This window comes from Pongo abelii, chromosome 22 (assembly GCF_028885655.2).
Source record: "Pongo abelii isolate AG06213 chromosome 22, NHGRI_mPonAbe1-v2.0_pri, whole genome shotgun sequence".
In the NCBI taxonomy this organism is placed as follows: Eukaryota; Metazoa; Chordata; class Mammalia; order Primates; family Hominidae; genus Pongo; species Pongo abelii.
This window is the reverse complement of record NC_072007.2, coordinates 46,278,646-46,400,541: the sequence shown is the minus strand read 5'-3', so window position 1 is coordinate 46,400,541 and position 121,896 is coordinate 46,278,646. Positions and strand designations below refer to the sequence as shown.

General features: G+C 44.5%; 2 protein-coding genes, 1 long non-coding RNA gene, 1 other non-coding gene and 2 pseudogenes across 9 annotated transcripts; 2 read left to right on the top strand and 4 right to left on the bottom strand.

The window, feature by feature from the left end:
- Window positions 1-21,362: 21,362 nt before the first annotated feature.
- CBR1 (carbonyl reductase 1) lies at window positions 21,363-24,488 on the bottom strand. The gene is given in 3 exon segments (NM_001131734.1): window positions 21,363-22,081; window positions 23,463-23,570; window positions 24,108-24,488. Coding segments are annotated over 3 exon segments (834 nt in total). The 5' UTR covers window positions 24,397-24,488; the 3' UTR covers window positions 21,363-21,644.
- Window positions 24,489-27,851: 3,363 nt separating this feature from the next.
- LOC112130552 (U6 spliceosomal RNA) lies at window positions 27,852-27,958 on the bottom strand. Its single transcript, XR_002912800.3, has one exon. It is a non-coding gene; the product is annotated as a U6 spliceosomal RNA (small nuclear RNA).
- A 1,565-nt stretch (window positions 27,959-29,523) lies between these two features.
- On the bottom strand, window positions 29,524-35,229 carry LOC129052314 (uncharacterized). The gene is made up of 3 exons (XR_008517308.2): window positions 35,100-35,229; window positions 30,632-30,695; window positions 29,524-29,986 (listed from the first exon to the last, which is right to left on the bottom strand). It is a non-coding gene; the product is annotated as an uncharacterized LOC129052314 (long non-coding RNA).
- On the top strand, window positions 34,369-60,412 carry SETD4 (SET domain containing 4). 6 transcript variants are annotated; one of them, XM_063720881.1, is made up of 12 exons: window positions 34,369-34,846; window positions 36,277-36,372; window positions 38,030-38,125; window positions 41,384-41,421; window positions 46,621-46,709; window positions 48,930-49,359; window positions 50,984-51,158; window positions 53,062-53,143; window positions 54,293-54,373; window positions 56,683-56,806; window positions 58,700-58,866; window positions 58,996-60,412. In XM_063720881.1, exons 2-11 carry the CDS (start codon window positions 36,300-36,302, stop codon window positions 58,832-58,834), a joined length of 1,323 nt encoding a protein of 440 aa, XP_063576951.1. In that variant the 5' UTR covers window positions 34,369-34,846; window positions 36,277-36,299; the 3' UTR covers window positions 58,835-58,866; window positions 58,996-60,412. The 6 variants fall into 6 exon arrangements, 5 of the variants coding, with proteins under 5 accessions (XP_063576951.1, XP_009232201.3, XP_009232200.3 ...); XM_009233926.4 differs by having other exon boundaries at window positions 34,383-34,541; window positions 36,264-36,372; XM_009233925.4 differs by having other exon boundaries at window positions 34,583-35,398; window positions 36,264-36,372.
- LOC112130526 (beta-citrylglutamate synthase B-like) lies at window positions 41,461-44,873 on the bottom strand (annotated as a pseudogene).
- A 17,666-nt stretch (window positions 60,413-78,078) lies between the features above and the next one.
- On the top strand, window positions 78,079-78,561 carry LOC100441703 (large ribosomal subunit protein uL23-like; annotated as a pseudogene).
- The last annotated feature ends 43,335 nt before the right edge of the window (window positions 78,562-121,896 follow it).

Below are 121,896 nucleotides of genomic sequence, written 5' to 3'. Positions count from 1 at the left end.
ATGGAGAAACCCTGTCTCTAATAAACTACAAAATTAGCTGGGCATGGTGGCACATGCCTGTAATCCCAGCTACTCGGGAGGCTGAGGAGGGGTATCACTTGAACCTGGGAGGTGGTGGTTGTGGTGAGCCGAGGTCGCGCCATTGCACTCCAGCCTGAGCAACAAGAACAAAACTCCGTCTCAAAAAAAAAAGATAGCAAAAGATGACAAAAGCCCTGTAGGGATGGGACCTTTTCAGACAAAACTCCCATAAGAGCCTGATACGTTCAAAGTAAAAAGTGAGCTGCTTAAAATATTATGTGTCTTGGACCCTCAGAAAATCAGATGAGGACCCGAAAAATCACATTTTCTGGATGGCAGAGACTAAGAGTATTCCCCCTTAGTCACAAAGTGAAGCTCTCAAGGACACGAAACAGGAAGAGTGGGAAACTTCATCTGGTTTTTGTTTCAGGAACCCACAGCAAAGTTTGTCTTAACAGACACTGGTCCAGTCAGAATCACAAAAGACTGACCAGGCTGCAGTGCCATTTTCACAGCATGCTTACAGGGGCTTACAAGAGTTCTAGGCTCGTGTCCTACCCTATGGTAGCCCCCTTTATTGTTACTGAAACCCTAGAGGTTTAGGCTAGGTCCTGCTGCTCACCGCACAGAAAGCCACTCACTGAGACAACCAGTATTGCTAGGCTTTAATTGGGTGCTGCAGCAGAGGAGATGGGAGATCAGTCTCAAATCTGTCTCCTCACTGACTAAAGTTAGGAGTTTATACAGCGGAAATGTAACAACATGCAGGAAAACAGGAATTAGGAAGGGGTAGGAAAGGGACCTTGGTCAACAGGCAGCAGGTGGTGGGTCAGTCAATCATAAAGGGAGAAAGGTATAGCATCTCATTATTCAGGTGTGGTGATCTGATGAGTTTCAATTCTTTGATTCTATCTGGGAGAGCTGATGGCTGGTTTCTTGAGAAAGGAACTCAGATAAGATGAATGTAACTTTCTCAAGTTTCTCAAGTTTCAAGATTGGAAAGGTAAATTTCTATGTTTATTCAAAAGAAACTGTAAACATCTATGAGACGGTGAACTGTAAAGTTCTATGGAATAATTGGGTCGGTTTCATTCTGACAGAAGGACACAGAAACAAGAAGCAAAGTGGCAACAAAAAAGGATATTAGAGGAAAAGGGATCAAATGATGTGAATACTCGTAACACAAAATACCAGAGTTACAGCAGAGTCACCACAATGCAAGACTAGTTACACAAATCCTTTTATCCCATAATCAAAACTTTGCAGATGAGGTTGGGCACGGTGGTTCACACCTGCAATCCCAGCACTTTAGGAGGCTGAGGCAGGAGAATCACTTGAGCCCAGGAGTTTGAGATCAGGCTTGGCAACATGTCAAAACTCCGTCTCTAACGGAGTTAGAGGTAAAAATGTTACCTGGGCATGGTGGTGCATGCCTGCAGTCCCAGCTACTTGGGGGTGCTGAGGTGGAAGGATCACTTGAGTCCTGGAGGTTGGGGCTGCAGTGAGCTGTGTTTGTGCCAGTGCACTCCAGCCTGGGTGATGAAGTGAGATCCTATCTAAAACAAAAACAAAAACAAAAACAAAACAAAAAAAGAACCTTGGAGATGAGACAGTGATTTTTACCATCCACCCAGCTGGAGTCCACAGAGAGCCTGGCTGGTGAGAAATTCCTAGTTCTTGGCTGGCAGATCAGGTTCCTGGGTTCTCTTCACTGTGGGTTCCAGAAGAGAAGAATGGCTTTGTCCACCCTGCTTGCTGTGCCACACTGTGGGAGTCATAGGCCCTTGGCCCCTTGAAAGTTCACTGAAAAAAAATCACTGGTGTGAAACAGATGATTAGTAGGAAAGGCATGCACATTTATTTAACATGTGCACAAGGGAGCCTTCAGAATGAAGACCTTAGCTAACCTTTCCTAGATTCAGGCTAGAGAAAGTCTGGCAGGGCTACTTTAAAATATGTCAAAGATATATATTTTGGCCAGCCTGGGCAACATAGTGAAATCCCATTTCTACCACAAATACAAAAAATTAGCCTGACATGGTGGCATGCACCTGTAGTCCAAACTACTGGGGAGGCTGATGTGGGAGAACCACCTGAGCCTGGGAAGTCAAAGCTAAAGTGAGCTGAGATGTGCCACTGGACTCTAGCCTGGACAATTCTAGCCTCTTCTCTTTGAGAAGAATCTGTCTCAAAAAAAAATATATATATATATATATTATATATATATAAAATATATATATTTTAATATTTTTTGGGGGGTAAAATATTGATTTATCTTAACCAGCCAGTGTTCCTAGGGTTGAAACTTGATTTTCTGCAGCTGCACTGGTTTTAATCAACATGGAGAGGTGGTAAGAATTGGTCAAATCTAACAGAAGATGGACTGAAACAAAAAAAGCAGAAAAAGCAATAGCAAAATTTACATATTGCTGGGACCTCTGAGTATAAAGGAGAAGTTACAGCCAGTTGTCAATAAACCTTGACCTTCAGCTAACAAATCCCCAAATGAAATCCCAAACCACTTCCTTGCCTGGAGATGCAGCCCAAGCTGAAGACTGCTCTTTGTTGGCATGGAAGCAGCAAACTCACCTTCCTTATCCGAAATGAGCAAACTCCTTTTCTAGAGGGCAAAATAAACCTTGAATCTCAAACCAAAAATTTCGAGAGATCAGGGAACCTCAGGAGAGAGAGCAAGCTTCTGAACCTTTGCAATTTGCACAGTCAGAGGGAATCTCTTGTTGGAAGGAGAATTGCTGCAGGTCAAAGGAGCTAATCTCTTCTCCGTAATCCCTTCATGGTTACCAAAATTACAACCAAAATGAGTGACTGAAGCACTAAGTCTCAAACCACCAAGGTTTATTGAGCCAGCTTGAGGATGCACAGGGGAAAAACACGAGTCATAGAATCAGTGGCTGGTTTTTCCAAAGAGGTTCTTAAAAGATTTAGTATTTATTACATTTTCCTTAAAAAAAGGGGTTGGGGGCAACAGTGAGGCAAATGATTACATACTTGTAAGACTTTAGTTAGTGCCCAGGAAATCAACATTTTACATAAGATAAGGTGAAGATTTGGAGAAAAAGGAAATAGAAAAGGCTGAGTCTTGGGGAGGGATGAAGGAATGATTAGTTTCATCTTGTCCTTGTTCTGTGCCTGGGAAGTTGAGCTAGTAGTCTTTTGCAAAGACTGGTTTCTGTTTAGTGCTTATGGAAGAAAACCTAAGTACTGTTAGCAAGAGAGTGGGTATAATGAGGTGTGTTTGATCTCCTATCTTATCATGGCTGTGAACTCAGCTTCCGAGGTTTCTCTGGAGTCCCCTTGGCAAAGAAAGGATCCATTTAGTCAGTTGAGAGGCTTAGAATTATTTATTTTATTTTATTTTTGAGGGGGAGTCTCACTCTGTCACCCAGGCTGTAGTGCAGTGGCACTATCTCGGCTCACTGCAACCTCCGCCTCCTGGGTTTAAATGATTCTCCTGTTTCAGCCTCCCGAGTAGCTGGGATTACAGGCATGCGCCACCACGCATGGCTAATTTTTTTGTATTTTTATTAGAGACAGGGTTTCACCGTGTTGACCAGGCTGGTCTCGAACTCCTGACCTCAAGTGATCTGCCCACACTCAGCCTCCCAAAGTGCTGGGATTACAGGCATGAACCACCACGCCTGTCCAAAATTTTTTATTTCTCATTGGGAAACACTTTTACTGTGTCTTCTTTCTCAGGTCCATCCCCACTTTCGCCTCAAATACTCATGGTGAAATGTCTACTAGTCTTATTGGGAGGGGTGTGTGTGTTAATCTGTAAGGTATAACTCTTGTTAAAAGTGTAACTAAAATATCATTAGTTCATGTTTTTTTAAAAAATTAACTCTTAGGGCGTGGTGGCTCATGCTGTAATCCCAGCACTTTGGGAGGCCGAGGCGCGGAACACCTGAGGTCAGGAGTTTGAGACCAGCCTGGCCAACATGGAGAAACCCCATCTCCACTAAAAATACAAAAATTAGCCAGGTGTGGTGGCAGGTGCCTGTAATCCCACCTACTTGGGAGGCTGAGGCACGAGAATCGCTTGAACCCAGGAGGAGGAGGTTGCAGTGAGCCAAGATCATGCCATTGCACTCCAGCCTGGGTGACAAGAGCAAAACTCCATCTCAAAAAAAAAAATAAATAAATAAAATAAACTCTTAATCAAATATCCAGCCAGTATTTAAATTTCCACAATTGTCTCATTTTAAAAATACATTTTATTTGCATTAAGATCTAAATAAGTTGCATACACTCTATCTCTTAATCTACACGTTTCCTACCATTCTTTTTTCTTTTGTAGAGGTTTATTTCTTCAAAATTTCTTCTTTTGTCTTGAAAAGCAAGTTTAAAGATTTATGATGCATACAATTTTTGTAATTAGAAAATGTTTTAGTCTGGACATGGTGGCACAGGCCTATAATACCAAGCACTCTGAGAGGCCAATGCAGGCAGATTGCTTGAGGCCAGGAGTTGAAGACAAGCCTGGGCAACACAGCAACACCCATCTCTACAAAAAAAATACATAAATTAGCCAGACATGGTGGTGCATGCCTTGTTGTCCCAGCTACTTTGGAGGCTGAGGTGGGAAGATCACTTGAGCCTGGGATGTCGAGGCTACAGTGAGCTGAGATCATGCCACCACACTTGAGCCTGGGCAAGAGTGAGAGCCTGTCTCAAAAAAACAAAAACAAAAACAAAAACCAAAAAACAGAAAAAAGTTTCAGAGGAAAAATAACCTATAAAGGAAATGAAATTCACCTATAATTTTATAAGTTTCTTAAACATTTTTAATATTGGCAAAATACTTCATTGTGTGATGTGCCACAATTTAATGGCTGCTATATTTTTGGACTCTTAAGTTGTGTCCAGTTTTCTCCTCTGGTTAATTGTGTATCAGGGATTATTATGTCTGTAAAGCATTATGCACATCTGATTATTTCTGTGGGAGGATAAACTTCTGGAAGTAGAATTAACAGTCACAGTGTATATGTGTATATAAAAAAATCTAAGGCTGCTGAAGCCTGCTGAGAAAATTCTTCATGAAGACTTATATTTGGGCCAGGCATGGTGGCTTCCACTTGTAATCCCAGTGCTTAAAGAAGGCCAAGGCAGGAGGATTGCTTGAGGCCAGGAGTTTCAGACCAGTCTAGACAATACAGCAAGACCTCTATTGCTGCAAAAAGTAAAAAAAAAAAAAGGCGAGTGTGGTGGTGTGTGCCTGTAGTTCCATCTACTCTGGGTGCTGAGATAGGAGGATCCCTTGAGCCCAGGAGTTTGAGGCTGCAGTGAGCTGTGATTGTGTCCACTGTACTCTAGGCCTAGGTTATAGAGTGAGACTGTTTCAAAAAAAAAAAACAAAACACACACACATATTCATAGTCAGGTATCTTAATCCATTTTCCATTGCTTATAAGAGAGTATCTGAAATTGGGTAATTTATAAATAACCAATTTATTTCTTATAGTTCTGGAGGCTGGGAAGTACAAGGTCAAAGGGGTGCATCTGCCTACTTGCTGGTGGAGACTCTCTGTAGAGTCCTGAGGGGGGTGAACATGCTAGCTCAGGTCCCTTTTCCTCTTATAAAGCTTCCAGTCCTACTCCTGTGATAACCCATTAGTCCATGAATGGATTAATCCACTCATGGTGCAGGGCCATGAGCCGATCACCTCTTAAAGGCCCCACCTCTCAATACTGCCACACTGGGGGTTAAGTTTTTTTTTTTTTTCTGAGATGGAGTCTTGCTCTGTCACCCAGGCTAAAGTGCAGTGGCATGATCTCAACTCACTGCAACCTCTGCTATCTGGGTTCAAGTGATTCTCCTTCTTCAGCCTCCCGAGCAGCTGGGATAACAGGCACCTGCTACCATGCCCAGCTAGTTTTTGTACTTTTAGTAGAGACGGGATTTCACCATGGTGGCCAGGCTGTTCTCAAACTCCTGACCTCAAGTGATCCACCTGCCTTGGTTTAACGTGAGTTTTAGAAGGAACAAAAATTAAAACCATAGCATCAGGAGTACAAGAAAGTAACACTTCCACCACAGTCTTGCAAATACCAGGTATCAAAAACAAAAATACAAACTTCCCAAGTTGACACACAGTCTATTTGTTTCAGTTTATTCTTTATTATTAATAATGAATCTGAGACATAATTTCTCCATATTCTCAGTAGTCAATATTTCTTCTATTGTGAATTATCTGTTTAAGATATTTGCCCATTTCCTATTGAGGGTTATATTGGTCAGGGGTTCTAGCTGTCTGTTACTGTGTAACAAATTACCCCAAAATATACTGGCTTAAAATGACAATTATTCTTATGCTTCTGTGGGTCAGGGAATTTGGGCAGGACGTAGATGATCAGTTCTTTTGCTTCATGTGGTGTTCATTGGAATTTCTTGGTGATATTTATTGGTGGCTGGGGTGGGCTGGAGGGTCCAAGATAATCTCAGTCACATACCTGGTGCCCTGTGTGGGGGAAGGCCAGGCCCAGCCAGGTTGCCTCTCCATCACTGAGCAGTTTTAGGACCTTTCCTTATGGAGGAGAGCTGCTTCTTCTTCCTTCCAAAACCCAGCATCCCTTTATAGCTAACTCTGGCAGGCCCCAGATCCTCCTGAGGGCAGCTGGCAGAGGGCCACGAGCTCTCTGAGAAATGGGCAGTCACCCACTAACTATTTAGCATCCAGGAACAGAGGAGCCATTCTCTGAAGGTTGCAGAGATTGTGAATGAGGGACTGGAGGAGAGGGAAACTTCTAGTCTCTTCTTCTCTTAAGCTTCTCTCTCTCCCACTGCCTGATAAATCCCTTCTTTGGTGGAAAACATGAGCTCTCACTTACCCACCGTCCTCTGTGTGAAAGGGCAGGCAGCTGAGGTATGGTGGCAACTGCTGGGTGCCTGAGTGTCTGGAAGCCTGGTGCTGAATGCCAATGAGGCCTTTCCACGCTGGCTGGCAGTAGGATGGAGGCTTGGGTAGGCTGGTACTTGGCATTGTATAAAAACAGCGACAGATAACACTGTCTTTGTTTGCCGGCCATGATGTCATCTCAACACAGAAAATGACCCAGACCAAGGATACACCCTGGGAACAACTCCAGTGTCCCTGTGTGATGTGGGAGAAGAGTAGGGGACTCTTGGGGGCATGAGCTGTACCACTGAGGGGCTGGCTGAGGCCAAGCCTAACATGTGCCTTTGTAACTTAAGAAAGGATGGCCGTGGATCAAATCTGAGGCACAGAATCTCACTCAAAGAAAGACAAAAACCTTAAAGCTACTACATATAGAAATAAGCTAATGAGCACTACTGAATTATGAGAGAATTCACCACTGCTAGACCCGTGGCATTTAGAAATGCTAAAGAGAGTTCTTCAATCTGAAAGAAAAGACATTAATGTGAAAAGAGAAAACAATTGAAGGTATAAAACCCACGGGTACAATTAAGTACATGGACAAACACAGAATATTTTAATGCTGTAAGTATGGTGTGCGGTCCACTCATCATTCTCATATGAAACCCAAAAGACAAATCTATCAAAAAATAATAATAGCAAAAGTAACTAGTTAAGAGGTGAAATAAAACATATAAATTGAGACAATTAAAAGTCCAAATGTGTGGGAGGGGATGGAGTTAAAATGTAAACTTTTTTTTTGTTTTTTGTTTCTTTGTGATCTAAGTTGTCATCTCTTTAAAATAACTTGTTCTATCGCTATGAATTTTTTTTTTTTTTTTTTTTTTTTTTTTTTTTTTTTTTGAGATGGAGTCTTGCTCTGTCACCCAGGCTGGAGTGCAATGGCGTTATCTCGGCTCACTGCATCCTCTGCCTCCCAGGCTCAAGCGATTCTCCTGCCTCAGCCTCCCGAGCAGCTGGGATTACAGGCACTTGCCACCATGCCTGGCTAATTTTCATATTTTTAGTAGTGATGAGGTTTCACCATGTAGGCTAGGCTAGTCTTCGACTCCTGACCCCGTGATCCACCCACTTCAGCCTCCCAAAGTGCTGGGACTACAGGCATGAGCCATCGCACCTGGCCTCTAAGATGTTTTTTGTAAGTTTCATGGTAACCACAACACAAAAACCTATAAGAAATTCACCAAAAATAAACAGCAATGAATTAAAACATATTTCCAGAGGAAATACCTTAACCACAAAGGAAGACAGTGAGAAAAGAAGAGAGGAGTTACAAAACAACCAGAAAACAACCAACATAATGGCAGTAGTATGTTCTTACTTGTCAGTAATGAAACAACATAAATGGACTCAGTTCTCCAATTAAAAGGCATAGAGAGGCTGAATGGATAAAGAAACAAGACCCATATATGCTGCCAACAAGAAACCCACATTACCTATAAAGACACACATGGACTGAAAGTGTAGGCGTGGAAAAAGATATTCCATGCAATTGCAAACCAAAAAACAGCAGGAGTAGCTCTACTTATATCAGATAAAATAGACTACAAATAAAAGACTAAAATGAAACAAAGAAGGTCCCTATGTAATGATAAAAGGATCAATTTGGCAAGAAGATATGATATAACAATTATAAACATATATGCAACCAACACTGCCACCCTCAAGTATATAAAGCAAACATGAATAGATTTAAAGGGAAAGACAGACTGAAATACAATAATAGTAGAAGACTTTTAATGTACAGATTATTCAGATAGAAAATCAAAAAAGAAACATCAGAGTTAAACTACACACTACATCCAATAGGCCTAACTCACAATAGGAGAACATTTCACCCAACTGTTGCAGAATACACATTTTCATCAGCACATAGAACATTCTCCAGAATAGACCATATCTTAGGCCACAAAACAAGTCTGAACACATTCAAAAAAACAGAAATCATATCAGGCATCTTTTCTGACCACAATGGAAGAAAACTAGACATCAATAACAAGAGAAACTTTGGAAATTACACAAACACATGGAAATTAAACAATACAGGCCGGGCATGGTGGCTCGTGCCTGTAATCCCAGCACTTTGGGAGGCCGAGGGGGACAGATTGTCTGAAGTCAGGAGTTCGAGACCAGCCTAGCCAACATGGTGAAACCCCATCTCTATTAAAAATACAAAAATTAGCTGGGCATGGCAGTGGGGCAAAGGCCCTGGCTACTGCTTGTAGGATTAGGAATCCTGACGATGAAGAAGCAGGGAAGCCTGAAGAATCCTTGGCAGAGGCCAGCACAGCTGGGACCTGGATTTTATCTCTAGGTTTTATCCCTAGTCTCTTGTTGGCCCTAGAGAACCTAATTTCTAGGGTTTAAAACTTGAGCCTGGTTGGCATGGAGACCTGGGCTGAGGGAACCCTTGGTGTCTCTGGTATGTGGCGAAGTAGCCGTTAGAGATGGAACCCATGAATGTCAGAATGGTTATCCTTGGATTGTGGTTGGTCTGTGCATTTTTTTTAGGGGGGCTATGGGTACATGCCACCATGTCTGGCTAGCTTTTTTTTTGTTTTTGTCTTTGTTTTTAGAGACGAGGTCTTGCTGTGTTGCCCAGGCTGGTCTTGAACTCTTGGGTTCATACAATCCTTCTGCCTTGGCCTCCCAACAGGGCTAGGATTATAGGTGTGAGCCACACAACACCCAGCCTGGCCTGTGCATCTTGATGGAGCAGCAGCAAATCTGTGCACAGCAAGTTGGTAGTGAGATATCACCTGCTGGGACACTGAAGACTTCTTGCTCAAGCTGAAGCCAGCAGCTGATGAGCTCTGAGTGTGAGTGCTTGATGTTTTCCATCTGAACAGGGAGCAATCTGCCCTTGGCATGGAGTTTCTCGTGAGGGACAACTGCTTGGGAGACTGAGATCTCCCAAAAGCTGGTCTTGATGGCACTGATCTCAAGTGACCCTAAGTATTCAAATCACCTACACAAATTCTGCTATTGAATAAGTTTGAAGCCCTTGCATACAACTACTCCTGATTCTGAGGATACAATTACTCCGTCCCAACTGCAATGCTATAATCATGGTGTGTTTTGGATTAAAATGGCAACAGGCTGGATCAAGACTTTTTTGGGGGGCCTAGAACTTTGTTCTGAAGCTTCAGTTCATATTGGCCAAAGAGGATTAGGAGTTCTATAATTTTCTTTGTCAGATTTTCCATACCTTGTCATGAGTGGGAGTCCCCATTAGGTGGCCTTCATAAGCTGGGTTCAGAAAATTGTTCTCCAAAATCAGCAACCTGAATCTTGTAGGATATACATTTCTATAGGCTTGTGGACTGCCTCCTGGATTTGTGCCTTCTGTTTGAATCTTCAGATCTTCCCCCTATACATAATAGCATCCCCACACTTGGCTTCCTTCTCCATCTTGGAAACAGAGGTTAATGCATCCATTCCAAGAACTCAAGAATTCTCACTGCATTGTGAGAGTCCTAGAAGCTGTCTTTGTTTTTTTTTTTGAGACAGAGTCTTGCTCTGTCACCCAGGTAGTGCGTTGGTGTGCTCTCAGCTAACTGCAACCTCCCCTTCCCAGGTTCAAGTGATTCTCCTGCCTCAGCCTCCTGAGTAGCTGGGATTACAGGCATGCACCACCATGCCTGGCTGATTTTATTTTATTTTATTTATTTATTTTTTGAGGCACAGTCTTACTCTTTCGCCCAGGCTAGAGTGCAGTGGTGCCATCCTGGCTCACTGCAACTTCCACCTCCTGGGTTCAAGTGATTCTCCTACCTCAGCCTCCTAAGTAGCTGGAATTACAGGCGTGAGCCACTGCACCCGGCCTAATTTTTGTATTTTTAGTAGAGACAGGGTTTCACCATGTTGGCCAGGGTGGTCTCGAACTCCTGATCTCAAGTGACTCACCTGCCTCGGCCTCCCAAAGTACTGGGATTACAGGCGTGAGCCACCATGCCTGCCCCTAGAAGCTGTCTTCTTTTGTGTCTTTCACAATTGTCCAAAGACCAGCCCTGCCAGGGGCCTGTTTGTGTTTCCAATGGTTGCAGTCCTTTAAGGCCTCTAGCATGAAGTGGAGGCACAGGAGGGATGGCGGGACTCTAGTTCTCCTGAGCTCAGACATGGGGTTGGGGTGAGGACCAGCATCAGCAGCACTAATGATGTGAGCAGCGATGACGCTTCCAGGCCCCACACCTGTGACCTTGCTACCTCTGGTGCTTCTCCCTGATGTGTTCTTCCTTGTAACCACCCCCACCAAGCCCTCACCTAGTGAGAAAGCAGGTGATATCACATGGCACAGAGAGATGGGAGTAGTGACTTGAAGAGCTACTCTTTGAAGTTATGTTTTTTGCAAACGTGTGTGTGTTTTTGTTTTTTTGTTTGTTTGTGTTTTGCAACACAGTTTCACTCTGTTGCCCAGGCTAGAGTGCAGCGGTGTGATCTCAGCTCACTGCAATCTCCACCTCCCAGGTTCAAGCGATTCTCATGCCTCAGCCTCCCAAGTAGCTGGGATTACAGGCGTGCCATCAGGCTCTGCTAAGTTTTTGCATTTTTAGTAGAGACAAGATTTTGCCATGTTCGCCAGACTGGTCTTGAACTCCTGACCTCAGGTGATCTACCTGCCTTGGCCTCCCAAAGTGCTGGGATTACAGGCATGAACCACGGTGCCTGGCCCCAGCAAATGTTATACTACCTTACTGTCATATCTGCAACTTAACATGGTTTTGCATGGATGATTTCAACATGGCCAATTGTTTCAACACTTTCTCTAGCACTACTTGGAGGAGCAACTTACCTCCTTCACTGGCACTGGCTTACTGCAGTTGTGTTTCTGAGTTTTGGGTTGCATGGCAGGATCTTGTTGGAGATTGGGGAAAGTAAGGGAATATGTAATTTGAACAAACAACGTCCCTATTCTTATATTCTCTATCCCAGAATCATTGGCTATAAACGGTAGGAAAGAAAGCAAGTTCAAGGGTATAAAAAACCTTCTTTACTGTTTCCTGAATATTACACAATGGGCTTTCAAAGACTCATATAAGACCACCAGAAAAACCTGATTATTAAAAAAAAAAAGCTAACTTTATTAGAAACTTACTAAGCTAGGGAGCCACTGGCTGAATAATTCCACCCAATAGACTCCCCCAGGGTCTTGAGCTACGAGGTTTTATGTTTGGATGGTTAGTCATAGGGTGATCTTAGAGCAGAAGTTCATAATTGAGGTTTACATTATGGTTGGTCAGAATTTGTAAACTAGGAGAGGTGCTAACGTTGTTTGTATTTGAACCGTTTATGAGCTTATCTTTCTAAAACATGACTCCACCGAACAAACTGACACTCAAGGTGTTTGAATTTGAACCAGTCTATCTGGATTTTAAGTCTGTGGTCTCTATATAATTAATCTGCTTGACAAGTTATAATTTCTTCACTTTTCTATTACTGAGACATAATTTTTGAATCATATTTCAACCACATCTATGGAAGAGAAAACATCTTTGACCTACAGCACTGGATGGAATATTCATGGTTGGAAGTCACTTCAGTTTCAATAGATATTAGGTCTTCTTGTTTTTGTCAATAAGATCATTGATAAAATAGCAGCTGTGTGGCAACATTTATGATTCTGTAGAAGTACATGTTTGATCACTGCAACACTGAAGAACTGTTTGGAGTCTACTTCTCAGCCAGGAACCAAATTTGCACAATTTAAGCCAAGAAAGCAGATACTGTCTGCTCTGTTTGAAGAGCCCAAAGAACTGGATGTGGGAATATCGACCAGATTACTGAATTTTCTTTTCTTTCTTTTTTTTTTTTTGAGACAGAGTCTCAATCTGTTGCCCAGGCTGGAGTGCAGTGGTGCGATCTAGGCTCACCGCAAACTTCACCTCCCAGGTTCAAGCGATTCTCCTGCCTCAGCCTCCCAAGGAGCTGGGGCCACAGTCATGCACTACACCATCTCTACTTAAAAACAATACAAAATTAGCCAGGTGTTATCTCCTAACTTTTGTATTTTTTTTTAGTAGAGATGAGGTTCCACTATACTGGACAGGCTGGTCTTGAACTCCTGACCTCAGGTGATTGCCCACGAGGGCCTCCCAAAGTGCTGGAATTACAGGCATGAGCCACCACACCCAGCGCAGATTGCTGAATTTTCTAATGTCTTTATTTCCCAGATCTCTATAATATTAAAGATCATAGAAAAGAGTGTAGGATGGAAGTTTACCATTCTCTAAGATGGTGCCTGTTCTGCCTTGAGAAGGCAGTAGTATGTCTAGAATGACTCTTTTTAACCCACTGTCAATCCAGTCCTGTGAATTTCTTAGGCAAGGAGACCTCTGGCTTTAATTACACTCCTTAGTTCTCTGTCAGTCTCTGAACCAAGTAGGGTTTTTTGAGCCACTTTTTGGGCCTTCTTTAAAGTGTGAAATAGGTATGCCTGAAGACAGAATAAAGCAGCACGGAATTGTTCCTCAAAGGTTAAGATTTAGGGTTTTAAATTGAAGCTCACATTTTCTTTTCTTTTCTCTTTTTTTTTTTTTTGAGACAGTGTCTTGCTCTGTTGCCTAGGCTGGAGTGCAGGGGCATGATCATAGCTCACTGCAGCCTTAAACTCCCAGGCTCAAGGGATCCTCCTGCCTCAGCCTCCCCAGCAGTTGGGACTACATGTATGTGCCACTATGGCCAGCTAATTTTTAAATTTTTTGTAGAGATGGGATCTCACTATATTTCCCAGGCTGGTCTTGAACTCCTGGCCTCAAGCAATCCTCCTGTCTTGGCCTCCCAGAGTGCAGGAAATATAGGCATGAGTCACCATGCCTGGCTTCTTTATCTTGAATTAAGAGATTTGAAGACTGTTTTTTTTTTTTTTTTTAAATGAGGGGAAATCAATGGGCCAAAGGGACTCAGAGAAATATCAGGAAATTTCCTGTTAGTTGGCATCAGCTTATTGGGTTGGCAAGTCTCTGTCTGATTTATGGGCAGTAGCCAATAAGCTTTTATAGCATAAATCCACTATCAGTCACTGGAGGCCACCCAGTGTTCCATTGTTTGCCAAAATACCCCATGATGTTGTGTAATTGTCCTACAGCTTTGACACAAGTCAATACAAGTCTATCTCACAAGTCACCAGACAGTGAGATGCAGACATCAGCACATAGTTCCATAGTCAAGGAGACTAAGCGTAAGTAGAAACCTTCCTTAAAGCATCTGTGTAAAAGAAGAATCTTCCACTTGTACAGTTAGTCCCACATCAGTTGGTTACTTACTAAGCTGTATTAGTAAGTTCAGTTGAAGTGCTAATTTCTATGAAAGGATACCCAAGTTTCATTTTAACGGAGACAGAAAATTCCCATTTTTTTGCATGACATTATAAAGAGTACTCGGTTTTTGGCCATCTGGCTTGTTATAGCATTTGCCGTTTATACAACCAACTGATTCACTACAAGGGATCAGTACTAATGGAAACTGGGAAATGCTCAAAGGGATGTTGTATGAGTCCATTCTCTCCCTGCTATAAAGCAATTTCTGAGACTGGGTAACTTACAAATAAAAGAGGTTTAATTGGCTCACAGTTCCACAAGCTGTACAGGAAGCATGGCTGGGGAGGCCTCAGGAAATTTACAATCCTGGCGGAAGGCAAAGGGGAAGCAGGTACAACTTACATGGCTAGAGTAGAAGGAAGAAAGAAAGTGAGGAGGGGCCGCACACTTTTAAACAGCCAGATCTCACGAGAACTCTATCACGAGACAACACTGGGGGGATGGTGCTAACCCATTCATGAGAACCCGCCCCTATGATCCAGTCACTCCACGAGGACCCACCTCCAGCACTGGGAGGATTATTGACATGAGATTTGGGTGGGGATATAGATCCAAAACATATCAAATGTGGACATAATTCCAATGGTTGGTTAAATTATGTTTAAGCCATGGAGTCACGAGGGGTACAAAGGCAGTATTAGGAACAGGGGCCCACATGGGTGACATAGTTAGGAGATAACAAGTAGCTATTTGCAATCCAGAACCTTAAACCAGCAGAGAAAGGGGGAAAAAAAACCAAAGGTAAATAAGGAACAAAGGTAACTAAAAACAAAGGTATGTAAGGAACAAAAACGTGAAGACACGTACAGCAGTCAGTTGTTCTAGGCATTTGAAATCTCGTTATAATGTCTCGGGAAGTGAATCAGTTTTCTCAGAAATGTTGACTATTTTCAGTGAGCAGCAAAAATTGTGCAGCTGGAGGGCCTGGCGACAGAGGGCTTCAGGCACACGGCTGCTGCTACTACTGCTGCTCTGAGACGAGGTGGATGAGTCTTTGTTGCCGGATCAAGAAAAAGGTTGTCATAGCTTTTTGTTTCTAGGCTCCAGAAAACTGGGTAAAAGTCGGAAGCCTTTCTGTATGAGTGAGCAGAGAGGTTCATAGTTAGGTAAGGCCAGAGTGGGAAGTTGTTGGAGGGTTAATTTCAGTCACAGGATGTCGGCTTATGTTCGGGTTTCTGTTTCACTTTCCTAGGGCCACCATAACACGTGATCCGGGAGGGTGTGGTGGCTCATGCCTGTAGGCCCAGCAGTCTGAGAGGCCAAGGCAGGTGGATCACTTGAGGTCAGGAGTTTGAGACCAGCCTGGCCAACATGGTGAAACTCCATCTCTACAAAAATACAAAAATTAGCTGGGTGTGGTGGTATGTGCCCGTAATCCCAGCTGCTCCTGAGCTTGAACCCGGGAGGCAGAGGTTTCAGTGAGCTGAGATTGCATCACTGCACTCCAGCCTGGGCAACAGAGCGAGACTTCATCTCAAAAAACAAAACAAAACAAAACAAAACAAGATAACCCCAAACTTGGTAACTTACAACAGAGATTTACTCTCACAGTTCTGGAGGCCAAAAGTCTGAAATCAAGCTGTCAGTAGCCGTATTTCCTCCAAAGTCTCTAGAGAGAAATCTTTCCTTGACTCTTCCAGCTTTTGTGGGCTGCAGGCTTTCCTTGGCTTGGGACTTGTCTTCATATGCCTGCCTTGTCTCTCTCTGGTTTGTAAAAAGACACTTGTCATTGATTTAGGGCCCACCCAGATAATCCAGGATGAGCTCAGCTTGAAATCCTTAATTACATTTGCAAAAATCTTTCTTCCAAAGAAAATATTCATAGATTCTGATACATGGACATATCTTCTTGGCAGCCAGCCTTCAATCTATTACTGTTCCCAAAAATGGGAATTCTGGCGTAGATGACTTAAAGTTATAGAATTGTGGCGATTACAGAAAAGTTAGGGGCTGACTTTCTGCAATAGCTAGTGTGACCCTAAATCTCCTTTGTTGACTTTTAGTGTCAGGACTGGGCAGTTCTGAATGGCAAATCCTTGTGAGGGATGGACTTCCTGGGATAGTCCATATCCTAAGAAATGTACCTTGTTCTGCCAAAATTATACTTCACAGGATATAGACACCTTCTCACCTATATTGGGATTATGGAGATCCGAGTAAGTAGCCCAGCTAATGGAAGGCATGGATTCTGACCCCGTGTCGTGAACAGCTCCTCTTGAACCTCCTTGTGCCTCCGTGTGCCCCACCAGAAGCTACTTTGTTTGCAGCCAACATGCCCAGTCCTGTTTATTTGAGACTAACACCTCATACACATTAGAAGTGGTATTGAGACCTGTGAGTACAGAGACGTCAATTCTCTGAATTGTTCCAGCCTGAAGGTGCCTCATGGCTGCAGGCCAGCATGGCTGGGTTGGGGCTGTACAGCAGAACTAAGTTCTGCGTTCCAGTGCTGCAACTTCAGAGGGACTGAATGTTCCAGGAAGTTTTCTAATGCCCCCACTCCTGGGTCTACCCTCTCCATGAGCTGTGTATTGGGTCATGCCAAGACATATCCCTCTTTTGATCCTAACAGAGCCAAGCAATGGTTTGCAGGGCTAAGAGGTCGGGCTCTCTGAAAGCAAAACTGGATGGTGATGGGTCAGTAGGGGGCCTGAGACAGGTGACAGTTGAATTAAAACGATTTTGAGAGAATCCCAAAGGGAGGAAAACATGTGCCAAGTAATTTTCTTGGTTGTGCACCCATCACCCACTGCAAAATGCAGACGTTTGCTTTATCTTAAGATGAAATGAAATTATCTACACACTAACTGCTTCTCAGGACATAGATCCCCTTTCTTGCTTAAGAGAAACTGAAACTTAAGAATTAGAGAAAAAGGATGTCCTGTAATTAGACTTCCAGGCATGGGCAGGCAATCTCTGTGTGGTTCCTAGTATGCCCCCAAATGAAAGAGAATGTTTATGAAGCTCCTACTATGCCGTAAGCCATTTATTAAAATGTTTTATCTAATTGTTACATAACCCCTGTTTGCTAAAAGTGTCTGCATGTTTGTTTTATCCAAAGTCACAGTTAATATGTAAAATATATGGCATCTCCCCATGAAATGTGTACCCATAAAACAAAGGAATTGTCAAAAGTGTGTCAAGGTATGGACGGGCATTTGGATTCCTTCATTCGTCTTCTTCACTGTAACCCACGTGTTTGATCTGAGTGTGTTTGATTAGTGACTCTGAGATTAGCAGAGAGTTACCATCTCATCACGACTCCGCTTTACTCAAGCAGATATGGCCGAACTGCCTGTGCCCTGCCACCCTGAGTCCACTTTCTCTATCAAAGTCAAGTTAATAGCTGGACACCTGCTGGGTGTGGTTCCCTTTATGCCCCAACCAATATTTCTTTCTTTCCAAAGAGTATTTGAAACTTCACTTTACAGACATAGAGCTATTCAGGTTTTCCATTTCTTCTTCAGTGAGCTTAGTGTTTTTCTAAATATTAATAAATGTGTACATTTTATGTAAGTTGTTAATTCCAATGATATGAGGTTGTTAGTAAAATGCTCTTATCTTTTTTTTTTTTTTTTTTAGACAGAGTCTTACTCTGTTGCCCAGGCTGGAGTGCAGTGGCATGATCTCGGTTCACTGCAATCTCCACCTCCTGGGTTCAAGCGATTCTGCCTCAGCCTCCAGAGTAGCTGGGATTACAGGTGTCTGCCACCATGTCTGGCTAGTTTTTGTACTTCTAGTAGAGATGGGGTTTCACCCTGTTGGCCAGCTGGGCTTGAACTCCTGACCTCAGGTGATCCACCTGCCTCAGCTTCCCAAAGAGCTGGGATTTTAGGTGTTAGCCACTGTGCCCAACCCCTTATTATCTTCTTATTAATCATAATGATGCTACTTCTCATTCCTGACATTGGTAATCTGTGTATTTCATTTTTTTTTCTTTTTCTGATTGCTCTGGCTAGAGGTTTAGCACTTTTTTTTTTTTTTTTTTCCCTCAAGGAACTGGCTTTTGGCTTCATTGATTTTTTTTTTTTTTTTTACCTTTATTTCCTTTCATCTGCTCATTTGGGGTTTCATTTGCTCTTATTCTAGTTTCTTACCATGGAAGCTGAGGTCATTGTTTGAGACAGTTCTTTTCTAGTGTAGGCATTACGTAGTATAAATTTCCCTCTATGTACCGCTTTAGTGCCATCCCACAAACATTGATATGTTGTGTTTTCAGTTTCATTCAGTTCAAAATACTTCTGAATTTAACTTTTGATATCTTTAAAAAATTTTTTTATTTTTTGTTGTTTTTTCCTTAACTTTTGGTATCTTTTTGACTAAGGGTGTTCGAAATTACACTTTGTTGGTTTCCAACTATTTGAGGATTTTCTAGCTATCTTGCTATTGATTTCTAACTTAATTTCAGTGTGGTCAGAGAACATACTTTGTGTGACTCAACTCCTTAGTTTTAAAAGCTGGGAGAGATATTAAAGCATGTTTTTATGCAATGGTAATCTTAGAGAGGTGAATCTGGTGAAGGAAAGAAAGGGAATAATTACAAGAACAAAATGTTTGGGAGGGCGATAATGGATGAACCAGGACTCCGGTGGGGGTGCTGCCTGGGAAGCAGTGTGCCTCTTCTTGTAACAGAAAGCAGGGCAGGGTGTGCTGTCTGGTTGCAGGTATGTTGAACCACTCTCCTCAGGGGCATCTATTTCTTTTTTAGGGAACAGATTTGAGGATATCCTCTAGCACAATCAGTCTGGGAGATATGCGGAAAGAATAATCATCTTACAGAGTAGGAGAGTGAATTTACTAGGGGAAAAGACAACATTGGCTAGCAGAATTGCTTGTCTGTTTGGGATTGGGGTGGGAACATAAAAGAGCAAAGTCAGCCTCTTGTTTCCTTTCTCCCCAGCATCATCTGTTAAGAGCTGCTAGAGCAGGCTGGCATGGTTATTAAGCATGGGGATGGGTGTTTTGCCAGACTCACACAACAGAGTGAAGGGTGTTTGCAAAGTAAAACTCGTAGCATCGAACTATGGCCCTGTTCATTCTTTGAGATATTTTGCATCTCTTTCTAAATTGTATGTAACAGAGGTGCAAGTGTTGTCCTGTCTAGTGGTGACTGAATTGACCTCCTCCTCCCTGTGAAAACACGTTTTGTCATCATTTGCAATTCAGCTCAACATTTGTTGATTCCATATAATCTGTGCCCTTTCAGCTTTTCCTTTGAACCAGTTATAGCATTTCCCTGGTTCCCTTATGAGTAAAATACATTTTTTTGAATATTATTTTTACATCTGTATGACAGTCATGATTTTACCTTTTTCCGAAAATTTTATTTTAGCACCATGTACCTATCACCTGGTATAAGAAAGAAATCCTTAGCAATAAAGACAGAACCATGTGTGTCCTCCTCCCCTCACCCTCAGAGGTAAGCAGGTACTTGAATTTGGAACAATGCTTTCTCTAAATCTCTTAAAGAAGCTAGGTGTTATTTTTAAGGTATTAAGGAAAAATATCTTTGCAATACAGGTATAAATTTCTAAACTAGCACTTGAGAATACCAGTCTTGCTGCAGATGTGGTTGTTTTCTGGTGTCTGTTTACAAAAACTAGGAAGAAATGAACAGCCCTACTGAAAGGTGAAACTTGTTAAAGTAAACCTCACTTTTAACCTAAGGGACTAGGTTGGGCATGGTGGCTCATGTCTGTAATCCTAGTACCTTGGGAGGCCGAGGCGGGTGGATCACTTGAGGCCAGAAGTTCGAGATCAGCTTGGCCAACATGGTGAAACCCTGTCTCTACTAAAAATACAAAAGTTAGCCAGGCATGGTGGCGGGCGCCTGTAATCCCAGCTCCTCAGGAGGCTGAAGCAGGAGAATCACTTGAACCCAGGAGGCAGAGGTTGCACTGAGCAGAGATTGAGACTCTGTCTCAATAAACAAACAAACAAACAAACAAATAAATAAATAAAGGGACTCTTCCGAAGCAGTTTGGAGAATTAAAAAATAAATAAATACAAATAAAATAAGGGGCCTCTCCTTCTTTTCATGGGTGATCGCTTTTTGTTTCTGTAAGCCTTAATTCTCACCGGTGAAGTGTGAAAGATCACGACACTGTGATTCTGTGGAAGAAAGAGAATGGCGTGGGCACTTACTGGGTGTTAGTAAACACACACTTCTCATTACCAGCAGGGACAGCGTCAGGCCCATTTACAGGAACTAATGACAGCAGGGGCTGTTCTCAACACTATTTTTTTTTTTTTGAGATGAAGTCTTGCTCTGTCACCCAGGCTGGAGTGCAGTGGTGCAATCTTGGCTCACTGCAACCTCCACCTCCTGGGTTCAAGTGATTCTCCTGCCTCAGCCTCCTGAGTAGCTGGGATTACAGGTGCCCACCATCACACCCGGCTAATTTGTTCTCAACACTTTATCTCAAGACATATAATCCTATGACTGTCATCCCAATTTGACAGTTGAGGAAACACAGACAAAGCCAGATACAGTATTCTGCCTGAGGTCAAGAACTCGGTGGGCAGAGCTAGGAGTTTCCACTCCCAATCCCCAGGTTTTGAAAGCTTTCAACAAACAGAAAAGTTTTTTTTTTGCCTTACCTGTTCATCAGTCTGTGTATACTTTGCTGAAACACGTTGTACACCTGGGGCATACGTTGTACACCTCATGACACTTCATCCCTACATAAATAACACATTCCTATGGAGATCTGATAGGTCCCTCATCAGCTCGGTGTTTCACACAAGTGCACACTCACATTTCACACATTGCAACTGGTTGTTTTTCCCCAATGACTTTGGCTTTTTAAAGAGACCAGGTCAGCTGCCTTTGCCTTTGTGGTACTGTCCATGTTTTCCTAGAGGCGGGGAAGGGCCAGAGCCAGCTATGCTCACAGGCTTACATGCTGTCAGCTTTTGTTACATAATGTGGATCTGGGGAGTTCCAATGCATTGTCTGACCTACAACATTGAAAATATTGACTAACTGGCTTTCTTTACTTTCTGGGTTTGCTCACCCCCAAGTTGTACTGTCCCTTCCCTTGACCTTTTAGGTTGACTGTACTTGAGACAAAGCTTATTTAGCATCTAAACAATCTGTACAAATGGACACTTATAAAGAACCATTTATTCATCTGTTGATTTTCATTCATTATTTTCATCAATTACAATTTTTCCTCTCCCGCATCAGAGGAAATCACAAAAGACCGGACAGATTTAGGCAGTCAGCTGAGTGCGTAGGCTGCTCAATTAGTAGTACATTAGTGAGTGCTAATTGATAAGAGATCATTTTTTTTCTTATATAAGGATATTTATGACATTGTAAATGCCCTTTGGACCAACTCAGGACAGGGTACAAAATGGGGCCCATGGATGGAGCTGTGAGCCCAGCTCACCACTGTTCAACTCTCTTCTCCGAAACAAATTGTCCATGGGGACCCTCAGCATCTGGGGGCAAAAGGGCCAAGTACACAGGGGTCTCTGCTCCTTCTTCTGGGCTCTTGGTGGCCTTGGGTCCCGCCATGTCGGTTCTCACCCACCCTGGGCAGCAGGCATTCAGGAGGATCTTGTCCCCTTTCCTCTGCTCACTCAGTTTCCTGGCGTGGATCCTGGACAGAACGGTGACACCAATCTTCGTCACCCCGTATGCGCTGCTGGGCCAGCCCTCCTTCTGGTGCACTCCCTTCTTTGTATCCTCCACAAACTTGTTCATGAGCCCCACCAGCTCCTCCTCAGTGATGGTCTCACTGCGGAACTTCTGCTGCAGCTCTGGGCTGCAGCTTTTAAGGGCTCTGACGCTCATGATGCTAGATACGTTCACCACTCTCCCTAAGATACACCACAAAGCATTATGTAGAAAGGTGTGCAACAATCCCATAGAAAGGTGAATGCCAAATGTGCAGGGATTTTGGAGCAGAAAATTTTCATATGAGAGACAGTTACTGGTATGAGTTCTAAGAGGAATACACATAGAAAGTGTGGTGGTAGTTGCATAAGGAACTTCATTCCTGCCTTCAAATTTCGGCTGAGTAGAGTCAGGTGAGATTTGGAAGAGCTGCCCTTTGAGGTCCTGGTGAACCAGAGCCTTAGAAGTAGCACAACTTAATAGGACGACAGGACAGGGAAACAGGATAAAAGCTGAGAGTAAGATGTACATGCAAGTACCCAACTCGAAGCCACACATTTAAATTTTTCTAAAAGTGGCTACTTGATTGCTGTGTTATTTAATAGGTGGGTTCATCTCCTATCCCATTACTTAGGGTAACCATCACAGCAGTTTACAACCAAAGAAATGTGATAGTCACATCCAGCACCTTCAGCACGTTGAAGGGGAGTTAAAATGGGCCCGGAGTTAAGCAGCGGCAGATTATGGACATCTCTGTGAACCATGCTAAGGGCTTGGACTTTCCTCCTGAAGGATTTTGGGAGAGGCGTGACCATGCAGACAGTATGCAGGATGCTGGGAAAGAAAAGACTCAAGACCAGAGGTGCCTCGTGAGGGTTTGCAATTGTCCAGAGGGACAGGTGAGGGCCTGCTGTAGAGTCGGGATGAGACGGATTCAGGAGGAACTCAGTGGGCACAACTCCTAGGACCTAGTAAGTGATTTGAGGGGCGGGGCATGGTGACCTGCAGGATCCTGGTGGGTGGGTGGTAGGGTCTGTGTCCCAGACGACTTAGGGAAAAGGATAGGGATCCTCTGGAAATATCTTAGATTGTGGGGAAAGGCATCAGGAAGAGATGGAAAGGCAGCAAGCCAACTATGTGGTTGGGAGCTTAAGGAGTGTTCCAGACAGGTGACAGGTATTAGAAGGGCCTAATGAACTGGTGGTAGTAAAGGCTCCACCAGCCTGAATAAGATCTCTCTGAAAGAGCAGAGAGAGGATACAGGATGGACTCCCACGCGGAGGGGCATGGAGCAAATGAAAGAGCATCTCTCAGGAGACGTTTGAGCTAAGACCTGAAGGCTGAGAGAGTCAGCCAGGTGTGCAAAGACCAGTGGGACAGGGAGGACGAATGGCCAGGGGAGTGGAAGAAGTGAGGACAAAGTCCTGAGGCAAAATGGCACATATCAGCTGGCAGGAGACAAAGCACAGACGTCAGTGCACGTGCAGCATGGAGAGGAAGCAGGAGCCTGCAGGAGAGATCCCAGGCAAACAGGGGCCAGATCAAGCCCCAAAGAGAAGGTGCGCTGTTTCCCATCAGACTCACCTTGGGGTTTTATTAGAGGGAGTAATTCTGTGCACACATCTCGGGTACCAAAGAAGTTTGTTTTCATCGTCACTTCGGCTTGAATATGAAAGGGTGTGGGATCAGCAACTTTTAGGAGAGAAAGAGAACACAGTTAATACATTGTACCCATGAGGTAAAATTCTATAGAATGAGACTTAAAAAAACAAAACAAAAAACAACTTAGTGCCTTCTGCCTAAAGTCTGTGTCTGGTTACCATATTGTGCCAATGTCAATCTCCTGCTTTGATCACGTTCTAGGATTTTTGTAAGATGGTACCATTGGGGGAAGGAGGATGAAGGGCGCACACACTGGATCTTGGCATAACCATTTTTTCTTTTTGCAATTTGTCGTTTATTTTAAAATCAGTTCAAAATTCATCCAATTGCCTTAAAGCTCAATTCAGGAAAACTGCAGAAAACCAGAAAAAGATCCCCAAGAGTCCCAGCCAGGGAAACACAAAGTTCCCTTTGGCTGGAAAACTCTCACTTTCTCCAAGGTTTCTGCACTCCCTGCATCTCCCAGCTCCTCCCTGTCCTCCCTAGGGAGCCGTGATGGACCCCGCAGACGCCAGGAGCCCCAGTGCAGAGCTTCTTCTTCGGGGAGGCCACGTCCCCTCCCCATACCCTTGAAGGCGATGCCCGCGTTGTTGACCAGCACGTCCAGGCCCCCGTACTCCTTGCGCAGGAAGTCGCGCAGGGCGCGGATGCTCTGCAGATCGTCGATGTCCAGCTGGTGGAAGCGCGGGCTCAGGCCCTCCGCCTGCAGCTGCTGCACGGCTGCCTGGCCCCGCGCCACGTCCCGCGCCGTGAGCACCACGTCCCCCGAGAACAGCCGGCACAGGTCGCGCACGATGGCCAAGCCGATACCCTTGTTGCCTCCAGTCACCAGCGCTACATGCATGCCGGACGACATGGCTGAACGGGGCGCGCGGGACACCTGCGTGGAGAACAGACCTGGCTCAGGCCCCGGAACCGCGCGGCGTGTTCCAGAGACTGCTCGAGTCTGGCGGGCGTGGGCGCGCACCCGTAGGTTACACGCCCGGACGCTGAGCGCGCAGGCGCAGGCCCCGCTCCTAGCGGGGCGGGGCCGAACCACCCCTACCCCTCCCCACCGGAACTTCGCCGGGGTGCGGAGCAGGCGGAGAGCCAGCTAGCCTGACTTTGCAGAACCCGCTGGCCGAAGACCGAGGCTGGTCTCTAGCTACTGGCTGTTGGCTGCCCACGTGGCAGTGAAGAACCATTCCTAGTGGCCATGTGCCTAGATCTGAACTCACTGCTTGTCCTTGGTTCTCCGAGGGGTTTTCTTCCTATTCTCCCAACTGTTCAATCATTCCTAGTTGTGTTTGAAGAAATAGTACATTTGCATGTTTTTTTTTTTTCTTTTTTTCCTAGTGTTCTAAAAAAAAAAAAATACTGCAGGAACTGCAGTCTTTGGAGCTAGAGTTGCAGAAGACACTGGAAGGAAATGACAGGGCATCAAGTTTTTGTTGATTTCCCCCCTAAGTGTATGAAAACAAAGCTACTGACTTAGCCAGATTTTCCAATAATGGTGGGAAACATTCACTAAATCTTTACAAGGTTACTTCTCTGGGCACTTGCAGGGCCATCAGTTTACCTGTGCATAGGTGTAGGAGATTTCACAGCCCTATTTTACACTGACAATAACACTCCAGGATGTACCTTTTAATCCCCATCTTAAAATGAAGAAACAGGGATCCATCCTCAGAGTTTATAACTTAGTTCAGTGGTGGGAAATTGTTAGAGAAATGCCAGGAGTTCGGTCTAGGTCCGGTGGTTCACAGCACAGAAAGCCAGTCACTGAGACCCCATTATTGTCAGGGAAGAAGGCATTATTTGGGTGCTACAGCCTAGGGGGGGAGATCGGTTTCAAATCCATCTTCTCAATTGATTAAAATTAGGATATAGCAGGGAAGAAATGTAACCGCATGGGGGAAAATAGCAGGAGTTAGGGAGAGATGAGGAGGAGTGGGTCAACAGGCATCAGGCACTTGTTGCAGGTGAGGGGTCTGGCGTCTGATTTTCCAGATTTGGTGATCTGATAAGTTTCCGTTCCTTGGTGCTATCTGGGAGGCCTGATGGCTAGTTTCCTGAGAAAGGAACTCAGATAAGACAAATGTAAATTTCTCAAGTTTTTAGACAGGGAGGGTCAATTTATTTATTCAAAGGAGACCAGGCTGGGCGCGGTGGCTCATGCCTATAATCTCAGCACTTTGGGAGGCTGAGGCGGGTGGATCATGAGGTCAGGAGTTCAAGACCAGGCTGGCCAAGATGGTGAAACCCTGTCTCTACTAAAAAAAAAAAAATACAAAAATTAGCTGGGTGTGGCCTGTAATCCCAGCTACTTGGGAGGCTGAAGCAGAGAATTGCTTGCTTGAACCTCAGAGGCAGAGGTTGCAGTGAGTCGAGATCATGCCATTGCACTCCAGCCTGGGCAACACAGCGAGACTCCCTCTCAAAAAAAAAAAAAAGAAAGAAAGAAAAAAAAAGGAGACCATAAACATCCGTCCTATGGGACAATTGCGTGGTTTCAAAGTGAGTGTTCCTCCTTCCTACTTACAAGGGAATTGGGAATAAGGTCAAGTTTCATTTCTGTGCTGTCCCATAGGTTGCCACTATCACAGGTGGCCATTTAAACATAAATTCAAATTAAGCAAAATTTGTAATTCAGTTTTTTAGTTGCACTAGCCACATCTCCGGTGTTCAATATTTGCATGTGTTAGTGGTCACTGTATTGGGCAGTACAGATTTAGGGTATTTCTATCCTTGCAGAAAGGTCTGTTGAACAGTACTGCTTTAAATAGATTGCAATTACATTGCAATTTCAAGGTAGGTTTCCAATCAGTTGCTTTAAAACAAGTTAATAATCAAGGAAAGACCCTTGCTCTTTTTCAACTGAAATTTTTGTCAAAGTAATTATAGATTCACATGCAATTATAAGAAATAATACAGAGATTCCTTACCCTTTACTCAGTTTCACTCAATAGTAACATGTTGCAAAAGTATAGTACAACATCACAGTGAAGATATTGACAACAAAACAGTCCACCAATCATACTCAGATTTCCCCAGTTTGATGTGTACTTTGTGTATGTATTTAGTCCTATATAATTTTATCAAATGTTGGTTTGTGTATCCACCACTACAGTTAAATGAAAATGTTTCCATTAGCACAAAGAGCCCTCCTGTTGCACTTTTATCACCAAACATACCTCTCTATTACTCCCCAAACCAACTCTAATTCATGGCAACCACTAATCTGTTCACCATTTCTACAAGTTTGTTGTTTCAAAAATGTTATATAGATGGAGTCATACAGTTTGTAGTATTTTGTTTTGTTTTTTTTTCCACTCAGGATAATTCAGAGCTCTGTTTTGAATTTTCTTTCCTATCCCAGTATGTGCATGTTGGGTCTGTCATTGGCTGGGTTCTTTCCACTTAACTAGTTACTGTCTTCTGTAGCTGGTATGAGTCAGTGTTAGAGTGGGATGGATTAAATTTATTAAGAGGGCCAGTCAGCAATAGCACATGGTGTACAGGGAACTTTGGACAGGGTGAGGGTCCTGCTGTTTCAAAAGGCAAATCCTGTGAGGGCCATGTATCATGAGTTTGAGTCTCATTTATTTTTTTAGGACTGGTACCAACATAAGAATTGACAGGTACATTGGGCAGGTTGCTCCGGAAAATATATAAAATATGTATTAACAAGAATTTACTGTATGATAAAGGTGGTTTAACAACTACTGAGGGAAAGAATTATTCCAAAATTAGCACTGGGGAAAGGGCATAATGATTGGAAAGAAAAGAGATCCCTTACAACATACACTAAATAATTTCTGAAGAGAGAGAGAGAAACAGTGATTTATAAATGAATCCATAAAACAACGAAAAGAAAACAAAAGTAAAAGTTTTATTTTCAATAGGGGAAAATGCTTTATTTTGTAAGCATAAAAATAGGGGAAGAATCATAAATGTCTGATGGGTTTGACTATGGGAAACTTTTTGAAAATTTGTTTTTGAAAAGCATAACTTAAAGCCTGTGAATTAAGCTCTACTTGGATGATTTTGTATTGTTTTCTCTGCTACATCTGGGTCTTGATTCTGGTGGTATGTGTGAGGAGCCTCCAATATGTAGCACCTTGTCTGGATTCTGAACAATTTAAGAAATAAAACAGAAATTAAAAAATGGAGTTTCCAGATCTCTGCTATTACTGCTATTGGCTAAGTTGGAAGACATGCCTTAGTTGTGAGAATCGAAGGTCTGAGACTATATTGGCTGCTATATAAAGAATTTTATCACATCAGTTAACCTGTGGAATGAATTCATATCTTTACTACCCACTGTTTTTTTTTTTAATAGAATGCTTCATGAATTTGCGTGTCATCCTTGCACAGGCACCATGCTAAATCTTGTCCACATCATTCCAGTTTTAGTATATGTGCTGCCCAAAGAACACTACTACCCACTAGTTTAGAGCAACTAAAGAACACAGTTCCCACAAAAAAGAATGGAATCATTTCCTGTGCAGCAACATGGATGCAGCTGGAGGCTATCGGGCAAACGCAGAAACACAAAACCAAATAATGCATGTTCTCACTTATAAGTGGGAGCTAAACATTTGAGTACACAGGGACACAAAGATGGGAACAATAACACTGGGGATTCCAAAAGGGGGAGGGAGGGGTTAAGGGTTGAAAAACGAACGATTGGGCACTATGTTTTCTACTTGGGAGCATTAGATGCCCAAACCTCAGCATCAGGCAATATACTGATGTAAGAAACCTGCACATGTATTCCCGAATCTAAAAACAAAAACGAAAACAAAAAAGCCCAAAACACAGTTCCATGGTATATATTACTAGAAAAGATGTTGGAAAATAATATTGTTAAGTTATGAACTGTGAGGTTCTCCGGGTCGTTCCTTTGATTATTTACCCTCACGGATCTCTGCTTGACACTGGCTGTGTTCCTCTTGCATTTTATGCTTGTTTAGGATATTCAATAAGCCTTTCTAAAGGGGTAGACTATGGACTTTGAGACCTGGAATCAATCTGTGGCTTAGGTGCTTAGTAGTTATGTAACTCAAGCAATTTACTGAATTCTGTGAAAAATAAAGCCAGATACTAAGGTGGTAAGGACAGATTTTAGTCAATAATGAACTCCTGTAATAGGAAAGAGGGTCCAGTGTAAACGAACTTTCATTTGTACAGAGGTGACTGTGCCTTTTAAAGGGAGAATGAAGGATCAGGAAGTGGGAGGAGTTAGGGAAACGACAAATTACCAAGGGTTGCTCAGTGGAAATGTTGGTTTGGCCAGCTGTGTCTGTTAGCTGGCAATTAGCAAAGTTGGGATTCTAGTCTCCCACTATAAAGACTGAAAGACAGAGGCCCTATCATTTCTGATGATTACATTTCAGAGGAATGGCTTTCAGGTCCTTGAGAAAGACATTCTTTCTTTCTTTTTTTTTTTTTGAGACAGAGTTTCTCTCTTATCTCTCAGGCTGGAGTGCAGTTGTGCGATCTCGGCTCACTGCAACCTCTGCCTCCCAGTTTCAAGAGATTCTCCTGCCTCAGCCTCTCGAGTAGCTGGGACTACAAGCGTGTGCTACCACGCACAGCTAACTTTTTGTATTTTTAGTAGACAAAGGGTTTCGCCATGTTGGCCAGGCTGGTCTCGAACTCCTGACCTCAGGTGATCCGCCCGCCTTGGCCTCCCAAAGTGCTGGGATTACAGGTGTGAGACACCACGCCTGGCCAAGAAACGCTCCTGGGTGGGAGATACATCTCAAAGGGACAGAAAGAATTCACAGCTGTAAGCCGTTTTTAGTAAATGCTTTAAGAAAGGGCAGTCAGGGGCCTATTGTCAGAAGTTGGTTATTACAAACACCACATTTTTTTTGGCAGCTTAAACATTCTCAGGAAGGGGCTAGAGTCATCCTAGGGGTGATGGGGTCATCCTAGCCATGTAGCCTTGAGCTGTGTTTACAAAAAAAAACAAAACCAAAAACAACTCACAATGTGTAAATTTAGAAAAGGAGATGGGGACTTTATTTCTTCTAAAGGGGTACAACCTGCAAGGTAGCCATCCTGGAGTCTGGGGAGCTGACTCCAGCAGAAACAGAGACGGGCACTTTGAAGGGGGAGGCTTTGAGGCAGGAGCTTTAGACTGAACAGGTTGGCTAAACTTACACATTCAACAGTTTACAGGAGGAGCTGTGAATATTCATGAAGGTGGTCCTGATACATGCATATTGAAGAAACATGCATGTAACATACGACTCATGTATATTCACTTTGGGATGGTGACTTGACATTTAAGTGTATTACGATTAGGCCCTATCTGTCAAAAGGTCTTTCAGGACATCAAGGCACGCAAGTACACAGCCTCTGTAAACCAGAACCAGTCCATTCCATAGTCCACGATCTTCTTCTCAGGAGAAAGTTGTTGAAATCGGTCTCTTGTCTAATCAAAGCTGTAGTTATGGCTTGTGTGTAAGAGTTAGAGAAAGAGGAAAGAAGCAAAAATGCGTTGGCAGTTAGAGACAGGTTTACTTTAGATGAAACCTGAGAGGCGCTCCTGGCCCATTTTGGTCAGGAGCTCTTTCTCTTACAGACTAAGAGTATGTATTCGTTTTAGGGTGGGGGGCTTATCACAAGCTTGGAATGTTTATGTGTGTGGAGAAGTTCATGGCGGGGTTGGAATCTCTCTGGGAGGAGCAGAGGTTATCCTGGGGCAGACATCTTTCTGGCCTGGAGGGGGGTTATCTCGGGGCCAGCATCTTCCTGGCCTGGAGGGGGCTTTATCTAGGGGCTAGCATGTCTCTGGTCGGGGAGGAGTTTGGAATGTTTCTGGTTGGAGATGTTATTTGTGGTGTGTGTAGGGATGTGGGATTGTCTGGCATCCATGTGGACTGGCGAGAAGAAGCAGAGGGTGTCTGTTTTTGTTCTAGGCATTCCCAGACAAAAGACAGAGACCCAGAATCCTCTTACTAAAGAGGATGGTCAAGCTGAGAAGAAACTGGGCATCCCCAAGATTTCCTCTAGCTTAGTCCTGCTGGTCCTCTGAGGACCGGACGGCCGACCTGACTTTTCCCGGGTACGGCGAGAAAGCCGGGGAGGGCAGATCTTACCAGTTGGCTGGATTAGTGTCCGATGTTGGATGTTCCAGTTGGAATTGGCAAAGGGCCTCTTGGACTGCAGCCACATGAGGAAGAGAGAGAAAGAAAGAGAGAGAAGGAGAGACAGAGAGAGAAAAGAGAGGATGAGGGAAAAGTAAAGTGAGAGAAAAGATGGGGCGGGTGGCCAGAGACCCTCAGGATCCAGAAATTAGCTCAGGACCAGCTGCGCTTGCCCACTGCTTCCTGGGTTGCAAGAGAGCCTCTGCCCCCAGCACCCAGCCTGGGTTTCCGCACCAAACGTAAGAGTTCAAGAAAGAGGTAAGGAACACTAAACGCGGCTGGCAGTTAGAGACAGGTGTACCTTATATGAAACCTGAGAGGTGCTCCTGGCCCGTTTCGGTCAGGAGCGCTTTCTCTTAGAGACTAAGAGTATGTATTGGTTTTAGGGTGAGGGGGCTTACCACAAGCTTGGAATGTTTATGTGTGTGGAGAAGTTTATGGCGGGGTTGGAATCTCTCTGGGAAGAGGGGAGGTTATCTTGGGGCAGACATCTTTCCACCCTGAGGGGTGTTATCTCGAGGCTAGCATCTTCCCCACTTCCTAGCCGGAGCGGGGTTTATCTTGGGGCTACCATGTCTCTGGTCAGGGAGGAATTTGGAATGTTTCTGGTTAAAGATATTATTTGTGATTTATGGTCATGGTGACCTTAGCCATTAGGCTGATGCCCTTTGGATTTAGGCGGTTTTTTTTTTAGCCGGAGTCTTGCTCTGTCATCCAGGATGGAGTGCAGTGGCGCTACCTTAGCTCACTGCAAGCTCCGCCTTGCGGGTTCATGCCATTCTCCTGCCTCAGCCTTCCAAGTAGCTGGGACTACAGGCGCCCGCCACCATGCCCGGCTAATTTTTTGTATTTTTAGTAGAGACGGGGTTTCACCGTGTTAGCCAGGATGGTCTCGATCTCCTGACCTCGTGATCTGCCCGCCTCGGCCTCCCAAAGTGCTGGGATTACAGGCGTGAGCCACTGCGCCCGGCCTAGGCGGTTTTTTATTAAAGTGAACTTTAGAATGAGGGGCTCGTCCAAGATGGTGATGCTTCTGCTCTGTCATTGTGGAACAGGGGGTTAGTTAGCATCTGGTGGTGCATGAGTGGTAATTGTTTTAATATTGCTTAGGTGGAGGTGAGTGCTTATTTAGCTGCTAGAGAAAAAGAAAAACCTTGTAGCCATTAGAACAGAATTTATTCTTTAAGTGACTTAACCCTTTCCTGGCATGGCCTTAGGTCTTGTTTATAATTTTTGTATCTTATTGCCACAAACAGTCTGTTCCATCAGTCTCATGGTCTCCATTTTAACATCAATGCTGGCCAGTTGTGTCTAAACTGTAAAAGAGAGAGGGTATAATGAGGCATGTCTGACCTCCCATTCCATCAGGGCTGGGAACTAAGTTTTTAAGTTTTCTTCTGGGGCCCTTTTGGCCAAAAGGGGTTCCATTCAGTCAGTAGGGGCTTAGAATTTGTTTAGTTTACAGCTGTTAGAAACTATGTTAGTGTTTAAATCTTTTAGTGTTGTGGGGCAGGGGTGAATAAAATCATTTGTGTTTAGAATCTGTAGTTTAAATAGGATTTGTGCTCAGAGGAATGTGTCTGGAATTCACTGGTCAAGGAGGAAAAAAAACCCCGCCTAAATCCAAAGGGTATCAGCCTAATGGCTAAGGTCACCATGACCATAAATCACAAATAATATCTTTAACCAGAAACATTCCAAATAAAAATACACATAACAACTGTTTTGTGGGGAAAAGAAAGAGAGATCAGACTGTTACTGTGTCTATGTAGAAAGGAGTAGACATAAGAGACTCCGCTTTGTTATGTACTAAGAAAAATTCTTCTGCCTTGAGATGTTGTTAATCTGTAACCCTACCCCCAACCCTGTGCTAGCAGCAACATGTGCTGCGTTGACTCAAGGTTTAATGGATTTAGGGCTATGCAGGATATACTTCGTTAAACAAACGCTTGAAGGCAGCATGCTTGTTAAAAGTCATCACCACTCCCTAATCTCAAGTACCCAGGGACACAAAACACTGCGGAAGACCGCAGGGACCTCTGCCTAGGAAAGCCAGGTATTTTCCAAGGTTTCTCCCCATGTGATAGTCTGAAATATGGCCTCATGGGAAGGGAAAGACCTGACTGTCCCCCAGCCCAATACCCGTAAAGGGTCTGTGCTGAGGAGGATTAGTAAAAGAGGAAGGCCTCTTTGCAGTTCAGATAAGAGTAAGGCATCTGTCTCCTGCTTGTCCCTGGGCAATGGAATGTCTCTATGTAAAACCCGATTGTATATTCCATCTACTGAGATAGGAGAAAACCGCCTTAGGGCTGGAGGTGAGACATGCTGGTGGCAATACTGCTCTTTAATGCATGAGATGTTTACGTATGGGCACATCAAAGCACAGCACCTTTTTCTTAACCTTGTTTATGACACAGAGACATATGTTCACATGTTTTCCTGCTGACCCTCTCCCCACCATTATTCTATTGTCCTGCCACATCCCCCTCTCCGAGATGGTAGAGATAATCATCAATAAATACTGAGGGAACTCAAGAGACTGGTGCTGGCGTGGGTGCTCCGTATGCTGAGCACCGGTCCCCTGGGCCCACTTTTCTTTCTTTATACTTTGTCTCTGTGTCTCTTTCTTTTTTCAGTCTCTCATCCCACCGGATGAGAAACACCCACAGGTGTGAAGGGGTAGGCCACCCCTTCACTATTTACCTAGTATTTACATTGTATTAGATATTATAAGTAATCTAGAGATGATTTAAAGTATATGAGAGGATGTGCATAGGTTATATGCAAATATTACACCATTGTGAAAGTTGTAGAATCAAAATGGAGTCACTTGTGTCAAAACCCTGATAAATGCAGCTGGGGAAGGCCTTGAAGGAAGGGTTCTCATGCAGTATGCCTCATAACAAGAATTGTCACAAAAGACTCTGCATAAACCATAACCTTGCAGAAAGGCCCAATCTTACACAAAAATACTTCTGCAAGGACCTCTGTCCAGCAACTTTGGACTGATGCTACCTTTGTTATTGATTCTTTTAGCCAAAGATAATTGATTTAAAGCAATTCATATAATCTTCATTTTCCTTTTAAAAAACATCTGCTTGCCTCAACCTCCCCCAAAACACACATAGTTTACTATGGCATGCATATTCCCATTGCAATACTACTCCCAGATAAGTATCATTTTCTTTTAGGGAGCTCTTTTGTTACTTAGGTTTACACCATTGTATACAAGGGACTTGAGCATTCTAATTCTGGTATCCGCAGGGTCCTGGAACCATTCCCCCACTGACACCAAGGGACAACTGTACTTGTTTTTCATGACAGAAAACATGTTTAGGAGTACTCATTTTTTTTTCCCCATAGAAGATTTCCATAGAAGAAGGGTTTTGGAGAGAGATACCACAGGAACATGCTATCAGCATGATTTCTTCCTGATGATGTTATCCTTGACCACCCGGTAAGGTACTGTTTGCCAGGTTTCTCCACTGTAGCCCCCAACACCATTCCAGACTGTACTCTTTGGAATCAAGTTACTAGGCATAGCCCGTAATCAAAGTGGGGGTGGGTGGGGCACAAATCCAGCTCCCGCTATTGGAAGAAGGGGTATTTAGATATGTTATTTAGAATTTTCCTGTGAGGCGGGTCCTGGGACCAGACTGAAACGGTGGAATGGGGGCGGGGATTGGCGAGCAAAGTGACTTGACCCGGCAAATCCAGCCTGGCAGGAATGCCTGAGGTCGGGGCGAAGAGGGCCGCGCGCCCTAGGTGGTTTAACTTCGTAAGGAAACACTCCGCAGGCCGGCTCTTTAGTGCGCAGCTTGCCCGCCTGCGGGTTACTGGATTTTCTGACTGCTGACTCGAGGTAGGGGTTATGGGGGTGTGGGGGTGCCAACTTCGTCCCCAACTGTATTGGGCGTTGGCGGCGAGTCCGCGGACACTGCGCATGCGCTAGCCGGAAGCTGCCGCCCGCGGCGGAAGGGGCGGACCCGGGAGACTGAGGACTTGGATTGCTTAAGGACACCAGGCGGGCGCGACGGCCTTCAGCTCTCCCTCTGCAGTTTTGGCCCGTTCCTTTAACTAGCGTTCATCTGGGGCTGTTTCGTGTTTCCACGTGCCTTGGGCCTGCCCACTTCAGCCGCCATCTTGGAAGCGACCGCGGGCGCCTAGGTGAGCTAGTAGGACTTCCGGGTCGGGCCTCCAGTTGCCCGGGTAACGGGAGCAGAGTCGGCCTGTGCGTTCCTTAGTCTTTCATTCATCAGCGTAAAAAGAACTGAGTTCAGGTCGCAGGTCCCCTCCAGGGCGGGCATTATCGTGTGCGCTGCAGTAACCTCTCATCTTGTGGAGTCCTTCACTTAGCACATATTGCTACGGCCGCGCTGCGTAACGCTAAGGAGCCTGAGGCCCGTGGTGCGATACTCACCTGGCTGGCCTCTGGAGGCAGGAGCGGTGTGTGTCGGACAGTAGGACGGCCTCATGGCTAGAGTTTGAGGACTGTGGGGGCGGGAACGGTGCCTGTGTCTGTGGTGGTCACCGGGCTTCACGTGGTCCTCAGCAGGGTGCTGGTGGACAGCTCGCGCGAGCGCCCAGGAGTCTTGGGGACACTTCCTGGCGCGGTCTGTGGACTGAGCGCTGGGACCCGGACCGAACCAGCCGCGTTTGCCTCTGGAGCTGAACATGCCGACTTTCGTTAGGTCAAATAATGAACCTTATGCTGCGGAAGTGCGTATTAATGTTGCCTGGAGTTCTTGTCTCTTGCTCATTTCTGCCCTCGTATGTTTTAGGAGTAGATTTATTTTATTTTATTTTTTATTTTTTATTTTTATTTATTTTTTGTGACAGTCTCCCTCTGTCGCCCAGGCTGGAGTGCAGTGGCGTGATCTCGTCTAGCTGCAGCCTTCGCCTCCTGCGATCAAGCGATTCTCCTGCCTCAGCCTCCCAAGTAGCTGGTATTACAGGTGGCCGCCACCACGCCCGGGTGATTTTTGTATTTTTAGTAGAGACGGGGTTTCACCGTGTTGGCCAGGCTGGTCTCGAACTCCAGACCTGAGCCCGCCTCGGGCTCCTGAAGTGCTGGGTTTATAGGCGTGAGCCACTGTGCCCAGCTCTTATTTTATTTTTATTTGTGTATTTATTTTTTGAGACGGAGCCTCACTCTGTCGCCCAGGCTGGAGTGCAGTAGTGCGATCTCGGCTCACTGCAACCTCCTTCTCCCGGGTTCAAGCGATTCTCCTGCCTCAGCCTCCCAAGTAGGTGGGATTACAGGCGTGCGCCACCACGCCTAGCTATTTTTTGTATTTTTAGTAGATTAAGCTGTAGTCACTAGGTCTGCAAGATAAAACTGTTTTAGAGGGACTGATATAATGGGAATTCTGTTACTGTAGGGATCATGATTTAGCTCACAGTATAAACCTTTCATGTACAAAAGCACTTGAGGGAAACAGTTTACCAAAATATACGTTTGTATACTTAAAGGTACAAAGAACAGTGATTATCATATAACTGGAAAGTAAATCAAAGAAATGTTTTTTATTTTAGATTGAGCATTTCCACAGAAATTACAGTTTTGTCCTTTTTGAAAAAATAGAACTGTGTTTCAGAAAAAAGAAACTACGGTTTTAGCATGCAGAAAGGAAAAGGGAGAACAAGCCGGATCAGAAGACGAAAACTCTGCAGAAGTTCTGAATCAAGAGGAGGTACAGTTTTTCTTTTAGTGCCAGTAATGAAAAAAGAAATCCTTTTGTGATTGCTTGTTTGTTCATACGTAGCTTTTCTTTCTTTCCTTCTTTTTTTCTGAGACGGATTCTCGCTCTGTCATCCATGCTGGAGTGCAGTGGCGTGATCTTGGCTCACTGCAACCTCTGCCTCCCTGGTTCAAGCAATTCTCCTGCCTCAGCCTCCGAAGTAGCAGGGACTACAGGCGTGAGCCACCATGCTCGGCCTAACACATAGCTTTTCTCAAAGGCACACAGTGTTCAAAGAGAATCTTTCTTTTTTCTTTCTTTCTTATTTTTTTTTGGAGACAAGGTACATTCTGTTACCCAGATTGGGGTGCAGTGGTGTGATCATGGCTCTCTACAGCCTGAACTCCCAGGCTCAAGTGATCTCCTGCCTTAGCCTCCCTCCTGCCTCAGCTTCCCAAGTACCTGGGACTACAGGTACATGCCTCTGCACCCGGCTAATGTTTTTTTAAATTTGTTTTAGCGACAGGGTCTCACTATGTTGCGCAGGCTGGTCTTGAACTCCTGGGCTCAAGTGGTCCTCCTGCCTCGGCCTTCCAAAGCACTGGGATTACAGGCGTGAGCTGCCCAAAGAGAATATTTCTTAAATAACACTCTTTTTAATGGTGCCATTGTATTCTTTTAGATCCTGGTGGGAATGTGAAGATATCCAACTCATTGTTTCAACTGTCTTCTCTGGGGATGACTCCCAAGTTTCTTTTTCTGGTCTTGACCTTCAGCTCCCTGTAGGATATCAAATGTTTGGATGTAAATTTATCGCTTCAAATTCGGGGTAACCCTGCCTGAAGAAGATACTGTATCTTGTTCAATACAAAAATGCTTGGCCATCTGGAAAGTCCTATGTAAATCCAACTGGATATGGTACAAGATATCGATAAGTTCACTTTTTTTTTTTTTTTTTTTTTTTGCTTATGGAGATCCATAAGCAAAAAAGATCATCCCTTATTGAAAAGACTGTCTTTTTCCACTAATTTGCCTTTGCACTTTGTCAAAAATCAGTTGTTCATTTACGTGTGGACCTCTTCCTATTTTCTGTGTTGTTCCTTTGACCTATTTGTGTCTGTCTTGACAATATCACACTAATTTGATTATTGTAGCTTTATAATAAGTTTTAAAATCAATCTTTCAAAGATATTGGGGCTATTCTAGGCTTTTTACATTTCCACATGAATTTTGGGATCATCTTGTTAATTCCTGTATGAAAGCCTGCTTGAATTTTGATTAGGGTTACACTGAATGAATGTAGTTGTATGTTGCATAAGTATATTTTGGTTGATGGATCACATGTATAGTGGTGGTCCTATCAGATTATAATATTGTATTTTCTTTTTTTTTTAAGAGATTAAGTCTTTCTGTGTTGGTCAGGCTGGTCTCAAACTCCTGGCCTCAAGCAGTCCTCCCGCCTTGGCCTCCCAAATGCTGGGAATACAGATGTGAGCCACTGCACCTGGCCAATACTGTGTTTTTATTGTACCTTTTCTATGTTTAGATACACCAATTCTTACTATTTTGTAAGTCTGTCTGACACATTTCATCAGACATGTTCTTTTAAAAATGGTAATCCGATTATATAGTGGTTTTAATCACCATTTGTTCTCTCCTTGCCTGATAGTGAATGAGAGCCACAAGTCTGAATTTATAGAGCTGAGGAAGTGGCTGAAAGCTAGGAAGTTTCAAGATTCAAACTTAGCGCCTGCTTGTTTTCCAGGTAAGAGCTAGCCTTCATCTGTCCTGCCCTTTCCCACACGAGAGCCAGGTAGATGGCAGGGGCTACTCTTGCAGATGGGCCTCAGCGGATATTGTCCCTCAGCTGGTTTGCATGTGTTCCCCTTGGGTTGGAGGAGGAGCCCCCTGTGTGTGGCCAGTTAATTGCGGAGTGGTGGGCTTCAGCACTGAGCTGAGGTAGACTGACATTCTCTTCTGGAACTTGTGCTTATTAAGGAGGTTAGGTTAACATTTTGCCAGGCACGGTGGCTCACATCTGTAATCCCAGCACTTTGGGAGGCTAAGGCAGGCAGATCACTTGAGCTCAGGAGTTTGAGACCAGCCTGGCCAACATGACGAAATCCTGTCTCTACTAAAAGTACAAAAGTTAGCCAGGCGCGGTGGTGTGCCCTGTAGTCCCAGCTACTCTAGAGGCTTAGGTGGGAGGATTGCTACTCTAGAGGCTTAGGTGGGAGGATTGCTTGAGCCTGGGAGGTTGAGGCTGCAGAGAGCCATGATCATGCCCCTGCACTCCAGCTTGGGCGATAGAGTGAGACCTTGTCTCAAAAAACTAACAAAAAAACCACTTTCTTCTGGAACATTCTCTCACAGAAGTTGGGCAGCTTGCTATGGGTGTGTGCCTGCATACATGGCCACTCCACTCTTCCCACAGGTGGTCAGGAGATAACCACAGGGAGGCGCAAGATGCTCTTTAAAATAATTTGGAGTCTGCTGTAGCACAGAGATAGTGGTGCAATTAGGGCCCCAAAATTCTACATCACAGGGCAGGCTGCACCTCACAGAAAAGTTAAAGCATATGCCACACAATGCTCCCCTTGGCCATTAGAATTATTACTCAAGTACCCATTAGGTAATTGAACTTTGAGCAAATTAACTTCCTCATATACCCCGCGCCAAGGCAAATGATTTCCCACTTGTGCCCCTTGCTGAGTGAGGTGATGTGTGTAACGTTGTTCTCCGTGAGTCAGTTACACATCATGACTTTGAACTAAAATGCTTGATTTGAGCCATTTTCTATTAGGGCCCCTTCTAGTTGATGGTCATGAACCATATTGTCAGCCTCTAAAATAACGCTTGACTTTCTGTTTTAGTGTGCAAAGATGGTGAGTAAAAGCCACACCCTTAGATGTTCAGAACAGAGTTTTTCCCAATGATCAAGAGAGTCAGTAATGTCAGCAGTAAACTTGCCGTGTCTAAGGCCTGCCCACATCTCTGGTGTCATTTGCCCTAAGAAGGATAGGTTTAAAATCATCAAGCAGGAATCAGCAGATAGTTCAGATGGAATACCTGAGAATAGGTCATCTGTTTGTAATTTGGAGCAGTAAAGATTCCTATTTTTAAAAGTGGGAACAACTTGCCCTGGCCCCAACCCCAGATTTCAGGTGTTGCAGGTGCAAAAGCACAGTGGCTTGGCAGTGACCCATGTCCAGTGCTTACAGTTCTGGGGACAAGGAACCTTCTGTAAGTGCTTCATGTAGTTTTTAGCTCTTAGTCAGTGTATGATAGGAGGTAACATTTTTGGGCTTCAGTCAAAATGTATGAACTCTGGGGAATTCATCTTAGTTTGTGGAAGGCACAGGAAATCTCCTAAGCAGGATTCCATCTTTAGACTCTCTCTTCTTTTCTGCCTTGGGAACTGACCCCAGCATTTCCTTTCACCACCAAAAGCACTAGCCAGGTCAGGGCCTTCCATGTAGATTGATGATAGTGGAAATTTTGAGGCTTTGAGACATTTGTAATAAGCTTTACTGTTATGAGCTCCTAATGGCCACTTCTACTTTGCCTAGTATATCCAATATGAAAATGAAAGTAAGTGTAGATTACTATATGTTTTTTGATATTAAACACTATCTATCATATAAATATAGGTAAAGGATCTTCTAGATGTATTCCATAGGCCACCTTTTGTTCATATATATGTTTGGAGAGAATTTCCACTTAGATTAGCATGTAAGTTTTTGGAAGGATAACCACGTAGAAGAAAATCTTCCCATTAGTAATTGATTCTAGGAGGAGGTCTGGCGCACAGGGATGATTAACTCCACAATGCGGTACACAAAATCAATGAAATAAGTTAACACTAGAACCAGCTGTATAAGCAGACAGTATCCTCCTGGGAGGGGAGATGAACTGGGACTCATCAAATCCAACTTGCTGGGAAACCGATGGAAAACTTGAGGCAGGAATTCCCACCAAGAGCCGGGAGCATCAAATCCAACCTGCCAGGAAACTGATGGAAGACTTGAGGCAGGAATTCCCACCATGAGCTGGGAGCATCAAATTTAAGTTGTGGGAAACTGATGGAGGACTTAAGGCAGTGAGCCACTGTGAGCCGGGAGCTCCCAGTAGTCCTGCATTGACTTGGCTGAATTATTTTCCCTCCCAGCTAAGAGAGGAAAGGTGAAGAATGATGAACTGGAGACATTAATGCTCTAGGCCTCTTATGATCATGTAATACCTATACCTGCCAGAAAAGCTGTCATCTGAGCATCCTTTCAATGTTCGTCTGACTGTTCCAGGAGCAGAAGCTTAGGCATGGAGGGAGAAACTTCTGGAAGTTGGTGTTAATTTTTAAATAAAGAAATTTATTGAATTAATTGGTATTAATGCAGCTGCTGAGGTTACTATGGTGACTGTGCTCTAGCCGGAGCCTTGGTTCACAGGGAACAGCTGGAGCTGACCTACCCAGCTGAGCTCACCAGGTCATGGAGAACCCATCTCATGGGTTACCTGATCAGAGAGGGAAGGATGTCTGCAGGCTTTGTGGGGACTTGAGTGGGGTTTACTGGCCAGCCTGCCAATCAAAGGGGTCTTAAGGTCTTTACTCGGGAGAGCTGAGTCTGGTAATGGGGATAAGTGGCCTGGGGCTCTAGCCTCAGAGGTTGGCTGGGCATTGGGAATAGCACCTTGTTAGCTGGTAGGCCCCAGGGGAGAGAGTCCAGCCCAAAGCGTCCGGCAGGAGGCCCAGCAGTAGGTCTGTATAAAGTCCACGGTGCTCTTTAGGTCTCACCTCTGAAGCTGACTTTGCCCTTCAAGGATTATAACTCACTGGAGGTCAAGACATTTTCTGGAATAGCTTTCTGACTCCCTGTTTCCCCTGGGAATCAAAGGCTGAGAGACATCCAGCTTCAGCCTTGTGTAATTTTGAAGTTCACATTTTTTTTTTTTTTTCCGTAATAGTTATCTCTAGGACCTTGAAGGTATAGTAGGATTTACTCTCTTTCTGTCTTTGCTTTCCTAGGTACAGGAAGAGGGCTGATGAGTCAAACATCCCTGCAGGTGAGAACTTTTCTTTGATCCTTGAAACCCAATGTAGATTTTGCTGCTTTGTTTTTGTGGTTCAAACGAAGTGGATTAAAAAAATTTCAGACATACAGTCATTTCTTACTTACCTAATAGATATGTTTGAATATGGTTCTATCAACTAGGATTAAGTTTGTTGCAATAAAAGACAAGCCCAAAATTGAGGTGCTTAAGCAGCATGGAAATTTATTTTGTTCTCACTCATAGAAACAAGCTTGGAGTAGGCTGACCCTGGCTGGTGGGGCAGTCCCATGGCTGGCAGAGGCCCCAAGTCCTTCCAGCTCTCTCATGTCCTTAAGGGAACTGCACCCTCAGGTTAGGGTGCGTGTCTTGGAACTTGGGCAGCAGGAGAGAGCAAGTGGGTGAGGAAGGGCAGGCTTCCTTCCTTTAAGGAAATTCCAGTCCCTCTGTCCTTGGCCAGTGATCAGGTACACAGCCCTAGCCAGCTGCAAGGGAGGAGATCCGTGCTGGCCTTTCCCCAGCCACGTGCCTTCTAAGTAGGATTCCGTTAGTGAGGAGGGGGAGAGAAGGCATGTTGGGATAGGCAACTAGCAATCTTTGCCACAGCACATGTTACATGTCAGATCACGTTTTCAGTATGCTAAGGGAGTTGCTGCTGTCTGTGAGGCAGTCGTGCAGCAGGTAGAAACCAGAGCTAGGGGAGGATGAGGCCTCAGGCTTGGGCCAGAGTTGCCTTCAGCTGCCTTCAGCTGCCTGGGGGCCCCAGCATGAGACCCCTCATACTCTTGGCTTCTGTTTCCTCACCTACAAAATCAGGAGGTAAATGACAGCCTCCAAGGTTTCTTTTCATTCTTCCAATGCTATTTTAAAGGATCTCTAGTGCACGATTTTCTGTGAAGCCAGAAATTAATTTCTTCCTTTATTTAAAAATTATCTTATTTTTAATTCTCTATTTAAAACTCGCACTCAGATGTGTACATATGTTTAGGCTAAGGAGTGGTATCTTTTTTTTTTTTTTTTTAGTAGATAAAAGGTCCTTTTTTTTTTTTTTTTTTTTTTTTTTTTGCGACAGAGTCTTGCTCTGTTGCCCAGGCTGGAGTGCAGTGGCGTGATCTCGGCTCCTTGCAACCTCCGTCTCCTGGGTTCAAGCAATTCTCTTTCCTCAGTCTCCTGAGTAGCTGAAATTACAGGTGTGTGCCACCACGCCCAGCTAATTTTTTTTTTTTTTTTAGTAGAGACAGGGCTTCACCATCTTGGCTAGGCTGGTCTTGAACTCCTGACCTCAGGTGATCTGCCTGCCTTGGCCTCCTAAAGTGTTGGGATTACAAGCATGAGCCACTATGCCTGGCCCAAAAGTAATTTTAATTGTTAAAAATGTTGTGTTAAAAAGATAAGTTTTTAAAATATTAAAGGAAAGTATAGTTTCTTTAAAATGCAAGCATAGTGAGCAAGGGAATTCAGGTTATCTTTCCTAAACAGATGAAAATCACAAACACAAGAAGTCCAATATATAAAGAATGATATGTTTTAATGTTGTAATTCTGTTACGCCATGTTAATGTTTTCATCATTTAAAAATTTTTAATTGTGGTAAAATATATGTAACATAAAACTTTTTTTTATTTTGTCATTAAGAAGCCTTTATTGGGTTATATTCACTTCGACCCTCCCACCGAATTAAGAGGGAAAAAACGAAAAACAAACATAAGAAATCCCAGTAAAAGAGCCCCTCAAGATTTCATAAACTACAAACTAAGGCTGCTAGTTAATAAGGAAATGGCAGAATTTTCAGAGCTGTATAATACAAAAGTTCCTGTAATTTAAGCAGATGTTTTCCTCACTGATGACAAATCTTCCAACACAATGTGAAGTTATGCTACTTGGATATTTGTAGCAAAACCGTTTTTTTTGTACAAAAACAAAAGCAAGGGACCATGAAAAAAAAAGTATTTGTTCCTCATGGCCTATGAGCATACAAATTTTGTAGCAATTTAAAAGGGTAACTGACAGCCTGACATTTTTCTGTACCCCACCTATTCTGCCTGTCTGTAGGATTTGTAAATGAAAGTAACATCTTACTAGCAGAGGTCTCGTCTATCTCCCACTCTCTCCAGCTAATCCTACTAATTTTCTCTCATCTTCCTGAGCATCCTCCATGAACAGCATTGCAAGTTGGTTTTAAAAATAGAAAAGAAAAAAGAAAGAAAATTTTACAAGGGTTTTGTTGGTTAATTACCAGTGGAGTCAGTCCACCATAGTTTGATTTCATTGGCTAGCAGCTGGTTCATGTTGAACAGGCCCCCTGGGAGCTTGGTGAGCAGCTCTCGCTCCATGCTTTCAGGGTCACTGTCTACAGAGCTGGAACTTGCACTTATGTTGTCAACAGCAGTGCTGGCTGGGGGACCCAGCTCCGGCTCACTAGTCTCACTGGCAGTGGACACCACAGAGAGCAGGGACATACGCCGGGTGAGCCAGCCAGAGGGTAGAAGGGAGGCGGTATAGTCTGCTATGATACCAGCTACATCTAGATTACAAGCCTTATCAAAGGCGATGAAACCTACATTTGCATTGGCCTCACAGACGCAGAAGGAGCCGCCATCTTTCATCAACAGGTCAATGCCACACACATCCATCCCCAGGATATTAGACACCTGGATAACTAGCTGTTTCCCTTGTTCACTCAGTGAGCACATCATCCCCACACCACCTAATGAGCAGTTGCTTTGCATTCTCCCATCTGTTGAACAATGTAACATGGTGCCAACCACACGGCCTCCCACGACAATGACACGTACATCCCGTCCATGTGACTCTTTAACATACTTCTGGAACAAGTATGGTGCTTCATGGCAAATAAGATGGCTTAGATCAGCCAAATGGTGCTTATCTCAAGCCAAGAAAACAGCTTTACCTCTATGACCCCGCGTATTCTTTACTACCATTGGGAACTCCAGTACTTCAGCTTCATCAATCATTTTAGCAAAATTTTCATGGCCACCATGAGAGAAAGTATCCGGCAGAGGAACACCGTGGCCAGCCAACTCTTGAAATGTCCAGAACTTATTAACGCAGTTCAGGATGGCTTGAGGTCGGTTCATTAACTGGCATCCCATCTTCTCTAGATGGCGCAAAACAGTAATGTCACTATCACTTTGCACCCAAGGGGTTGGTACTCTGACTGCCACCACTTGTGGGTAGGCAGTGATTAGCTCTCCATTGATCTGCAGACCCAGGTTTCCTTGCTCGATTGTCAGCACCACCTCATCCATCACCACAGCCCTAAAGTCCAGTTCCTCCTCACAACATTTGGCCTTCAATGCTAGTAAAATCTTTTTGAGGATAGTCTTCCCTGATGTGATGATCTGTCAAAAACCACAACTTGGCAGCCACAGAACTACACATCTTGATCAGCTTGTGCTTCCTTGCCTGGATTATTTCCTCTTGGATGTAACTTCTACCAGTTGATTATGGAAGATGAACAGCCAGATACAGAGGTCTGCAAGAGTCCTGAGCATAGGGGCTTCTGTCCCCGAGTTAGAGTGCACCACCCTCCAGCAGGTGGAAGCAGCCCACGAATCCATAAACCCGGAAGCTCATCTAACATAAAACTTACCATCTTAACCATTTTGAAGTTCAGTAGTATTAAGTACATTCATATTGTTGTACAATATTTTTATTTTTAGAGGAAGGTGTAATTGACTTTATTCTGTAGCAGAATTTGGGGATGAGAAATGTCATGTATGCAGCAGTAACTACAGGTAGTTTTTGTTTAGGTCATGAAATAATTGGCAGTTGTTTCACATGTACATTCAAATGTGGTTGTTTTATCAAAAGTTTTTGGAAGTTGAGGCATATTTTACGTATAGTGAAATGCACAGTGAAGTGTACAGTTTGCATTTTGATGATAAAGAGATTTACCCAAATATTTTCGAACCAGAGGATCATAGGATGTTGGGATGGGAAGTGACCATAGTGATCATCTAGCTTAATCTTGCTTTACAGGTGAGGAAACCAGAAATTGATCCCGGAAGATTTTTTGGCTGAGATTTTTTTTTTTCTTTTTTGAGATGGAGTCACACTCTGTCACCCAGGCCGGAGTGCAGTGGCGCAATCTCGGCTTACTGCCGCCTCTGCCTCTCGAGTTCGAGCGATTCTCCTGCCTCAGCCTCCCGAGTAGCTGGGATTACAGGTGCCCACCACCATGGCCAGCTAATTTTTGTATTTTTAGTAGAGATGGGGTTTCATGATGTTGGTCAGGCTGGTCTTGAACTCCTGACCTCAAGCGATCCGCCCGCCTCAGCCTCCCAAAGTTCTGGGATTCCAGGCGTGAGCCACTGCGCCCGGCCTTGGCTGAGATTTTTAACCAACTTAGATGCCAGTTAGAATGAAAGGAGAGTCTTACATCTGGCTTCTTCATGCCGTGTTTATTTAAACTGTTTTCTATTACTTTACGTCTAATTTTTCTTTCTGTGGTTCTATCTCAGTGGGAGACACTGAAAACGATACTCTTGCAAGTGGTAGAGTTCGATGCTTACTGTGTTGGGCATGCTGGCCTTTCTTTAGCTCATAGGCGTGGGTTATGTAGAGAGCAGACCATCACCTGACCACTTGGATTTCACTGGATACAATTTTTTGGGGGTAGTTTCTGTCTGTTTGCTATTGGTAGCACTATTTCCTGGCATAAGAAAGTGAAGAAACAGGTGAAACCCTGTCTCTATTAAAAACACAAAAATTAGCTGGGCATGGTGGTGGGCGCCTGTAATCCCAGCTGCTTGGGAGGCTGAGGCAGGAGAATCGCTTGAACCTGGGAGGTGGAGGTTGCAGTCAGTCGAGATGTCACCATTGCACTCTAGCCTGGGAGACAAGAGCAAAACTCCCATCTCAAAAAAAAAAAGTGAAGAAACAGTATAATTTGAATTGTCAACATGTTTCCACCACTCATTCTGGTGAAGGGTTGACTGCTTGTGGGCGTCAGTCACATAATTAACCTTTCATTTTTGTTGGGGCTGTGGGGCCTGGCATTGGAGCAGCCTCGTGTGCATCTGCTGACTCGCAGAGTTGGGAGCGACTCCATTGGTGGGCTCATTGGTGGCTTTTGGTTGAGTTACAGTAGGTTACTGGTAGGTGATTGTGGGATCAGAGACTTGGTAAGACTCATACTCATGGGTCCTTCCCAAAGCATAGGCATCCTCAACTTTACTTTCCTTTTGGCCAGGAGGGACAGATGATTATTTCGTTGCCTGAGAGTTGCCTGCTCACCACGGACACAGTGATTCGAAGCTACTTAGGGGCATACATTACTAAGTAAGTGACCACACACATGCTTACCTGCTGCAAGTGCTTCTCATTAAGGTCTGTCATTGGCAAATACGTCACTTGAGACATAATTCATTAGAACCCAGTCCCTTGTAGGGCTGATAAATACCTGAATGATGTGAAAAGTTTACTCCATTCCAGAAAGTTTGCCCTTCCTTCTTTCCTGTCTCTCTCTCTCTCTCTCTCTCTGTCTCTCTCTCTCTCTTTCTTGCTTGAGACGGAGTCTCACCTGTTGCCCAGGCTGGAGTGCAGTGTCGTGATCTTGGCATATTGCAACCACTGCCTCCCGGGTTCAAGCGATTCTCCTGCCTCAGCCTCCCAAGTAGCTGCCATTGCAGGTGCCTGCCACCATGCCCAGCTAATTTTTTTTTTTTTTGTATTTTTAGTAGAGACAGGGTTTCACCATCTTGGCCAGGCTCGTCTTGAGCTCCTGACCTCGTGATCCACCTGCCTCGGCCTCCCGAAGTGCTGGGATTACAGGTGTGAGCCACCGTGCCCGGCCAGAAAGTTTGTTCTTAATTCACTGTAAATGGCATTTCTAAGGTTTTTAATAGGCTTCCTGGAGTGTGGGTATGATATCCCAATCCATCACTGACTAAGAAATAAAAATTAAATGGGATAATATATGTAAATCACAGCTGAGTGCCTTGGCTCATAGTAGCCTGTTCTCTTCCATCATAGTAGCTCTTGACAAATGTAAGTTACTCTCTCATTTCTACCCTTATTGTACTTCAGTTTTTCTTGAACTTTGGAGAGCTGTTGACATTGTGAAAGAATTAGTTTTATTTAGGTATAGAAGAGAGGAGGCTGATGTGGGAGAACTGTTTTCTGGCACACGTTCTGCTGGGCCTTTGTTTTGGGGCATCTTTGAGGACAGAGTGAGAGAGACCCGCAGTGGAAGGGATTTCTAAATACAAGGGTTGAAAGAGTATACCGTTTTTTTCTTTCTTTTTTGAGACAGGGTCTTGCTGTGTTGCCTAGGCTGGAGTGCAGTGGTGTGATCTTGGCTCCCTGCAACCTCCACCTTCCGGGTTCAAGCAATTCTCATGCCTCAGCCTCCCGAGTAGCAGGGATTACAGGTGTGTGCCACCATGCCCTGCTAATTTTGTATTTTTAGTAGAGACGGGGTTTCTCCATGTTGGTCAGGCTGGTCTCAAACTCCTGGCCTCAAGTGATCCACCCACCTTGGCTTCCCAAAGTGCTGGGATATAGGCAAAGGGCTACTGTGCCTGGCGTATACTGTCTCTTAACCATTAGGTAAGTGCTGGTCTTTTTTCCCCCTGGCATGTTTTTGGAAGAAAGTGAATAAGGTCTTTTAGGCCTGTGTAGAGGCAACGATGCTGTCATTATTAACATTTTCTGAATCATTCTGAAATTTTGAGTAGAATGTATGGCAGTATAGGAATCTGGATGTTGAAGGATTGATGAAAACTTTTTCTAAATACATTCAGGCAACATGAGATCTTTTTATTGGCAATTGTGCAAATAAAAATACTGTGATACATAATTTGTAATAGAGCAGGTAAACTTAGGAATAAAAGCTTTAGAACTGCAACAAGTGTATATGAGCATATTCAGTTTTGGTTTAGGTTGGTGCCCTCCAGTAGAGCTTTTAGCAATGACAGAGATGTTTTTTCTGCATTGTCCAGTATGGTGGCCACTAGCTCTGAATGGCTATTGCGCAATTAAAACATAGCTTATCTCACCAAGGGATTGAATTTTAAATATTCAATTCTAAATAATTAAAGGTTAAATTTAAATAGCTCTGTGTACCCAGTGATTACTATATCGGATGGTGCAGGTCTCAGTTCTTTCCACCATTTTTTCCCCAACATGTTTTATATCTTTATATAGGTGAGACAAATGGACTTAGGTCAAAAGCTTTACAACTGGAGACCCAAGTTGGAAGCAAAGAGGTTTTTTTGCAAAGAGGAATCTCTTGCAAACAAACCTGGAACTTGGCTTAGTGAGTCAGTTTTTCTGACATGTAAGTATGGCTCTTTCAGAGCACTAGCACTGGGGCTGTGCTCCCCCGAAGAGGAAGAGCCTTGAGGAAGGAAGGAAGGAAGGAACTCTTTTGAGTCTGTTAAGTAAACTGAGTGTGTTGACAGTTTGAACGCACTCCTTCTGGCAGCAAAACAAACTGCTTGGCTTATTTCGTATTTTGAATCAAAGTAATTCCTTTAAACTGGCTTTTAATTTTCAAAGGTGGAAGCCTCCTCCATCTCCTCTGCTGGCGCTGTGCACCTTTTTAGTTTCAGAAAAGCATGCTGGGGACCGATCTCTTTGGAAGCCTTACCTGGAGATTTTACCCAAGGCCTATACCTGCCCTGTTTGTTTGGAGCCGGAAGTGGTGAACCTTCTTCCCCAATCTTTAAAAGCAAAGGCTGAAGAGCAGAGAGCCCACGTGCAGGAGTTCTTTGCTTCCTCCAGAGACTTTTTCTCTTCTCTGCAGCCTCTGTTTGCGGAGGCTGTTGACAGCATCTTCAGCTACAGTGCCCTGCTGTGGGCTTGGTGCACCGTCAACACCAGAGCCGTGTACCTGAGGCCCAGGCATCGGGAATGCCTTTCTGCAGAGCTGGACACCTGTGCGCTCGCTCCGTACCTGGACCTGCTGAATCATAGCCCACATGTCCAGGTGAGAAGCTGACAAGGGAGCAGCTATTCTATTTGGATAGGAAGGCTTCCACTGCCCAGAACCTGTGGCTGTAGATGGTGGGTGGCACCACAGGGAGAGGCGTCGGCGGCTTCAGGTGACCCTGTCAGGTTGGCCTGACGTCAGGAGGCTCCTGTTGTTCTTCTAGACCCCACTGTCCCTCCCGCAGTGCTTGCCTCGGCCCCTTTTCTTCACTCTGCTTTTCAGGCCTACAGAGCCTTGTGCTGCATCCTCTGTCCGGTCTTTCCCAGCAGCCCGTGGTGCGGAGCCTTCCTTCCTTCTCCCTCGTTCCTCCTTCCGGGACTGAAGCTCAGTTTGCTTTCCTGCCCCGTCCCTTTTAAACTGGTGTTACAGCTGTCACAGCATTTCTCTTTGCTCTGATCGCTGACTGACTTGCTCTTTTTCGCAGTGAGCTCTGAAATCTTTGAGAATGGGGTCTTTGTCTTGTTCCTCTTTGTCACTCCAGTGCTCATGGCAGGGCCTGGCACATAGTAGGTGTTCAGTAAATGTTTATTGAATTGATGGGTATTTGTGGGGAAAGGGTTCTGGTAAATAATGAAAGAAACCTGAATTGGGAGGTGGTCACAGATCGCCTCCTCCCCAGCGCTTTCCCCAGGTGGCTCATTTAGGAAATGAATGTATTTGCAGGGCATGCAGGGCTAGAGGCCTGGCTTGGAGAGCAGAAGGGAGTCCATCAGTCGGCTCACCTGTAACCCCTTTGGGGTGTGTTGTGGAGGAACATGGCTGGGATCTGTGTCCTGGCCGTCGCCTTCATGTGACATTCCACTGGAGAAGAGTAGCCATGCCTTGTGAGCCCACGTGCTAAGCATACGTGCTCTCCATGTGAGATCAGAGTTTAGGGAGGTTCCCGCTCTGCTTTCTTAGCCCAGGAACAAGGGCTGTCTGCTTGTTACTTTTGTAGAAAGAAGTATCTTTAACAGTCGGGAGCAAAGGAGCCTGGGATTAGGTGAGTGTTTCTGTGGTTGATGTTGATGAAATAATATCAGGAGTGTGTAGTGCGTTAGGATGCTAGACATGGGGACTCTGTCAGCAGTGATTTATTTTTATTGGGACTTTTGGTGCATTTATGTGCCAAACCAATGAGTTTATAGTTTACCGTAGGAAGACCACACCACGAACTACAGCCTGTGGGTATGTGGCCCGAGAGCCCTGAGCTAAGAATGGTTTTTACACTTTGAAAGGATTGTAAAAATAAAACTTGTGACAGAGACCACATAGTGCTGGCAAAGCTGAACGTATTTACTCTCTAGCTTTTTACAGATAAAGTTTATTGGCACCACCATGTCCTCCTTCCCTGGGCTGTGAGTGGACGTGACCAATAAACTGCTGATGATCTCATCTGTGCTGTGTTGGGTGTCGTGGTGTGGCCACCCCCAGAGCCCTAGGGCAGGACTCCCTCCGTCATCAATGGGGTGAAGTTGAGGTGGATGAAACCGGAAGTGGCATTTTCGCTATGCGTAGTTACATTTATTGATGGGTGTTTGAAAGCTGCACCTGACTCACATTAATATTATGTAATAACTTAATCAGCTTTGTAGTTTTACACCTTACTTTAAAAAATACCTTTAACAGTTTTTCTTTCTAGGTAAAAGCAGCATTTAATGAAGAAACTCACTCTTACGAAATTAGAACGACTTCACGTTGGAGAAGGCATGAAGAGGTATTCATCTGTTACGGCCCTCACGATAATCAACGGCTGTTCCTGGAATATGGATTTGTTTCCGTCCATAATCCTCATGCTTGTGTTTATGTCTCAAGAGGTTGGAATCAACTTTGTTCTTAACATTAACACTATACAATTTTTTTCCCCATTTGAAGATGTGTATTTTCAGTTTTAATAAAAATATCAAAACCGTAAGACTGACATACACATCACTAATTTTCTTCTAGGTAGGCCTAGCCTTGCTCTTACTGACTGTCATTTCAGTGTTGAAGTAAAAACAACCAAGTTTTGACTGATATTTAGGATAAGAATAATTGAGAAGTTTTCATTGCACTGGGTCAGAAGATAGAATGGAAGAAAAGGAAAACTGCTAAGGAAATAAATACAGTATTAAAGGATGGAAATGTTGATACTGAGACGTTGTCACTGGCACTAAAGAAAATAGGATTAGAGAGCAATGAATAAAAAATATTTATTAAGCACCTCCTGTGGGTAAGACACTGTGTTAATCACAGAGATAAATCTGTTTATAGTCCTTGTTTCTGGAGGTTGATGCCATGATGAGATTTGATTTCATGTATGTTCTTTTGTGATCTATTAACTAGCCACCATCATTGGTTTTATTATTTTTGAGTCAGAGTCACACTCTGTTGCTCAGGCTGGAGTGCAGTGGTGTAATCTTGGGTTGTTGCAACCTCCGCCTCCCAGGTTCAGGCGATTCTTGTGCCTTAGCCTCCGGAGTAGCTGGGATTACAGGCACGCACCACCATGCCTGGCTACTTTTGTAATTTTAGTAGAGATGGGGTTTTGCCACGTTGGCCAGGCTGGTCTTGAACTCTGGCCTCAAGTGATCTACCTGTCTCAGCCTCCCAAAGTGCTAGGATTATAGGAGTGAGCCACTGTGCCTGGCCTGGTTTATTATTATTATTTTTAATATTTGTTTTTTCATATGATAGAGACAATGTCTTGCTATGTTGCCCAGGCTGGTCTTCAACTCCTGGGCTCAAGAGATCCTCCTGCCTCAACCTCCCAAAGTTTTGGTATTATAGGCGGGAGCCACCATGCTTGGCCCAGTTTTATTATTTTAAAATAGTAAGTTAGCCATTACACTTAAGATGTGAAAATTCCAAATATAGTGTTAAAAAAGCACATAGAAGACTGATTTTTCCCTTTCTGAAACTGTAGAGAAGCAGTTTTCTAGGCCATGAAGAAAGGGCAAGAGATTTATTAAATATATAATTTGAAGCATTTTTTAATATAGATTTGATTGGAAATAGAAACTTGGCCAAGCTGTTACTACTCCATCTTATAGGCAGAATAATAATGTGATTTCTCAAAATAAAAATAGAAAAGCAAAAACTGGGTCTTGCTGCTAGAAAACCAACTTTGAGATTGGCTTCATGTTTTCAAAATCCTGATAAATTTAATATTGATGTCCATGAAGTATTCATTTGTTGAATAAATTAGAGCAAAAATTATATTTTAGTTATATTTACATTTTAAAAATAAAATAGAAAAATCCCTTATTACCCTGCTTCTGCAAATAGCTTTGTTAATTTGTGCATATTTACTTTAAGTTTTTTGTAGTTGCAGTCACTAATATCCAGACTACTTTGAATTCTGGTTTGGAAAAAGCTCAGTATTGTAAACCTTTCCTCATGTTTTTGCAGGGCCTCTACTTTTGTTGACTGTAATTTTCCAACAGTCATACTGATGTCCTAATGACCTGCTTGTTTTTGGTGGATTTACTTAGTGGGAGCATGAGCTGAGATTATGTGTGTTTAGTCCTCCAGCCTTGAAATTCTTACAGCCTTTCAGGGACTCAATACTGATGTGACTGAATTGGACTTGAAGAGTAGACTTCCTTTGTGTGAATTAGGTGGAACCGTTTATGCATGTTTGGGTTGCTAAAGGGAAAGGAAGTGAGTTGAGAAGGGAAGGGAGACATACTTTTGTCCAAATTTATGCCCTAACAGTCTGATTTTTTTTTTTAAATATAGAAATACTTGTTAAATATCTTCCATCAACAGATAAACAGATGGACAAAAAGATTTCTATTTTAAAGGATCATGGCTATATAGAGTAAGTGTTTCTCTTTCCCTCTTAAAATTATTCCTTTAGGAAATTTTCGTGGAAAACCTGGGGTTAAATTTTCCATGGGGGTGAGACACCTCCTGACCCTGTATCAGCTGACGGGTAGGTATTGAGCACTTACTATGTGCAGTGAAACTGTGCTTGATATTGTGGAGGACATAAGGAGTATAAGACACTTGAAAGAAACTTCTTTAGGGACATAAGGTACAAGCTAGAAATATTAAATTATGGTACCAAAAGAGAGCTTGGATGTGTTGATGGGTGGTCCAGGGTGAGTCTGTCTCCCCTGTGGTCATGTGGAAAGGCCAGGCTGGGCCTCAGGAGAGCCCACGCACCTGGCAACGTGGTGCAGGCTCTTGGGGTAGGTGGGTAGCGAGGTGATTCCATGCCAAGTGGCTAAACAGGGTTCAAGGCTCTCCCTTTCGGATTTTCTTTTCTGGATGAAATTAAGTTTGGAATGATCCCGCCATGGTGTGAGAGCAGCCTGGCAGTGGTGGCTGCCATCAGTGGGATGCCCAGGGCAGTTCCAGTTCTTAAGCGTTTCAATTACTGGGAACTCCTGCACATGGGCCCTGCCTCCGGCCCCTCATCCACGTTCAAGCTTCTCTCTCTCTTTTTTTTTTTTTTTTTTTTGAGATAGAGTCTCGCTCTGTCGCCCAGGCTGGAATGCAGTGGCGCAATCTCGGCTCACTGCAAGCTCTGCCTCCTGGGTTCATGCCATTCTCCTGCCTCAGCCTCCTGAGTAGCTGGGACTACAGGCGCCCGCCACCACGCCCGGCTAATTTTTTATATTTTTAGGAGAGATGGCGTTTCACCCTGTTAGCCAGGATAGTCTTGATCTCCTGACCTCGTGATCCGCCCGCCTCGGCCTCCCAAAGTGCTGGGATTACAGGCATGAGCCACCGTGCCCGGCCAGCTGTTTACTCTTTAGAAAAAAAATGGGGAGAGAATTTTCTGTTACTTAGGCTTTCTTCTTAAGTATTTGCGGACTGATTTTCTCTTGTCCTTTGACCAAGATTGCAGGTTACATGACATTTAGCAACCCCTTTAAAAAGGTGTTTGGCTCTTCAGTCATGTGCTATGAGGTCATGAAATACTGAAATGATGGATTTGTCATTATTTGTTTTTCTGCTTCAGAAATTTGACATTTGGATGGGATGGACCATCTTGGAGGCTACTCACAGCCCTTAAGTTGTTATGTCTGGAAGCTGAAAAATTGTAAGTTTCACATGTGTTGGTCTTAAGCTGTAGCAACAGGCTAGATATAACTTTGGAGGGTTTGTTTGTTTGTTTTTGGCCTGCATTCAGATACCCAACCAGGGAGGAAAAAGGAATGTCATACATTGGAGTTGCTTTCTCATTATGTAACTTGCCCATGTAGTGAATGTTTCATTTCTCAGTTTTAACTGTTTTGGAATTCTGGTTTTAGACTCATAATCAGAATACTTAGTTTTGATAATTTTTTTGTTTGTACTCATATTTTCCTCCTGGTGACCTGAAATCCTTTAAAAAGTGTGGGCATTGGCACTGTTCAGAGGAAAGTCTCAGAGTAGGTAGGTTTTGCCCAGGACAAGTAGAGCTAGAGCCCCTAACGTCGGTCCTGCCCTGGGGCAGATCCAGAAACCTGGCTGAAGAGCTGGACTTTTCCATGGGGGAGGCAGGTCGGGGAGCCCCCGGTGTGGGTGTGCATCCTGGCCAGGCTCCCTCATGTTCTTGCCTGCTGTCAGTCTTGCTCCCCGCAGCCACCTGTCGGCACATCCAGCTGTGCTGTACCCAGTGCAGGGGCAGCTTCAGCCTGAGTCCCTGGCAGGGAGAGCAGCCTTCAACCTTCTGCTGCTAGATATCCAGGGAGAGCCTCTTGAAGATAGTGCAGGCTGTCCTTGAGCAGTTGGGAGGACTGACTGAGATGAGGCACAGTGCCTGGGAACAGTCAGTGCCCCTTCAGTGACGCCTGTTCTTCTTGTGGATGAGATGATGTTGCTTCCTTCTTTTTCTCTAGGAACTTTTGGAGTAAAATTTCTCTCTGGTCTCAATACTAGACATAGTTTTTGTTTTTATTCTTAGCAAATGGAGTGTTTTTATCTTACAGATACTATGAATTCTTTAACTGATGTTTCCTTCTTTTTCTTGTTCACTGGAAAACTGAGAGGCAAATCTGAGGTCCATCCAAATGTACCTAGTGTTGGGGCGTGCGGTTTCGCACTGGCCCATTCCTGCTGTGTCTTGTCTTTTCTCCTTTTGTCTTCCTTTGTCTTGTTTTCTGCCTTCATTCATCTTACCTTTTATTTTGTGTGTACTTATGGTAGCTTCTTTAAATCCTTCTGGCAACAAGGTATGAGTCCTTTTCGGACACTTCAGCCTAAAATTAAATACAACTGGCTGTTTCCCAGAGGTCTTCCTTAGGCCTCTTTTCTTCCATTTGAGTTACTGCTTACTGAGTGGGTGGCAGAGAAAGCACGTGTGGGGCTCTGGCTGATGTGTGTTTGCAGTTCTTTCTGCCTCATTAGCTCTGTCACTTAGGGTGAGTGCTTCAATTTTCCTGAGTGTTTCTTTGAGTCTAGCCTGGGGATAATCGTGCTTTCTTTGCTAGGTAACTGTGAAGATTAAATTAGGTAATGGTTATTCATGAACACCATGCCTGACACACAGTCATTTCCTTTTTCTTTACTGAGAACTCATTTCACCTGTCATCTCTGAAACTGAAGCCTTCTGAGACTATTCAGGGCTGTGTCTTGCCAGCTGTTCTGAATCTAATGGGCTCCTGTTTACTTCCACAGCAGCCATCTTTCCTCCCCTTCAAAGCCACTTCCACTTCCGGATTCTCGGTGTTCAGAATCCGGTCCTCCATCCTCTTTCTCCTGGTAGTTCTTCTTTCTAGTGTCTAGGTCTGGCACTGCCACCTCTGCTCTGCATCCTGCTGTGGCTCCCTTGCACCTGCCACAGCAGACCTGCCAGAGTGGGCCCTGCCTGCTGACTGAGCCCCATTTCCTGCGAGGCTTTGTAGTAGAGCACTGGAATGGCCTGTATGGGGGAGAGGCTTGCTGTAGATTCCTCCTTCCAGACGCAGAGCATTTGGCTTTGTGAATTGTGTCCCAGTTTGCTACTATTTTGGACAGACTGTCACTTGAAGGAAAACTCCTGCCTTTGCTCCTTAGTCTTCTGCCTTTCGGCTGTGGACTCGCCTTCCTGTTCTGTCACTGGCTTCGTTCCCATGGCCGGGAACAGGACTTCATTCACTCATGGGTCAGACACAGGTTTGTGATGATAATAACATTCAGTCCTTGCCTGCAGAGAGTACCCACCCCCCGTGCTTTTTATTCTCAGCTCCTCCTCCTCCTTTCTCATTACCTGGTCGGCTTCCACATGGGAGCTGCAAGTGGCGTGGAGGTTTGGGGAATCTGCTTATGGAATGAGTTGTATTATGCTTCTGGAGAAATAGGAGAAGGAGTTTATGTGTTGCATTGAAATAGAAAAGTCTGTTTTTTGAGAGCCTGCTGAAATTGTGTCATGGAACATTTTGGTTCTAGTACATGCTGGAAAAAAGTACTTCTTGGGGAGGTAATTTCAGATACGAATGAGAAGACAAGTTTGGACATAGCCCAGAAAATATGCTATTATTTCATAGAAGAGACTAATGCTGTGCTTCAAAAGGTATGTTTCTAGAATATGACATCTTTAAAGAAGTGTCTTGATTCAGCAGTTCCTTGTTTTGTACATGTTATTAGGGATAGTGCATTTTCATAAGAGCATTGTTTAGTGCCTTAAATAAATAAATGTTGATGTAATCTCTATTTTTGTTCTGAGATGGAGTTTCACTGTTGTTGCCCAGGCTGGAGTGCAATAGCACGATCTTGGCTCACTGCAACCTCCACCTCCCAGGTTCAAGCGATTCTCCTGCCTCAGCCTTCCGGGTAGCTGGGATTACAGGCACCCGCCACCATGCCCAGCTAGTGTTTGTATTTTTAGTAGAGACGGGGTTTCACCATGTTGGCCAGGGTGGTCTGGAACTCCTGACCTCAAGTGATCCACCCGCCTCAGCCTCCCAAAGTGCTGGGATTACAGGTGTCCACTGTGCCTGGCCTGAACCACCGCATCTGGCCTCCATTTTTGACTGTTAACATAGTACCTATGCTTTTTCTTTCAATTTTTTTCTTTATTTTTATTTATTTTTTCTTTTTCTTTTCTATTTTTTTTTTTGAGACAGAGTCTTGCTCTGTCTCCCAGGCTGGAGTGCAATGGCACGCTCTCGGCTCACTGCAACCTCTGCCTCCTGCATTCAAGTGATTCTCCTGCCTCAGCCTCCGGAGTAGCTGGGATTACAGGTGCCCACCACCACGTCTGGCTAATTTTTGTATTTTTAGTAGAGACGGAGTTTCACCATGTTGGGCAGGCTAGTCTCAAACTCCTGACCTCAGGTGATCCACCCACCTCAGCCTCCCAAAGTGCTGGGATTACAGGCATGAGCCACCACACCTGGCCTCTTTATTTTTAATTGGTCAGTAAAAATTTTATATATTTATAGTGGACGACATGATGTTTTAAAATAGGTATACATTATGGATGGCTAAATCAAGCTATTTAACATATGCATGATCACATATACTTATTTTTTTGTGGTGAGAACATTTAAAATCTACTCTTAGCAATTTTCAAGTACATAATATATTGTTACTAACTGTAGTCACCACGATGTACCATAGATCTCTTGAACTTAATCCTCTGGTCCAGCTGAAATTTGGTGTCTTTTGATCAACATCTCCCTAATCCCCCTCCAACCCCTCAGCCTCTGGTGACCACAATTTGACTCCCTGCTTCTATGAGTTTGATGATTTTAGAGTCCACGTATAGTGAGATCATGCAATATTTGTCATTCTTGTGCTGGCTTATTGCCATGTGACAACATGTCCTCCAGGTTCATCCATGTTGTCACAAATGACAAAATTTCCTTTTTGATAAGGCTGAATGTACTTCACGGGGTATATATGCCACGTATTCTTTATTCATCTGTTGATGAATACTTAGGTTGATTCCATATCTTTGCCTTTACTTTTTATTAAAAGGAAAAAAGTAAAAGTTACTGTGTGACTTCAAGCATTCTTTCTCATTGATGTGTTTATTTAGTAAATGTTTTAGTTAAATGAGAAATCAGCTTATTCGTATGAAAACATGCCTAGGATTTTAAAGAGTGATTTTAATGAAGCTTGAAGACACTATTGGAAATGAAATAAGCCAGACACAAAAGGACAAATACTGTCTGATTCCACTTCTGTGAGGTTCCTAGAACAGACGACTTCATAGAGACAGAGAGTGGAGTAGAGGTGACTGGGGGTTTGGGGAAGAGGGGAAGAGGGTTATTGATGAATGGTTGTAGAGTTTCTGTTTGGGGTGATAGAAAAAGTTCTGGAGCTGGAGAGTGGCAGTGGACCTATAACAATGCGAATGTACTTCATGCTGCTGAACCATACACTTAAAATTAGTTAAAAAGGTACATTCTATGAGATATATATATGTTTTACTACAATAACAATAATTAATAACTTTCAGGTGTCTCATATGAAGGATGAAAAAGAGACTCTGATAAACCAACTAACTTTGGTGGAATCCTTGTGGACAGAAGAGCTAAAGATTCTCAGGGCATCTGCTGAGACCCTGCACAGTTTGCAAACAGCTTTTACCTGATTTCACCAAAGCGCGTTTGGTCACCTCCTCTGGTGGGTGTTAAGTCACACATTTTAGACTAAGGTTTGATGGATGGACTAAATTTATATAGTTTAGAGTCGATGAGTGGTATCTACTCAACAATTAGGAACTTAACCCTTTTCCTTTTGCTTTTCCTACAGGAACAGAAGTTAATTTGAAGAGTGTCATCATGGATTGGGGTGGTGGCTGCCCCCAGGACATGCAGGATTTCTGCAGGGGGCAGCACAGGTTCTGGAATTGTGAGGCTGTGAGTGAAGGTGGACAAGCTGTCTGGATGGCAGGTCTAATGCTCTTCCGAATAAAGTGCTGAACTGTGAGGAGAGAAGCGGACTGTGAGGCAGCCAGGAGCCAGCTGCGTCCGTGGGTGGTCTGTCACCATGGGGCCTGCTTCTTATCTGACACAGCAGCTATCAGAGTCTAGCGGTTGTGCTTTTAAGATGCTCTGATACCATTGGGTTAAGGGGCAGATTGGTGGTGGGTGTGGGGCAGTGTGAGGTAGTCCTGGGTCCCCACCAGGGTGGCCCAGCCACCAGCCCATTCCCTGTGTGGCTGCACTGAGGTGAGTGTTGAAGAGCCCCCTAGGGGACACACGGCTTCCGGGAGGAGGGAATGTCCTCTAAGTATGCTCCTGGCCTCTCAAGGCGGCGCTTGTCTAATTATTCCCCTGGGAAGAATGGCGGCTCTTTCTGCTTTGTTCTGGCGACTTTCCTGGGCAGGCCTTTCTACCTGGGGAGCTGGCTCGTCCTGCACAGCTGCGCCGTGGTGGGCCTGTCTGCTTGATTCTGGGGTTCAGTGTAGGTCAGCTGATGGCAAACCATGGTGGTGGTTTGGCCTCTGTTCTTACTCTTGAGTTTTGATACTGCTTAGACCTTGGGTGGGGAGAAGGGGATGCTTCCTGCACGGCTCTCAGTGGCCTGTGGCCTTGGGACTGCCTGCGTAAGTAACGGAGGGGCTGCTCATCCTGTTCAGGCCTGTGCCGGGGACGCCGCTTAGACAATGTTGCCCAGAGTCCTGTTTACCCTCCTAGGGTTCATTCTTCCCAAGAACTCAAATTCCTTTCTCATTGGAGCCTAGCGAAACCAAATGAACGGGGCCTGCTGGCCTCAGGAGGCAGGCAGAGTTTAAAATAAAACTTTCTCCTGATTTCTTGAACATCTTTCCCTGTTTGTATATACAGTTTGTGTTTATTTTTCGGTAGTTGCAGTATATTTCTTTTTTTCAATATTCAGTATAATGCAGTGTATTTCATCATGTGCTGTATGGAGAGTGGGCAGACTTCTGTGGAGGGTCCGATAGTAACCATTTGAAGCTTTCTGGACCTGTGGTCTTAGTCCCAGCGATTCTGCAGAGCGGCCATCGGCAGCATGTCAACCATTTGCACGGCTGGGCTCCAGGGAAACTATTGACAACGACAGGTGGCGGGCCGTAGTTTCCTGACCCCTGTGCTATGCCAGAATTTCTTTTTCCTCTTCCCTATGAGTGGACCTAAATATGTTAATTCCTTTACACCTTTCAAAACGGACAGCCCCTTGAACATTAAAAACTTTGCAGACCCTACATGGTCATTGTGCTTTCCTCGTCCAGTGATTAGAAAAAATTCGCAATGGGTGGGTGTGGTCCTCACACCTGTGATCACATTAGGGGAGGCTGAGGTGGGAGGATCTCTTGAGCCCAGGAGTTCAGGAACAGCTTGGGTGACGTAATGAGCCCCCCCCACCCCCCCAACCCCGTTCCTACAAAACCATTTAAAAAATGAGCTGGGTGGGGTGGCCCGTGCCTGTAGCTGCAGCCACTCGGAAGGGTGAGGCCGGAGGATGGCTTGAGCCCAGGAGTTTGAGGTTCCAGTGAGCCAGGATCACGCTACTGTACTCCAGCCTGGGCAACAACTAAGTGAGACCCTGTCTCTAAAAATAATAATAAAGAAAAATTAAAAAATACACAGTGACAAAAAGCAGCTACCCAGAAACATTTACAACTAATAGTTCATCAGCACAGCACATCTGCATTTATTTACAGCTGAGTAATACTCCATCAGCACAGCAGATCTGCATTTATTTACAGCTGAGTAATAGTTCATCAGCACAGCAGTTCATCAGCACAGCAGATCTGCATTTATTTACAGCTGAGTAATACTCCATCAGCACAGCAGATCATCAGCACAGCAGATCTGCATTTATTTACAGCTGAGTAATACTCCATCAGCACAGCAGATCTGCATTTATTTACAGCTGAGTAATAGTTCATCAGCACAGCAGTTCATCAGCACAGCAGATCAGCATTTATTTACAGCTGAGTAATAGTTCATCAGCACAGCAGTTCATCAGCACAGCAGATCAGCATTTATTTACAGCTGAGTAATAGTCCATCAGCAGAGCAGTTCATCAGCACAGCAGATCATCAGCACAGCAGATCTGCATTTATTTACAGCTGAGTAATAGTTCATCAGCACAGCAGATCTGCATTTATTTGAAGAATAGTAGTATGAGACTGTAGACAATGCTAGTTATGTGAAGTCAGGGACCCCTTGCAAGAAACCTGTGGCCCCTTGTGGGGCAGTCTGTGGCCACGGTGAAACCGCCGCTTACAGTCCATACACTTCCTTTTGGCTGCTCTTTTGTTTTGGACTCAAAGACTCCAGTGGCAGGCTGTTCTTGTCAAGTCATTCTGAGGGCAGCAAACCCATCTGTCCCCACGAAGGGCAAGGCAGCGTGCAGTGCTGTTAACCAACGGCGCTATTTTCTTCCTTATTCTCTAATCACCACCGCTCTCCCTGGCTACCCCTAGCCATCCTTCTTTCTTGGTTTTCTCTTTGCTGGTGCTTTGGATGTGCCTGAGGCTCCTAAGGACTCGCATCCCTGTTCGTGTCTGGTTCTGAGTTTGGGTGGTAAACCTCCAACTGCTGACTTGGCCCGAGGGGACAGACAGCAAGAAGTTAAGGGTGATTGGAGGCATTTCTTGATCATCTTTCCAGCTAAGAATAGAATAGGCCCTCCTCTGTGGAGGGTGTTAAGTCTGGAGGCTGGCAGTGATGTTTGAGGAAATAGGTCTGTAATTCTGTGAAAATGGCTTTCTCACCAAAACTCCTGGCTGTGCCCCTTGAGGATCCATGGGGTCCAGCAGAGGTGATTCTGGCTCCTCCTCCGTGGTCGGCTGCTGCCTTCCGTACTATAGGTAAATGCTGCGCAGCAGATTTTGTCCCAAGGGGGAACGTGTAACAGAACCCATGACTTGTGGGCTGATGTTTGAACAGCCTTGTCAGGAATGCCACCTGTGGGATCCCTTGTAAAAGAGCTTTCTCCTACAGTCCAGAAAGTCCTGTGGGAACAAAACGGAGGAAGGAAGGAGCAGGGACAATGCATCTTTCTCCAGCCCGGCCAGTGTATCCATGCATCAGCGCCCCACAACAGGACAGTAACCCCCACACATTAGCACCCCACAACAGGACAGCGACCCCCACACATCAGCGCCCCACAACAGGACAGCGACCCCCACACATCAGCGGCCCCCACAATAGGACAGCGACCCCCACACATCAGCGGCCCCCACAACAGGACAGCGAACCCCACACACATCAGCGGCCCCCACAACAGGACAGCGACCCCCACACACATCAGCGACCCCCACACACATCAGCGGCCCCCACAATAGAACAGCGACCCCCACACACAGCAGCCCGCACAATAGGACAGCGACCCCCACACACAGCAGCCCCCACAGTAGGACAGTGGCCCCCACACACATCAGTGCCCCCCACAGTAGGACAGTGACCCCCCCACACATCAGAGTCCCCCCACAGTAGGACAGCGAGCCCCCACACACATTGGTGCCCCTCACACAACACGCCAGTGTCCCCGCACAACACATGCCAGGGTCCCCCACACAACACGCCATTGCCCCCACACAACACATGCCAGTGTCCACCACACACGCCAGTGTCCCCCACAACACACCAGTGTCCCCACACAACACATGCCAATGTACCCCAGACATGCTAGAGTCCCACTGACAGCACGCCAGCACCTGCCCCCGCCAGCAGACATTTATCTCCCGTGCTCATCCCTCTCACCTTTCAGAGGGCATTTCTCATCTTCATGTTGTAACCTTTTGCTATTTTCTTGTTTTAATATCCTTTTATTCTATGTAGTTTTAACATTAGGCTATAAGAAAATTAAAACAAAACAAAACAAAAAAACTCCTGGGTCAGGCGCGGTGGCTCATGCCTGTAATCCCAGCACTCTGGGAGGCCGAGGCGGGTGGATCACGAGGTCAGGAGATCGAGACCATCCTGGCCAACATGGTGAAACCCTGTCTCTACTAAAAATACAGAAAATAAGCTGGGTGTGGTGGCGGGCGCCTGTAATCTCAGCTACTCTGGAGACTTAGGCAGGAGAATCGCTTGAACCCAGGAGGCGGAGGTTGCAGTGAGCTGGTATCATGCCACTGCGCTTCAGCGCAGGCAACGGAGTGAGACTCCATCTCCAAAAAACAAAAAACAAAAAACTCCCCCAAATAGAATGTATTTAATGAAAATGTAAGGTTACCACTCCACAAGGTAGATAGTAGCAGGTGCTGTTACTATCCGAGGTGGGAGGATCACTTGAGGCCAGAAGTTTGAGACCAGCCTGGGCAACATAGTGAGACCCCTGCGTCTCTACAAAAAATAATAATTAAAAAGCTGGATGTGGTGCTGCGTGCCTGTAGTCCTAGCTACTCTGGAGGCTGAGGCAGGAGGATGGCATGAGTCCAGGAGTTCGAAGCTGCAGTGAGCTATGATCGCACAGCTGCACTCCAGCCTGGATGACAAATCTGTGGAGTCCTAATTAGGGCAAAGGAGTCAGGCTGGCGGGATTGAGGGAGTTAAAGAGATAAAGCAGATAAGTTACCGGCCTGCCTTTCTTCATAGTCCAGGACACATAGCCCTCCAGTGCAGATAACGTACATTACCCACAATCCTCCTGCACCCAACTTAACATCAAACACTTCCGTTTATCATCAGACACCTTGGCTGATAGAAAAATGCACGTTAGCTCCTTGCAGCCCTGGCATTATCAGTATTGCACGTAGCCCTATGTAGCCGAAACCATCCTATAAAATCTCCGGGAGCCTTTGTCTCTAGCAGTCAGCTCCTCCTCCACTGATCTGCCCGTTGCCTCCTAACAATGTGTTTTCATTCTTCCTCGCGTAAATCTGCCTTTCTTTACCTACAGCTGTCTTGGTAAATTCTTTTACCCCTGCATGCCACTGGCCCAAATGGTTGTCGCCCACCTGTGACAAGTGAGACCCTGTCTGTAAAAAAAAAAAAAAAAAAAAAGATGGAGTGGGACTCACAGCCACTGTATCCTCCCGGTACCCGGCGTGATATCCCTCTTTCTCATCTAATTGTCACAATAGCTCTATGAGGTAGGTATTCCATCTTTTGTTAGAGTTGAAGACACTGAGGCATAGACGGGTCAAATGACTTCTCCCACATCACGTGGCGGGGATTAGAAGCCAGCAGTGTCTGGTGTCTGAGTTCCTGCCTCTGATGTGTGAGTGATACCTGTTTCTGTCTCCTAAGTTAGGCAGTCTAGGGTAAGGGAGGGGACCCGCCACCTTCAAGCAGTTTATGTTGTCTGGTTTTGCTTTGTGAAAGGCTGAGTGACTACCCCACCTTTCAGGCTGTTCTGGAGGAACCGGGCAGCTCCACTCCCTGGCCCCGCTGCAGGGCAAAGAGTGAGCCAGTTTCTCTCGCTGCAGCCTTGCCTCGAATGGTCCCATTTCAGTTTTACAGCCCACTCCTCATCACACTGACAGCTCTTATCTCATACAGGGCATAGCTGTTATTAGAGGGCTGAGAAGGGGAGAGTGAGCCCAAAGCAGGCCTTTTCTCCTTCCTGTGGAATTCGTCTCGGGGGAGAGGCTCTCCTGTTGCAGTTGAAAGCATTGTCTCGGTGCCACAGAAACTGCTTAGAACCCTGAAATCTCCTCCTAATGCCCAGATTCAGAAGATAGGGCCAAGGCCAGAACGGCAAAGACCCCACTCAGTAATGCTTGGGACAGTCAACAATTCCAGTTTTTACTGTGATAATCACAAAGGGAGACTAAACTGTTGACAGATAAAAGAGAGTTTGGGATGTCACAGAGGAAGCAGGTCGGGTCTAAGGGGAGTGCGGTTGGGACAGGCAGCGTAGACCTCTGCTTCTCGCGCCATGTCTGAGACCTGTGTCACTGGACGTCTTTGCCTTCCAAGCCTCTGATGGTAAAGGCTGTAGCAGTGGTTGGCGGCTTTGCTGTTCACTGGAATCACATGCGGAGCTTTAAAAAATTCTGAGGCCGGGTTCCCACTGCAGGGGTCTGAACTAGTTGGCCTGAGGTGTGCCGGGGCATTGGAGATTTAAAGCTCCCACATGACTGATGTTCACCAAAGTTCCCTTTCTGAACCTCTGGAATATGGGAGCAAGCTGCTTTACCTTTCCCAGCTGGAACTTTCTGGTTTTCAGAAGTGTGGGAGGCAAGCTGGAGAGTGTCAATTCTTTTTTTTTTTAATTTTTTTTGGAGATAGAGTCTTGCTCTGTCGCCCAGGCTGGAGTGCAGTGGCGTGATCTCGGCTCACTGCAACCTCCACCTCCCGGGTTCAAGCAATTCTCCTGCCTCAGCCTCCCGAGTAGCTGGGATTACAGGCGCATGCTGCCACACCCAGCTAATTTTTTGTATTTAGTAGAGATGGGGTTTCACCGTGTTGCCCAGGCTGGTCTCGAACTCCTGAACTCAGGCAATCCACCCGCCTCGGCCTCCCAAAGTGCTGGGATTACAGGCGGGAGCCACCATGCCTGGCCAAGAGTGTCAATTCTTATACTACACAAGTTCATGCTGCCTAAATGATCTTTTAAATAGTACCACTTCATGTTGGGTACAGATGAATCCAGACTCTTTATCATTTGGCTCAGTAAATACAGTTGGAGTGCCTGTCCAGTCCACAACAAGTGATTAGCAAATGTTAATTCCACGTGTCTCCTTTAAAAGGAGCCACACCTCTCCGTGTCCAGAGTGTTTGGGCTGATGCTTGGTAAGTACCAGGTGGATCTTGGAATCCCTGTGGGACTTTGCAACGTGCTTGAGCCACTTCCACTTTTCGTACACTGGATGGCGCAAGAGGACCGCCGAGCTGACCTGGGTACTGAGGCTTGGTCAAGTCAGGCAGCAGAGAGTGGTTTTCCCAAATATTAGTAGCATCCAAACAAGGCAAAAGCAACTCTCTGCGTTTCTCCTGGAAGAAAATGCCAACGTTCACATTCTCCTTTGGGCGGATAAACACCACTTCAAGGTGATAGCTGCTCTGGAAGGGACCTGGCCAGGTGGGGCAGGGGCTGGAGAGGGCAGTGGTGGCTCAGAGGTCATGGTGAGAGGAGGAGGGGGTGAGACCGTGCAGGAACCATCCTGGCTCTGCCTACAGAGGAGCCACAAATAAAAGGCATATATTTAGCCCTTACTTTTGAGGAGGAAAGAACTTTTCACACCGGGTAGCAGGTTTCAGTTTCTATCCTAATTGATAGCAGGTAGACTCAGGCTGTTTCAGGCGCCCAAAAGAAGGATGTTTTTTTGTTTTTGTTTGTTTTTTTTTTTTGAGACAGTTTCACTCTTGTTGCTCAGGCTGGAGTGCAATGGCGCGATCTCTGCTCACTGCAACCTCTGCACCCCAGGTTCAAGCTATTCTCCTGCCTCAGCCTCCCAAGTAGCTGGAATTACAGGCATGCGCCAAGTAGCTGGACTTACAGGCATGCACCACCATGCCTGGCTGATTTTTTAAATTTTTAGTAGAGATGGGGCTGGTCTCGAACTCCAGGCCTCAGGTGATCCACCTGCCTCGGACTCCCAAAGTGCTAGGAAGTGCTGGGATTACAGGTGTGAGCCACCGCGCCTGGCCAGAAGGATGGCTTTTAAGGAGTTGAAACTGACCACCCACACAAAGACAGAGGGACGGATCCTGTGGCTCCTAGCTTCTCATCCACCAGGTGTTTCTAGAATAAGAACGTGAAGCATTTTGTGGTGAGGTGGAAAGAATCCATTTCTGCTGACCGAGGGGAGGCCTGGCCCATCTGTTGTTAGAGGTGCATGATTGATCAGAGGTTGGGGCCTCAAAGTAGAGTGAAAAAAACCATCAGGGTGCCCTTGAGCTTCTCTGTCCACAGGTGACTGAGACACTGTAGATCCCCAAATGGCTGGTGATGTGGACTGACTCAGTACAACATCACATGATGACTTGATGCTGATGGCCTCACTTGACATGATTTCTTTGGTCAGCTGGACTTTATCAGAGGCTCTGTCATCTGCTCTTATGTGTAGACAAATTCAACAAATTCAACTTGTGAACTGTGAAGCTGCTATAACGCTTTTCTCCCTCCTGATACCCTTCTCCTCCCCGGCCCCGTGCTATTGATACACATTCTGGCTTTGTGTTGAGTGGAAGTTTGTTTACTCTTTGGCATGTTGATCTAGAGGGTGCTACCAAGACCTCAACGAGGCCAATATTCAATATCACAATATTGAAGGTTTTTTTTTTTTTTTAATTGGAGGAGTAGAGAAAGGTATACATTACTGTTTATCTGATTGGAGTTGCCTCACTGGTGATGGTGATCATGTATATGGAATTCAGATATTATTTAAGAGAATTCAGGTTGGGGCCAAGCATGGTGGTTCATGCCTGTAATTCCAGCACTTTGGGAGGCTGAGGCGGGCGTATCACTTGAGGCCAGGAGTTCCAGATCAGCCTGGCCAACATAGCAAAACCCAATCTCTACTAAAAAATACAAAAATTAGCCAGGCGTGGTGGCGCATGCCTGTAATGCTAGCTACTCAGGAGGCCAAGGCATGAGAATCGCTTGAATCTGGAAGGCCCAGGTTGTAGTGAGCCTAGATCATGCCGCTGGACTCCAGTCTGGGCGACAGAGCAAGACTTCGTCTCAAAAAAAAAAAAAAAAAAGAGTAGTCCAGGCGAGGTGGCTCACGCCTGTAATCCCAGCACTTTGGGAGGCTGAGGCAGGCAGATCACCTGAGGTCAGGAGTTCGAGACCAGCCTGACCAACATGGAGAAACCCCCATCTCAACTAAAAATACAAAATTAGCAGGGCACGGTGTCTCACACCTATAATCCCAGCTATTCGGGAGGCTGAGACAGGAGAATCGCTTGAACCTGGGAGGCGGAGGTTACGGTGAGCTGAGATCGCGCCATTGCACTCCAGCCTGGGCAAAAAGAGTGAAACTCCGTCTCAAAAAAAAAAAAGGATTCAGGTTGGAATAACAAGTTTTGTTTTTTTTTGAGACAGCTTCGTGCTCTGCCACCCAGGCTGGAGGGCAGCAGTGGCATAATCTCAGCTCACTACAACCTCTGCCTCCTGGGTTCAGGTGATTCTCCTGCCTCAGCCTCCTAAGTAGCTGGGGTTACAGGCGTGCACTACGCCACCACTCCCAGCTATTTTTTTTAGTAGAGATGGGTTTTGCCATGTTAGCCAGGCTGGTCTTGAACTTCTGTCCTTAGGTGATCCAACCACCTCAGCCTCCCAAAGTGCTGGGATTACAGGTATGAGCCACCCACACCTGGCCACAAGTGATTTTTGATGGTTGCGGTTCAATGTTAAGAGTAGGTGGCCACCATGTAGTCTAGGCAGGGAGCCTTGACTCATAACCATGGCAGCAATCGTGTGAGAGAAGAAATACTGTGTCTCTGTATTAGAAGGCAGTGTATCTGGTACCAGCAGGAGAAAAGTACTGGCAGGGGCAACTGCTAGTATCTATCTTCTTTCTTTTATAGGTCACCAGGGCAAAAGTCTATAAAGGAGGCCACTACCACCAAAAAATGTCCCCCAGGAAGCTAAATAAGTGCTTTCAGTTTTGTTGATTGGGGCCGTTTGCCTTAGAACCCTGCTCCTCACAGGGTGATCTGCAGAGCACAGCATCAGCAGCACCTGGGAGCCTATTAGAAATTCAGGATCTCGGCTGGGCGCGGTGGCTCACACCTGTAATCCCAGCACTCTGGGAGGCAGAGGATCACTTGAGGTCAGGAGTTCAAGACCAGCCTGGCCAACATGGGGAAACCCCGTCTCTACTGAAAACACAAAAATTAGCTGCGTGTGGTGATGGCGCCTATAATCCCAGCTGCCTGGGGAGGCTGAGCTGGATCACTTGAGGTCAGGAGAATCGCTTGAATCCGGGAGGTGGAGGTTGCAGTGAGCTGAGATTGTGCCACTGCACTCTAGCCTGTGCGACAGAGCGAGACTTCGTCTCAAACACACACACACACACACACACACACACACACACACACAAATAAAAAGAAAATAAATTCAGGATCTCAGGCCCTGCCCTGGACCCACTGAATCGGAATCTGCATTGGAACAAGATTCCTATGTACGTGAAAGTCAGAAAAACAGTGTCTTAGAGTTGTGACCGACTCCAGGGATCGAGCCGGTTGGATGGTTTATGACCCGTCTTATGGGCTGTCCATCGGCAATCCCTTTAGCCCTGTTGTGGTTGACACGAGGTGCCAGTGGAGATGGCTCATTTACAGAAAATGAGGAGGGGCTGGCGTTCTGCTCAGAGGACCCACAAGGCCCGATTATCAGCACAATGACCATGGTTTTGCCCCTTTTACTTTGGGGCATGGCAGTTGCCAAAGACTTCTTGAAGTGGGAGGCAGCTGGACAGAAAGCCACCAGCCCCTTACTCACACCACATGCTGGGGAGCCTCTGTGCCGTGGGGCTGTGGACCTCCAGCCTAAATCACTCGCATTTGTGAGTTTCTCATTCACTGGGAGAAACAGATCCCAGGGCAGCAGTGTGGTTACAAAATCGCCGAGCCCCACAGGTGCATGAGGACTGGTGCACCCTGATTGGAGGGGTCCCAGGATGTTCAGACTGGACTGTGGCATTGACTTAGCATTTCCAGGTGCCAGCACAGTACCACAGGCTGCCAGCCCTGAATCAGTTTCATCCTCAATGGCTACACTAGTCTCCTCCCAACAGATGGAGAAAGTCCAGCTCAGTCAGTCAGTCCAGCTTATTTTTATTAGCTAGCAAAGTCCCTTCCTTGTCCAAGGTTCATGGCTGGTATAGACAGACCAGCTTTGGGTCCTGGTCTGCTGGATACCATGTGGGCACTTGGTACCCTCTCAGCCTTGAGAGACAGGGTCCTGCTCTTTTGCCCAGGCTGGAGTGCAATGGCCAATCATGGCTCACTGCAGCCTCAAATTCCTGAGCTCAAGCAACCATCCCGCCTCCGTCTCCTGAGCAGTTGGAACTAAAGGCATGCACCACCACACCTGGCTAATTCTAAAAATAGTTTGTAGAGACGGGGGTCTCATCATGTTGTCCAGACTAGTCTCAAACTCTAGGCCTCAAGCGATCCTCCCACCTTGGTCTCCTAAAATGCTGGGATTACAGGCATGAGCCACTGTGCCCAGTTACCACCCAGCCTCTTTCCAGTCGTTTCCCGTGACTGCTCTCTGATTCCCCACAGCACTGAGGTCAAGGTTGAGTTTCAGTGGAATCTTAAAGAATGAGCAGAGAAGGATGTTGGGAAAGGCAGTGGTGGAGGGGGAGCAGACTTCACCTTTGCTTTGTCTTGGCCATCATAGATTCTGGGACAGGAACCTCAGAAAAGGAGGAAACTTGGCCGGGCACGGTGGCTCATAACCTGTAATCCCAGCACTTTGGGAGGCCAAGGTGGGCAGATCACTTGAGATCAGGAGTTTGAGATCAGCCTGGTCAACATGGTGAAACCCCGTCTTTACTAAAAATACAAAAATTAGTGAGTGTGGTGGTGGGTGCCTGTAATCCCAGCTACTCGGGAGGCTGAGGCACTAGAATCACCTGAACTCAGGAGGTGGAGGTTGCAGGAGCCGAGACTGCAGCACTGCACTCCAGCGTGTACAACAGAGGGAGACTCTGTCTCAAAAAATAAAAATAAAAAAGGAGGAAACTTCAGGAGAGATGGGGGTAGGGGGGTGGGGGTGGGACCAGATGACTGCACTTTGAAAGTTGGCTGTGCCGTCTCTTTCCTGTGGCTTTGGTTGCCTTCAGCTGGTTCTAACATGCTCAGAGCTCACGTACGGAGGCAGGTGGGGCTGCTGGCCGTCCGGGCATGCTGGCCAGGCTGATTTCGTGGGATTGTTTTCAGCCATTAGTGCGTATTGTGCAGAATGACAGGGAACAGGGCCTAGTGCCTCTTTTTCCCTTCTTTTGTTTACATACTTTTTTTCCTCTTTGTGAGGGAGAAAAAAGAGCTGACTCCCTTTCAAGGGACATGAAAACTGAGTTTTGTCTTCCCTTCCTATTACTGTCAAACAAAAGTCACCTTCAAACTCCAGCTCACATGGAGTCCGTCACTGGCAGGAAGCAGGGCCTTCCCTCCTGAATGTATAACTTACAGTAAGTTCTCAGCAGACCAAAAAAAATTCCTTTTATCATGTTCTGGTTTTTTTCCTTCCACTGTTTTATTTCACTTACAACATCACTCAGGTCCAAATGGTATTTGTCAGGAGTAATTGGCAAACGCTGGAGGCTGTGTTCAAGGCTGCTTGAATGGAAAATCTCAAAGCAGTTGTCCATGTTGAAAGAAAATATTACATTTGATCTTTTTAAAAAATGATTTTCGCAGAAATGATGCATGTCTGCATTCTTTAGCCTTACAACCTCTTTATATTTGGGGAGGGAAAAAACCTCCCTGCAGGAAGTAGCACTTCACAGTTAATTTACAGTATGTCGGAGAAGTAATGACAACACATGAAAAGTCATTTTAAAAACACAACTATGATTTATTTTATTAGCTAGCTCATAAACCTGTACTGGTTTGCAGGTTGTTATGCATTGAGTTATGACTTCAAGCTTTGCATTTCATGTGTATTTCTCTGAGGATGTTTATTCTTCTGGATGAAAATATGCTTAAGGATGGTGGCAGCCGTCCACGGGGGGTGGTGTAATACCTTCACATGCAGTCTCATTTCTACGCTACATGCTTTTCCAGAGCAGGACATCATATAGCCAGCAAATGAGAATCATCTGATTAAACTGAGGCCCAGAGAGCAGGGATAATGTGACTGAGGCCATGCAGTGAATGGTGACTGGGTACCCTAAACCTGTTGTCGTCATACTGTGCCAGCTGGTTCCTCTGTGCATTTTCACTTCCAGGAACAGAGCATAGCATCAATGACATGGTTTTGAGGCTTTTAAATCCATACTACCCCCTATTAATATGCCTTCCTCCATGTTCCAGGGGCGTATGTGCACATCCCCAAAGGAAATGACGCAGTCCAGGGACTGAGGATGGCGGAGCTCATGGGAAGTACCACCTCATATCTGCTATGCTGGGATAATTCTGGAACAATCACATACCAAGAGCCATTTTGATGTTATAGAAAATTCTATACCAGGAGTTGGCAAACTGGCCAGTTTCTATTTTTGTAAATAATTTTTTTGTTTTCCTAAGCCAGGTATGGTTGCTCACGCCTGTAATCCCAGCACTTTGGGAGGCTGAGCTGGGTGGATCACTTGAGGTCAGAAGTTTGAGACCAGCCTGGCCAAAATGGCAAAACCCCATTTCTACTAAAAATACAAAAATTAGCTGGTTGTGCTGATGCACGCCTGTAATTCCAGCTACTCAGGAAGCTGAGGCAGAAAGAATGAACCTGGGAGGCAGAGGTTGCAGTGAGCAGAGATCATGCCACTGCACTCCAGCCTGGGTGACAGAGTGAGACTCTGTCTGAAAGAAATGTTTTTTTTCTAAATGCAAACTTTATTATGACAAAATATGCATAACATAAAATTTACTATTTTAACTATTTTAAATTGTACAATTCAGTGGCATTGAGTATATTCACACTTTGTATAACCATCCCCACTATCTAATTTCAAAACTTTTTCAGCACCCCAAGTAGGAACTCTGTACCATGAATCAGTAACTTTCCATTTCCCACTTTCCCGAGCTTCCGGTAACTTCTACTTTCTATCTCTATGAATTTGCCTGTTCTAGGTACTTCATGTAAGTGCAGTCATACGATCTTTTTACTTTTGTGTCTGGCTTATTTTATGCATCATGCATTCAGGGTTCACCCATGTTGTAGCATGTGTCAGAATTTCATTCCTTTTTAAGGCTGTATACTATTCCTTTGTATGTACATGTATCTACACATTTCGTTTGTCCATTCATCTATTGATGAACACCTGGGTTATTTCCACATCTTGGCTGTTGTGAGAATAACATTCATATACAAGTATCTGTTTGAGTCCCTGCTTTACATTTTTTTGGGTATAGACCCAGCCATGTGTAAATAAAGATTTTCATGTGTATTTGTTTGCCAGTCGCATATGGTTGGTTTCACTTCCCAACAGCAGAGCTGAGTAGGTGTGACAGAGACTACTCAGGTTTGTGGTTCACAAAGCTGAAAATATTTACTATCAAGCCCTTTACAGAAAAGTTTGCTGGCCTCCGCTAGAGCTGATACAGTATGTGCTTTCTTCGATGGCTCTGTTGGAAAGTGCCTCTCTCCATCACTGGCTTTGAACAAGGCCTGTTTGCCTGGTGCTTGGTACCCACAGAGTGATAGCATCAGGCATGCTCCAACCACCAGCAAGCTTGCTTGCCCCCCCCGGGTCTGCCATCCTCCCAGGGGTTTGCTGACAGCCATGAGATGCTGCTTTTTGGCTCTCTTAGAACCTGGAGCAAATCTTCTCTATACTGGGGCAGCATTTTTCCCCCCGCCTCGACCCGTAGGTGTTAGTTTCCCAGGGCTGCTGTTACAAAGTTCCACAAGCTCGGTGGCTTAAAACAACAGACATTTATTCTCGCACAGTCCTGGAGGCTGGAAGTCTGAAATCATGGTGTCAGCAGGGCTGTGCTTGCTCGGAAGGTGCTCAGGGAGAATCTGTTCCCTGCCTTTCTCCCAGCTTTTGGTGGCCACCGGCCATCCGTAGGGCTCCCTGGCTTGCCGCTGCGTCACTCCCATCTCTGCCTCTGTGGTCACATCACCTTCTCCCATGTCTCTTTCTGTATCTGTTTCTCCTTTTGTCTTATAAGGCTCATTGCATTCAGGGCTCACACAGCTAATCTAGGATGATCTCAACTTGAGATCCTTCTTTTAATGACATCGGCAAAGATATGATTTCCAAGCAAGGCTGCATTCGCAGGTACTGTGACTTAGGGATCGGGCATGTCTTTTTTTGGGGGAAGGGGACACAATTCAACCCACTACAACATAGAATGGATGACATTCAAAGCCAAACGGAATAGATGTATATATATAGCTAATAAAGTGACACATCCCATGAGTGGACTCTGATTTTGAGAAAATATAAGTTTATTTTATTTTATTTTTAAAGAAACGGAGTCTTGCTCTGTCACTCAGGCTGGAGTGCAGTGGTGCAGTGATAGCTTACTGCAGCCTTGACCTCCTGGGCTCAACTGATCCTCCCACCTCAGCCTCCTGAGTAGAGCTCGGGGTTACAGGCTCATGCTCCTGCACCCAGCTGATTTTGAGAAAATATCAAAAATTTGGTAGGGAAGTAAGGCAAATAACACTGCTTTTTTTTCCCCCCAGGGACATTGATAAACACATTCATCCACATGAGTAAAGCAGCCATGTAAAGGTCTCAAAAACTAGTCATTGAAAATCATTTAAAATGTATTTTATTTTTTAGTGTTTTTTTTGGAGACAGTCTCATTCTGTCACCCAGGCTGGAGTGCAGTGGGGCAATCTCAGCTCCTTGCAACCTCCACCTCCTGGATTCAAGAGATTCTTTTGCCTCAGCTTCTTGAGTAGCTGAGATTACAGGTGCTCACCACCACACCTGGCTAATTTTTGTATTTTTAGTAGAGATGGGGTTTTGCCATGTTGGCCAGACTGGTCTTGAACTCCTGACCTCAAGTGATCCACCCACTTTGACCTCCCAAAGTGCTGGGATTACAGGCGTGAGCCACTGTGGCTGGTCTAAAAATGTGTTTTAAGGACTAGATTATTTTTTAAAAGAGTATTGATTTTTTTCCTTTTCTGTATTGCACAGGTAATTAAGCAAACAGGCCAAGGGTAGTGATGGCCCACACCTGTAATCCCAGCACTTTGGGAGGTGGAGGTGGGAGGATCACTTGAGGCCAGGAGTTTGAGATCAGCCTGCTCAACGCAGCAAGACCCCATCTCCACACACACAAAAATGTATATTTATATATTAGCTGGGCATGCTGGCACATAGCTGTAGTCCCAACTATTCTGGAGGCTGAGGCAGGAGGATTGCTTGAGCCCAGGAGGTTAAGGCTACAGTGAGCTAGGATTGCATCACTGCACTCTAGTCTGGACTACAGAGTGAGAACCTGTCTCAAAAATACAATAAATAAAATAAATAATTAAGCAAGCGAGTACCACAATAAACACATTTAAATAAACACATTTTTGTTAACAATCACAGTAAATGGGATTCACACATTTTTGGCTATGTAAGAAGAGCTCCAGTAGAGTAGCCTTGATTCTCATAAGGGCTGCTAGTGACTTCCTCTGCTGATGAGGAACACAGAACAAATCCAGGACATCTGATTTTTCTTGTGGTACGTACATGAAAGCTAATCTGAATGATAATACTGGAAAAAAGCAAAGAAGAGTTCATACAGCCTGATGGCAGGTTTCTCCTCTTTGCTTGGAGAGAGGCAGGGTGGCGTATTTGTTCATCAGCAGTGCAGGGGTTACTCACACGTGTGTTTAGCCTTGACATCTTTCGTGTTAAAAATCTATCTCAGGGCCAGGCACGGTGGCTCACGCCTATAATCTCAGCACTTTGGGAGGCTGAGGGTGGTAGATAGCTTGAGGTCAGGACTTCAAGACCAGCCTGGCCAACATGGTGAAACCCCATCTCTACCAAAAATACAAAATAAAAATTAGCCAGGTGTGGTGGTGGGCACCTGTAATCCCAGCTACTCAGAAGGCTGAGGCAGGAGAATCACTTGAACCTGGAAGGCAGAAGTTGCAGAGAGCCGAGATTGCATCACTGCACTCCAGCCTGGGCAACAGAGCGAGACTATCTCTCAAAAAAAAAAAAAAAAGAAAAAGAAAAAGAAGACTATATTTCAGAATGAAATGCGAAAGAAAACAACAGAAACTGTAAAACCACACCTGCAAGCAGCAGAACAATTTGTAGTTCCCACGACTGTTCACTGTGGATCAAGGGCTTCTGGGTTGTGAGGGGAAGCATAGGTGGTTCACTCATTCTTACCTAACTTCTTTTTTTTCACTACAGAAAGCACGTCGGAAGTGACAATATTTAGGGATAATGTTTAAGCCATTCTAGGCTTTTGAAGGCATAATTTAATTTTATGTCAGGGAGGCTAAATTTGGATTAATAACAAATTACTTGTGTATACCTCATAGCTGCTTGGGATAATGTTAGGTTTGTCTCAATGTACAAGATTATTTCCCTGTTGGAAAATTAGGGGCTTCCCCAGCCAGAGCACAGCAGTGTTACATAGCAGTAGAAATGGGAGCCGCAGCTGAACTTTCTGGAAAAAGAAATCTGAGAGCAGGACAACGTCGAGGGGGCCTTTCTTGGTCCCACACAGAGCGGGCATCAGGATTCTGCGGTTGTCTGGAGCTGTGCAGGCAGAAATGGTGGTACCCAGGGCCATGCAAGTTTTTCTTGGCCAGACTGATCCTTCGAGGGAAGCTTTTTGGAGTGGTCCATTGAGAAATGGAGAATGTGCTAGAATTAGACTATGAAGCCCTCATGGAAGCAATCGGCTCCACCAGCATCAAACCTCAGAGTTGTGATGGGGACACACAGAATAGTATCCTCAGACACGGAGGGGCCCAGGACCTGTCACCAAGCCCAGGAACACCAGCTCTGGGCTTCACTTCCTGAAGCCCTGCTTGGCCTCCCATTCAAAAGCACAAGGAATGTCAAAACATGCCTCCCCAAATCTTACCACACAAAATCTCACTCTGAAAGGGGAAGAAGACAGGAAGTTAAGGACTGAGGAGGAGAAGCGAAGCGTTTCTTTTTGTTTTTTTGGGTTTTTGTTGATTTTTGTTTTTTTGAGATGGAGTCGTGCTCTGTCACCCAGGCTGGAGTGCAGTGGTGCTATCTGGGCTCATTGCAACCTCTGCCTCCAAGGTTCAAGCAATTCTCCTGTCTCAGTCTCCCGAGTAGCTGGGACTACAGGCGTGCACCACCACACCCAGCTAATTTTTGTATTTTTAGTAGAGATGGGGTTTCACCATGTTGGCCAGGCTGGTCTCGAACTCCTGACCTCAGGTTATCCACCCGCCTCAGCCTCCCAAAGTGCTGGGATTACAGGTGTGAACCACCATGCTCGGTGGAAGCAGAGAGATTTTAGAATCATTTCACTATTTCCACTGAAAACTTCTTGCTCCACTCCTCCACAATCATTCATTTTCATGGGGGTATAGGATAGCGGTGGGGAGGCTTGGAGTGATGTATATTTGTCTCCATATCACGTTTCCTTCCCATTAAAATGTGGTACCTCCAAATTTGTGATATAGCATCGCAATGTAATCTGGCAATGTACAAAGAGAAAAGGAAATAAATGTTGGTCTGAAGTAGGGTAAATATGACATACAATCACTGATGTCAGCAGCTATCAAAATTGTAAAACATAATCATGGCTCTTGATTCTAGCATAGTGAAGAGCTGGGTTGATGAACCGTGACCCATGGGCCAAATCCAACCTGATGCCTGTTTTTTGTTTTTGTTTTTTTTTTGAGATGGAGTCTCGTTCTGTCACCCAGGCTGGGTGCAGTGGTGCGATCTTGGCTCACTGCATGCAACCTCCGCCTCCTGGGTTCAAGTGATTCTCCTGCCTCAGCCTCCTGAGTAGCTGGGACTACAGGTGCATGCCACCACACCTGGCTAATTTTTGTATTTTTTGTAGAGACAGGGTTTCACCATGTTGGCCAGGCTGGTTTTGAACTCCTGAGCTCAAGTGATCTTCCCACCTCGGCCTCCCAAAGTGCTGAGATTACAGGCATGAGCCATTGCGCCCGGCCCCCGATGCCTGTTTTTATTAATAAGGTTTCATGGAAACACAGCCACACCCTTCATTTACATATCGCCTATAGCTGCTTCATTCTTACAAAGGCAGAGTTGAGTAGTTGCAACATAGACTGTATGGCCGGCAAAGCTGAAAATATTTACTATGAAGAAATAGAAAAACTTTACCAATCTCAATTTAAAAATTAAGATGGGCTTTTCACAAGATGGCCCCGAAAGCAAAGAAGGAAGCTCCTGCCCTCCTAAAGCCGAAGCCAAAGCGACGGCTTTAAAGGCCAAGAAGGCAGTGTTGAAAGGTGTCCACAGCCACAAAAAAAATGATCCACACGTCACCCACCTTCCAGTGGCCCAAGACACTGCGACTCCGGAGGCAGCCCAAATATCCTCGGAAGAGCGCCCCCAGGAGAAACAAGCTTGACCACTATGCTATCATCAAGTTTCCGCTGACCACTGAGTCAGCCAAGAAGAAGACAGAAGACAACAACACACTTGTGTTCATTGTGGATGTTAAAGCCAACAAGCACCAGATCAAACAGGCTGTGAAGAAGCTCTATGACATTGACGTGGCCAAGGTCAACACCCTGATTTGGCCTGATGGAGAGAAGAAGGCATATGTTCCACTGGCTCCTGATTGTGATGCTTTGGATGTTGCCAACAAAATTGGTATCATCTAAACTGAGTCCAACTGGCTAATTCTAAATATATGTATATCTTTTCACATAAAAAAATTAAGATGGAAACCAAAGCAAAGATGAACTATGGAGACAATCTAAGCAGTGATCTTCTACTATAACACTGGATTGCATTTGTGTCTGCCTTCCCTCTTGCCCCACACCTGCTTTAAATTTTTTTTTTTTTTTTCCTCTGAGATACTTCTAGGTAAAACTGACAAGCCAACTGGCAAACCTGCAGAAATTAAATTACATTCAGAAGATGGCCTGGGATGGGAGCAGTGGCTCATGCCTGTAATCCCAGCACTTTGGGAGGCTGAGGCTTAAGGGACTGCTTGAGGCTAGGAGTTTGAGACTAGCCTGGGCAACATAGCAAGAGCTCGTCTCTACTAAAAATCCGAAAACAAAAATGAGCCAGGTGTGGTGGTGTGCACCTGTAGTCCCAGCTACTTAGGAGGCTGAGGTGGGAGGATTGCTTGAGATTGGGAGATTGAGGCTGCAGTGAGCTATGATCACACCACTGCAGTCCAGCCTGGGTGACAGAGTGAGACTGTCTCTAACAACAACAACAACAAAAGGAAGGTGGCTTAAGATTCTTGTCTATTTCTCTTCACTGTTGAGTTCACAGCACAAGTAGTTCTTCTATGTTTCTGAAACACTGATTCACTTTAATCAGTTCCTAAAATGTTGCTAAATACTGACTAATGGATGTTTCCAACATTTGTAATGCACTTGAAAAGCCGCTAATCAGAAACACAGCAATCAAGTCATTCATCAAATATGAGAAGTCCCTGTTCACAAGACTGTGAATTCTCGTGATTGATTCCATGACTATAAAATAGCATTATGGTTTTTTACATACTCAACTTGCGACGGCATATGCCCCATATTTTGACAATGGGGGAAAAGCCCAGTATCTTGTGTCTTCTTTAAATTGATGTTGAATATTCAGAGATTTGAGACTTTCGGGATGCCTGAGTCATATCCAACATTTTACTCAGCAATTTTAAAGAAATAGTGGATTGGAATAAAACATGCAGGATTGACAGCAGTGGACAGAACTTCCACCCAGGCTTGTCAGGCTTGTCAGGGACTCATTTCTCCTGTGTTTCTTTCTGGGTAACTTGACCCAGCTGACACATCTAGGAAGTAAGATTGATTTGCTCACCCTTCAGAAGAGCACTGAGAAAAGAATCTGTTTCTCAATGGCTTTTGCAGTAAAAGCTCATCAATTGGGACTCTGGAATAGTTTGGATGTAGCAGATCCCTGAGGAGTTCTGTTTTCACAACTCCAACACAGGCTGGATTATCTCAGAGCAGCATGCTATTGAAGGGAGCATGGCTCCCACAGGAGTTTCAATCTCTACTAGAGGTTTTCTTGTTTGGTTGTTTTTTGAGACGGAGTCGCACTGTGTCACCCAGGCTTGAGTGCAGTGGCGTGATCTCAGCTCTGTGCAACCTCCACCTCCTGGGTTCAAGCGATTCTCCTGCCTCAGCCTCCTGAGTAGCTGGGATTACAGGTGCCCACCATCACAACCAACTAATTTTTGTATTTTTAGTAGAGATGAGGTTTTGCCATGTTGCCGAGGCTGGTCTCAAACTCCTGACCTCAAGTGGCCCGCCCGCCTTGGCCTCCCAAAGTCCTGGGATTACAGGAGTGAGCCACCACACCCGGCTTGCTGAGAGTATTAAGACCTTCACTGCGTCACTCCAACACACTTTACACTAAGCGCCCATCCCTTTCTTCTCCTCTCTAGGTGTAATCACCAAAGGCTCCCTGCTGTTTTCTGAGCTTGTGTCCTCAGTCTCAGAAGAGGGATTGGAGGGGGAACCCTGTTATACACAGCAGCATCAACTTAAAATTGCACCTTAGCAGCTCTGTGTTTCAAGGTCTTCCAGTCCTTGTGAAACTGACTTCTCATCCATTGCACCAGCCCATAAGCCTGTACTCCTCACGATCTCACCCCTTCTCCTTCATTTCTCTCTTATCCTCACCACATCCTTTTCAGAACATTCTTGTGAACTTCGAATTCTCATTGTGTTTTAAAAAATCAAGATATAGGCCAGGTGCGGTGGCTCACGCCTGTAATCCCAGCACTTTGGGAGGCCGAGGTGGGGGATCACAAGGTCAAGAGATCGAGACCATCCTGGCCAACATGGTGAAACCCTGTCTCTACTAAAAATACAAAAAAATTAGCTGGGCATGGTAGTATGCACCTGTAGTTCCAGCTACTTGGGAGGCTGAGGCAGGAGGTTCGCTTGAACCCGGGAGGTGGAGGTTGCAGTGAGCCCAGATCACGCCATTGCACTCCAGCCTGGTGACAGGGCGAGACTCCATCTCAAAGAAAAAAAAAATCAAGATATAATCCACATATAAAATTCACTCTTTAAAAGTGGAAAATTCACTGATTTTTAGTATAGTTACAACATTGTACCACCATGACTACTCTCTCATCCCAGAACATTCTCATCACCCCCAAAAGAAATACCTTACCCATCAGCAGTCACTACCTACCATAGCCTCCCTTCAGCCCTAGGCATCCACCAATATAGTTTCTGTCTTTACGAATTTATCTATTCTAGGTATTTCATATAACAAAGGAAGCTGGGTATTTCGTGTAATAAAGGGATCTGGGTCATGTAATAAAGGAATATAAAGGAACCATACAATGCATGGCCTTTTGACTGGCTTCTTTCACTCAGTGTAATGTTTTCAAAGTTCATCCATGTTGCAGCATATATCTGTACTTCATTAATTTTTATGTGGAATAATATTCCATTGTATGATATAGCATGTTTTATTTGTCCATTCATCAGTTGATGAACATTCATTTAGGTTGTTTCCACTTTTTGGCTCTTATGAATAATGCTGCTATGAACATTTCTATACAAGTTCTAGTGTGAACATGTGTTTTTAATTCTCTTGGATATGTAACTAGGAGTAGAATTTTGAGGAACTGCTAAACTGTTTTTTAAAGTGGCTGCATAGGCCACGGTGGCTCACACCTGTAATCCTAGCACTTTGGGAGGCCGAGGCAGGCAGATCATTTGAGGTCAGGAGTTCAAGACCAGCCTGGGCAACATGGTGAAACCCTTTCCCTACTAAAAATACAAAAATTAGCCAGGCGTAGTGTCATGCACCTGTAGTCTCAGTTACTTGGGAGGCTGAGGCAGGAGAATTGCTTGAACCCGGGAGGTGGAGGTTGCAGCGAGCTGAGATCATGCCATTGCATTCCAGCCTGGGTGACAGAGCAAGACTCTGTCTCAAAAACACAAAACAAAACAAAACAAAACAAAAAAACAAAAGTGGCTGCATCATCTTACATTTCCACCAGTAATATATGAGGGTCCCAGTTTCTCCACATCCTCACCAACACTTGTTTTTTGTCTTTTACATTGAAGCCATCCTAGTGGGTGTGAGGAAGTATCTCGTGGTTTTGATTTGCATTTAACAATTGAATTATTTATGCTTTTATTGTTGAATTGTAAGATTTCTTTATATATTGTGGATGCTAGACCCTTAACAGATATATATGATTTGAAATATCTTCTCCCATTCTGTGGGTTGCCTTTGCACTTTCCTGACAGTGTCCTTTGAAGCACAAAAGTTTTTGATTGTGATGAAGCCCGATTTATCTATTTGTTTCATTTGGTTGTTTGTGCTTTTGGTGTCATATCAAAGAAACTGCTGCCTAATTGAAGGTCATGAAGGCTTATTTTTTTTTTCTTCTAAGAGTTTTAGAGTTTTAGCTCTTGCATTCAGGACTTTGATTCATTTCAATTACTTTTTGAATATGTTAAGGGATAAGGGTCCAACTGCATGACATTGGTCTGGGCAATTATTTTTTTGAATTTGACTCCAAAATCATGAGCACAGCAAAAACAGACAAATGGGATTACTTCAAAATAAAAAGCTTCTGCACCACAAAGGAAACAACAGAGTGAAGAAACAACCTATAGATTGGGAGAACATATTTACAAACCATACATGTGATAAGGGGTTATTTTTATTTATTTATTTATTTATTTATTTATTTATTTATATATTTGTTTATTTATCCCCCCCTCCTCCCACCCCACAACAGTCCCCGAAGTGTGATGTTCCCCTTCCTGTGTCCATGTGTTCTCATTGTTCAATTCCCACCTATGAGTGAGAATATGCGGTGTTTGGTTTTTTGTTCTTGCGATAGTTTACTGAGAATGATGATTTCCAATTTCATCCATGTCCCTACAAAGGACGTGAACTCATCATTTTTTATGGCTGCATAGTATTCCATGGTGTATATGTGCCACATTTTCTTAATCCAGTCTATCATTGTTGGACATTTGGGTTGGTTCCAAGTCTTTGCTATTGTGAATAATGCCGCAATAAACATACGTGTGCATGTGTCTTTATAGCAGCATGATTTATAGTCCTTTGGGTATATACCCAGTAATGGGATGGCTGGGTCAAATGGAATTTCTAGTTCTAGATCCCTGAGGAATCGCCACACTGACTTCCACAAGGGTTGAACTAGTTTACAGTCCCACCAACAGTGTAAAAGTGTTCCTATTCCTCCACATCCTCTCCAGCACCTGTTGTTTCCTGACTTTTTAATGATTGCCATTCTAACTGGTGTGAGATGGTATCTCATTGTGGTTTTGATTTGCATTTCTCTGATGGCCAGTGATGGTGAGCATTTTTTCATGTGTTTTTTGGCTGCATAAATGTCTTCTTTTGAGAAGTGTCTGTTCATGTCCTTCGCCCACTTTTTGATGGGGTTGTTTGTTTTTTTCTTGTAAATTTGTTGGAGTTCATTGTAGATTCTGGATATTAGCCCTTTGTCAGATGAGTAGGTTGCGAAAATTGTCTCCCATTTTGTAGGCTGCCTGTTCACTCTGATGGTAGTTTCCTTTGCTGTGCAGAAGCTCTTGAGTTTAATTAGATCCCATTTGTCAATTTTGGCTTTTGTTGCCATTGCTTTTGGTGTTTTAGACATGAAGTCCTTGCCCATGCCTATGTCCTGAATGGTATTGCCTAGGTTTTCTTCTAGGGTTTTTATGGTTTTAGGTCTAACATTTAAGTCTTTAATCCATCTTGAATTGATTTTTGTATAAGGTGTAAGGAAGGGATCCAGTTTCAGCTTTCTACATATGGCTAGCCAGTTTTCCCAGCACCATTTATTAAATAGGGAATCCTTTCCCCATTTCTTGTTTTTCTCAGGTTTGTCAAAGATCAGATAGTTGTAGATATGTGGCATTATTTCTGACGGCTCTGTTCTGTTCCATTGATCTATATCTCTGTTTTGGTACCAGTACCATGCTGTTTTGGTTACTGTAGCCTTGTAGTATAGTTTGAAGTCAGGTAGCGTGATGCCTCCAGCTTTGTTCTTTTGGCTTAGGATTGACTTGGCGATGCGGGCTCTTTTTTGGTTCCATATGAACTTTAAAGTAGTTTTTTCCAATTCTGTGAAGAAAGTCACTGGTAACTTGATGGGGATGGCATTGAATCTGTAAATTACCTTGGGAAGGATGGCCATTTTCATGATATTGATTCTTCCTACCCATGAGCATGGAATGTTCTTCCATTTGTTTGTATCCTCTTTTATTTCCTTGAGCAGTGGTTTGTAGTTCTCCTTGAAGAGGTCCTTCACATCCCTTGTAAGTTGGATTCCTAGGTATTTTATTCTCTTTGAAGCAATTGTGAATGGGAGTTCACTCATGATTTGGCTCTCTGTTTGTTTGTTATTGATGTATAAGAATGCTTGTGATTTTTGTACATTGATTTTGTATCCTGAGACTTTGCTGAAGTTGCTTATCAGCTTAAGGAGATTTTGGGCTGAGACAATGGGGTTTTCTAGATATCACGTCATCTGCAAACAGGGACAATTTGACTTCCTCTTTTCCTAATTGAATACACTTTATTTCCTTCTCTTGCCTAATTGCCCTGGCCAGAACTTCCAACACTATGTTGAATAGAAGTGGTGAGAGAGGGCATCCCTGTCTTGTGCCAGTTTTCAAAGGGAATGCTTCCAGTTTTTGCCCATTCAGTATGATATTGGCTGTGGGTTTGTCATAAATAGCTCTTATTATTTTGAAATATGTCCCATCAATACCTAATTTATTGAGAGTTTTTAGCATGAAGGGTTGTTGAATTTTGTCAAAGGCCTTTTCTGCATCTATTGAGATAATCATGTGGTTTTTGACTTTGGTTCTGTTTATATGCTGGATTACATTTATTGATTTGCGTATATTGAACCAGCCTTGCATCCCAGGGATGAAGCCCACTTGATCATGGTGGATAAGCTTTTTGATGTGCTGCTGGATTCTGTTTGCCAGTATTTTATTGAGGATTTTTGCATCAACGTTCATCAAGGATATTGGTCTAAAATTCTCTTTTTTTGTTGTGTCTCTGCCAGGCTTTGGTATCAGGATGATGCTGGCCTCATAAAATGAGTTAGGGAGGATTCCCTCTTTTTCTATTGATTGGAATAGTTTCAGAAGGAATGGTACCAGCTCCTCCTTGTACCTCTGGTAGAATTCGGCTGTGAACCCATCTGGTCCTGGACTTTTTTTGGTTGGTAAGCTATTGATTATTGCCACAATTTCAGCTCCTGTTATTGGTCTATTCAGAGATTCAACTTCTTCCTGGTTTAGTCTTGGGAGGGTGTATGTGTTGAGGAATTTATCCATTTCTTCTAGATTTTCTAGTTTATTTGCGTAGAGGTGTTTGTAATATTCTCTGATGGTAGTTTGTATTTCTGTGGGATCGGTGGTGATATCCCCTTTATCATTTTTTATTGCATCTATTTGATTCTTCTCTCTTTTTCTCTTTATTAATCTTGCTAGCGGTCTATCAATTTTGTTGATCCTTTCAAAAAACCAGCTCCTGGATTCATTTATTTTTTGAAGGGTTTTTTGTGTCTCTATTTCCTTCAGTTCTGCTCTGATTTTAGTTATTTCTTGCCTTCTGCTAGCTTTTGAATGTGTTTGCTCTTGCTTTTCTAGTTCTTTTAATTGTGATGTTAGGGTGTCAATTTTGGATCTTTCCTGCTTTCTCTTGTGGGCATTTAGTGCTATAAATTTCCCTCTAAACACTGCTTTGAATGCATCCCAGAGATTCTGGTATGTTGTGTCTTGGTTCTCGTTGGTTTCAAAGAACATCTTTATTTCTGCCTTCATTTCGTTATGTACCCAGTAGTCATTCAGGAGCAGGTTGTTCAGTTTCCACGTAGTTGAGCGGTTTTGAGTGAGATTCTTAATCCTGAGTTCTAGCTTGATTGCACTGTGATCTGAGAGATAGTTTGTTATAATTTCTGTTCTTTTACATTTATTAAGGAGAGCTTTACTTCCAAGTATATGGTCAATTTTGGAATAGGTGTGGTGTGGTGCTGAAAAAAATGTATATTCTGTTGATTTGGGGTGGAGAGTTCTGTAGATGTCTATTAGGTCCACTTGGTGCAGAGCTGAGTTCAATTCCTGGGTATCCTTGTTGATTTTCTGTTTCGTTGATCTGTCTAATGTTGACAGTGGGGTGTTAAAGTCTCCCATTATTAATGTGTGGGAGTCTAAGTCTCTTTGTAGGTCAGTCAGGACTTGCTTTATGAATCTGGGTGCTCCTGTATTGGGTGCATATATATTTAGGATAGTTAGCTCTTCTTGTTGAATTAATCCCTTTACCATTATGTAATGGCCTTTTTTGTCTCTTTTGATCTTTGTTGGTTTAAAGTCTGTTTTATCAGAGACTAGGATTGCAACCCCTGCCTTTTTTTGTTTTCCATTTGCTTGGTAGATCTTCCTCCATCCTTTTATTTTGAGCCTATGTGTGTCTCTGCCCGTGAGATGGGTTTCCTGAATACAGCACACTGATGGGTCTTGAGTCTTTATCCAATTTGCCAGTCTGTGTCTTTTAATTGGAGCATTTAGTCCATTTACATTTAAAGTTAATATTGTTATGTGTGAATCTGATCCTGTCATTATGATGTTAGCTGGTTATTTTGCTCATTAGTTGATGCAGTCTCTTCCTAGTCTCGATGGTCTTTACATTTCGGTATGATTTTGCAGTGGCTGGTACCGGTTGTGCCTTTCCATGTTTAGCGCTTCCTTCAGGAGCTCTTTTAGGGCAGGCCTGGTGGTGACAAAATCTCTCAGCATTTGCTTGTCTGTAAAGTATTTTATTTCTCCTTCACTTATGAAGCTTAGTTTGGCAGGATATGAAATTCTGGGTTGAAAATTCTTTTCTTTAAGAATGTTGAATATTGGCCCCCACTCTCTTCTGGCTTGTAGGGTTTCTGCCGAGAGATCCGCTGTTAGTCTGATGGGCTTCCCTTTGATGGTAACCTGACCTTTCTCTCTGGCTGCCCTTAACATTTTTTCCTTCATTTCAACTTTGGTGAATCTGACAATTATGTGTCTTGGAGTTGCTCTTCTCGAGGAGTGTCTTTGTGGTGTTCTCTGTATTTCCTGAATCTGAATGTTGGCCTGCCTTGCTAGATTGGGGAAGTTCTCCTGGATAATATCCTGCAGAGTGTTTTCCAACTTGTTTCCATTCTCCCCGTCACTTTCAGGTACACCAATCAGACGTAGATTTGGTCTTTTCACATAGTCCCACATTTCTTGGAGGCTTTGCTCATTTCTTTTTATTCTTTTTTCTCTAAACTTCCCTTCTCGCTTCATTTCATTCATTTCATCTTCCAGGGCTGATACCCTTTCTTCCATTTGATCGCATCGGCTCCTGAGGCTTCTGCATTCTTCACGTAGTTCTCGAGCCTTGGTTTTCAGCTCCATCAGCTCCTTTAAGCACTTCTCTGTATTGGTTATTCTAGTTATACATTCTTCTAAATTTTTTTCAAAGTTTTCAACTTCTTTGCCTTTGGTTTGAATATCCTCCCGTAGCTCGGAGTAATTTGATCGTCTGAAGCCTTCTTCTCTCAGCTCGTCGAAGTCATTCTCTGTCCAGCTTTGTTCCGTTGCTGGTGAGGAACTGCGTTCCTTTGGAGGAGGAGAGGTACTCTGCTTTTTAGAGTTTCCAGTTTTTCTGCTCTGTTTTTTCCCCATCGTTGTGGTTTTATCTACTTTTGGTCTTTGATGATGGTGATGTACAGATGGGCTTTTGGTGTGGATGTCCTTTCTGTTAGTTTTCCTTCTAACAGACAGGACCCTCAGGTGCAGGTCTGTTGGAGTACCTGGCCGGCCGTGTGAGGTATCAGTCTGCCCCTGCTAGGGGGTGCCTCCCAGTTAGGCTGCTCGGGGGTCAGGGGTCAGGGACCCACTTGAGGAGGCAGTCAGCCCGTTCTCAGATCTCCAGCTGCGTGCTGGGAGAACCACTGCTCTCCTCAAAGCTGTCAGACAGGGACATTTAAGTCTGCAGAGGTTACTGCTGTCTTTTTGTTTGTCTGTGCCCTGCCCCCAGAGGTGGAGCCTACAGAGGCAGGCAGGCCTCCTTGAGCTGTGGTGGGCTCCACCCAGTTCAAGCTCCAGGCTGCTTTGTTTACCTAAGCGAGCCTGGGCAATGGCGGGCGCCCCTCCCCCAGCCTCGCTGCCGACTTGCTGTTTGATGTCAGACTGCTGTGCTAGCAATCAGCGAGACTCCGTGGGCGTAGGACCCTCTGAGCCAGGTGCGGGCTATACTCTCCTGGGGCACCGTTTCCTAAGCCCGTCGGAAAAGCACAGTATTCGGGTGGGAGTGGCCCGATTTTCCAGGTGCCGTCTGTCACTCCTGGAAAGGGAACTCCCTGACCCCTTGGGCTTCCTGAGTGAGGCAATGCCTCGCCCCTGCTTCGGCTGGCGCACGGTGAACTCACCCACTGACCTGCGCCCACTGTCTGGCACTCCCTAGTGAGATGAACACGGTGCCTCAGATGGAAATGCAGAAATCACCCGTCTTCTGTGTCGCTCACGCTGGGAGCTGTAGACCGGAGCTGTTCCTATTTGGCCATCTTGGCTCCTCCCCCCGATAAGGGGTTAATATCCAAAATCTATAAGGAACTCAAACAACTCAACAGCAAGAAAACAAATAATACAGTTAAAAATGGTCAAAGGACTTGAATAAACATTTCTTAAAAGAAGACATACAGGCTGGGTACGGTGGCTCACGCCTATAATCCCAGCACTTTGGGAGGCCGAGGCAGGGGATTGCTTGAGCCCAGGAGTTTGAGACCAGCCTGGCCAACATGGTGAAACCCCATCTCTACCAAAAACATAAAAATTAGCCGGGTGTGGTGACACACACCTGTAGTCCCAGCTACTCAAGTGGCAGGGCACAAGAATCGCTTGATCCCAGGAGGTGAAGGTTGCAGTGAGCTGAGGTCATGCCACTGCACTCTAGCCTGGGCAACAGAGAAAGACTCTGTCTCAAAAAAAAGAAAAATAAAAACAAAAAAAACAGAAGACATACAAATGGCCAACAGCTGTATGAAAAAGTGCTCAACATCACTAATCATTAGGGAAATGCAAATTAAAACCACAATGAAATATCACCTCACATCTGTCAAGAGTGGCTATTATCAAAAAGATGCAAGATAAGTGTTGGCAAGGATGTGGAGAAAAGGGACCCCTTATATACTGTTGATAGGAATATAACTTAGTACGGCCATTATGGAAAATTGTATGAAGATTCCTCAAGAAACTAAAAACAGAATTACCATAAGATCCAGTAATCTCTGGGAATATATCCACAGGATTTGAAATCAGTATGTCAAAGACATACTTGCACTCCTGTGTTCCTTGCAGCATTATTCACAATAGCCAGGTTTTGAAATCAACCTAAATGTTCATCAGTGGATGAATGGATAAAGAAAATGTGGTATGTACACATGGAATAATATTTAGCCTTAAATAGGAAGGAATTCTCTTATTTGCAACAACATGGATGAACCTGGAGGACATTATGCTAAATGTAATAAGTGAAGCACCAAAAGATAAATACTGCATGATTTCACTTGTATATGGAATCTGAAACAATCGAACTCATAGAAGCAGAGAGTAGAAAGGTGGTTGCTAGAGGCTGGGGTTGTGAGAAGAAAAGGGAGGTTATGGTCAAAGGGTATAAAATTTCAGTCAGAAGGAATAGGTTTCGGAGACCAATTGCACAACAGGGTGCCTATAATTAACAATAGTGTATTGTATATTTCAAAATTGCTGAAAGTAAACTTCAAATGTTCTTACCACAAAAAATGGTAAGTATTTGAGGTGATGGGTATGTTAGTAGCTCTATTTAATCATTCCACATTGTATAAATATATCATAAATCTTTGTACTTCATAAGTACATATAATTATAATTTGTAAATTTACAGTGAAAAATATATTAACTATGAGTTTTTGTGTATGCCCTCTGTCAGGTGGAGAAAGTTCCCTTCTATTTCTACTTTATTCATTGTTTTTATCATGGAAGAGTGTTGGGTTTTGTTAAATGCTTTTTTCATGTCAGATCATGTGTTTTCACACTTTATTCCATTAGAGTGTATTACATTGATTGATTTTCGTATCAACCAACCTTGTATTCCTGAGATAAATCCCACTTGGTCATAGTACATAAACCTGTTTTTATGTTGCTGTTTTCAGTTTGCTAGTATTATGTTGAGGATTTTTGTTTCTATATTCATAAGGGATATTGGCCTATAGTTTTCTTGTAATATCTTTGTTATAGTTTTGGTATCATGGTAATACTGGCCTCACAGAGTGAGTTTGGAGGTGTTTCATCTTCTTTTTGTGGAAGAATTTGTGAAGCATTGGTGTTTTTCACTATTTTGCACTGCAATTTAGCTCTTCTCAGCCTCTATTCTAAAAGGTAAAAAGAGGCAAGTGAGAAGGACCACACTGTGCTTCTAGATGTCATCATTGTGTGATACCTAGATCTACGGCAGCCTCTCTGGGAATATAATGGGAGACATTCCCAAGTCACCATCCTAAGGGTGGCAGAGGAGAAAGAAGGAAAGAACCCACGTACTTTGTGAGTAATTGAATAATTAACCTGGAGCCTCTCTGTCTCCATACCTCTATGGACACGTCTTTATTGTTGTTTAAGCCTCGTTTGGTTAGGGTTTTAATCATTTGCAGCTGAAAGCATGTCTGATTGTTAATATCATATCCATTGCAACAGGAGCATTCTCTGTTTATTGTCTTCCACTTTCTGTGTCATCAAGCTGAGAACACTAATTGTGCCTACAGAAAAGTCTCCCGAGGGGGAAGTGACAGTCACTGGTTTCTGGGTAAAGTAAACCAATGACAACCTCAGGGTTACATGGAATTCAAGTCTGCCAGAGCCCTCTAGGCTGAACTGAATATTTAAGCATCCTTGAGGGTTAACATTCTTGCCCCTTATGTGAAGGTAGTTAAAATACAGGACAGATTGGGTTTGGAGAGATGCACAGTGGACCTGAATTGTAACTCATGCACGAACGTTGTGTATGTGCCAGGGTTCTCCAGAGGAATGCAACCAATAACATTCTAAGATGGTCTCAATTCCTGCCTCTGGTGAACATACCCTATATAATCTCCTTCCTTCTTAAGTGTGGATGGGACAGTGGATATAATGTTATAAGACAAATGTGAAAGGGTTTTGTAGATATAATCAAGGTCCCAAATCAGCTGATTATGAGGCAATTAAAAGAAAGACCATCCTGGGTGTGCCTGACCTAATCAGGTGAGTCCTTAATGGTCTAGATCCTTTCTGAAGAGATAGATCTGAAGTGGAGAGGGCCCATTGAGGGGACCACGTGTCAAGGGCTTGAAAGCAGCCTCTAGTCACTGAGACTGCTTCCTAGATGATGGCTAGCAAAGAAAATGGGGACCTCAATCATAGAGCCACAGAAAAATGAATTCTGCCATCGACCTGATGGAGCTTGAAGATAGCACTTTTCCCGGTTGAACCTCCACATGAAGATGAATCTGGCTAGCAAGTTGATTTCAGCCTTGTGAGACCCTGAGCAGAGAATCCACTTAACATGTGCTGGGCTCCTGGCCTACAGAAACTGTGAGATTATAAATTTGTATTGCTCTAAGATAACTAGGTTTATAGTCATTTGTTATGCAGTGATAGAAAATTAATACAGGTACCATTTCAAATATTGCACCTTTATATTGGAAAAAAAGATAAAGACCAACAAAGAGCAAATTGCAAAAAGTAATGTTTGACAATGCAGAAAATGACAGAGATGAAATGCTCCGGCGAGTTGCCTTTTGTTTTTCTTCATTCAACTTTGTCACTTCTAATGAAACTCCATGGACAAGAGACTGGATTGGGCAGAATTTAGGGGATGCACTTTTATCTTCCTCCAGATGGTTGACCACACATGCTCAGCCCTTGGGAGGCTAGTGCACCTGTGTGGCCCTCGTCCTGGCCCTGGGACAACCTTGGCCAGTGGAAGTCACAATCGGCCCTGGCCTGTACACATTCTGGGGTTCCTTCTGTCAACAAGAAATCTACTCTAGGTGAGACCATCTAGCTTTGACAGAGAGTACCTACAATACATGGGACAGATATCTGGTTGAATTGTTTTTCTCTATGGTGTGAGACATGGTTATTTCTTAAAATCTTATAACCCAGTAGAAATTATTTGGGTGGACCAGTTTGCTACGTAGCTCCACTTGTGCTATGACCAGTTCTGGCATCAGAGTAGTTAGGGATAGCAGGAAGATCATGTCCCATCTATAAGTGACTAAATTATTTATAAATTGATTTTTAAAAATGATCAAAACTGCTGACCTTTTATTAACCTTAGAGAAGAAGTTTTTGGGATTATTTTTTAATGTCCTATATTTGTACAGAACAATTTTCTTTTCTTTCTTTGGCTTTGATGGGATCAAAGGTAGTCGTGAGAATTTCTAGCTGGCAAGACAATGGAAAATGAGAAGAGAAGTGCATACTTTTTTGTTGTTGCATTGACAATGAAAATGAGAATCAGATGGAGGGCTTTTTTTTTTTCAGATTTAAAAAATGTCCAGTCATTTGTACAAATGCTTTAAAAGCCTTAAGATTTTAGGAATGTTGTATTTGCAATTATTCTCCTTTAATAATTAATTACTAATATGTTTTAATCACTGAGAACCTTGTTTTGATCATTAAGAATTTACAATGTAAAGATTATTTCAAGGTCAAATTTCAGATGTTAATCATCGTAATGCATGTAAATCTCTGCTGAATTCAGTTTAAAAATAAAAAGTAAATCATTAATTCGAACTGGCATACTTACTGGAAATTGTCTTTTATTTTTCTTTGCTGTGGTTCAAGGTCATTTCTTTAATCAAACCTCAGAGTTGGATATAGAGTCATCAAAAGAAAAATCATTCTTCTTCCTCTCTGTTTCCCTAAAAATAAAAGTCACAGGAGACCTTTCCTTTTTTCTTAATTGTTCTCATCTCATCTTTAATTATTGCTGCTGCTGTTATGTGTTTATGTTTACCTTTTTTTTTTTTAAGTTTTGAGGGCAGATGGTGTCACTGGGTGTAAGATACTGAGAAATCAGGTAGCTTCACTGGCTGGTAGGGGACTTTTGCTTTTGAAACATTACAAGCTGTCTTCCCTTTGGATGTAATGGACGTCCTGATGACCCAAGCCATCTGCTATGCTGTGTTCTCACCAGGGCCTTGGGGATATGGATGACCAGCATGGGTTCTAGAGTGGGCTTCCCCGGGTTTGAGTCCTCAGCACCACTTATTAGTTCTGTGACTGTGGAAAATTTCCATCCATCCTGTGCTCCACCTCCTCATCTGTAAAATGGGGACAAGAAAAGCACCAACTACTTAATTAGCCAATTAATTAACTAGAGATGGTGTCGCTCGGCCACTCAGGCTAGTGCACAGCAGTGAGATCACAGCTCACTGCAACCTCGAACTCCTGAGCTCAAGGCACCCTCTTGCCTCAGCCTCCAGAGTAGCTGGGTCTACAGGCATGAGCTACTGCATCTGGCCAGGTAATCTATTTAACTCATGCTACAGAGAAAATGTAACTCTTTACTTTGTTTTCTTTTCTTTTTTTTTTTTTTGTTTTTTCAGAGTCTTGCTCTGTTGCCCAGGCTGGAGTACAATGGCACAATCTTGGCTCACTACAACCTCCACCTCTCAGGTTCAAGCGATTCTCCTGGCTCAGCCTCCCAAATAGCTGGGAATACAGGTGTGAGCCACCACACTTGGCTATCTTTTTTGTATTTTTAGTAGAGATGGGGTTTCACCATGCTGGTCAAGCTGGTCTTGAACTCCTGACCTCAGGTGATCCACCTGCCTCCCAAAGTGCTGGGATTACAGATGTGAGCCACCGTGCCTTTACTTTGATCTGGTCTTCTCCTGAAGACCACTCCACAGGTTATTGGGTAAAATATGACTTCTAATCCCATCCAGTTTAAATCTTAGTCTCATCCAATTTAATTTAAAAAGTCCCCATTGAATTTACATAGCTTCTTTTGGTAACAGCCCAAAGAGAAACATGCTCAAAGCGCTGCCCCTTGTGTTTGTCCCTAAAATGTTGCAGGGTGTGTGGTGGGGTTGCGTGTTTACACAGCTTCCCCCCCATGCTGATTCTCCTGTCTGTAACTGGTGAACTTGTGGTCTGTTCTTTGGGCTCAGGCATTATCTCGGGGACACATCTGCTACCCCTCCCTGGCTGGCTTTTGCTACCTGCAGACCCCAGGCTGGGATCCACAAGGCCAGGGAGGTACTCGGCTTACTGCCTCTCAGCTCAGGGTCTCTGCCATGTGAGAATGAAGTGGCCTGGGACAGCTGATCTTCAAGGTTTCCTTTGAAATGTTTTTGCCTTTTGTTTTTAAAGAGTTTTAGAGACAGGGTCTTGCTCTATTGCCCAAGCTGGAGTGCAGCGGTGTGATCATAGCTCACTGTAACCTTGAACTCCTGGGCTCAAATGATTCTCCCACATTTGCCTCCTGAGTAGTTGGGACTACGCGTGTGCACTGGCACTCCTGACTAATTTTTAATTTTTTTGTAGTGATAGGGTCTTGCTATGTTGCCCAGACTGATCTCAAACTCCTTGCCTCACACGATCCTCCTGCCTTAGCCTCCCAAAGTGCTGTGATTACAGGCATGCCACCGCCCCCAGCCCAGACTGCTTTTTGGGCTGTCGAATTTGCTAGGACATATCCAAGCTGTCGAATTTGCTAGGACATATCCAAGCTCTGGATTGGTATATGGGACAGCCTGTTAGGTTGCTCTTTCTATAACCTGACACATGGGGAAAGACAGGATATACTCATTGAAAAACAGGACACCTGTTGGCTTGGCTTGACCTCCTGGCTTCAGGTTCCCATTTTCCCACTTTACCCCAACATCTTTCCTCCTGGCATCTCCGTCCCCATTTTTGCTACTTTACCACTTCTTGTTGGTGAACCGCTGAACAGTTTTTATAAACATTTCCTGTTTTAGTCTTCCACGCCTGGCTGTTGATATGCCAAGTGGAGAAGAAAAGCTGGACATTCTTTCTCAGGTCACCAGCCCAGCCTGAAAGACTAGCTCTTCCTGCAACATCGTCCTCTTGAGTGCATGAAGGAGCATCTCATGTTGGTCTATCTCCTTGCATTCTTTCTGTATTCCTTATCTTTCCACTAGGCAGAGGGATGTCTCCAAGATCAGAGCAGAGAGAAACTCCGCCAAAGAGAAAAGCACGTTAATGCTTTCTGCAAGGCTCTTGGATCGGTTGGAACCCCGAGAGCGCGCCAACAAGCAAAACAAGGCGGTGTGGAGCAACACACCGTTTTAGTGAGTGCCTGGGTGCAGATGGGCTGAGGCCTAAAATGGCGTCAGCCCCAAATGAGCACGGGGCAGGAATTTTATAGTCTCCTGTAAACAGGAAGTGTCTCAGTCTGATGTAACCGCTACGCGGCAGACAGACGGAGGCCTCTCTCTCTCAGTCTTCAAGGGGTGCATGTCTTCCGGCCAGCTCTCTTCCTGCTTCTGCTATCTCGCTGATGCATGCTGCGCCTTGGGACTGGGCCTGAGAAGGGAGGAGGAGTTATTCACTACCCACCGCCGGACCCCCCCCCCGCCCCCCTTCCCCCGGCCCCGCGACTCCCCACTCCCCCCGCCTCCCCACTCCCCCCGCCTCCCCACTCCCCCCGCCTCCCCACTCCCCCCGCCTCCCCACTCCCCCCTTCCCCCTGCCTCCCCCCTTCCCCCTGCCTCCCCCCTTCCCCCTGCCTCCCCACTCCCCCGCCTCCCCACTCCCCCCGCCTCCCCACTCCCCCCGCCTCCCCACTCCCCCCGCCTCCCCCTCCCCCTTCCCCCTGCCTCCCCACTCCCCCGCCTCCCCACTCCCCCTGCCTCCCCACTCCCCCTGCCTCCCCACTCCCCCTGCCTCCCCACTCCCCCTGCCTCCCCACTCCCCCGCCTCCCCACTCCCCCCGCCTCCCCACTCCCCCCGCCTCCCCACTCCCCCGCCTCCCCACTCCCCCGCCTCCCCACTCCCCCGCCTCCCCCTCCCCCCTTCCCCCTGCCTCCCCCTCCCCCCACCTCCCCTCCGCTGCCTCCCCCGGCAATTCCGCCTCCCCCTCCACTGCTGCCTCCCCCACTGCCTCCCCCGTCCCCCTCCCGCCCCCACCACCGGCACCAGCTTCCAAGCCCCGGGGAAAGTCTTTCACTTTCTAAACTGCTGCCCTTCTAGCGCTGATGCTGGACTGAAGCTTCCTGCAGGCTGGGATCCTGTCTGCATATCTCGCAATGTGTTCCCAGGACCAGGCGTAGTTTCTGGTAAAAACTCAAGGAATATTTGTTGAATGAATTAATGAATGAATAATGATGATGATTCATACCAGAGTTGCCTATAAATAAGCATACGGTGAACCCAGTGAACAAGTCATTTTCACTTGGAAATTGGACGTCAATATACTGCTCACTGTAAATATTCCTTACTGAAGTAAAATGTCATCAGATTACCAGTAAGAGAATGTAGTTAATGTTCCTATATTTTGCTTTTTTTGGGTCAATCATTTGGTAACAGCAATTAGAAAAGAAATTGGAGAGTACAGGGCCTGTCTGTGGAAGTTCTTCAGAACCTCAGTGCCATTGTCAAGAGAAAATGACCTGAGTTTTTTGCACTTCAGAGGAGGTGTTAACAATGAGTGCTTTCCCAATTCGATGCTATCACCAGCCATATTTGTGTTGAATCAGGTGCCTTATGGTAAAATATGTCATAAGTATACAAATACTTTTCCTGAAAAGTCTGTACTATGCGCTATTTCTTTTTGTGTTTCACTCACAACTATGTCTTCTTTTCTATCATCACACTTGGCTAATGATTGTTAGTAGATATTAGTCACCATAACTCTCCAGCATTGGAGAAGCTTAAAGAGAAAACTTTCTGGCTCACGCCTGTAATCCCAGCACTTTGGGAGGCTGAGGAGGGCAGATCACCTGAGGTTGGCAGTTCGAGACCAGCCTGACCAACATGGAGAAACCTTGTCTCTACTAAAAATACAAAATTAGCTGGCCGTGGTGGCGCATGCCTGTAATCCCAGCTATTCGGGAGGCTGAGGCAGGAGAATCGCTTGAACCTGGGAGGTGGAGGTTGCAGTGAGCCAAGGATCACGCCATTGCACTCCAGCCTAGGCAACAAGAGCGAGACTCTGTCTCAAAAAACAAACAAACAAAAAAACAAAAAACAAAAAAAAGAGAGATAAGTTCCATGGGAGGTGGCACGCATTGGATGAAAGTGTAGTTATATAAAGAAATATGACTTAAAAGAAAGTAATCCAATGCTGGAAGCAAGGAGAAAATAATAAAGGATAAAAAGATAAATGGGAAATCTGAGCTAATGGTATTGGTTGGGCTAAGAAGGCACCAGCATATTTTCACCTTGATGGTGTCAGTTGTGGAGTGCCTGGTAGAAATTTTGTGAGCTGCCAGAAAGGCTGTGCACTATACCCTTCAGAAAAATCTATCAGTAGGGATGAGTTAAATCTGTCATGGGCATGTAGTTTAACACAATTTAGGACAATTTAGTTCCAGGACCTTACCTCTCCCTTAAATGATCACATGTTATAGACTGCCTCTTGGCCCATTTGCAAAAGAGGTATTTGTTAGCCCATTTGCAAAAGAGGTATTTTTACGTTAGCCTATTTGCAAAAGAGGTATTTGTCAATCCTTATGGAGTTTTATAGTCATGTACCTTGATGAAGAAAAATATTAAGAACCATGGGCCAATGGCGATTTAGTGCCAGAAACCAGGAATCTCCATCAGCTAGTCACTTTTGATGATTTACACAGATTTTACACATGTTGGATTAAGTGCCTTCTGGATTATGTCTCACTGTTTATAAAACAGTAATTGCTTTTAAGTTTAGCAGCAGCAGATTTTTGGATCATAAGGATATTGAGTTAAAAGCTCTCATACCTTATTTATTAAATGCTGTATCCACATTTTTTTTCTCCCATCAGAAGCTAAATACAAGTGGTTTCTAAGACATGTATTTTGACATACTTTATCATTTGGATATAAGATGAATGTCCAAGCGTTTCTGATTGAATGGAAGTCCCTTTCAATTATATAAAAAAGTAAAGACTAGAAATAGTATCATCTTCTCCCATGCATATGGGATTTTATTTTATATATAGTTGATTTATTTTAGAGGTATGGTTTAACCCATGGTATTTGTACATTGATATGTTATGGATCAAGTTGTAACAGAGTAATACCTTAAACCCCTCCACCATTCTACAGAGTTTTATTTTATTTTATTTTATTTATTTATTTTTTTTGAGACAGAGTCTCGCTCTGTCAGCCAGGCTGGAGTACAGTGGCCCAATCTCGGCTCACTGCAAGCTCCGCCTCCTGGGTTCACACCATTCTCCTGCCTCAGATTTTATTTTATTTTTGAGACGGAGTCTTGCCCTGTCATCCAGGCTGGAGTGCAGTGGTGTGATCACGGCTCACTACAGCCTCCTCCTCCCCAGCTCAAGAAATTCTCCCACCTCAACCTCTTGAGTAGCTGGGCCCACAGGTGCATGCCACCATGCCTGGACAATTTGTTTTAGGTTTTTAGTAGAGATGAGGTCTCACTATGTTGCCCAGGCTGGTCTTGAACTCCTGGGCTCAAGCAGTCTTCCTGCCTCGACCTCCCAAAGTGCTGGGATTACAGGTGTGAGCTGCCACCCGGCCTCTTCAGAGTCTTAATAATTGACTCTGTTAATATTTCTGGGATATCCTCTATCATGAACTGAATTGCATTCTCACAGAATTCATGTTGAAGTCCTAACCCCCCAATGTGACTGCATTTGGGAAAAGAGCATTTAAGAAGATAATTAAGATTAAATGTGGTCATAAGGGTGGTGTCCTCATAAGAAGGCAGTGGGCCAGAGGTGGTGGCTCATGCCTGTAATCCCAACACTTTGGGAGGCCGAGGTGGGTGGATCATGAGGTCAGGAGTTCGAGACCAGCCTGACCAACATGGTGAAACCCTGTCTCTACTAAAAATATAAAGATTAGCCGGGCGTGGTGGTGTGCGCCTGTAATCCCAGCTACTCAGGAGGCTGAGGCGGGAAAATCATTTGAACCTGGGAGGCGGAGGTTGCAGTGAGTTGAGATCACACCATTGCACTCCAGCCTGGGTGACAGAGTGAGACTCTGTCTAAAAAAAAAAAAAGAAAGGAGTGACACCAGGGTGTACATGCACAAAGGGGTGACCTTGCGAAGACGCAGCGAGAAGGTGGCTATCAGCAAGCCAAGGATAGAGTCCGCAGGAGAAAACAAACCCATAGACACCTTGATCTTGTACTTTCAGTCTTCAGAACTGTGAGAAAATTAATGTCTGTTGTTGAAGCCACCTAGTCTATGGTATGTTGTTATGGCAGCCTCAGCAAACTAACAGATCCTCTTTCTCAGGGAGTAAGAATTGGGCCAGAGTTGTAAATCCAAGGACTCAGGAAATGCCAAGAGATCAAAGCCACTGTGCACTTAATACCTTACCCTACTGAAAACACCTTTTCCTTCCAGTCATTTGAATAATAAAAAAAAAAACCCACTGGAATTGGAATGATCAAAGTGAGTATATGTAAAAGCTGAGAGGTAGAAGGAAGTTTGTCTTCTAAGGTGGGTGAGTGAAACCTAGAACTGTTAGCACTGGCTGGCAGGCTCTGCGGGGTCCCCTTCAGTTGTCCTCAAATAACTAGTTATTGGTTTGGTCAGCAGGTGCTACATATATGACTGACACAGAGATTCCAAACCTACGTAAAGGCAAGCATAGAAAAAGCGCAAATGAGAAATTTTTATGGAAAAATCAGAGAAAATCCATAAAGGGTCTTCTTTAGTCTATACTGCTACTCTCAGTGAGCACATCTGTTGTGATAGGAGTGGTCAAGACACAGTTGGAGACAAGCGTGCTTCCTGGAAGCCTCAAATGCACCAGGCCATCCTGTTGACCAACCACCTCACAAGTGTTCACAAGCATTCACTCATTAGCCTCCAACACTCCCAAGAAGGCGCTGAGCATCTTCGTCCTCATTTTTCCTACTTTACCACTTCTTGTCTGTCTGGTGAACTGCTGAGAGGCTCAGCAAATTGCCCAGTGTTGGCTCCCAATAAGACTCCTCCACACCCTGCAGCATCGACCTAGATTCCCCACCCCCACCGAAGTGTCTTCTGGACGCTGCAGATCCCACAGTCAGTCCATTTACCTGTAGCTCTGCAAATCTGGTCCTATTCCCAAAACAACATTACTTGATATTTAAGAAGCGACCGGAATTCTTAGTTATTTTTACTTGCAATTTCAAGGCTTTTTCCTTTCTCCAAATCTCCTTGGGCTATAAATTAATCTTAGTCAAAACATGCTTTTAAGAGAAGGGGACTCAAAGTGGGACAATGACTTGTTCTTTTTGAAATTGCAGATAATTTAACAGGGAATAACCTTTGAAGAGGAAATATGACCTGCGCAGAACATCGCAGTGGGATTTAAGGAGGCTTTATGTCTGAAAGCCTCATCTCAAAGAAGGCAGGTATTTGGTTTCAAATTATCAAAACAGCCTTGTACTCTTCTTGGAGTTATTTTGACATCCAAATAATAGTTCTGGCATTTCTTTCACAGTGTAAATCAATAACATTGACTTAGTGCGTTCTTTCCTCTTATTTTCATTCCTTACTCTTTTATAGACTTAAATCAAGTATTAATAATTATTTTAAGCCTTAGCTTAGGTTTGGTATCTTGCCACTTAGTGATGGAGGAGGCACCTCCCCCCTCTCCCCTTCCTTTTACCAGTTGCCCAGCTCTTCCAGAATATTCTCTTCTTGGGATAAAGACTACATTCATCGTCAAAGGCAGATAAGTAGATTTAGTGGTCGCCTTTGACACATCTCTTTTTCTTCTTTTCCAGTTCTCACAATCTTAGAATGCAACACTTTCCTCCTTTTTTTCTTTAATCACAGCCTCTTATCATGAATTCCTCCGTGGTCTCTCCCCATTTCTGAAGGATGACCTCAGAATCAGCTGATGCTTGTTGCAGTGGCACTTCTTGGGCCTCACCCCAGACTCAAAGAATTGGAATCTCTGGGGATGAGGACCTAGTGGTGCAGCTTTAACAAGCACACAGAGATGCTTACAGCAAGAACATGTGGGAAACCCTTCCTCACACCTTCCTGGCTTTCCAGTTCCCTCCATTCCAGTTAAACTCAAAGTAGTTATTGAATTCTTACATGCGACCTTCTGATATGGATATTACTGCATTTTCAACAATATTCTCACAAGCTCCAAAGTCCTCGTGATTGACTTTCAGACTCTGCAGGATGCGGGGGTAGTATAGTGGGGAGGAGGCAGAGAGACATAAAAGGGGGTAGGAGGGGCTTGGAGGTCAGTCAAACCTAGGTTACATTTCCAATCCAGCTGCATAACTAGCTGAATGACCTTGGGTGAGTGATTTCACTTTGTGAAACTCAGATTTCTCTAAGTGGGGGTGATAATCTATCATGCAGAGTTGTTTCAGGGCTGTTTAGGAGGTTTAAATGAAAGAATGCATGTAGAGTTAGGAGGTGCTACTATGTGACAATTTTTTTTTTTTTTTTTTTGGGATGGAGTCTCACTCTGTTGCTCAGGCTGGAGTGCCATGGCATGATCTTGGCTCACTGCAACCTCCGCCTCCAGGGTTCAAGTGAGTCTCCTGCCTCAGTCTCCTGCGTAGCTGGGATTATAGGCACCTGCCACCTCATCCTGTTAATTTTTTGTCTTTTTAATAGAGATGGAATTTCACCAAGTTGGCCAGGTTTGTCTTGAAATCCCGACCTCAGGTGATCCACCAGCCTCGGCCTTCCAAAGTGGTGAGATTACAGGCATGAGCCAGCGCGCCCAGCCTATGTGACAACTTTTATTGCCCTTTAGTTTATTTCTTTTGTTTTTTTCATTCCTATACTTCTATTTCTTGGTTGTCTTAGCTCCTTGTCTTTTTTCCATATTATCCGCTTGGGTAAACTTAAGGTCTTATCTTAGCATCTTCTTTTTCAGAAACTCATCTCTAAAGTGATTTCAGCTTATTCATACCTTTTATGCTTGACCTTGTTAGGTTAACCGTGTAGAAATCCCTCAGGCGGGGAGTCCCCAGTAGATATCTGCTGTTTTGGTGTGTTTAGCATTTCTTCCTCCAGTAACAGCACCTCTCTTCACCTTTGAGGTCCTGCTGGTCCTCCCCTAACTTGAGTGGTTGTGGGGGGCTGGCTAGCTGAATGGGCACCTGACACAGGGTGTGCCATTTATGGTGCCACGTGCTTCCCACCGTGGTGATTGGTCCTGGAGTTGTCAGGTAATGCAAACAGGGCCAATCAGCGTCATTCCCCATAGTTTTCTACATTGGACTTGTTGGTAGAACTTGCTTTTGTTTCTGGAGCTCCAGGTCCCCTAGAGCTCTAAGACTTCTTTGGTCTGCTGATACTTGCTTGGGGCAGTGGGGCGGGGGGTGGGGGGTGGCAGTGAAAGTGAGGAGGGAAGGCAGCCTCTGTTGCCTCCTGGACTTTAGGTGTGCTGGGGCTTACCCCTCTCTTGCTGCTAGGGAAACACCTTCCAATCTCTGCTTTTCTGGAGGCGCTCCCTCTTCAGAGATGCTGGGTGCTGGCTCCCAAGAATTTACAGCTCTCTTAATTGTTTGTATTGTACATCCTTTTTCTTCCCCAAATCATGTACACACTGTCAGTGTGGTTGAGCCTGAGGGCAGCATTCAGGCAGAGTCGTACCTAGAATTACCGTTTCCCTCTATCCCGCAGGTCCTGTTGGTGAATCTGACACGTCAGGTTCAACCTTTATCCAGCACAGTAGGCTCTGTCCCAGGGACTGTCATAGTCTCCTCTATTCCCACCTTCTGTGGGCTTCCCCTCCTTGGCACTGTTCTACCTGCTCCTCGGCTCAACAGAGATCCCAGTAATTTGTGGGGAGGTTTCTGGACCCCATGATAATTAGTGGATGCCATGCATGTGGGTGGGTCTTTCACCTCCACAAGCTTCATCTACAGCCTAGACAAGATTCCTGCTGCACATATCATTAGAACTGTGCAAAAGTGTGTACACAACATTCAAGTATGGGAATAGTTAATAATCAAGGGATCATTAGCAGGTGCAAATTCAGCAATTTCAATTCTATTGAATTGGTGAAAGTTTCAATGGGATGTGGTAGAAATAGGAGGAGGCAGGAATCAAGGTCCACATGTAATTCTTTTGTCTCTGCCATTGAGTAGCTATGACTTTAGACAAGTCAGGAAGTTCCTTCTTTCCACAATTTCGTCAATGGCAAAATGGCAACTGTAAATTATGAATGATTCCATGACAATGGTTTTAAGTGGAAATTTAGTGGCCCATGGCTGGATTTTGAACCGTCTACTCAGGTCCCACAGTGCTGAGGGCGTGCTCCTTGGTACTCAGGATTTCTGGGACCTCAGTGCCTGCTGCTGAAATGTTTGCATTAGGATGGTTCCCCCCTCCTTCCGTGGTTGTTTGGATCACTGGGGCAAGCTGGGTAAATCAGCTTTCCTGGGCACTTAGAATTGGGTCTCAGAAATCCTGAGTACTAAGGAGCACGCAAAAATCCAGAAGTCATGGAGTGGCCATAGGTATTCCTTAGAGCTATAAGATGGTCTTTTTCTACCCTATGAAGTGAAGTAAACAATGAAGTTCTGGAGAAAGTAGTTGTACAAAGAGATGTGGAGTTAAGAGGCAGAGAGCTCGTGGATTTCCAAGTCCCCCAGTTGCTCATGAGGTCTCCTTATCCTCGGGTTCCATGAAGCACCCCTGCATCCTTCTCACAAATTTCATTTTCTGATCAAGGTAGCCCAAATTGGTTTTCATTACTTGTTTTGCAAAGAGCCTTGACTAAGATAATCTCTACTGTTCCATACTAGCATCCAAAGTTGGGGTGGTCCTTAGCAAATGCTTATGCTAAGAAGATTCCTAAAATAAGAAAAATCATTCAATCTATTTTGAACATTTATGGAAAGAATAATGATCATAAATAAATATATCCTAAAAGTGCTTGAAGTGGGAAGTAGGATGTTTTCCTATTCCTTTCCAGCAAGATCTAAAATCATCCCACCAGAAATCAGGAGAACAGATTCCCAAAATAAACACGAGGCCATCAACCAATCTTTTGCAAAAAGGGTTACTTCAGTTTATTTAAAAATTTATAATAATTACAAAAATAATAAGACATGGCTCATGTACTGCTACTATCTTTTAATGGAACAACATTGGTTATTTAGTCCTAGAGTCTCATAACAAGTCAACTGAATGTTTATTGTGTTTGAATGAGTCTCCAGGAAGCTGCAAGAGAGGTATACAGTGGATGCTTAGGTTTCGGACCTCTTTTTTTTTTTTTAAAGACCATTGTTTTTCTACTCCCTTTCCCTTTTTTAGTAGTTAGTCTTATACTGGAAAATATAGCTTTCTATGATGATACAAATGTTTTATATCTGTGCTGCCCAATATGGTAGTTACTAACCACATGTGGCTTTTGAGCACTTGATATATGTGGTTAGCATGACTGCAGAGCTGAATTTTAAATGTTATTTCAGTTTAATGAACTAAAGTTTAAATTGAAATAGCTACATATGGCTAATGACTACTGAGTTAGACAGTGCACATTTAGTCAGTACACCCTAATTTTTGTTGTTGGTGTTGTTAAGACTTCATTTGTGGGAGCTAAGCTATGAGGATGCAAAGGCATAAGAATAATACATTGGACTTTGGGGACTCAGGGGGGAAAGGCTGGGAGGGGGGTGAGGATAAAAGACTACACATTGGGTACAGTGTACACTGCTTGGCTGATGGGTGCACCAAAATCCCAGAAATCACCACTTAAGAACTTATTCATGTAACCAAACACCACCTGTTCCCCAAAAACCTATTGAAATAAAAAAATAAATAAAAAAAGACTTCATTTGTGATGTTTGGCAGGGTTTTACAGTGGTTTGAATTACTCATCTGATTTCTCTTAATTCTCTCATTTCCCACTTCAAGAAGATCCACGACCGTGAAGCTGGCTGTATCATCTTTTAAGCACATTTGATTTTGTTCTTTGGGTAAAGCTCTGCCCCAGTTCTTGTTTATTTTAGATGGGGGTTCTGTGGTTGTGTGTGGGCGAATTGTGGCTTTTTATGATAATGCTGGCATTCACAAAACACACCTGATGCTGAGGGCAGTCAAATGTAACCTGGAAGGAAGGGTATTTGCTTATCTTTCAACTTGTTTGAAGACTAAACCACAGCCATGTTGGGATAAAAGAGCCTGGTGAGATAGTAGCAGCAAACTCTAGGGAGAACTCCTCATGGCTCACCACATAAACCTCAATGTTGATATGCACTTTTTTTCCTTTATAGACCTTAATGACAGACCTTCCTGGGTCTCGGTTGCTGTGAAGAGGTTACTTGAGGCGGGGAGTAGTATATTTACTACATGTAATTATTCCTGCAGTTGCCCTCTTTATTTAAAAAATAAACTCATAGCAACCCTTTCCACAAGAGGTGAGTTGACAGCCTCATGCTCTGCCTAGGTAGTCTGTTCTCCTGGTTCCTGGTAAAATGGGTTCAAGTTCAAGCCAATTGGATCCAGAGCTGGGAGTCTTTTGAGATATGACTGAATGCATTGGTTCAAAGACAGTAAGGCCTGTTGCAGAAGACGACGACACATTTGATTGAGATAGTTGAGAAGGTGTCCCTTCTATTGTTTCTGATTGGGTTTCTCCGTTAGAGACTTGAGTGATCTTTCAATTTCCTGCCTTGTGCCCTGCTGAGAAGCAGCCCTGGTCTCTAATGGCTGGATCATTTTGTCTTGTGCACCTTGTGACATCTGTGACTATAACTATCCACAGGCCTGGCAAAGCCAGTCAATCTGTGGATGTTATCCACAGGACTTTTATTCTCCTATCTTCCTGAAAAGGGGAGGGAAAGCATCCTTCTCTGCACTTTGGCCATCCAATGCCTGAACTGCCTGAGGTTGAAGGGAGATTTGTTTATTGGTGTGGTGAGTGGTTAAGTCAGCCTCCCGAGGAGGGCTGGGGCCCAGATGCAGAAAAGCAGATAGGTTGAAGTCTGGGGCCACCTTCTGCTATTGTCACCATAGGTACCCTTATCAGGAGAGTCCGAGAAGACCTTCCTGCCCTCCTGATTAACCAGCGTCTGTTCAGTGTGCTTATTGCACCACTTGCTTGCTCAGTGGTCCATGTGGCTACTGCTTAGAGAAGTGCTGGGTCAGGTCAGTGAGTCAGGTAGGTGTTGGCATTCGTGGAATAAGCCAGTCACACAGAGTCCTCTGCCGGTGAATGTTCACCTCAGTCCAAGCAAACTCTTATGGAGAGCCAGGAGCAAACAGCCACTGGACTCGACTCCGGGTTGAGTTGGCCTGGAGGCCATCTTCGTGAAGTCCCTGGACATGGCAGGGTTTCTGATTGGTGGGGCTCAGATATGAGAGTTGTGGTGTGTGAGGTGAGGTGTGTGCTGGGGTGTGTGAGAGCTGGGGTGTGTGTGAGTTGGGGCGTTTGTGAGTTGGGGTGTGTGAGAGTTGAAGTGAGTGGGTTGGAGTGTGTGTGAGTTGAGGTGTGAGTTGGGGTGTGTGAGAGTTGAGGTGTGAGTTGGGGTGTGTGAGAGTTGAGGTGTGTGAGTTGGGGTGTGTGTGAATTGGGGTGTGTGAGCTGGAGTATGTGTTAGTTGAGGTGTGAGCTGGGATGTGTGTGAGTGGGGTGTGTGAGAGGTCGTTTGTTGAGGTGTGTGCTGTGAGAGTTGGGGTGTGTGTGAGAGTTGAGGTGTGTGACTTGAAGTGAGTTGGGGTGTGTGAGAGCTGGGGTGTATGTGAGTTGGGGTGTATATAAGTTGGAATGGTGTGAGTTGAGGTGTGAGTTGGAGTGTGTGAGAGTTGAGGTGTGTATCAGTTGGGATGTGTGTGACAGTTGGGGTGTGTGTGAGTTGGGTCATCTCTTGGGGTGTGTGCTGTGAGAGTTGTGGTATGTGTGAGAGTTGGGGTGTGTGAGTTGCAGTGTGTGTGAGAGCTGGGGTGTGTGTGAGAGTTGAGGTGTGAGTTGTGTGTGTGAGTTGGGGTGTGTGAGAGCTGGGGTGTTTGTGAGTTGGGATGTGATTTGAGGTGTGTGAGAGTTGGGGTGTGTGTTGTGAGAGCTAGGGTGTGTGTGAATTTGGATGCGCGTGAGAGCTGGTGTGTGAGTTGGAATGTGTGTGAGAGTTGAGGTGTGTGAGTTGGGTCATCTGATAGTTGGGGTGTGTGTTATGAGAGTTTGGGTGTGTGTGAGAGTTGAGGTGTGAATTGTGTGTGTGAGTTGAGGTATGTGAGAGTTGGGGTGTATATGAGTTGGGGTGTGTGAGAGAGTTGAGGTGTGAGTTGCCGTGTGAGTTGGGGTATGTGAGAGTTGGGGTGTGTGTGAGTTGGGGTAAGAGTTGGGGTGTGTGTGAGTTGGGTGTGAGTTGAGGTGTGAGTTACAGTGTGTGTGAGTTGGGGTCTGTGAGAGTTGGGGTGTGTGTGAGTTGGGGTGTATGTGAGTTGGGGTGTGTGTGAGAGTTGAGGTGTGTGAGGGTGTGTGTGAGTTGGGGTGTATGTGAGTTGGGGTGTGTGTGAGTTGGGGTGTATGTGAGTTGGGGTGTGTGAGAGTTGAGGTGTGAGTTGCAGTGTGTGTGAGTTGGGGTGTGTGTGAATTGGGGTGTGTGTGAGAGTTGAGGTGTATGAGAGCTGGGTCATCTGATAGTCGGGGTGTGTGTTGTGAGAGTTGGGGTATATGGGAGAGTTGGGGTGCATGTTGTGTGAAGCTTGGGCATTGTGGTGGGTGTTGTGTGTGTGTGAGGCATTGAACAGTAAGGGAGCCTTGGCAGCCTCTGAGACAGCCCCCTGAGCCCCAGCTTGAACCAGAAGGGCCGGGCCCATCACCTTCAGGTGGACTTGGGCAGTAACCCCGTAATAGGGAAACAACAGTCTTTTGGGATGCGCCATTCACTTCTATTTGTCTGTTTGGGAAGCTGTGAGAAAGGGCTGCAAACTCCAACAAATGTGTGTACACTTGTGCTAATAGCAGCATTATTCACCATAGCTGAGAGGTGGAAGCAGCCCAGGTGTCCATCGATGGGGGAATAAATACAGAGAATGCTGCATGGCGGTAGATAGACCAGCGCAACACCCAGCCTGGAAAGGAAGGGAATTTGGATACAGGGATGAACCTCGGGGACATTATACTAAGTGAAAGGAGTCAGTTACAGGACAACTACTGTATGATTCCACTTATACGAGGTCTCTAGAGTAGTCGAATTCGTAGAGACAGAGGTAGAACCGTGGTTGCCAGGGGCTGGGGCGACGGGGAATGGGGAGTTAGTGTTTAATGGGGCAGAGTTGCAGTTTTGCAAGATGAAAAGAGTTCTGGAGATGGTGGTGAAGATGGCTGCACACGCATGTGAATGTACTTAACACTGCCGAGCTGTAGACTTAAAAATGGTGAAGATGGTAAATTTTATGTGACGTGTATTTTAGCCATTGCAGGGTGGCTGTTCCATTCCCTACTACTAAGCCTGATGGTTTATTTTGGCTGCTAGCACTTGGGGTGCACTCTTTGCTCCCCTTAGCCTCTGCCCAGGGAGGAGTGCTCCCAAAATCTCTAACAGGAGGAGAAATGAGATCACACTGGCCTAGCATCAGGGAAACATCAGTCTGGTTCGGCACACTGGAAACAATTCAGTACACGAGCCTCCCAAGTGGCTACGAACTGCACACCCAGAACGAGGTTAAATAAAACAAAATGGAATTGTAGGCTGAGTTGGAAAACAGTTATTTCCCCCAGGTTACTAGGCTTTACCTTCCTAGATGCAATAGGCGCTGGCCCAAGTTGGCTTTTAACTCTGGCTCTGTGAGGTGGTGGGGCCGAGCTTTTTTTTTTTTTTTTTTTCTTTTTTCAGACGGAGTCTCACTCTGTAGCCCAGGCTGGAGTGCAGTGGCGCGATCTTGGCTCACTGCAACCTCCGCCTCCCCAGACTTAAGCGATTCTCCTGCCTCAGCCTCCTGAGTAGCTGGGACCACAGCTGCACACCACCATGCCCAGCTAATTTTTGTCTTTTTGGGAGAGACGGGGTTTCACCATGTTGGCCAGGTAGTCTTGAATTCCTGACCTCAGATGATCTGCCCGCCTTGGCCTCCCAAAGCACTGGGATTACAGGTTTGAACCATGGTGCCTGGCCTGGAGCCAAGCATTTTAATCCCCATTGGCGAAAACGAAACTGGCATCAGTGAGGGACAGTGATGCTCCATCTCCCTCCTCACTCTCCTGCTCTGTCCCCCAAGGCCACCTCTGTTTGCACTGGGAAAATGCAGATGTGTGAACAGAAGCCTGGACAACAGGAGCTTCTTTCTCCTCATGGATGCAGTCAGGAGTCTGGCCAGGCCAGCACCCGGGCTCTGGTGGGAGACTCAGCCTCCTGCCTCCTCAGTGGGCCTGGTATTTGAGTCCCTATTTCTCCACTGGGGCGCAGATCATATTCCAGAGTCCCTTCAAGGCGCTGCTCACCGTCAAATCCTTTGATATTTTGACTTAAACCAGTATCCCATTGGAGCCGCCAATGGAAGCAACAGCTGAGGCCCTTTGTGTACAGTCCTCTCATCTCACGTTTCTGGGTGGATTTCTTTTTGGAGACAGTGTTTGAGAATCACCTTTGAAATGAGCATTTATCTGCTTAGGGACTATTCTCTTTGGACTGTCAGAATAAGAACAAGCGTAACTCTCTGAAATCCTGTTTCCGTAGTCCTAGGCCTACTCCAAAGGAGGAAAGGAATCTCCCCCACCCGCACCCAGGGAGCTATGCTTTATCTCATTTTTCCCAAAGACTAGCACGGCAATTCTCATTTGCTTCTTTCACTTCCCTACGGAATGGCTGGCCTGACTCATCGCACTGTTCTCCTGGTTCTGCCCCTTGCTCTCCAAGTCTCAGTTTCCTCTTCTGTAAATTGGGTACAATAGCTCAGGATGGCTGAGAGTTTAACTGAGTTTTTTTTTTTTTGACGGAGTCTCACTCTGTTGTCCAGGCTGGAGTGCAGTGGCATGATCTCGGCTCACTGCAACCTCTGCCTCCCCGGTTCCAGTGATTCTCCCGCCTCAGCCTCCTGAGTAGCTGGGATTATAGGCGTGCGCCACCACGCCTGGCTAATTTTGTATTTTTAGTAGAGACAGGGTTTCTCCATGTTGGTCAGGCTGGTCTCGAACTCCCGACCTCAGGTGATCTGCCCGCCTTGGCCTCCTAAAGTGCTGGGATTACAGGCATGAGCCAGTGCACCTGTCTGTAAGTGAGTTTCTATAGGTGAAAGTGCTGTATCGATTTGAAACTGTTACGCCAATGGGCATTACTCTCCTGCTAAAAACCCATGAGAAGATGGGTGGTTTGTCTCCCTCTGAACTTGCTGCCTGGCAGGGAGACTATGTCTTAATCGTGCTGCCATATTAAAAACATTAATAACGAAGATCATTTCTCTCTCCTTTCGGCCCCCTTTCCCTCTGCCCCTGTTTCTGTCTTGGTGATCATGCAAATTGATTTTCATTTGTTTTTCTCTCTCCTAGCCTCACTGTCAGGAGAGGTTCGTCAAAGCTGTTTCTCCTTGAATATCTGTTATTTGCCATTGCCTTCACATGAGTCAGTGGAAGGTCATGCTTTAAGCCTGTGAAGGTGTTGGAGAGCTAGACAGCCTTTGTCTTCTGACCCACAGAGACTGATGTGAATTTAAAGGCAGATTTTTTTGGCTTTGTTTATTTATTTTTTTGAGATGAAGTTTTGCTCTTGTTGCCCAGGCTGGAGTGCAGTGGCACGATCTCGGCTCATTGTAACCTCTGCCTCCCAGGTTCAAGTGATTCTCCTGCCTCAACCTCCCGAGTAGCTGGGATTATAGGCATGCACCACCACACCCACCTAATTTTTTGTATTTTTAGTAGAGACGAGGTTTGACTATGTTGGCCAGGCTGGTCTCAAACTCCTGACCTCAGGTGAGCCACCCACCTTGGTCTCCCAAAGTGCTGGGATTATAGGCGTGAGCCACCGCGCCTGGTCTTTGGTCTTGTTTTGTTTTTCTTCCAGGGAAGGCCATCATTTGGGAAGACAAAGAGGTCCAGAGAGTGGGCTCAGTTCAGGGCTGGTGAGGGCAGCTGGGAACCACCTTCTGCTGGCTCCCTGTAACTCTGGCTCAGCTCTGCCCCTGGACGCTGAACCTCTCTTCATGCCCACAACTGCCGACCGTATTCCCAGGCTTACAGGAAAGTTAATATCTGTTCTGTGGTTTGTTGAAAAGTCCAAATCTGACTGTGTGATTCAAGCCAGTAGCGTCAAACTTTGGCCTGGGAAGGGTGGTTTTTGAGGGAAGCTTGGAGAAGTGAGAAGTTATCTAAATATTGTGACATGAGAAGTTTTTCTGTTGATTTTAATGCACTTTGCATAGTTTTCCAAGGCTCTTGGCAGCTCGACGGTGGCCTGATTCGTTGTGTAACATGAGGCTGCCATGGAGGAGGCTCAATAATACTTGGTTGTGTGGTTTGTCGTCTGGGAACCTGGGTGTGCATGCTCTGTATTTTCTTGCCAACCAGAAATCTTGAGCAAATGACCAGCTCATCAACATAACATTTCTTCCTAACACTTGATGTGCCAGCGAGTTCTTGAAAATTACTACCGTATGACAGCTTTTTGGTGGTCTCTGTGTGGAGGAGACAGAAAGGAATCAATTGTATAAAAATTGGCACCACACTTGGCATTTTGGCCGGCCATCTCAGAAAAGTGGCTGTTGTTGTATAAGATGATCTGCTTTGTCAAGGGTGGGCGGGAGGGAACGCTGAGCTTCTAGCTCATATTGGGTAGTTGAAAGTCAACCTCCTGGAAAACATTGTTGAAATCAGGAAGCCAAGTATATTGTGGGTATGGGAAGATTGAGATGGAAGTTCCTAAGATCTAGGTGAAATCCAAGAAGCTGGTGGCAGGGAGCAAAATCTCTCTTTTTTTTTTTTTTAATAGAAAAGCTCTTTGTTTTGAAATAATCGTAGATTCACAGGAAGTTGCAAAAAATATACAAGGAGATTCCATGTTTCCTTTACTTCTGTCACATCTTGCATAACTGTAGTATGAGAGGAAGTCATTAAATGAAGCCAAGTGCTTTTGAGGTAGCCAATTGACATTTCGGACAATGCAATCATAATCCTATTGTGGAGATAGCAGCAGCAAAAAAAATTTTTTTGAGCCCCTGCTATTTGTCAATATACCGAGCATTGGGAAGGTAAACAGATCAGTCCCGGTTCCTCCCTTTGGAGGGGATTACAGAACGAGCAGGGAGACTGACATTAAATAAATAATTATGCAGCTAATTTGTTAATTACTGTTGTGATAAGTGCTATAAAATGGAAATATAGTCAAAAGAAAAAAATAATTTCATGAAAAGAGACCTTAAAAATTTCCATGAAGTTTAATCATCTTAAAATTTTCTAAACATTCTATAAGAGTGGTAACTTTAAAGTTTGCTCCTACTATAAACTTTATAATCGTGTCCTTTTTGGGAATAATTTTTCCAAATTTTCTTCTTTTTCTTTTTTAGAACTGTGAAGCCAACTATGCAGCGATGACTGTGCCCACAGATGGAAGTTTATGAGGATGTTATTAATATACGTCGAAAATTTGGCTGCAGAAAGAAAATTAGACTTCAGAAATCTGTTCTGCAATATCACCAGCAATTAAAACACGCTCCTGTCAAGGGGCACGATTCTTGAACGTTGGCTGTGTTTGATGAGACGCTAACATCTTTTCGATAGCAAAGCTTCCTGCCTTTAGTTCCAGAGGGTAGCTTTGCAAACCACATTGAGAGGTCAAATGCATAAGGTTCACTCATGTGGTTCAGCAATGTGATCTAATTTGGAATCCTTAGGGTTTAAGTGAAGAGAGGAACAATTAGATTTATGTTCCCTGTTGAACTCAAGATGTGGTATCCGGGCAACTCAAGCTGAACGCACCCAAGATAGCGACCCTACCCACCTACTTGGTAAACTCTGCACAGGTGGTGGAAATAATACCTGGATAAATATCACTGGTCACTTAGGACATTTTCTTTATATCAACATTTGCTGTGGGAGGTTCTCACGTCTCCTGGCTTTTGCCAAGCAAACAGTGTACTTCAGACAAGAAGCAGGAAACAAAGGTTTGTCAGAAGGTGCTGGGAATCATTGGCCTTATCAGTGATGTGCCCAGCCAGGTTATTCGACTGATTGCCAGCTCCAGTTTGTGTGAGATGTTGTCTTGAATTAGGATACCTGTCCAAGAAGCACATAATATTTAAAAGCGCTGACTTTATGTTTGTTTAAAGGGGAGCATCTTTGTAATGTTTCATTCCTCATTGATGTTTGGTGTCAATGAGTCTTTCAAAATGTGCTTAGTATAGAAGTAAGAGCTCCACTTCCATTGCCTTGTTCTAAATAAAAAGGGGAAAGAAAGCCCCGCAAAAATCCAAAGAGCCTCAAACGTAGCTTTTCCTCCCCTTGTAGGGAAATCACAGGATCAGTTCATGTTAATCTTGATGTTAATCCTTTTGTTGAATTTCACTTTTACAATAATTTTTTTTTTTTTTTTTTGAGACAGTCTTGCTCTGTCACCCAGGCTGGAGTTCAGTGGCTCGATCTTGGCTCACTGCGACCTCCACCTCCTGGGCTCAGGTGATTGTCCTGCCTCAGCCTCCTGAATAGCTGGAATTACAGGCATGCGCCAGCACACCCGGCTAATTTTTGTATTTTTAGTAGAGACAGGGTTTTACCATGTTGGCCAGGCTGGTCTTGAACTCCTGACCTCAGGTGATACACTTACCTGAGCCTCCCAAAGTGCTGGGATTACAAGCGTGAGCCACAGTGCCTGGCCAACTTTTGCTATCATTTTTAAATAATAATTTTTGTTATTTTTTTCAGAATGTTGGAGCTGAGATCGGGAGAATTTATTATTTTCAGTGAATGCTGGTGAGCAGGTGGGTGTCCTGTTAGACACTGGAAGCCTGGTGTTCCCTAGGCAGGCAGATGCTGCACTAACTCTTGGAGGCAGGCCCCAGTCACCTCTGTATTCCCCAGGGCCTGGCACATAAACTGTCATCAGTGGATGCTGGCTGCATTGCTGTTGAAAACTTGCAGCTGGACGATGTTGGACTTTGGAGAAGATATATCTGATTTTGAATCCTGGTTCTGCCACTCACTCATCTGAGTCCTTGAGCAAACCAGTTAACCTCTCAGCCTCGTTTTTGGTTTTTTTTTTTCACATGTAAAATGAAAAATAATAGGACCCACCACATAGAGTTGGAAAAATTAAATGAGATGATATTTAGTGCTTTCTGTGGAATCTGAGGTACGTTTACTTGTAGATTGCCTGTGTCCCCAATTAGAGTGTAAGCCCCATGTGCACAAGGATTTGTCTTATTCACTGCTGTATCCCAATGCCTGGCACAGAGCAGGTGCTCAATAACCATTTGTCAGATTAATGAATACAAATGTATTACCAATTTTTCTATGATATTACTGTAAAAAGAGAACAGTGTAAAGATTGGGAGAATGAAGACATGAGACAATTATATTGGAAAAAAATAAAATTATTGGAGAGATATTTGTGTCAATATGAGTTATCTGGATATATCAGTATTGGACATCAATTCTACTTTTAAGTATAGTTAATATTTTAGTTATGGAGTCATTCATTTTTCTGGATTATGTTTTTCAAGATTCCTGAGAGAAATTGACTTACCGCTTTTAAAATCTTTAATTGATATACATATATATATATAATTTTTTTTAGACAGAGTTTCACTCTGTTGCCCAGGCTGGAGTGGTGTGATCTCGGCTCACCACACCTCTGGCTCCCAGGTTCATGCAATTTTCCTGCCTCAGCCTCCTGAGTAGCTGGGATTTCAGGTGCCTGCCACCACGCCTGGCTAATTTTGTTTTTAGTGAAGATGGGATTTCACCATGTTGGCCAGGCTGGTCTCAAACTCCTGACCTCAAGTGATCCACCCACCTTGGCCTCCTAATGTGCTGGGATTACAGGCGTGCGCCACTGTGCCCGGCCCCATATATTTTAAACATAATTATGTATTCTTATTTTTGGGTCTCCACCGAATATGGCAGTGACTGTGACTGCCTCTCTCTTCCCCTTTCTTATTTCTTGCTATTTTACTCTGCCTCCAAGATAAAATATTATAGTGCATTAAAAATATTTCTGAGAATTAATGATGTAGGGGAATGTCAGCTTCTCAGGGAAAAGTTTAAATAAAGTCAAAATAGTGTTTTTCCATAGGGGTTACTCACCTTTGTACTAATAATTCTATAGGCAGTCAGTAATTGACCTGCCCTTGAAATTACCAGAATCTGGTGTCAATTAGTAATCAATTTGGGGGATCAGTATGTGTCTAACTGCTGGGACTCAGGCTGGCACTGATGCTACTACTTTGCAAAGTCACGAGTGGATTTAAAAGTGTTTTAGGGACAATTCTTTAACCTACCACCAGATGGGAAAGGTACTCCGTCGAAGTGGAGTGTAGCACTGGGTTTGTTCAAACAGGTTTTGTCACTTTGCTCCTTCCTAGGCTGGATGGTTCACATTTTTCTGGATGCAGGAAAGAGAGCTATTCACTTGGGCCTGTATTTTAACATTTTATGTAAGAATTAAAGTACATGTTGTTACAGATTCTGATACTATATGTGCTCTTAAAATATCCAAAGGGTTACATATTTTCAATCTCTAAGAGGATGCTATTGACATGTAAGTTTGATTTTTTTTCCCCTCAAAGTAAACTTTGGTTTCCCATTTCATAACTTCCAATCCCCTCTCTTCCATGTCATCCCCCACGTTCTTTGTCGGATCATTAACAATAGGTTAATGATTAAGAACAAGTGCGACAGAGATCAACAGCTCTGTGTTCAAGTCCAAACTCTTCCCCTTGGCAAGGCACGTGACCTCCCTGTGCCTCAGGTTCTTGCAGAGTGGAAATGCCCACTTCACAGAATGGCTGTGGGTGTGGATGAGACGATGCAGTGGACGCTCCTGCCCAGCACCCATGGGAGCTCACGATGATTGTGTTTACTGTTGGCTGCAATATGTCATGACTTATCATGTGTGATACTTGAGTGAAAAGGCAGGTGAGTGCGGTATTTCTATACCTCTCCGGTACATTAGCATCTCAAACTCCACTAAGTGATAATTTAGTTATACTCCCTTGCTTCCTCCTCCCCACCCCACCCCTACTTCTGGATAGGTAAAATAAGTGGTTTTCAGTGGTGACGGCAGGGGATGATACTGCTCTCCCAGGGAACATTTGGCAATGTCTGGAGACATTGGGGGTGGGTATTACTGACATCTACCGTGTAGAGGCCAGGGATGCTGCTAAATATCCTATCATGCACAGAACAGCCCCCTACAACAGAGAATTATCTGGTTCCAAATGTCAATAGTGCTGAGGTTAAGAAATACTGGGCCAAAAAAAAAAAAAAAGAAACACTGGGCTAAGTGGTATTCAGTAGAAGGAAAGTTCCCTGTCTTCAGTTTAGTCCATTGAACTTGATTACTTTCTACATATATACTAATCAGGACCTATGCTGGACTCTGGGGCCAGTCCCAAAGAAGAAAAGGCATGAACTCAGACCAGGACCTGCAAAGGGTCTGAGATTTTACTCTACTTACAAGCTAATAAGTTAGCTTGTTACTGTTTTATGGATGCTGGCAGAAGACACAAGATCCCTGCGTCAGAGACAAAGGACTTTATTATTCATGGCCCAGCAAGCTGAATGAGCGTCATGTTGGCACTGGTTCCCCTTGCCCCTCAAGTCCCACAGGGGTAACCTGGATGTGCCAACGTGAATGCTAAGCATGTAGTGAGTTTACATTTTAGCTGATGAGCACTGAACTTGGGAATCTACAGCTCTTATAGTAAACAGTAAAGTCTGTTCCTTGTCTGTTACTATGTTTGCTCTTAAAGTGACAGAAATTAAGGGGGAACACTTTACCTCATCCCTCAATGGCATAAAGAATCCTATACAACGTGCAGAGGTCATGGAATAGGGTATTTCAGATTGGAGGTGTTTGAGAAAGCTTTATGGAAGTGGAGATACCTGAACTGGGTTTTATGTAATTTTTTTTATTTTTAAAATTTCATTAACATACTTTGTTTCCAGAAGCTTTGCCAATGAAGGTAAAAAGCATAGAAATACAGCTCTGACAAAAAGTTGTAGTATGAAAAATCATTAAACATGAAATTAAAGGAAGCTGTACTAAAATCACATGTGCATCCAAGTGGGTTAGGATTGGGGAATAGAGGGAGCACCTGATTTTAGCACAGATCAGGGAGCACAGGAAGAGGGAGGCCTGCTTGGCCTCGGGCCCTGGAGGCATCAAGGATTTGGCTCCTGGCCAGTCGCAGTGGCTCACACCTGTAATCCCGGCACTTTGGGAGGCCGAGATGGGAGGATCACTTGAGGTCAGCAGTTTGAGACCAGCCTGGGCCAACATGGTGAAACTCCGTCTCTACTAAAATACAAAAATTAGCTGGGAGTGGTGGTGCATGCCTGTAATCTCAGCTACTAGGGAGACTGAGGCACAAGAATTGCTTGAACCTGGGAGGCCAAGGTTGCAATGAGCCGAGGTCACGCCACTGCATTCCAGCCTGGGTGATGAAGCAAAACTCTGTCTTAAAAAAAAAAAAAAAAGGATGTGGCTTCCATTCTGCAGACTCCTGGAATTGCACTTAGCAATACACAGCCTCAGCTGCCAGCCCCCAGCCCGTCTCCAGAAAAGGAAGAAACCTAGACAGGCACACGAAGAGGCGTGTATCTTGCTTGCTCATGTGATTGACTGGGAAATGCTGCCTGGGGCGCTGTTCTGCTAGAGTTTTTGAGGCATATCTGGGCCTAACAGGAACATGACCTGGACTAGGTTAGTGTTGTTTGCCTTGGGAAAAAGAGGGTAAAGTGATGTGTGGTGTCTGCACAGAGGATACTTTCTGATCCTTCCAGAAGTCCAACTCAGAATGACCTGGGTGTTAAAGGGTAAGTAGGGCTTCCACCCAAAGGCAAGGAGAGAAAAAGTGTGCCCAGAAGCAGAAATAGGATAGGCAAAAGGCACAGAAGCACAGACAATTATGGGACGTTCAGGAACAACATGCCATTTCATGTTGACAGAGTGAAGCATGCCGTCAGAGAGGGCAGATGGTCTGCTCATGGTGGGGCAGTCGGGGGTGCATCTTGCCTGTTGGTGTTCCTCAGAAGGAGCAGGAGCATCTCTTACTGTGGTCTATGAGTGCCCTAGAATTGAGGGGTATGAAAATATGTGTCATGGATGTAATTGCAATTCTAGAGCTCTCTGTGAAATATAGAGAGCTGTATCTGCCCTCTTTGAAAGGCTCAGTGACATGAAACATGGAATGAGGAATGAATGATACAAAGGAATACAAAGAGGTAGAGGAGAATTGGGAGTTCTGGTGATGCTAGGAACCCTCTGAAGAGAGACTTCTTTTTGTCCCAGCAATGCACTAACTTCTGTGCTGAGCATTTCAACATAGATTATGTGGGGAGAGGGAGGACCCTCCGGAAAAGTCCTAGCTGAGGTTAATCAGCTTGTTAGCACAGAGAAACGGTTGCATCTGTGTCCCACAATGATAAACGTAGGTATAACAATGACTTACTGTAAGCAGCTGAGCTACATTTTTCTGAGATGATTTTTTTCATGTTGGCAGCTGCGAGCCTGAGCTGACTCCTATGAACAAGTCTTCTCCAGCAATAGAACCTCCTTCAACTCGTGGTAGCCTATACGCCAAGGGTGACAGACTGGAAAGCAGGATCCACTGGTTCATCTATGGGAAAAGGAGGGGGAATGAGATCAAGGATTGAGGACGCTAATGGGTAAGCATGAGAACTATTTGGGTAAACACCGCAGCACGGTCTCTATTAGTCTAATCTGAGAACACTGGCTATGAAAAGCATCAGAGGCTGGGCAGGCAGGGAGTAAAATGGAGCCAAGTTAGGGAGAATCCTGTGGGATATGGCCACAAAATGGAACATTATACCACAGTGAAAACGATGAGAATAGACAACAGGCATGAATACATTCTAGCCTTTCAGTCTGAGAACCAGAAACCATTCTATATATTTCCAGCAGGAAGGGTTTAATTCAGGAAATCAGGTGCCTAGAAAACAGTTGCAAGGCCATCCTGGCCAACGTGGTGAAACCCCATCTCTACTAAAAATACAAAAATTAGCCAAGCGTGGTGGCGGGTACCTGAGGCAGGAGAATCGTTTGAACCCGGGAGGCGAAGGTTGCGGTGAGCAGAGATCGCGCCACTGTACTCCAGCCTGGGCGACAGTGAGATTCCGTCTCAAAAAAAAAAAAAAAAAAAAAAAAAGAAAAAGAAATGGTTGCAAAGGATGGTCAGGGAGCAAAAGCCAAGGGAAGTGGTGCTCCTCAGAAGTCAGGAGGTATCAGGAAGCCACTGTTGCTACTGCAGAAGCCTGGTTATCTGCCGCTGTCGCTGCCCCAGGAAGAGTGAAATCTTTGTCCCACCACGTGCTTCTCACTGGTGATCTCAGAACAGAGACTCTAAGGGCTGTTCCCAGGCTGCCCCATCCTGTGATACATCAGCTGAGAGCAAAGAAGGGGCAAGGACGATGTTGAGGGTCAAAAGACAAGAGTGACATAATGTGGTATGAAAAAGCAACTCCCAGATTGCATGCAGCATATTACCATTTTTTAAAGTACAAAAAATAACATATTGTTTGGGCATTTCTGTCATGGTGTGTTGGGGCTGGGTTGAACTGGTGTGCAAGAGCCAACAGTTAACTTTTCAGGAATTTTGCAAGCCAGTTGTTAAACACAGCCATGATTCAAAATTAATTACACTTATTGTTAAATAAATTATATTGAATTTAATGATATTCTAAACTCATCATTTCTTAATCATTTTACTGCCTTTTATTATTAGCTGTGCTTTTAAGGTTATTTATAGCTATTGCATCTGTTTATTTTTATTTTTTTGAGACGGAGTTTTGCTCTTGTTGCCCAGGCTGGAGTGCAATGGCACCATCTCGGCTCACTGCAACCTTCACCTCCTGGATTCAAGTGATTCTCCTGCCTTAGCCTCCCAAGTAGCTGGGATTACAGGTGTGTACTACCACACCTGCCTAATTTTTGTATTTTTAGTAGAGATGGGATTTAGTAGAGATGGCCAGACTCCTAACCTCAAGTGATCTGCCCTCCTCAGTCTCCCAAAGTGCTAGGATTACAGGCGTGCGCCACCAAACCCAGCCAGCTATTGCATCTGTGTGGTGAAAATACAATACTCTGGTGTGCTACTGTACATCTCTTTGCAATTCTGTGTTCAGTGACATCACCTTGGTAGCCTGGAATATGCCACAATGGGAGTATTTACACCAAAAAAATTGACAAATTCTGCCAATCAGAGCTTGCTTGTTTTGTTGATTATCTAGACACAAGGAAGTGTGGGGAAATGTTAATCATGCAGATTCGACTTAAAAGTTTGTCATGTCTTCAGCTGCTGCATTGTAAATGGCACAAAAATTGAGGAAACAGTCTTCTAGTATTTGACAACTACTACCTGATTCAACAAAGAGTCGCCCTTATGAATGATGAAAATGTTTTCCACCATATGTCTTTGTCATTTATTTTGCTTTCTTCTTACTTGTTAATGTAAAACAAAAATATTAACCAGCATTCATATTGGAACTACACTTGTTCATCAGTTGCAACCATATGTTGGCTACAATTACAATGGTTTGGCAAAAATCAACAAAACCATTCTGTAAGAATCAATTGACTTTACCGATTTACATAAAAGTTAATCTTATTATTTGTAAATTGTGTGCTATACATTGTTTATGTCAAAAAATTTATAAGACACAGCATGATGACTATAGTTAATTTTTCTTTGTCTGTTTGGGTTGCTATAACAAAATATCATAAACTGAGTGGCTTACAAACAACAGAAATTTATTGCTCACAGTTCTGGAGGCTAAGGAAGTCCAAGATCAAGGTGCTAGAAGATTCAGTGTCTAATGAGGGCTCGCTCTCTGCTTCATGGATGATGCCTTCTAGCTGGGTCCTCACAGGGCAGAAGGGAAGAATGAGCTTCCTCAGTTCTCTTTTATAAGGGCACTAATCTCATCTGCAAGGGCTCCACCCCAATGATCTTCTCACCTCCTAAAGGTCCCTTAAGACTATTGCATTGGGGATTAGGCTTCAACATGTGCATTTTGGAGGGACACACATTCAGATCATAACAGTATCATATACTTGAAAATTGCTAAGAAAGTAGATCTTAAGTATTCTTACCACAAACATAAGCTAAGTATGTGAGGTGAGGTGATGGATATGTTAGCTTGATTTAATCTTTCACAATGTGTACATAGAGCAAAACATCACATTATACACTATAAATATGTATACTTTTGATTTGTCAATTTTATACCTTAATTAAGCTGGGAAAAAAATTTAAAAATTTGTAGTAAACTTGTAAAGGAATAGACACACATACCCACATGCATACATTCAGTTTTTTGGAGATGTGGTTGCTAAACATTTACCATCACATCACTGCATATATATATCATGAACGAAGAGATGATAACATTTCATATAGCAGTTGCCTGTGTGGGGCAATTGTGGGTGGAAATCTACCAATACCCACCTCTATTGTGTCTTCCCTGGTTTGCCATTTACCTAGGCATCCAAGTTCAAAGTCGGGGAGCCATGGAGGAATCCTCCCTCCCACTTCACAGCCCATCACCAGCTATGGTTGTATTTTCTTTTTCATTTTATTTGGAAAACAGCTTTATTGAAGTATACGATACATTTGAAAAACTGGACAGGCCACAGGGGCTCATACCTGTAATCCCAGCACTTTGGAGGCTGAGGCAGGAGGATTGCTTGAGCCCAGGAGTTT

Bases quoted from the DNA above. Each gene is read 5' to 3' on its own strand.
- SETD4 (XM_009233925.4), top strand. From the start codon at position 35,354: ATGCCGACTTTCGTTAGGTCAAATAATGAACCTTATGCTGCGGAA. The intron at 35,399-36,263 runs GTGCGTATTAAT...TTGAAAAAATAG, and splicing joins ATGAACCTTATGCTGCGGAA to AACTGTGTTTCAGAAAAAAG. The intron at 41,422-46,620 runs GTGAGAACTTTT...CCTTTTGGCCAG, and splicing joins TGAGTCAAACATCCCTGCAG to GAGGGACAGATGATTATTTC.